The sequence below is a fragment of the Ixodes scapularis genome, unplaced genomic scaffold, assembly GCF_016920785.2.
Source record: "Ixodes scapularis isolate PalLabHiFi unplaced genomic scaffold, ASM1692078v2 PGA_scaffold9__187_contigs__length_104089568, whole genome shotgun sequence".
In the NCBI taxonomy this organism is placed as follows: domain Eukaryota; kingdom Metazoa; phylum Arthropoda; class Arachnida; order Ixodida; family Ixodidae; genus Ixodes; species Ixodes scapularis.
Window position 1 is genome coordinate 53,930,091 of NW_024609884.1, and position 130,389 is coordinate 54,060,479.

At 47.8% G+C, this 130,389-nt stretch overlaps 1 protein-coding gene and 1 pseudogene across 3 annotated transcripts; one reads left to right on the plus strand and one right to left on the minus strand.

Annotated features, from left to right (window-relative positions):
• Positions 1–10,498: 10,498 nt before the first annotated feature.
• On the minus strand, positions 10,499–107,622 carry LOC8029073. 3 transcript variants are annotated; one of them, XM_029995084.3, is made up of 7 exons: positions 107,273–107,622; positions 65,809–65,841; positions 19,085–19,347; positions 17,347–17,410; positions 15,268–15,400; positions 14,945–15,063; positions 10,499–14,516 (listed from the first exon to the last, which is right to left on the minus strand). In XM_029995084.3, exons 1-7 carry the CDS (start codon positions 107,450–107,452, stop codon positions 14,373–14,375), a joined length of 936 nt encoding a protein of 311 aa, XP_029850944.1. In that variant the 5' UTR covers positions 107,453–107,622; the 3' UTR covers positions 10,499–14,372. The 3 variants fall into 3 exon arrangements, with proteins under 3 accessions (XP_029850944.1, XP_040061789.1, XP_029850945.1); XM_040205855.2 differs by lacking the exon at positions 107,273–107,622 and adding an exon at positions 65,924–65,942; XM_029995085.3 differs by lacking the exon at positions 65,809–65,841 and having other exon boundaries at positions 107,273–107,600.
• Positions 107,623–122,625: 15,003 nt separating this feature from the next.
• On the plus strand, positions 122,626–123,677 carry LOC115332672 (annotated as a pseudogene).
• Positions 123,678–130,389: the final 6,712 nt, after the last annotated feature.

Here is a 130,389-nt window from a genome sequence, read left to right on the forward strand (position 1 = left end):
CGGAGCCCCTTTGCCAGCTCGGGGCACCTTTTCCAGCTCGGAGCCCCTTTGCCAGCTCGAGGCCCCTTTGCCAGCTCGGGGCACCTTTGTCAGCTCGCGGCACCTTTGTCAGCTCGGGGCCCCTTTGCCAGCTCGGGGCCCCTTTGCCAGCTCGGGGCACCTTTGCCAGCTCGGGGCCCCTTTGCCAGCTCGGGGTCCGTTTGCCAGCTCGGGGCCCCTTTGCCAGCTCGGAGCCCCTTTGCCAGCTCGGGGACCCTTCGCCAGCTCGGGGCCCCTTTGCCAGCTCGGGGCCCCTTTGCCAGCTCGGGGACCCTTTGCTAGCTCGGGGTCCCTTTACGAGCTCGGGGCACCTTTGCCAGCTCGGGGCCAGTTTGCCAGCTCGGGGCCCCTTTGCCAGCTCGGGGACCCTTTGCCAGCTCGGGGCCCCTTTGCCAGCTCGGGGCCCCTTTGCCAGCTCGGGGCCCCTTTGCCAGCTCGGGGCACCTTTGCCAGCTCGGGGCACCTTTGCCAGCTCGACGCCCCGTTGCCAGCTCGGGCCCCTTTTCCAGCTCGGGGCCCCTTTGCCAGCTCGGGGCCCCTTTGCCAGCTCGGGGCCCCTTTGCCAGCTCGGGGCCCCCTTGCCAGCTCGGGGCCCCTTTGCCAGCTCGGGGCCCCTTTGCCAGCTAGGGGCCCCTTTGCCAGCTCGGGGCACCTTTGCCAACTCGGGGCACCTTTGCCAGCTCGCGGCACCTTTACCAGCTCGGGGCCCCTTTGCCAGCTCGGAGCTCCTTTGCCAGCTCGAGGCCCCTTTGCCAGCTTGAGGCCCCTTTGCCAGCTCGAGACCCCTTTGCCAGCTCGAGGCCCCTTTGCCAGCTCGGGGCACCTTTTCCAGCTCGGAGCCCCTTTGCCAGCTCGAGGCCCCTTTGCCAGCTCGGGGCACCTTTGTCAGCTCGCGGCACCTTTGTCAGCTCGGGGCACGTTTGCCAGCTCGGGGCCTCTTTGCCAGCTCGGGGCCCATTTGCCAGCTCGGGGTACCTTTGCAAGCTCGGGGTACCTTTGCAAGCTCGGGGTACCTTTGCCATCTCGAGGCCCCTTTGCCAGCTCGAGGCCCCTTTGCCAGCTCGGGGCCCCTTTGCCAGCTCGGGGCACCTTTGCCAGCTCGAGGCCCCTTTGCCAGCTCGGGGCCCCTTTGCCAGCTCGGGGCACCTTTGCAAGCTCGGGGTACCTTAGCCATCTCGAGGCCCCTTTGCCAGCTCGGGGCCCCTTTGCCAGCTCGAGGCCCCTTTGCCAGCTCGGGGCCCCTTTGCCAGCTCGGAGCCCCTTTGCCAGCTCGGGGCACCTTTGCCAGCTCTGGGCACCTTTGCAAGCTCGGGGAACCTTTGCCATCTCGAGGCCCCTTTCGCAGCTCGGGGCCCCTTTGCCAGCTCGAGGCCCCTTTGCCAGCTCGGGGCCCCTTTTCCAGCTCGGGGCACCTTTGCAAGCTCGGGGTACCTTAGCCATCTCGAGGCCCCTTTGCCAGCTCGGGGCCCCTTTGCCAGCTCGGAGCCCCTTTGCCAGCTCGGGGCACCTTCGCCAGGTCGGGGCACCTTTGCCAGCTCGAGGCCCCTTTGCAGCTCGAGGCCCCTTTGCCAGCTCGGGGCCCCTTTGCCAGCTCGGGGCCCCTTTGCCAGCTCGGAGCCCCTTTGCCAGCTCGGGGCACCTTCGCCAGGTCGGGGCACCTTTGCCAGCTCGGAGCCCCTTTGCCAGCTCGGGGCACCTTTGCCAGCTCGGGGCACCTTTGCAAGCTCGGGGAACCTTTGCCATCTCGAGGCCCCTTTCGCAGCTCGGGGCCCCTTTGCCAGCTCGAGGCCCCTTTGCCAGCTCGGGGCCCCTTTGCCAGCTCGGGGCACCTTTGCAAGCTCGGGGTACCTTAGCCATCTCGAGGCCCCTTTGCCAGCTCGGGGCCCCTTTGCCAGCTCGGAGCCCCTTTGCCAGCTCGGGGCACCATCGCCAGGTCGGGGCACCTTTGCCAGCTCGAGGCCCCTTTGCCAGCTCGAGGCCCCTTTGCCAGCTCGAGGCCCCTTTGCCAGCTCGGGGCCCCTTTGCCAGCTCGGAGCACCTTTGCAAGCTCGGGGTACCTTAGCCATCTCGAGGCCCCCTTGCCAGCTCGGGGCCCCTTTGCCAGCTCGGAGCCCCTTTGCCAGCTCGGGGCACCTTTGCCAGCTCGGGGCACCTTTGCAAGCTCGGGGTACCTTAGCCATCTCGAGGCCCCTTTGCCAGCTCGGGGCCCCTTTGCCAGCTCGAGGCCCCTTTGCCAGCTCGGGGCCCCTTTGCCAGCTCGGGGCACCTTTGCAAGCTCGGGGTACCTTAGCCATCTCGAGGCCACTTTGCCAGCTCGGGGCCCCTTTGCCAGCTCGGAGCCCCTTTACCAGCTCGGGGCACCTTCGCCAGGTCGGGGCACCTTGCCAGCTCGGGGAACCCGATAGCCTGGGAGCAGGGGCTGCTGCCCCTTTAGCGCGTGCCTTAATCCGGCCCTCTGCATTACCACGATGAGAAGACCCGAACTCAGAGAAAGCGAATGGATGTCGCTGCTGTGTAAAACGCGGTTGTAGAATCGTTTGTTGTGTCTGTAGTTGTTGCCTGTGATAATATTTGCTTGCTCAAGCCAGGTGGGATACCCTGTATGGATACCTGAGAGTTCTTTTGAAGGTTAGAAGTACCCTGTTTTTATTAATCCAGCTTCTCATGTAAATGCTTGAAGCTGTGGTACTTTCTCTAGTATGATTAAGTTTACATATATTTGTTGTATATTATCAGAATTGTTGAGCTGTTTCACTTAGGAGACAAGTACCAGAACTCATATAGCACTAAGAATGAGCACACAAATATTATAGCGCAAAAAATTGTTTTTGTCAGCTATATGATAAGACTCTCACTAAGAAACTGGGCGGAAGTTTTCTTAAATGTGTTTGTTGTGCTTGATCCTACACATAAACAGAGTTGAGTTGTGAAACATTAACTATATGGAAACCGGCAAAGTGAAAACAAAAATTTGCACAACTAGCGTATCATCACAGGTGTCAATCACATGTTGAAGCCTGGACAGTGTTCTTTTAGCTGTTGCGCGCGCGAGAAGGAGCAGACGTATTCCTGCGAAGTTTGTGTCGTGGTGCAAGAGATCCGTTTTACCCACATACTTTTCTCAGAGATAAGTCTACTGAAGCTCAGAAATAAAATATTAGAAAAATATATTAGTTACTTTCGTGGGCAACCCATTTGAACTACTGTATCTTAAGTCCTGTTGAATTACATTTTCTCCTACTAGAAAGCTCGAGACCCGCTTAAGCATCTGAGCACTATTTTTAGTGGACACTAAGTCCATGAAAATACAGACATTGCACAGGCGAGCTCGTGGCACTTTATCATTGTAATGTAGTGACAAGTTTCACTGTTTTCGCTATGTTGAGCGGACTTCGTGTTTTCGGTTGTCAACCTTGTTATTTGTTTGTTATGGGGACGGGAAAGTAAAATCTACCAGTCGTGACCAAGACAGCGATGTGTTCGGCTCAAGTCATTACAATAGACCGATCTCACTTGGAGTTGCACGACGCCACCGCTCCCGCGGTGCATTCTGGCACATGTAGTTCTCCCCAGTTTTCCGCGTCAAGGCGCGTTGTACGCCCGGCGTTTGGGAATTTTCAGGTTAGCACGAGTCTTTAAGTCGGCCGTTTACTCACGGTTTTTAATGGGTGTCTTCACCCGTTCTGTGTGAAGGTGCTACAGTAACAGCACCAGACAAAAAGGCATCGGATTCTATGTCTTCCCGAAAGAAAGCAGCCCACGAAAAGAGTGTCTAAAAAAAGGTAAAGAGAGCGGTAGAAGAGCGACAGGAGAAAGAGTTTTTAGATTTGGTTCCTTATTTGATTCATAACTTATATTCACCCCATTGCACGACAACTAAAGATGGTAAGCTTACACAGCGCATGGGACGTAGTAGGGCGTGCTAAAGTGTTCCGTGCGTTGGAATCTCCCTGAGCACTCGCTCCGTAGCGGTATATTCGTTGGTCTATCTCAATCGGAACTTCCACACTGCCTTGCGGCGACCGTTTTTAGTACAATGTTTGCTTGATGCATTTTGGTGGTTACAACTGTTATTGATACGATATGTTTTGAGCACAACTGTGCTTCAAAAGATCAGTACAATCACTGAAGGAAGAGCAGCAATTGTCGGTATGTATAACTTGAAATAAAACGACTTTTTCCAAATCAGACTTAATTTTTTTTTTTTTTTGGTGAGCTATTATGCCACAACCTGATTTTGGCTGGCGTTACTGATCCATTCTGTATTAACACCAATCGACACAGCGGAAAAAAACCTTTTATGTCGGACAGCTCTTACCGTTCGGAGCTTGAGCAAACCAAATAAAATTTAATAGAAACTATACCAAAAGCTCATCTCTACCCGAAGTTCTCAGGCATCTCGCATGGTTACGTTTCATTTTGACAAATGCGAGTTGTTACGGCTCTTCAGGCAGGTTCTTTCTGTGGATCGTTTCTTTGTGTGCAGGCTTCACCCCACAGTTCATATGTACCCTGTCGCAAAGGCTGTTAACCAGAATAAAACAAGTTTTAGAAAACTATCGCTCTCCGAGAATGTCTATTGAGCTCGTCTTACTTCATTGTCGAATAAAAGTTATGCCCAAGCCTGCTACATAGCTCAGTTTTCCACCGACACATTTGACGCTGTTCCGCGGTGCTACACCGAGCCGATGGTCCCTCGAATTTTGTGCTCTTTCACGTTGAGGTAGATATTCTCTTTTTGCTTCCAAGTTTATTGAGACGTAGGAGCACCCGGAGTGCTCGAGGGAGTAGCGGCCTCGTGGTTTTTGCCGCTGTTGCAGTAAGACCACCGCGTGAACGGAGTGGGTTCACGCGCGTTCACGAAGGCGAAGAAGCGGACGACGACGAAGCAGACGACAAAGCGATTCTAAAGCAATAAAACGACTGAAAGTGTTTTTTTTTTTTTTTTTTTTGCGCTTGATGGCAAACTAAGGCATCAGAAACAACACAATCTTATAAAGTACTGATATGCAGGAGAATCCAAGCTAACACCAGGACTTCCCAAACTATGATGTACGCCCACGTGAGCCCTATTTAGCCGGGAAGCCGGAAAGCGATGACTACAGGTAGCATGGCGGCGGCAATACTTCTGGAATGCGCGCGCCTGCGCAGTTCGCTTGGTGGCATCGGTCTATGGACGACGAGAAACTAAGCCTAAACGCGACGTCAGTTAGAGAACAAAGAAAGACCCACGGCGGGCAGAAGCGGTCACAGCGGCAGTATGACAACCAACGGCATCGGAGAATTCCAGCTCGGAACAGGGGAGCGCATGGGAGGAGCATGTCGAGAGGTTGGAGATGTACTGCGTGTGTCACAAGCTGGCTAGCGAAGAACATAAGCGCGCGGTTTTACTCAGTTGCTGCGGCACCGAAACGTACTCGCTCATAGTTATGCTGCTAAAGCCTAGTCGTTCGACGACAGTGAACTATGCAGACATTGTGGCAGCAGTGAAGTCGCACATGCACCGGCGGCCTTCCGAGCTCTACGCAAGATTCAAGTTTTACAAGCAAAGTCAAGCGGCGGGGGAAAGCATCGCTGACTACGTGACAACTCTCCGCAAGCTAGCGGGGACTGTGAGTTCGGGGACAAACAGTTGCCGCTCGATGTCATGCTCCGTGATCGTTTTGTGTCTGGAATTCGCAGCGAGGCGATACAACAGAGGCTGCTCGCCGAGCACAAGCTGACGTTCGACGCGGCGTATGATTTGGCGCTCACGGTGGAAGCCGCAGCCAGGCAGCTGAAGGACATCTACGAAGATCGAAAGACGGTCGCGGACGGCGACGCCAGCGTGCATGCAACCGCAGAGAAGAGCTGGCCTCACGAAAAGAAGGAGAGTTGCTACCGTTGTAATGGTAAGCATCTTCCAACTTCATGCAAGTTCAAGACATCGACATGTTATAAGTGTCAGAAGCTAGGGCACATCGCGGCAGCATGTCGTTCGAAAAAACAGGCGGTGCAGCCAGCGACGGGAAGCAAGCGTGGAAACGCAAAACAGGTGCACGAAGTGGATGAGTTATTCTCCATCTGCGAGCTAACCGAGGCACCAAAGACGTACATGGTCGAGGTTTCCATTGCAAATGAGCAAGTCACCATGGAAGTGGAGTCTGGGGCATCCTGTTCGATAGTCAGCGAAGACACGTTCAGGAAAATTGAAGCAAGCTCAAGAAAAAAGATCGCTATCGTGGAATCGAGCACCAAACTGGTCACATGGTCCAGTGAAACGCTGCCGACCCTCGATAAAGCGATGGTGGACGTCATATTCAGAGATCACGTTGCAACATTGTCGTTGCTAGTGGTCGGAAGGCAAGGCAACAGTTTGCTGGGCAGGAACTGGTTTCCAGCGCTGGGGATTGGAGTGCAAGGCATCCAAAAGCTGAGCAGCTCCGAAGAGGATCTAACGGAAGCTTTTCAGGAGATTTTCGGCAGCGACTTGCCAGGATTCACAAAAGCACCCCTTTACATTGAACTGAAAGACACCGCCGAGCCGAAGTTCCTCAAGTGTCGTCCGGTGCCATTTGCCCTTCGTGAAGACGTCAACAACGAGCTGGACCGCCTCCAGAAGCAAGGCATCTTGGAGCCTACCCAGTATGCCAGCTGGGCGACGCCACTGGTAAGAAAAAAAGACGGGTCCCTGAGACTGTGTGGGGATTATCGAAGTACGGTGAACAAGGCAGTGAAAAGCAATGTTTACCCTCTACCGACCACCACCAAAGTGTTTGCGGCAATAGGCACCAGCTGCATCTTCACGAAACTTGACCTCGCGCAGGCCTACCAGCAGCTGACGCTGGACGATGAGTCTGCAGAGCTCCTCACGATCAACACCTAAAGGGGTGTCCAAACAGGACACTACAAAAGGCACGACTCCGACAAATCGTGAAAATGGAAGCGGACGCGCCCGCTTCGCGCCCGCTTCAAGCCCGCTTCAATTTTCACGATTTGTCGGAGTCGTGCGTTTTGTAGTATCCTGTTTGGACACCCCTTTAAAAGGAGTGCACAGAGTCCGACGACTGCTTTTCGGTGTTTCCGCAGCACCGGGACTGTTTCAGCGGTCGTCGACAGTCTGATCTCTGGAATCCCTGGTGTTGTAGCGTACCTGCATGATATCATCCTCTCGGGAAAAACGAAACAAGATCACAACGAGCGTGTGGAGGCTGTGTTGCGACGGTTACAAGACGCCAGGCTGAGGGTCAACAAGGACAAGTGCCAGTTTGGCGAGACAAGCATGAGTACCTTGGACACAAGATCGATGCTTCGGGGATTCACCCAAGTGCCAGCAAGGTTGCAGCAATCCACAGCGCTCCAGCTCCAACTAACAGAAAAGAACTACAGGCCTTCTTGGGCATGGTGAACTTCTACAGTCGATTCCTGGAAGGGAAGGCAGAGGTTGCAGAGATTTTGCATCGCCTGCTAGACAACGAGCGTAAGTGGACCTGGACAAGGGAGCACCAGAACGCTTTTGAGAGCCTCAAGAAACTGCTGACTTCTGAGTCGCTTCTGGTGAAGTACAACACCAGCCGTCCTCTGGTGCTATGCTGCGACGCTTCACCAGTGGGGGTTGGAGCAGTGTTGGCACACCAAGACGACAGCGGGAATGAGCTTCCTATCGCATATGCCTCACGTACCCTTGGCAAGAGCGAGCGGAATTATGCACAAAGTGACCGAGAAGGTCTTGCTGCTGTCTACGGGGTTAGACACTTTCACCAGTATCTGGCAGGAAGAAGTTTTACGATCATAACAGATCATAAGCCGCTACTGGGATTGTTCGGCACAGACAAGCGCATGCCTGAGGTCCTTTCACCTTGAATGCTACGGTGGACACTCCTGTTGAGTGCCTACAACTACGAGATCAAGTACTGGAAGGGTCAAGACAACTCTAACGCGGATGGTCTAAGCCGGCTGCCACTGCCTTGAGATGTTGACGAACCAGCACCACCCGGTGACATCCTAATGTTTGAAGCCGTCCAGTACCCCCCACTTCTGGCTACTGACATTGCGGGCTTGACCAGAAAGGACACAGAGCTCTCAAGGGTGAAGCAGTGGGTGCTCAGCGGATGGCCCGATGGCAGTTCTGGTGGAGACTTCGCACCATTCGAAGTGAGGCAAACAGAATTGTCAGTGCATCGAGACTGTTTGTTATGGGGTAACCGTGTGGTGATCCCCAAGGCGGCAAGGAGCCAAGTCCTACAGCTCTTGCACGCAAATCATCCTGGAATGACGGCGATGAAGGCAATGGCTCGTAGCCTAATCTGGTGGCCGAAACTCGATGAAGAGATAGAGGAGTTTGTGCGCTACTGCGACAAGTGCCAAACCAACCGTCAGAGCGACCCCAAGGCACCAGTACACTTCTGGATTAAACCAGAGCAGCCCTGGAGCAGGTTGCACGTCGACTTCGCAGGCCCAGTCAAGGGCGAGGTATTCTTGGTGATCGTTGATGCATATTCCAACTGGGTGGAAGTAGAGATCATGCCATCGATGACTTCTACTGCCGTAATCAGGAGCCTGCGCAAGTGTTTTGCAACACATGGGTTGCCGGACGTCATGGTGTCTGATAATGGAACTGCATTCACCAGCCAAGAGATGCAAGACTTCCTCAGGCTCAACGCTGTCCACTTTGTGTACACAGCTCCATACCACCCTGCAAGCAATGGCAGGGCAGAGCAGATGGTGAGGGAGATGAAGGCGACACTCAAGAAGCAGTCGGAAAGAGATACCCAGTGCAGAATCTCGCGATTTCTGTTCAAACAACACACCACCCCCCACTCAGTGACCGGCAAGACACCAGCTGAGCTCATGATGGGACGGAAGTTGGGTTTCTCACTGGACAGGCTTCATCCGGATCGGATTAGAGAACCGGAGAGACCAGACCTAAAGGGGAAGAGGTTCCAACTAGGGGATGCCATCTACATGAGAAGTTTCACCCCTGGCCCGCGATGAAAAGCAGCAAAGGTGGTTGCCATAATGGGCCCAGTCTCGTACAGAGTGCAGCAGGAGAACGGCGAGATTCATCGACGCCACCGTGACCCGCTACGCAAGGCTTGGCTGGACGTGAGCATCAACCCAACGAGCCCGGACAATGCTGTTCAACTGCCACCCATCACCTGTCGTCAAGAGCCAACGGAACAAGTGCCTTCACCAAATGCAGAGGTCCATGACCAGCCGACAAGTCCTCCTCCTCGAAGATCATCAAGACTGAGTCGACCAGTCTCCCGATTGAGACCTTATGTGTATTAACTAACGAGACTGTGCATCTTACTAAGAGGGTAGGGATGTAATGTAGTGATACGTTTCACTGTTTTCGCTATGTTTAGCGGACTTTGTGTTTTCAATTGTCAACCTCGTTATCTGTTTGTTATCGGAAGGGGAAAGTAAAATCTACCTGTCGTAACCAAGACAGCGATGTGTTCGGCTCAAGTCATTACAATCATTATCGTTTATCAGTTCTGTGGCGTGGTGGATCTGTATACAAGGAAGGTGGTTAAATGAAAATCATTGAAGTGAGTTAAAGACGTGTTTCTCCCCGTTTATTTTTCTACCAATGTAATAATCCTTTCCTTCTTCTGCTCCACTTTCAGGTTAAAGTCGTCATAAACTACAGTCCACCATCTGCAGCGATAATTACGCCATATTACGGCTTAAACAAACCACCCATATCTGTCTCGAGAAGTCACGAAGCCGCATTTTCGTCTTGCATTTTTTTCAGTACTTATGAATGGTGGAATAATCTTAAAAAGTAATATTACCGTGTGCGTTAAACATCTTTTCTGTTTTAATAAACCCCTTTCGAAATACTGCACACTGTTAGCGGCTGTGGAATCCCTGCACAATGGCAGACTAAAACCGCAACATCTTCGGCACACTTTATGCGTTTGGTTGGATTATAAAAACAAAAAGACCCACAGAAAAAAGTGATGATCGCAGTGACGTTACACTTTCGACGCTGTTTGGCTTGTCGGCTCCTAGTGTTCGCCACACTACGCCGTTAGCTATGTTATAGAATGACTTGCACCATCCTTGATGCAGTTCTTCCGCCATTGTGCAGTGGTTTCGGCACGTGACTTTGGACTTTCTAACGTCGTCCATACAATGGTTTGTCCATACTCGAAGTCGTTTTTTTCGCCGTCCCTCGAAGCCCTCGATCGTCTTCTGCGCAGTAAAATACTGGGCGCGTTTTTGTCCGCTAAAACTCGTTCGTGCAAATACACGGCACGATTACCTTACTTCCATATTGTGCCGCGGCGTCCGTAGGTTTATACAACCCCGCACGGCAACATGATTGTATAAGCTTAGCTAAATACACCAGAAAGTATTGAGCTAGCTTTGGCATATCGGGGGGGGGAGTTAGACCCCCCCCCCCCTGCCTACACCACTGAGATACAGGATATGGTGACTAAGTAAAATGATTGACATGGCAACTCTAAGGCAATTTTTCATACAAACAATAATTTTATTGTTTCTGTATTTTACAATACGTATATACACAAATAAAATAGTCTATATCTTGCTTTGGTCATGCGTACGCGCTTCAAAATAGACTTAAATAGATAATTAAAATAATATACTCAGTCGCATCATTTACAATCTAGCTTTGTACAGTTTTGAATTAATGTGGTGTTGATTGTAATGTCACTGTAGCATCTTGCATGCAAGCGTTCTGTACCACTGTTCAAACAATATTTTTAAATTACGTTGATTTCTGTTCAAATTTCGTCTAAAACCGAACGCTTGTTATCAGAGGCCCAACATGTAGAAGCAACACAGCCGCACTCGTAGGCAACATGTTTTTGTACTTCCCATTAAACAACACTGTCCGCATGCTCATTTAGCATTTAGGTTAGAAAGGCAAGCGGAGCGGTTAATTATCTGGGTAGTGCTAATCTACATCTTGCTTTATTCAAAGGCTTTCAATATTCACCAACAATGAGTTTTGCAAATCAATGCTGCATAAATACCGAAAGTTTCAGAGCGAGAAAAAGGTTATCAAAAAGCAAATCAGGTTACCTGACATGCTACTGAAATTCTCTGGGTAAACGTTGGAGACAAATTATATGCAGCAGAAATAATGTTGGGAAAACGCTGGAGACAAATTGCATGCTCCAAAAATTGTTTACTCGAAGACTGCATCTAAAGTTGCACCAAAAAGGTTTCCTTGACTTTGTGCCCTTAGCTAGGGTACTCTCATAGCCTCCTTTAGAGGAAGTTATGACACTGTTTATCGAAATGCCCCAATAATTATTTTAAAAAAACACGCAAAGTAAAAACATGCGCACCCCGCTTCAATAAAAAAAAAATTATCCAAGAATTATCAACCTTTTCTTTTTTTTTTTGAAACTCAGGACGAAAGAAGAATGGAGCGATTGGTTTCCAGCAAGCAACCATGAGCCAACCATAAACATGACCTTGAGTACGCTCATGGCCTTTTTTGCTCCTCGCCTTGTGCTGAACGATGCGTCTTTGAATGTACATTTTATATAGAGTTCTGGTACTGACAATTTGACATAACTTGGCGAGTCACACTGGTTGTTTGGGGCGTGATAGCGTAGCCTACACTACATTAACGGGGCGCTTCTGGCTCCAGTGTGGCGCGCGAAAGTTCGTCGTGTGCAAGCTTTGTATAAAAGCGGCATGCACGTGTCGATAACTGAAGAAATCAAAAAAACCTTTCCAGTGCACTTTAGGCATCTATTTCTATACAAATATCTGCACAACAACTTGGGAAGCAATGTTTATCCCTTATTATTGTATTGTGGTGCAAATTCGACAAGGAACGCAAATAGCGTTTGTGCAGCAGCATGGCATCTTACAATTTCCTGCTCCTCTCCTTGCAGGACAGGAAGAGCATGCAACTTTTCAGAAAACTACTTTCTTCCATTATCAGATGACAACGGTCATTGAGTAGAGTTTTAGAGTTCTTAATCTTACTCAAGCAAGCTGAATTTCCAGATGTCAAAATCTGGCCTGGGAATGTAACTTTGGACTAACGGGTACTTTACTTTGTTTCACTTTCAATGAATAGCAAGGAATTCAGCACAATTTCTATCAATAGCTTTGTTTGGTGACTGTTTCCCTACCTGTTTACTTGCATCTTGATACAAATATGGACTACATAGCAAGTGCAAGTAGCTAAAGTTCAGTTTGAAGTTCGTTCGGTCTTCCTTTCTTATTCGTTGTGTTGCATGACTAGTATGTTAGGCGCTCATTGCTTGCTGAATAATCTTCAGTTTTAATGATCTGTACTTTATATACCTCACAGTCATGTATCTACAAACAGGCACTCAGTGATATATTACATATGATAAAGCCCCGGATGCCTTCACAAGGGAGAAAAAACAATTGGTGCAACACGCACATTTCACTTTGTACATGTGATCATTTGCAGCTATGTGCACAAAATTCGATAAGAAGTTCACACTTGCGAATTACTGAGCATATCTTGCATCTGAATTGGCGATTCTTTCACTGCTTCTCCGATAAACCGACATTTCCTGATGCTCCTACATCTCTCTTTGGTAAAGAATACCGGGTACCCATGTCATCTAAAAAACATTTCAGTACACAAAGTCAGAAGCTGCATAGGACCATTCAATCAAAAACAGATGCCTTGTATACTGTTAACATGGCAAGAACATTATTTTGAAATAGTGAAGTGAGCCTTATTATTAGTACAATTTCAATTATGCCTCGAAAATTTTCAACTAAACAGCGAAAGTTTATCTAAAAATCACACATCAAAACGGAGAATTTCGCTAAACACATTTGTTTCTTCATAAGGGACTGTTTCTGACCATAAAACATGACACGTAGAACACGTCACGTTTACCGCAGCTCATTCGCTCTAACCTAAGAGAGAGAGAAAAAGAGAAAGATCGAAAAGTCGTCGCGAAATTTAGAGAAAGAAAAAAATGTGACGAAGGCAAAAGGGATTTTGCTGTCTGCAACCATGACGTCTAAGAGCGCTTTTAAAAAAAATAAAAATTCACCATTTTTCAAATACTATTTTTATGAATTTTTTTGCATATAGAGCTATTATTATATAAGGAGCTTTGTCAAGTTGCTTAGCGAGTAATTTGGTTTAACGAAAGAAAAAAACGTTTTGCAAACGGTAGGCGAGTTTAACCACAGACAATCATATCTGGTTCATATATGTGGTTCTTAGGTCTAGACAAGTAGCAACATAATATAGTGATAGCCTGCATGGCCGACTTATAAGCGAAGGTGGCAGAGGGTAGGATTTCGTTGCAGATCGAGGGTTTAGAGTTAACATACTGTATTAAATTAAGGTCCAAAAGGGTGTGGTCGAAGCACTCGATAAGGCCATTCGTTTGGGGGAAGCACAAGGAGCTCATGCAATGGTCCACATGCAGGTGTATAATAGAGCTTCCGAGTTTCTGAGACATGGCTCATTTTTGGCTAGAGGGGAGGCGAGTTGTCACAGATAAATCACTGCAACAAGCTCATTCTGTAAAGCAAATATCAAATTAATTAATAATAACTCGGAATTTGTATATTAGAGGAGACATACAAATATTTTTTTAGCAAACTTCTGCGTTTATTCTAATATATCTTTAGGAATTGCTTACCAAAATGTTTAGATAGATAGAATGGGCACCAAGTACTGTAGAATAAAGCTACATTGTTAAGCAAGTAAAATATTTCTTAAAATAAAGAGTTCAGAATTCATGCAATGGGTCTGAGCAGCTCGATTGCATTATGTAATGAACCAAAGTTGAGACAATGGTAAAAATGACCACAAGTGAGGCAAAACCTGCACCATAGGAGTTTTTCGCTAGAAGGGAAGAATTTACTTAAATACTTAAATGGAACAAGCATAGTTTGATAAGCGGTGTAACTTGATGTTGAGCAGTTGTCGGACGGTGGAGCAATATTGCTATCTTTCAATTAAGAGAGTAGCTCTCAGCATTTTATGTTACAACAGAAAATGTACTGGCACCGATGCAGTCTTGCGATAGCCATACAGGCAGTTTCATGCCATGCCTTATGATGATCCTCATTCGTTGGTCACAGCTAAACATAAGGCGCTTGCACCCTCAGCAATTCTTCCGGGCGTCCGGTTCGTGTCACTCCAAAGTGCACTTCTCTATGCACATACATACAGTGTTGTCAACGGTGAATTTGTCTCAGCAGTTCAGCATAGGAAGATCAATCACACCTTCATAGCTTTCTACGACACTTGATGCGCGGCAGTGTTAGGCGTTGCACACTGAACGCTGCTTGGACGCCGATGTCTCGTTGTGCGACTGTAGTTGTAGCATGACACTTTGACACTTTAGACATTCTCAGATATAAAAGCAGTTCTCGTAGTTGTTGTACGATGGCTTCAGCGTGGGTGAGTGGATAGCTGCGGGACTGAGCTCGTTGCGTGAGGCGTTCAGCCGGAAGTTGAGGTGGCCAGACAAGTCTGTTTGGCACGTCCATGGGAGCTGTAATGTCAGAATCAGAAGAACCATGACACAAGGGTCAACCCGTTATAGTGAATTGTTTCTGCTGTGAACCTTGTAGGCATACGCCTCGACGATCTATACACCTCGACGATACTTTTAGCATTGTAGAAACCATAAGCCAACATTACTCCAGTCTTACAGAAAAGGTATGAAAATAGCTTTAAGTATAAAATAGGAAATTGAATTTGGGACTCAAGTGCATCTGTTACATTTAATTAATACTTGGAGTTTTTTTTTTACTCTTTCTTGGCAAAACAGCTGAGCTCGACTCTCCTCCTCCTCCTCCTCCTCCTCCTCCTCCTCCTCCTCCTCCTCCTCCTCCTCCCTTTCCCCTGAAGCTAACCACATGATCCTTACTTTATGAACAAAAGTTTATGGGAATAGCGGTTTTTCCATAATGAGCTTACTTGACGCTTTTGATGTGTCCCTTCCTGATTTCTCCTCAGGTGGAAAGCAAAATGTTCCGGGGATGGCCAGTTCTGCTGGATCCTCAGGGGGAGTTCATGAGAGTGAAGCGCTCGTTCGTCTGTGTGCGAAATAAGTCAATTTGACAAATTATAAATGAAATAAGGCTTTCGCACTAATTTAAAGATTTCAGGCAATAATAACATTCTGCACTTCCGTTTTCTTGCTTCTTTTAGGAATGTAATGTGAACTGGGTAGCCAATTATGACTTGCATATTCATTGAATTTTGACTAAGCCAATCAAAGAGACCAGTAAGATGCTTACAATTTTTTACTGGGCACATTTCGTAGAGGGAGAACTTTGATGCCCTTTCGCTGGAGTTGTAGCAATGGAGGACCAACTGGACAACTTCCTCCGCCGTTGTCCGCTCGGATACCAGAAGGCTTTTGTACAAGGACTGCAACACAAACAAAACGGAAATCCTTTCAAACTTCATTGAAACAAGCAGTATTAGGCTGAGAGCAAACCAGATGTGCAATGAAGACAAGCAACTTCCTTTACACCCGGCTTAGTACATACTACATAGATACATACACTGCATGTGTGAAAAAGACATGTCCAGTATTGAGTAACTGAAATTTATTGAGAAATGTACGCTGTCGGAAAAAATATAAAAATGATCAACGCTTACAAATTCTGAGGAACATTTCTTGATTGTAACATCGTATATTTGATTTGAGTCACCCCTACTCTCATCGCGCTTTGAAACCGAATCCACATTAAATATCGTCGCAAATCAACCGAACCCTAGTTTAAGTCTTTGCTTGAAGCAATTTATTTTCCCCCGATGTCATCCGATATGTCATCCCTGGATGGGACAGTCTACCCAAAATTATTTTATATGTGCGGTTTCGATTTTCTTAAAGTGGATTGAAATACCTGTCTCAATTTTTGTGGTCTTTTTTTTTTCATTTATTCACATATGAGCTCAATTTTTGATAATAATACAATTCCTTTCGTAAACATTTGTTTTCAGTAGTAATGGAATCCCAGTTTGCATTTCTAATTAAATTTTCTGAATTAAAACAAAATCTCAATACTGAAATGTTTATGTTAGGAGGATGTCCCGAGTTATTTACCAATATTTTTATTTAGAATTCTCTCAAGGTGACTGGACAGGGTTTTTCTTTCTAAACTTAAGATTTGTTAAAAAAACAAAAACCGCGAAAAGTTAGCACCAATGCTGTTTGTGCAGGTGGGTTATACATCCAGGGGTACATATTAGAAGTGGCTAAAAGTCACAATAAGTAGAATTTTTAACTAACTTTAATTAGTAAAAATAGACATATGGTTCCAACTAGAAACTTGCTAGGCGTCATCAAAAACCACTAAATCAGTAATGTTTAGAAGGACTGAGTGCCTGGGAAGCGCAATATTGTGCCAAAAACACACTCGTGCAACAGGCACAAGGCTATTGTAAGATACGGAAAAACCGCGCAGGCCAGTTATTGCGCTGGTAGCCTTGCTCCGAATGCACGAGTGGCAACTAGCGCTCAACCTTGCTTCCCACCTGCTCCAAGTCTGTCAAATATTGACTGATTTAGTGGTTTTCGAACACGCTCAAAACGTTTCTAATTAAAACCACATCTTTATTTTTAATAGTGAAAACGTTAATTAACATATTTAGTTAATTAGCCGACCGATCGTTACGATTACACCCCTTTACTATGTCCCCCTGGACGTATAACTCACCTGTACAAACCGGATAAGTCTACCTTTAACGGCTTTTTTTTTATATATTACTTACGTTATCGATTGAAGCAGGAAAGAGGTTAACAGTCGAGCGATATTGAAGGCTACAAAGGACGACTAAAATGTCAATATATCAAAATTTTAGGCATCGATCACGATATATGTACTGCATACCTCTTTAATTTAATCAATATGTCTTACTATCAAATATTAGTGTACGGAGGTTGCGGAAAAGTCGTGCCTAAAGAAAAGGGAAAGGTAAAATTTAAGGAGGTGTTCCAATTTTAAAATTCCTCGTACGTGGTACTCAATTCCAAGTATTAAATTCAAACTCTATAAAAAATAATCTTATAGAAATGATATTGTTTTCCTGGTTTAATTTAAAAGGAATGTATTTAAAGCTGACAATTTTATCATCACGCTTGAACTACAGGTGTGAAACGATGCATCCCACAGAAATTCATAGTACATTCTTATCTGTGAAAAATCCTCGTACATTGAAGTTTCAGTTACGCGGTCTTCATTTTTAAACCAATGCTGAAGGAGCATCTACCTTCTCTATGTAAATTGTAACAAAGAGTTGTGATTCTTCAAATGCATGAGCGTATGTATTATTGAGATATTATTATTTTATTCAATATTCTCACTTACCCCGGCCATGAGGCAGCTGTCGTAAACTTTAACCAAGCCCCCTCGCCTCATTTGCAGCAGAAACCTGTAAAATAAAATAAAACACATTGCACACTTAGATGCATACGAAATTTGCGAAAGTTGTAATAATACCATTAGCAATATAGACGTGTTCACACTTTCTCACCACTCTAGTAAAATTTAAAAAAAAAATCAACGAGATTTTTAGTTTTTTACAATAATCTGTTTTTTGTTTGTTTTTTGTGGATAAGACGGCGATAAAAGTTCAGGTTAAACATATCCGCTTTATTCAGCGAAGTAGGCAGGTAAACCGAAAGCGGGAAGCGTGCACTTTTAGCGGGAAGTTTTCCCGACGCGCTCCGCTTTGTCGCGTTTTATTTATTTATTTATTTATTTATTTATTTTTTGACAGGGGGCATTCGGGTTGGGCCTTATGGTAAATGCCGCTCGCAGATCTCAAGCGCTCTAAAAGCGCTCCATTTGGGGCGCGCATATTCCACTCGCGGATCTGGCTCGAGTTGGTCATCTTCCGCTCGTTGATCTCTTGCAGCGTCCGCCCTGCGGAGCGCCCCAAATCGTGCCACAACCGCTCCGTGGAATCTGGTGGAAACCCACAGATCTCGGCAGAAGTTGACAGAGTAAACTTCTTAGTGAGCGCGTTGGTAATGATGTAGGTTTAGAAAGAGTTATATACGTAAAAACAGGGGATGGGGTCCCCTGTTTTCACGTATATAACTCTTTCTAAACTTGACAGAGTACCTTACTTCATTTCCTTTTACTCAGCGGTGCGCATGCGCGGCGAGGTTGGCGAGGTTGCTGCAGTCGCGGGACCGGCCGAGCCGTCGAGTTGGTCTGTTCGGATCCGTTGGTTGTTTATGCGAGATTAGGACAGCTGGAACGCTTCTACTTCGCGTAGGTCAGGGGTACAAAACCGGGACTAGAGCGTGGTAAATCGTAAGCACTGAGCATGAGGGGAAGACCGAGAAAAAGAACGACAGAAAGTCCGGAGGCAGACGCAAAGTTAGGCCTGTTAATTGCTCAGCCACCGGATTGTTTACGTTTTTACACTACATGCCGCCGGCGTTTTCTCGTGCAATAAAGCAAGAAGAGATTAGGCAACGACCGTGCAAGTGATGGTTTGTTACCTCTTTGTGTTTATTAAAATCTTACCAGCAATCTGAACTCTACAAATGGCGATCGCTGTGCGTAATTATCACCCATTCTTTTTTTTCTTCCCTTTTTTTTATTTTTTACTGTTTGCAGGTTGCAATGTTTTATTGTTTTCTCGTTGCCCATTCCGGATATGCCTCCCAGCTGGGTGGGGACGAGTAAGCAAAAGAATGTCTACATTTATTTGGGTCTATCACTTTCGGCCTTTATTATATTTTATGCTGCAGATGATGCGAACATTATTCGGTTCCATTCGTGTGTTTGTTTCTAGTGTCGGAGCTTTCTCTTTTCAGGATTACATTTCACCGTGTTTTTAACCTTAGTTATGTATCACCTTCACCCTTGCCCGGCTCCCCATTGCTATTTCGTTTAAAATCTCAATGTGTATATGCACATGGATAAGTGTGAAGCTAATGAGCAAGAAGATTTCTGTCCTCTTCCGCTTTTACTTCCTCCCAACAGAGCGGTTCATCCCGAACAAGTTGCCACCCCCCGCGGTTCGGTCGACTCAAGCTTAGAATCGTCACCCGCGTGGGTTCAGGCAGCGCAGGGGAGGGAAGACACTCACTTGGACTCGCCCTTGGGGTGGCAGGACTGGAGCTCGACGGGGCGGGCCTCGTCGTCGAGCACCATGATAGTCCGGATGGGGATGCCCGTCTTGCGCATCCACACCTCCATGGTCAGGTAGAAGAGGTTCGGGTCCCTGTGCTTCATCTTGAACTTGTTCAGCAGCATCCGCACCACGTCCGTGCTCGACGTGCCCGGGTCGATGGACAGTGTCTTGTACTCCATGTCCGCGCAAAGCACGCGGGCATACACCTTCACCATTGTCTGCACAAAAAGAAAACGCGAACGTGAGAAAACGGTAAAAATAACAGGACAAGCAGGCGAGCTGTCAACATCTTGAAAACCCGAGTCTTGAAAACAACAAACTTAGACAACGCGCGCGCGCGCGCACACGCACACACACACACGCACGCACACACACTCACACATACTCCCTCACACACGCACGCACACACGCGCACACACGCGCGCCTCAGCTTGGTTTTTTTAAGCGGTTGAAAGTATATGAACTTGTTTTTTTGGTAGAGGCACTGAAAACAATCTTCAAAAATATTCGATGCATGTGGGTTTCTCAAATTTGACACGAACAAAAAGCGCAAGGCGTCTCTTTCGGATGTCTGTCGCACGCGCTCGTTGCCTTCCGTCGTGCATTGGCTGCGCGTGAACACGCGAAGCTCATGAGACGTCGAAGCATGATCTAAGGTAGGAAGTTCGCGCTGGAGGCATGACAGCTGAAAGACCTCCCTGCCGTTCTCGCCCAATTGTTTTTGTTTTTATTCATACTCGTAAACGAATAGTTTTGCACAAAATGAATCGCGCTAAAACTATCATACACGGCAAAAACTTAAATTCGATTAAAAGTTACTTTAATCATAATTATATTTCCCAGAAGGTGCTCTTTGTATGGAATAACATTTCTGAAATGTTTGCTTGCTTAATCTTTCTTCTTTTCTTTCTCGAAGAGTTTAATTTTTGTGAAATTAACTGATGCTCTTTTGGCGAGTTACTTCGACACCGCACGAGTGTCATGCGAACCGCTCCACATTGCTTCATATGGCGCTGTATCTATATTTACTACAAAACCCTTTCAGAAGTGTGCCCTCCATTGGAAGCTGTAGAATCCTTGCACAATGGAGGACACTAGGGTGCCTCAATGTCCTTCTGTTTAGGGTGATGCCACCCTTTGTAGTACCCGATGCCGACAGCACGCGCTCATGGGGAAAATACAAAGCAATTGACGAAAACAAAATGTTGGCATAGCACAGTCAGCGCCAGGAACTCGCGCAGCGACACGCTCTTTCACGCGCTTCTGAACAAAAAAGAAAAATAAACGTGTGGGACAAAATGGCCAAATGTCTCCACCCTAAGCAAAGCGCACATGAAGGCACCCTAGAGGACACAAGTGCGAGCTTCTTGTGGTCGATTGCGCCCCCGCTGCACGAGTCCTCGTGCAGTGGGAGCACAATTCGAAGCTACCCGCTTGAGCTACTTGCACGTTCCGTGGTTTCGGTTGTTCCACCTTTGTGCAGAAGATCAGATTTTTTTTTTTTCCAATCGGCACGTACATGTAGATGTAGTTAAACTATGTAGATTCTGGACTTTGGGTTCACGTAACACAAGAATAAACCTGCCGACGCTTTTGTCATCATCATCATCGTCGCGGCGAGGAAGGAGGCATTCTTCTCTTTCTCGCATAAGCGCATGCCATGGTGCATCCGGGAACAAAGCAGTGTGTTTGCCGTTTTTACATCGCGGTAGTCTGGACGCATGGGGGCAATCTTTCCAGAAAGAGCACTTTTACAGACGGGAACGAGCATCTCCTGGCGCGGCGCCGCGCGCCAGGCACCTATCGTCGTCATGATACACTAGCGCGCCGCCGCACACGGAGCAAGCTGTGCGATTCTGACACTTCTCCTTCTAGCCACCGTAGCTCAACTTCAGAAGTCCTCGTCCTGTTTAGACTGGCAAGCGAGGGTTCTCGCGCAGCTACAGCGTATTCGAGAGTTCAGCTCGAGGAAAGCACTTTAGCCCCCACAAAGATATAAAGGACACCCAGTGCGCCCATTGGTCCCGGAAAAGGTTCCATCGGCGTATGCGCGCGCGCCACGACAGTTGGTCCTTCTCGGCTCCCGGAGACTCCATCCCGAAGGCCAATATCAGCCATCAGGACACAGAGGGCGCACTCGCGGAGCCGTAAATAAACAAGGTGCTTCTCGTTCCACGCTCAGTTGAATTGCAGGGGGCCCGCTGGGCGACCGCGGCAAACGCCCCCGCGGGCTTCCCAGGCGGGGAGAAAAAGCGCCCCGATCACGGCACGGACGCCAGCCAAACGTAGCCGCATGTGCTGAGAGACGGCCAGCTGCCGAGTCGCGCAGTGCACGCCACCAGTTTCCGGGTGAAGCCGCAGGCCGTCAACCAGCGAAAGTGCCCGGGCGGCCGGCCGTGGCGAAATCGTGGACCGCGACGAGGGCGGCGCTGCAGGAGCCGGAGAAGCGACCGCCGGCGCACTCACGCGCGCGCGGAACTGTTCGCAGAATGTGCGTGCGCAATGCAGAGAAACGCACGTGTTGCATCCTGAACCTCTTTGTGCACCGGGCTATCCTCGAGGATCAGAGCGGCTCTATCGAGACGCATCACGTGCACAGCGGCGTGGGGCGGACACGTCCAAGAACGTCAGGGTCGCTCTCGAAGACGAGGGAGAGAGCGCCGAGCTCCGAATGATTGGGGGGATTAGTGGATAGGCGCCAAGGCCAGTTGCCTTTGGCTCTGCCCACGGGTTGCCTCCAATCGGAGTGAGCATCGTGTGCTCCTCGCGCAGTGTTTTGCGTCCCAACGCGTTCGAACAGCGAGTATACACTCCTTCCGATGAGAGCTCGACGCTCTGCCGTTTTCGCGCGCTCTGACCTTCTCTCCCTCCGTTTCTCACCGTATTAGGATTTCGCCTACAAGAGATACGCACACACAGAAAGTAAAACATCTTGTCAGATAGGTCTTCTGACCAGTTTTCAGGTTGATAGTTCAAACTCAGAAAATCGCTGTCGATACGGGCACGCCACTTTATGTCGTTTTCAGAAGACACGAAAACACGGTGCCACAAGCCGGCAAGCTGCTTGTCCTGGTGGAAAGGGATATTTTCATCGAAAACCCGCCTCACTTACTACGAATATACAACCATTAGCTGTACGCACCCCTGTCGCATACCCGATTATTGCCGACACTTCATCTGCCAGTGGCCGCAAAAGCAAACCAGCTTCACGCAGCGATTGGAGAGGGCCGATTCTTATTATCGGAGTAAAGAGCAAGAATATTCCACTAAAATAATGAAGAGAAAGGTAACAAAAACCTAGTTTTATAACTGGTAGAGTGCATTAGCACTCGATATGATTTAAGGGGTGGTTCTCATTTGAACCCGTTCGCATTTCTACCTTCTCGTTTTTACCTTCTCATTTCAACCCAGCGCAAAACAACTTTCGCATTTCTCTCTTTCTCATTTAAACCGTTCTCAAAACAAACTTTCGGGTTTTGACCCTTCTCAAAACGACTTTTCTCATTTTAACCTTTCTCATTTCAAATTTTCTCAAAACATACTTTCTGGTTTTCACCATTGTCAGAAAGATTTTTCTCATTTTAACCCCTCTCATTTCGAACCCAAATTAATCTAACATCATGATCTCGCAATCTTTCTGCGGTATTTATGGCGAAATCGGGGAAATTAATTGCCTTCGAGTCCTTGCCTGTGGCACCGGCGACCAAAAACGCGCCAGCGGCGCATCACGTGACCCCCTCCACCCGAATGCAAAGCACAATAAACTGGCGTTTTTATTTAACTGGGTCGCAAATGAGCTCTGTTAACTTCTTCGATCATTATATGGTACCATGAGCACGCTGCATACGCCAACAACATAAATTACGACTCTTTGAGATGTGTGTAAACAGAAGCGGCTTCACAGAACTTTTCAAAATATTGGCATTACCACAGTCCGTACAGCTGACAGAATATTAAAATATAAAATCAATGAAAGGGCAGATGTATAAATCAGTGTGGTGCTGCCCGCACGCGCGTCAAATTTCAATAAACTTCGTTTGGATTTTCGATTAACTGTTGCCACGGAGGCTTGTCAGCGTCGCTTTCCATATTCTGTTTACTGTTACTAGAGAGTTTTAGTAGATCGTTCCCATGACTCCGATAACGATACCCGATACTCCGCCACCGCCTCCCTTGCGCATGCATATAGTGTCGTTATCGGGGCTATCGGGGGTATCGGAACGATCTACTAAAACTCTAGTACCTTTTTTTGGAATTCTCAGTCTTCTCATTGCACCCGCACTCCTTGAAATTGTAATGCGTGTTCAAGTTTCAAACTGCATCACTATGCATACTTTTTTTTTCAGCGGTGTAATAACTTGTTATTACAGAGTTGTAAAATAAAGTGATGTATGATGCAGCCCGTGTCTCAGAGCAAACATACCTTGCTCAGGCTGGATAAATTCTTACAAAAATGTTGACTTTCTTTGAAACATAAATTATCTTTCTCTTCGTTGTTTCTGCTATCTTGTCTCAGAGCACAAAAGGGTGCCTGTCTCGATGGCTTCGTTTGCCACTCGAACCCGCTATTTGCCGCCTCAGCGAGCATTGTTTCGTTTGGTTCCCTATCCCGATTCGGATGTGGCGATACCGCATACAGTCTGGCAGACAAGCTGCCCGACCTCTTGGAGCTCGGGAAAACTTCTGCTGGTAAATTGGCGGTACACGCCTGAGAAGCGCAACCCGAAAAGCTTGCACCCGCCAGCCTTTGACCACGCGAACGCTCTTGCCGAAGATATGGGAAAACTTTTTTTCAGGGAAAATTACCACCCGAATTGGCCATTAAAAGCAATAGCACACGACTAGCACAATGATCCATCCGCTCCACACGACGACATCTTAACGACATACAGCGACAGAAGAGAAATGAAGTACTGAATCTGCGCTAGCACTTTTGAAACCACGTCACCATGTGACCATGTAGCTACGTCAACAGACTCGGGGTGGCACGCAGGCATATGGAAAATTGTTTCATGTGCTATGCAAGAGATGGGGCCGCTTCGCTTCATCTTCAACCTTCATCCTCAACTGTTTTTCCTTCTTTCTATACCTCACTACGGTGTTCAAATGACAACGGGTTCAGATGAGAAAGGGTCGAAACGCGAAAGGTTAAAACGCGAAGGGCGTTTTGCGAATGGGTTCAGACGAGAAGGGTTCAAATGAGAATGGGTTCAAATGAGACGGGTATAAATAAGAAAGGGTCGAAACGCGAAAGGTTAAAACGAGAAGGGCGTTTTGCGAATGGGTTCAAACGAGAAGGGTTCAAATAAGAATGGGTTGTTTCGAGATACACCCGATTTAAGACCTTGCAGCTCATAATCGATGCCTGGTCCCTTTGCAGTTCTTGGAAACAACGATAGTGATCGTGCGCATTCAAGCGTGAAAACCTCGCTCGACCTTCGCCCCTCGTAGGCAAGACAATGCCGTTTCATCTGGCAGGGTATGTTGACCTCTATAGCCTCTTCTACCCATCTACAAAAGGCTGTGATGAGAAAACTTTCCGATATATCCTAATAAAACAATCTACGTTGCTAGAACGACAATGGATGCATTTTGTTTGTCCCGCCTCTTACCAATATACCTGGCAAACATGGAGCTTCACCAAAAGACGATCGAACAGCCGAAAAAAAAAACAAAAAAAAAAAAAAAACAGGGAACGCACCCTTCGAGAGCCACTCAACCCTAGACCAGTCAGTAATGGCACCTCTGATGTTTACAAACAATCACAGTCCGAAAAGGGGTCGCATCGGTGTTGTGAAGCCGCAGCAATGAACTCTTCAGAACTGTCAATTAAAGGAAATATACTCATCTCGAGCAAATAATCATTAATAGCTAAATTAAAAAAGAAAAATCGCAAATAAACATGTGACAAGGAATGTGTTCGTCTTTACTTCAAGTGTACAAAAGCGTATTGTATACACCAACTCATCTCTGTGACGTCACGGCGCGGTGGTGGCGCGTCGGTCGCACTTCCGGTCTGAGGCTGTGGGCAGAAGTCGCCATGCCAGACGTGTATTCCTGCGTTGTTTTGAAAGGAACTAGACAAAAACCTGCCTTCTCGTCAAAACGCCGCGACTGGGGCCGTACCAAAAGTGTCGAGAAAGGTTTGAAGGTCAGTTTTCATGTGCTCAGTTCGTCCGAGAATCAGGGTATGTGCCGTAAAAAGGGAAAAGCAGACGCCTTCGGGCAACGATTGCTTGGGCGGGAAGCACTTTGGGTCGACTTCACGGATACTTGTGGTCATCAGATTTATTTGTGTTGTTGCAACATGAATGCCAGAAAGCCATAAAGTTGTGCGGACCACCTGCGGACTAGGTTCAGTACGTCTTCAAGTTCAAACGGCCGCCTGATCGTTCGAGCTGTCGTCTGCTCTCTCAAACGTCTCTGCTTGTCGTCTGCTCTCTTAGACTACGCCGGCCCGTATATGTTGGCCCGGTACTTGCGATAAGAAGTAAGTGCAGGCCTCAAAAGACTTACGTTTGAAGGTTGGTAAGCAGGCTCGATGTAAACAGTAAATACAAGATGTTGATCATTGTTACCAGTGACTATCACTGACTATCTACGCCTAATTGACTTGGTCCGATTTTGCTTGCGATTTTCAGTATCGTCGTCGACCATCTCAGCTACGGTTCACGCTTTTGCAGCCCGAGCGGCGTCGCGACTGAAAATTGCGAGCGAAATCTCATCATGCGAATCAGGTTTTAGCGTACATACTGCGGCGTCCACGCGGAATGAATCGCCACATGTCACATTATTCGCGCGAAGTTTCGCGGTGTGACGAGCCTCGGTAATTTCGCTGACGCCGCTCAAGTAGTCATACGTTGCCAGGAAGACGTGAAATCAACAATTCGAACGCGAAAAAGGGCAGGGGGACTCACACCGACGCCGATAACATCGCATTTCAATGGTTTGTCTATGGGCGACGGCGAGCTTCCTGCCCACACCCCCCTCGCGCATGCGCGGCGCCGGTGGCGTTCGCTAGGGGCGCTCCGGTTTGTTTGTAAACATGAGTTGGTGTATACGTGAACTCGAAAATGGTCGTACCTCGCGCGGGAACGGGTGTTCGGCAGATAACTTGAGCAAAAAGGTGCGGTACCAAGTAAATACCCATTTTGCCTCCGCTGCAAAAAAAAAAAAAAAAAAAAAAAGTTGTGCCATAATAGTTGAACGATCGACTGATCGAATTTCTAACTTCGTATTAGCTAAAAATAAAAAAAATAAAAAAAAAGATGAAAGAGCAGGCGCAAAGCTTCTTCGACGTTCGGAACATTCCTCCAGATAGAAAGAAGGTTCTAGTACAACGGTAAAACATTTTTTTTTTTTTTTTTTTTTTTAGAAACAGACAATCCGGAAAACAGCCGTCCTTTAAATTTTCTCCGGGTTGCAGAACCCTAACGCAATCGTCTTCACTTCTCACTATTCCTGTGTTCTGTTCATTTTTAGTATCATGCTCGTTGTGAAACATCTGCCTACAAGAACATTACACTACGCGTGCAAGCTGCAAGGTGAACTTTGGAGAAAAAAATAAATAAAATAACAACCGTTAGTAACGCGAACAGCAAAGGACCCTAATATATGTACCAGAACGGGTCCGAGTGGACTTGTACCACTACTGACGCAAAACATCGTACATGAACGTGTCTAATCCTGCGAGCTCCAGGCAGAGAAAACGAGCGCAACGTAGTTTCCACCACTCCTTCGAGCCTCATGGTGGGACAAGGGCCGCACCCCAGAGGCGTACTGCAACTTTTTCACGGTGTTTGTGTGTGTAGGCGTTGTAAAAGAGGTATGTGAAGCAAAGCGTAAAACCGAGGAGCAAATACAGGGTCCTGATTGGCCTATTTGAATGTCCCGCCCTTTCGCAAGCAGGATACGACGGTGACCTTTTCGCGCTCGTCGTTTGAAATAAGACTGAGAAGCAACGCTAACGGCGACGTACCATGTGAACGTCGCCACCGAGGACGGCGGCGGGGAGTTGTTTTGGCGAGGAAAACAACCCAACACCGCGTGGTGGAGCGCTAAGAGCGTCTGCCCGGTGACAATAATTCGCGAGTAGAAGTACAACGCGAGGATATTGGCGTCGGTTCCGATAGGGCCGTAAGCCCAGCAAGCAAATAGTTTTAGTAGATCGTTCCGATGACTGTGATAGCGTTACCCAACACTCCGCCGCCGCCTCTGTGCATGCATCGTATGGTTATCGGGAATCGTTATCGGGAGTATCGAAGGTATCGGAACGATCTACTAAAACTCTCCAATATCTCGAGGCGGCACCAGTGTACGCGCGAAACACCGGCGCGTGTTTAGTAAAGTAGTGAAGTGGAAGTAGTGAGTACGTTGGGGCGCAATGTATACTTCAAGTGAATTACTATAAATGCAATGTACTTCTAAAGTAAAGTACAACTATTTTTTTAACACAATCTTTTCATGATGCCCTTTCATTCACCTTTTTTTTTTTTTTTTTTTTTCTTACCGGTATGCATTGCCCGAGGGGTGATCGGAGGTGGATTGCGGTTATTTTTGAAAATGGCGGCGAATAAAATCAAGTGGCTACCAAAGCAGTTGTTTCACTCTCACGGGCGAACTATTTGAACACAATCAACTTATAAGGCACTTTTTTGTATCTGTCTTGTAGCCGCCATTACTTCACCCAGAGAAATGACCGGCTGACGTCCCGAAAGACGAGAGCGCGTTTTCACATAATACTTTTTTTCTTTTCTTTTTTGGTTAGAGGTTGGCGAACTTTTATACTGTACCTCAGAAAGTACGTATAGTACCAGGAAAGCTACGGACGCGAGCGTGTGGTTATTGAAAGAGCTTAACTTCACCGAGACCAAATTTAGGGAATACACTTTGAAATCGGGAGTTTTACTTTCCTCGGAAAGTACCCGATAAAAATACCTTAGTAAAGTCCAAGTATATACTCAGAGAATGTACATCAACTAAAGTACAATTTCTCCAAACCTACTTGAAGCAGTACTTTAATAATAGTAACTTTATTTCCCATCTATTATGACTGGGAGCCCAAAAGGAGAAAAACTGGAGTAGGCAGCTTGACTGGTCCTCGGGCACCTTACACTGGTCAACAGCAAGCATACGGAAACATACAAAACATAGAAAGCATATACACGTACTAACGACAACTTATACAGCAGAAACATCGCACGTCTACGGTTCATATGCCCACAGACCAAGGTTCACCTAAATACAAAACGTGAAACAAAAATAATAATCACATACAAAACTATAGGCGCATGTCCTTGAAAGTTTAACTGTCAAAATCAATGTTATCAATACAAAGACTATTTAGCATATGTGGGAGTGTGATATTTAACATTTGATAGCCATAATTTGTTCGCTGCGTGACCATCGACACTCTAAGAAATGCCTGCGCGTCAACTTACCCGCAAAACACTCAAAGAGCCAATCTCTGCGATCTAGGAAATCAGCTCAGCGAATGATGAGGCGAAACATCTGTTTAGACCTAAAAATGAAGTCTGCGCTGTGGCATTACGCAATGCAAAGCGTCATGATTGCATTGCGTAATGCTACAGCACAAAATACCGCCGACCGCATTCACGAGTGACATTGTGAGCGCTATGGGTGCTTTGAAGGCACACAAGTGGGCGGGGCAAACCTGCTTGAGCAAAGTGGGGCGGCGCGCGCCAATACCGCTTTCGCACCAATAACGTGTAGACTGAATAAGTACAGGGTGACTCCGCCTAATCCGGAAAGCAATCCTTATCAAAAATCTCAAATTCCGCTATTTTGGCGCGGAGCTGACCCTAATAAGCGCGAGGTCCCTCTTCCACAAGCATGCATTTTTGTCAAGCTCGTTGTCTGGGTTTTAGTTCTCTCGTACGTCTTCTGGTCTTTGTTTGTGGACATTTTCTGGTCCTTGTTGTTTGTGGAGAGAGAAGTTGCAGGGGAGAGCGTTCACGATCCTTTAACGTTCCTCGCAGGCGCATCAGGACAGCGCCAGCGCGGTAGTCCATCAGCACAAGACAATGGGAAGCCATCGCGCGTCTTGCGCAAGGCGTTCACTCTCCCGAGAAACAAGGCGCGCTCTTTGTAAACAGAGCACTATCAGAGACACCTGAATCGTTTCCGTTGTGCACGCTTTATTGGCACAGACCCGGGTCGAACGCGCTCGGACGACCGAGCTGAGGGATATCCGCTCCGAACTCGTACGGACTTCCTCCTGACCGCGCCATCAGTCACACTTCGATAGATTGGCATTTACGGCCGGAGGCGAAGACGCAGTGCGCTCTCTGGCCCGCCTGACCTGGATAGCGCGCATCACATCTTCAGAAGTGTTCACAAAATGAAAAGCTCGACAACCAGCCGAGGGCTTTACGCCCCAAACCAAAGGAAAACACGATGGACGCCCAACGAAGGGTGACAATTCATTTCTCTTTAGAACCTACATACATCACAAGCGATAAATCCGGCATACAGGCGTAACAGATACAAATTATTTGTACGTATTCTCCAAAAAAATGTAATTCTTACATTTAGCGTTTAAAGCGCCGGAAAACTTTACAGGGACGCAGTTTCGCCGATTCTCTAAAGATATTCATTCTGAATGCCTTTGAATCGCCGTGATACGGTTTTATAACGAGGATCCGTGACTGTTACACTTGCCGACAACCCAATTAATTCACGAATTGGTCAAAGATTGGCCACGAACCGAACTAATGTTCGGAATATATAGGCCTTACGCAAGTACGTTTGAAGAGCCCGCGATTCTATCGCGTGCCTGATCTCCAAGTCACCTGCGCAGCCTACCCTCGCATTGTCTTTGTGGTGTCTTAGTTAAACTATGGACGACATTGGGCAACGCAAGTTCGCGGCCTAATGATGAAAAGCGCCGCACAAGCGTTGTGGGAAGATGTGCCTACGTTCTAATGTTGTGGTAATGCGCGCTGCAAAACGGCTGTAAAATTTCGAAACAATCCATCGCCCTTCGCAGGTGACCTTCTTACGCCAGTTCAACGAGAAAAACAGGCCGCACGTGTGCTACGCATCGCTACATAGGGCGCACCAATGAGCGTCCATCGTTTTAACAAACCTACATACACTGGAGATTTGCATCTGCGAAAACCGCCACCCCGTCACTCAAAGGTGGGATGACACGAAGCGCGTCTGCAGGTTCCCTGCAGAAATCTTTTGACACTGCGGCACCGCGAACGTACACTGTAAAAAAAAAAAGCCTGTGCGTCTGCTTTCCCGCACAACACTCGGAGAGCCAATCACCGCAACTTGCGGAGGCAGATCAGCGAATGACGATGCCGAAACATATGTTTAGACCAAAAAACGCAGTCTTAGTTGTGACATTAAGCAATGCAAGCGTGACGTTTTGCATTGGTTAATGTCACAACTCAGACTGCGTTTTTTTGGTCTAAACATATGTTTCGACATCGTCATTCGCTGAGCTGCCTCCGTAGGTGGCGGTGATTGGCTGTCCGAGTGCTGTGCGGGAAAACAGACGCAAGGGCATTTTTTAGAGTGATACGAGAAGGTATACATCCTCTTCAGTTTCGACCTGGAAGCTTTTTTTGCGGGAGTGTGCGAGTGTTACGGGGATCTATGAGGACAGCTATAGAATGAGACACATGCATGTCATCTTTAGGATATAGACAGAAGGATCCAAGATTTTCTTCACTCTCTTTCTATCTCCGAAAGTGGTTTACGACGTTTCAATACAAACTCGCCACTTCCATGTTTAGAGACCATAGTAGAAGGCACAGAAGAGAACAGCGCAATTGTGTTTGTTCCAGAAAGCAATGCACACTATTCCTCCGCCCGCGCCGCTGGGGAATTTGATCGTCGAGACGTGCTTAAACTTCGAAGGCGCCGCTCCCCAATCAGACGGTGAAAAGCAGGCCTCCTCATCCAAACAAGGCAACTGTTCTGCAGTCAACGAGAACAGCGACACGCCGTTAGGTCACGTAAATAGCAGATCTAATGGGATATGCTCCGGGCCGTGTCTCAAGCAACGCAGTGGACCTCTGCTATGTGGGTCGACAGTAGAGCTTGCAAATTCATAAGACACGTTCTCGACGACCTGTTCGTGCCGCATCGCCTATCGAAAACAATCGTCCATTTGCAAGCGCGACTGTCGCTCCCGAACAAAACGGCTCCACAATGGTCGCCGACGACGGCTGAGCAGCGACGGGTCCGCTGCTGGGCGTCCCAGCGTTCGTCGGTCGCCCGCTTCCGCGTCTCCAGAGGCAAAACGGAGCCGCTCGGCGGAGCCTCGGGACCACCGAACCCAGATCTGGGCTCCCGATAACCAACCTCCCCCTCCAGCGACACGTAGCTCTGCCGGCCGGCATTTGTTCCGCAGCCGCGTCGCGGACCGTCCACCCGTGCGTCCCGCCACACGCTTTAGGGGGAAGGCGGCATCGGAACCAGCAGCGCCAGCGACGATTGTCCTCCAAGACGCCGCTAATGAGACAACAGGAATTCCCGATCGGGGAGTTCCCGGGCACTGCTGGAACGTCCCGCGCTTCCAACTCGCCGAAACCGCTCTTCAGCGGTACTTGCGGATCGGAGTCGTGCGCGACTCGCGTTCTGCGGCGAAACCTACAACCCAAATCGATTTAAGTCCCGGCTCCCGGCTCGCGACGAACTTGTCCAGTTCGCAGTTCCGTGCCGGATTGGTCTGTCCAAGCAAAGTCAGAGGGAGAAGAGTGTCAGGTAGCCGCAATAGGTGGTGTGCGTAAACGGCAGCATTTCGTGAAAGTAGAATGGCTCAAACTCGCACGCACATTTTTCATCAAGTAGAAAGAAGAGTCGCTGAAAGAGCGCTCCAGTTGCATTGTTGTGCGGCATTCCGCGTGTGCCTCTCGCGTGGGATGCGGTAGAGGAGCTCATTATCCGAAGAATCCTCCTAATAAGCGAGGAATTCCAAAGAGAGCGTTGGCGACGGGTCGCTGCCACAGACCGGCGTCAATTAGGGGACAGCGTCGTCGGCGATGGTCCGGGAGGACGTTGTCTACCTTCCAGGTGGAAAAAGAGGGGCGCGGACGCTTTCCTCAACGCTGCGAGAAAAAAAGTGCGTGCCGGCACGCACTCTCTCGCCAGGGGCGGTCAGCCAACGGACGCAGGGGCTTCCCTTTGTTGCGATCTTTTGTAATTGCCCCGGTGCGCGCTCAGCCGTGGCGACATGATAATCTCCGCAGCCAGGCTCCCGGACACACGGGGCCCGGCGACGCAGCCGTGGAACGCAGGGCCGTTTCGGACAGCGACGACCTTGGTGCTTTTTTACCCCTTCTTGCGGGGAAGCGGTGACGGCGAGGTTGTCGCAATTCAGAAGCGTTTCCCAAGAACATCCACGGCTAGAGATGGGCCGCACTGCATTTTCTCTCTTCCTGGAACGTTTCGCACGTATTCGTGAGACGATCGCGTCTACTCTAGCACATGCCGCTGCGATTAAGACGCATCTAGAAATAAGCATGGGTCAATCCATACATTATTTCTGCCCACGTTCAGAAGGCATTAATACCGCAGTTAGCAGTCGTCAGTTTTTTTTTCTTTGCTTTTTTATTTTAATGATTTTAATCGTCGATTCCGCCTCTTCATATTTGTTACCGAGGTCGAGCACTCCCACGCTGGCACTGAAACTGAGAGTTGCCGTACTTATAAAGCGAAGCTCTCAAGAGGAAAGCTGCTTCCCACCTTTGTATCGGTGCTCCGCAGGAAAGTATACCAATACTCAAACCAGCATTCCCATAGAGACGCAGGCGCGTACGCCATCTCATGCGCCTTTAAAAAATACGGACCAATAAGGTCATAACCCCTGGTTTAGCGCTCCTTGCATGGTGCAATCAAACAGTGTTTTCCCTCACGTCGCCCAAGGGTCTTCCTACTCGCGTGGGAACTAATGGACGGATCCAGCTGAACATCTCTTTCGGAAACCCCCCATATGCTATGAGCTCTGACCGATGGGGGTATATTTCGTAAGGCTAAAGGTTCCAGGGGCGTACACCGCAACTCGAGAAAAGCCTCTATCGCGATTCGACCCGCTCGACCGGGAAGGAGAGGGACACCAGATAGGCACTCGTGCTCGCTGGCTGTTGCGCTGTCAGCTCCTCCAGCGGCAACCCTAGAGTCGCCGTATCACCAGACGCGTCGGCGCGACAAGAATTTACGAGCAGCAGCGGCAGCCGCGCGGGCTAACGGCGCACCATGGTGTGCCCGGCAAGGCCCTCCTCGGCGCCCGCCAATTCGGGAAGCGCATTGAACTCCCACGCTGTGCGAAGCACAGGGTTGTGCGGTCTCTAGAATGCCGCGCCTATGGGCTTCCTCCGACTGTGTGTCCTCCCAAGAGAAAGCGAACCTTATAGGGCGGCCTACGGACCGTGGATTGCCATTGACCTTGGACAAAGGACATAGGTGCGCCGCACGATCAATTATTTATTTCATTAGTTCGTCCACGTTCGCTGCACAACTCCTCGCGGTGTTGCGATATAGTAAAGAGCCCGAATTTAGGCATAAGACGAGGGTCGCATGGAAAATTGCCCGCGGTGGCTAGCCAGTAAAACGGTTGCGTAGCAAACAGTTGTGTAGGCTGCCATAAATTAGCCTTCGAGAGACATTCGTTCAAATAGAAATTCAACTCAAGTTATAGCAATGTACACACTGCTAGTACACGGTAAAGAATATAATAAAAACCGCAGGTGTTTTTGCCATGAGACTACGCAAACATCATAACATAACCATTATTCCACAATTAAAATTATCACCGCAACTTTCGGAGGCAGGTCAGCGAATGACGATGCCGAAACATAAGCTTAGACCAAAAAATGCAGTCCGAGTTGTGACATTAAGCAACGCAAGCGTGACGTTTTGCATTGCTTAATGTCACAACTCAGACTGCGTTTTTAGGTCTAAACATATGTTTCGGCATCGTCACTGGCCGAGCTGCCTCCGTAAGTTGCGCTGACTGGCTCTCCGAGTGTTGTGCGGGAAAGTAGACGCACGGGCTTTTTTTAGAGTGTACTTTGCTCAAATGGAGTGAAGTGGAAATAGATGATAATCACAACTACAGACTTATTTTAAGACCACTTAATGCAGCTCATTCAGGGACTCCCTAATAATTTCAAACAAAGAAAATATTCCCTGTTACTTAGCTTCGACGATACATATGAATGGCATTCTTGTCATGTGCGCGCTGCGCGGGTGCCTCTGCGCTGTCTCTACTCCATCCACGGTCACAATGCGGCCGAGGGCACCCGGCTCGAACGCGGATAGCCGGGCACACTAGCTAGTGCGGACCCCGGAGATGCCGCACCACCACGCTCCCAGCCACTCGGCCCTCCTCGCCAGACGGGCTTTAAAGATGGCCGCCGCCACGGCCAGCCACGCTCAGAAGCCCAGCTGCCGCTACCGCCGTGCGTTCGCATCAAGGCACCGGATGTCTCGGAGAGGGGCGTCTTTTCTTTGCGTTTTCTCCGAGGGCAGGTCCAGCTCACGCGTGCGTTTGTGCGTGCGTGCGTGCTCACGGCCTGGCGACAGATGGTGCTACTCCGCCAAGACGCTCCCGACCGGCGCGTGCATGGTGCACGTGACCCCACACGGCCCACCCTTCGAGAGCCCGTGCTGCGTGAGCTTCACTGCTTCAATCGAGCTGGGGAAGACGGCACGAGTCCTTTGTTCCCTTTAAGCTGGCCAGAGTTGCCGCTTTCCGATGGTTGGTGTCGCGCTGTGCCGCACTGAAGATGTCAGTATGACTGAGTGCATGTGCGTTTATGTACAAGTGCTCGCATTCGTGCGCCCGTGTGGCTCTGCCTTGCCGACTGCGCACGCGGAAGTGTTAGATAACTATCTGTGTGCCGTACTCGGGGAAGGCAGTATATGACGCTGTGTGCACGCAGTTAGTCTGTCCACATATGTACGCCGCAGTGTAGAAAATGTGACAACTAGCTTTTGTTTGTCTGTACAAGTGCGCATGTTTTGTGTATATGTATTGAATTATTATAAATGTGTATATGCGCGTATGGATGCACAGTCTGTGTGTTTGTATGTGTGTATTTAGTGCAAAATCATTAGAATGCACTGCCTCGCAGTTTACTTAGAACGTGAATGTCATACACAAAAAAGAAAATGCTCTTTCGTCTTTCCTGCAGCGCACAAGGGTCACGGAGAAATGCGATGTGTGCTGGGACATTGAGCATAACGTTTCATTTTCTCAGCGTCCCAGCACAAATAGGACATTAACACACCTGGTTGTACCTCCTCATATGTATAAACTCTGCAGCATGTGTATAAACTCTGCACTATCAACGCGCAGCTGCGAACGTGGCGTCTTAGAACAGAAGACCCGAGAATGAAGCACACCTGAGTGCACTCTAGCCCTTTGAAATCGCGTATAATGTTATATACAAAAAAAAAAAAAAAAAAGGCAGTAAAGTTTGACTGACGCTCTTTGTAAACACGAACTGCTCGCAACGTATAAGTAAACGCCTCCATTGTTTCAACGGTACTTCTGTGCGCATCAAGCGCAAACATGTGTATTATACTTCGTTTCAGCTTCGGTCCGAGCGCGGCCGATGTTATGAGCCGAGGGGCCAATCAAACAGCGAAAGAGGCACAACGTCATGGCGTGCTCTCTGCAGTTGATAGGACCAGCCGGGATTCGCCGTCTCTCTGTGCGCGCTTTTCTGCCGGCTAGTCCTATCAAGCACAGAGAGCACGCCATGACGTTGCGCTTTTGGCGCTCTTTGATTGGCCCTTTGGGTCATAACATCGGCCACGCTCGGACCGAAGCTGAAACGAAGATAGAATCTCGCCTCTTCTCTTCTCTTGGCACCCCTCTTTTTCCCTTCCACTCTGGAGTTCAACACCTAGCTATTTTTCTCGCGCAACTGCGCGGTCGCGATTTGCAGACAAAGAAAGAGTTGGCACAATAAAGAAGGAAACCAAAACAATGGGTAACTGAATCTGGCTCAGTCAACGCCTGCATTCGAGCAATTTAAGGTAGTTCAGCGCTCTCAAGCATTGCGCTTACGAATACAGACACCCGATATTTGCTGTTTTACAGCGGCCCCACTGTTGTTTTTAACCTCTCAAAGCATCTGCTTTGTCGCTCGCTTAACCCTAGAACATATGCGCAAGAAACAAGCCAATTGTCAAGCGTTGGTTGAAAACGAAGAAATCCTAAAAAGTTTAAGAGGCCGCTGCCATCCGAATGATCTGTTTTATACTTGATCAGCCCGAATGGCGCGATTCGCTTCACTGCGTGGTAAGACGACTCTGCTGGTGCAGTTTCGAAGGTATTTTTTATTATGTTGAAAAGGATTGTCCAACATAAACTTGCGAGAAAACTTTAGTGTGCTTTTGGTGATAATATGTACATATTAGTGCAGCGCACCAAAAGTTCTCGTTCTTGCGGTCAACTCGTATATGAGTTAACTGCAAGAAAGAGTCCGAACACACTTTTGAAATCAATCAGAGAAACCCCTTGCGGCTTTCAACCAGTTAGTATATTATACATGCGTAAAAAAATTAAAAAAAAAAAGTGGAAAGCAAGGACGGGTGTCCTTGAAGTTGCTTTGGTTGCACAGGGAGTAAACACTTGATTATATCACACATGTCACTAGCTTGAAATTAAATAATCGGATCGTTTGTGACAATGAGCCATTAGATGTTCGGTTCATTTCGTTTCTGAAACGTTCTGAACAACAAACGTGGCCGCGACGGTAAGTAAAAAAGCGAAGGGCATTACGTTGCACAAATGTTGTATAGCAGCGAGAAAGAGGCGCAATTAATGTCGGCAAGATCCCTCCGAGAATAATGCCAACCCAAACAGATGCACCAGCGACGATGGCGCGCCCGCGCATCGGTCCGAAGACAGAGCCGCTCATTCACCACCGGAGGAAAGCCAGCCTAACGACGAGTTAATGACTAACGGCGCAAGCAGTACCGACTCGGTGGGTCCGCATATCCATCGCCGAAGAGGCACGCGTGGGGAGTGCTTATGACGGGCGAAACAAGGATGTGATGGATCGAAGGGTCAATTGCGGCTTGCGGCGGAGTCATCAAGGCCTCCGGGAGTCATCTGGCGTCTGGACAGATTCGGCTGAGGACCAACTTGCCCCCCATCTAGCCAGCTGGATAGTAGATCGATGATGCCCCTCACAGAACGGCACTCCGGGCAGTCCCATGCAGGTGATCGAAGGCGGTGGCGCCATACACCAACGCGCTGATATTGTGCCGCTGGATAAGCTGACACGATTAAAAAGCTTCGAATGAGAGCGGTTCACTGAACGCAAGTATCGATACAAGAGAACCCAGCGATGCACAACGGCAACAATAGGCTGGACAACTCCTTATCTATCTGGCAGGAGGGAGTGGTGCACCAATTGTGAACGATCGATTTGCGTTACCGAGACGAGGCGGTGTATAAGCGCACGGTAGTGTTGGCCTGTTGGGTAAACATGGCGTAAATACGACTGAAGCTGTTCAATACGCGACAGGTAGTGAAGGGAGACAGGAATAACTACTTCGTGAATTATTGAACACTCGAGGGAATCAACCACAACCGTGCCAGTAGTAGAGGAGACACGAGGAACCAATCGCGTGGAAAACAGCAAAGCCCAAACTGAACGGGTTCTGCTTTGCAGTCTTTCGGTTGTTCCAAATAAATGCCACCAAGACAGAAGATCTTATATATAGGATAGAAAAAAAAAAAGTTTATTTGAAAATAGGAGTGAATAGAACAAAAGTAAAGCACGAAGTAGGTGAAGAAGTAAAACCCTCAAAGTATAGTTAAAATATACACATATTGATACACTAAAATTTGAAATAAACAAATAGATTTAACGCACGTAAGGGAGTACATAAGAGTAAAACAAGTTTACACGCATGAAATTAGTGCAAAATGATTAGTGAAAAAATGAAAAGGGGGTAGGCGACGACGTTTCGGCAGTGGCACTGCCTTACTGCCGCAACGTCGACGCCTGCCCACTAAGCCCCCGTTTCACTTTTCGCTAATCTTTTGCACTGATTTCACGCGTGTAAACTTGTTTTACTCTTTTATGTATTCCCTTACGTGCGTTTAATTTCTTTGTTTATTTCGAATTTTAGTGTATATAATTTGTTTTTTTAATACACTTTCAGTGTTTTACTTGTTCACCTACTTCGTGCTTTATTTTCTTCCAACTCATTTTATCAAATAAACTCTAGTTTTATTTTTTCATCATTCAACTGCTGCGTCTCTGCACCCTCCTTCGTGCCGATATATTTCTCGGAAGCATCCGTATACCTCTTCCCCGTTACTTTGTATCTATCTATAAAAACTAAGGAAGATCGAACAATCAGATTCTTTAGATTTTTGCAGTGAATAAAATACTATGCCAATAAACTGACCAACATGCGAAACGTTGAAACTCTTTTCATGTCTTATATCAGAAATGTTCTTCAAAAAGAAGCATATATACACCGCCTATATCTATTCCAGCGATCAATATAAGAGCATCTCTAGAGCACGTATGCACACAATTGTGAGGCGATTCGGCGCGGTGACTCGGAAGACCGATATGCGAGGCGCAAACACAGCCGTTCGGTGTACGGTCCTTGAGCCGAGCGAGACGAACGCTCGAGTCAGCCCTCGCCGAAACTGCGTATACGAGTTGACGCAAAGCCCATAAATCAGGGCTCTTATGAAAACAACGACCCATGTTTGACTTGACATAGCCGTCTTGTTCCAGTCGCACGGCAGCAATCAGTTCTGTTGGTACAGAAGCGAGTCAGTCGCTAAACAGAACCTGGATGCTCTCAGCGAGACTCGTACGTGACGCTATCTCTCGCGATTTCCAATAACTCGTATCTATAATTTGAATAAACATGAAGGTGTCGATTCAAGTTTCAAGGTATAATTTAAAAAGTAAAAACTATAAAAAAAAAATGCAAATTTAGCCATGTTCGGATGAATCGCCGACGTACGCCAAGAATCAATAAGCAAAAATAGGCAAGTCTCTGCTAAGTGGCTAGGAAATAGAGCTTCTGTGCTCAACTTACTCGCACAATTGTGGATCAAATTATGGAAAGTTGGAGCCGCGTCATTTGACACGGCTCCAACAGCAAGCGCAAAGCTAGCAGTGGCAAAACCCGATAACAATCTAATCATCCGCGTTTTGCCACTGCTAGCTTTGCGCTTGCTTCACGTGTGGTAACTTTGGCGCGCCCCCGAGTTTCACACGAGCTTCAAGTCGTTCTAAAAAGAGTCGATTTAGTGGCCTCCGATGACGTTCAGTAAGTTTCTAATTGTAACCATATGTCTAATTGTATTAATTAGAAAGTTCATTAACGAGTTAGTTAATTACTCACCAAACTGTGACGGTTGTTCGCCCCTTGAGTATCCGTCGAGCTCAAGAAACATATAGCGGAAACGGCATTCACGTAGCAGTAAAGTCGTTTTTTTTAATCTGTCTCGAATAAATAATATCACCCGTTATAATGGGGCAAACAAATTACACGTATTTCGTTCAAAGTTTACGAACTGAATATCGTGTAGCTTACCACGAGCACACTAGAAAATAAGGGTGAATGCCGAAGATTAATTTACACCCTGCAATATCGAAAACAGTGGTGTGAGGTTTATTTCTTGCTTTTCTCCCCCGGAGTGCTTCCTGACTTGATTATGACGGATCTGATGACAAATAGTGATATGTGCAGTGCCAAACGGGCCTATTGATAAATTTCATCTAAACTTGAGTGTAAAACTGTGCCGTCAAAATAGTAGAGCCATATAGGGCTCAGAAATTGGACACGGGTACTACGTCATCGCTGAGCTTTCGCTCGGGCACAACCGTCGGATACATTCAGGTTCCGGTTGGGAAAGAATCAGTGAGATGATTGAATTCGCGAACTATAACGATGTCCAGAACACAACTGGCGCTCCGAGCATTCCAAGGCCCTGGCTTTGATGAACGTCGGCAGCAAGAAACCGGTTGCAGGACAAGTGACATCTCGCTCCGGCAGCGAGCTGAGGAGGCCAACTCTGGTAGATTTTCTTCTATGCTTCCTGACACAGTCGAAGCATGTAGCGAAACACTGACATAGGACATGCAGATCGAACATTCACTTTAAGCAGTGTTTTGCAGAGCTCGTTGCGTGCATAGAATCTCAGCGCCCGTCTAATAACGCCTTACAGCAGCTACACCTTGCACATTCCCGGATCCCCCCACTGGTTCAGTGACTTAGTAGTGAGCAATCGGTGATTTAACCCCTTGCCTCGCGTCGTCCTCTGAGCGGGGGCTAGTGACTCAGTGCCCGCCTCCTCGTCGTCTCGGCACCTGTGCCCAGCTGTTGGGGCCAAACCCATGCGAGCCGCGTCCCCGCACAAGGCGAGACATTCAAAGTCCCTGGAAACGTGTTTTCCCCCGGCGGAGACAGCTGCTCGCGGGCAGAGCTTCCGGCCAGGAAGTGGCGCTCTTTCAAAGGACGGGGCTGCAGCCCGGGGGGGATGCCGATTCCCCGAGTTCGTTTCGGTCCCTTTAAAGACGCCTGGAAACGGGACCAGTCGGGGGCCACGCCGCCGCCGAGTTGGGCTTTCCGACCAAGCGAGACCTCGCGGGGAAGTGGACGAGACGGTGCCGCTGGGGACTCACTGGGGACGTTGCGAGACACGCGCCAGTTGCATGCGTAGTCCAGTAATTGCCACGCTACATTATGGTTAAAGTCATTAGGAATTGCATCGCGGCTGAGAAATACCGTGAAAGCACTTTAAAAGGTAAAACTATTCTAGAGCCTAAAGAAAACTATTCTAGAGCCTAAAGAAAACTATTCTAGAGCCTATAGATCTCATGGATTAGATGCCCTCCCATACCGCAAAATGTTGCGATAACAGATTACGCAGCTCACTTTCGAACCGCTATAATGATGACGCAGCTCATTTTCAAACTGTTGTCACTAAAGCAATTGTTGTGCAGAGATAATTATAATGTGCTCACATGTGTACGCGTCTTGGGCTGCACTAAGTCCCTTGATAAAATTCACGCTTACAAGTACCGCTAATCATTGTTTGGAAACGCGCAAGACACTTGCCACGAGCGGGTGCTCCGCCGCCATTTGCTTTCAAGGGCCGCCCGAGACACGGGCCTCGCTCACTGGCGCATTTGACGGTACTTGCAAGACAGACGAAAACACATCAAAGTAAGAAAGGTAAAAAAACAAAAACGCAGGCGATATATTTTGGCACGAGACAACTGCAATTTTTAGTTTAATTGTCACTTTCATAATCGCATACGCATACTTTTTTTTTTTTTCAAGAAAGAAGCATATCAGGTATTTTAGAGATGACTTAACGTCAAATGTTTTTTTTTTTCTCTTACTGCAAAATAGAAACCGGACGGTTGGTGGGACTTCAGATTTCACCTCCGAGAGACTTTTGGGATTTCACCCAAGATACTCTCTGAACCTTTTCAATTAGCTACGGTCACAGAGCCCGTATGAAAACCAAAGCCGCGGTAAACCTGGCGCGAAACCAGTCCATCCGCGGCTGTACAAAACTCGCAGTCACGCGAAGGACGCGAGAGCTGCGATAGACTGATGCACGAGTCACGAGCGAAAATCAGAGTCACTTGAAGTGTACATACACAACGCGTGGGCGGCGAGTGAGTCTGGTCGATACGTTCTGTATAGACGCTTTGCAGCAGCTGTGCATGGACGCCGCCATAACTGACCATCAGTTTTTGTTTCCTCTTACTCCATTTATTTCACTTCATCATTACCATAGCAGGCCAGGTTATTGCCATCCTAGATTCAACTGTGTCCTTCTCTAAAGCATCGGCCTTTATAGAGGATCGTCAACTACCGTTTCAGTTGCTCGGCATCTCGGTAAGACAAGAGAAGGTCAGCAATGGCGGCTGTAATTTGGCGCGTGTGTAAAGCCTCTATACACGGACTCAGCTCTGTTACGTCACGCCGCGGTGGTGGCGCGTCGGGCGCACTTCCGGTCTGGGGCTGTGGGCAGAAGTCACCATGCGGGACGTGCATTCCTGTGTTGTTTCGGAAGAAACCAGAAGAACACCTGACTTCCCGTACAAAACGCCGCGACTGGCCGGGGCTGTACCGAAAGAGTCGGGATAGGTGTCAAGGTCAGTTTTCACGTGTTTTCTGCCTGCTCGGTTCGTCCGAGAACGTGGATAGGGACCGTGATAAAGGAAACCCAGACGCCGTCGGACCACGATTGCTTGTGCGGGAAGCACTTTGGGTTGAATTCACGGATACTTCTGGTCGTCAGATTTATTTGTTTTGCTTTAACATGAACCTGGGGAAAACCACAAAGTTGTACGGACCACCTGCGGACTACGTTCAGTGCGTCTTCAAGTTCAAACGGCCGCCTGATCGTTCGAACTGTCGTCTGCTCTTTCAAAAGTTTCTTCTTCTTGTCTGCTTGTTCAAACGACAGCGGACCGTAGACCAAACGTTGGTTCGGTAATTGCGAAGTAAGCGCACGCCTCAAAAGACTTTTAAATTGGAATGTACTGTGTAAACAGTAGATACAAGGAGATGTTGATAATTGTTACCAGAGGCCATCACCGATTTGTCACGTCCGATTCACTTGGTCCGATTCTGCTTGCGATGTTCAGTATCGGCGTCGAGCATGTCAGCTACGGTTCACGCTTTTGCAACCCGTGCGACGTTATTACTGAAAACAACGAGCAGAATCTCATCATGCGAATCAGGCTTTAGCATCCCGTCTGCGGCGTCCACGAGGAATAAATCGCCGCATGTCACATTATCCACGCGAAGTTTTGGGGTGTAACGAGCCTCGTTAATTTCGCCGAGGCCGATGAAGTAGTCGGACATCGCCAGGAAGACGTAGATTCGACCGCATACGGAAGTCAGTCTGGCCACTTCGATCACTCTCATCATCTGAAAAATGACATATATGCTATACTAATGGCGGTCTTCTGTTTACTGACGAAGGAAAACATTGAAGGTGCTCATAAGCAGATGATTCGAAACCTATACATTGTAGATGTTAGCGCGACGTGAATCGGGAAGTGGATGCAAGAGCTGCGTAAGCGTTCATTTCTAACTCGGGCCCAGTCAATACGTTAGTAGCACACCTCGGCTATCTAACACAATATGTTAGATAGGTAACGCTTTGCATTACCTATCTACCAGCGCAAAAAAAAAAAAAAAACGCACTTTTCCGGCTTCTTTATACGTACGTTAAACAGTCAGTCTCGCAACTTTTCAGCATGAAGACGGTGACTGATTGGTGCCTCTGATCTCCACTAACGGGGTCCGAGACCGACAGCAAATCGCTTCAGAAGCGGCTCGCTCCAAAGTGCGATACCTGAGGGTCTCGGACCCAATACGCAACAGGGCGGGTCGGCAAATCCCGGCGTGAGAAAAAGGGCTGGGCCCAAGGTTTCCATGTTTCTTGTGTGCCTTCCATTCCTAAACCCGGAGCCCAACCTCCGGTCTTCCCAAGATGTTTCAATGGGGGTGGGGGGTCCATCCCCTTTACTCGCTTCCTTCGTCCTCTCTCCCCGTTGCCCCCGAATTATTATCATTATTATTATTTTTCTTTTTTTTAAAGGAAGAAAGCAGGGAGGCTGTTTGATCAGCTCACGATTATATTATCCCCGAGGGTTCGGCTTGACAGAAACTGATCGAGGCTTTCCGATTCCCCGATTCGCTCTCTCCCCCCCCCCCCCCCCTCTTCTTCTCCTCCTTTCCTTCCTTCCCTCCCCCCCTCCCTCCCTTTTTTCCATGCGCAATTTCGCCTCCGATTCGTGAATTCGTATTCGCGCATTACTTTCAAGGTTTGTTTTAAACGTGTATCCTGGCATCAAGCGTGGTACTTTAACCGTATGGAATGTTCGTTCTATTTCTCCACACGATACCTATACATACCATCTAAAATTATGTGACACGCGCAGTTGGACAGAACTAATACTTTAATTGAAGCAATTCCTAAAAAGTTTAAATCGGAATTAATTGTTTAAAAATTACGAAAACTACACAACGGGATCTGACGCGGCAATCGCGAATAAAAAGCCTGAGTCCAAAACATGCTTAAAGTTTTTGAACGTATCTTGCATATTCCCGGAATTACGAAAACTCCCATGTTTTGGAAGGACTCGATCCTCAGCAAAATAGAGCCTAAGAAGAAGAAAAAAAAAATATAACCAAACTAGGCGTTATTTTTAGTACATTCGAAAGACGATACAGTGCACCGCCTACTCTCTTTCCTGAAGTAGAATGCAGAAACGGGAAGCGTTCAAATATAAAAAGTAAAAACGGCGAAAAAAAAAAAAAAAAACGTTACAGCGTATAAGAGGAAAGAAATCACCCGAAACCACATTCTTGAAGAAAAAAAAAAAAAAAGAAAAGCGCAATACAAACGATAGGATGCGCAAAAACGGTACCTGGCCTTCCGCGCAAAATCCCACCTGACGGCCGGTCAGCGAAAACTAACAAACAAACACCCGTCTCGCAAGTCGGGTGGTGGCAGATGGCTTGCGCTACCGATTGCGCCAGTTCCGGACCGCCGATATGAGCGAGCCTGCATTGCTCATTCCCTGAGCATTGGCCGTCCGGGCTCGCGTGGGAGCGGCGGTGGTGATGGCGGCGGCAGCAGCGAGTGGACGAAGCCACCCCTGGCCTAGAAACAATGGCCAACCCCGGCGTGGGTGACACACGCGCGAGTACACACACACACACACGCAGCGCTATTCTTCGCCCGAGGACAGGGCGAAGAACAGCTGCTGCCGAGCGCGATTGCTCACGTGCGGCGGCCCACCATCTAGGGTAGCTGCCGAGAGTCTAGCATGGAGATACGACGCAGTATACTCCCGGAGGCTGGACGGAGGACGCCCACACCCCGAAGGGTCGGGTCAGTTCGGTCGCGGAAGAGGACGCACGCTTCGTTCCGCCGATAACGCGTATCGGCGGTGGGGACCTACGATGTTAACTTTATCCGAGAGGCGATGTACACGGGGGCTCCCGCATCCTTTCGCAACATTTTATATCTAGTTTCTTTTTTTTTTCTTTATTTGCTCTGGTCCGGTTCGTATCGTTCCTCCACCAGTTGGTTAAATAAAGTCAGACTCTGCGACGCCGATAACGAAATAAACCGGACCAGCTTGTTGGGACAGCTACTACATACGCTTTTTTTTTTTTTTTTTTTTTTTTTTAGGGATACGATGTTTTTTTTTTTTATATATATATATATAGTTCTGTTCAGATACACGCGAGTCCGGAAGTATTTTTTTATGTTATTTTTTTTATATGTTGCTCCTCAACATGTGTAGGAAACGTAATGAAAAAAAATTGCAAAAAAAACAAAAACAAAAAACGAAACAAATATAATATTAAAAAGAAAAATTGAGTGCGGCAGGCAGAACGGTATATTCGAATTTTGAAGTTTTCGTTTATGCCCTGTTTGCTGACCCCTACTACGCAAATTATCACAAATCCGAAATATCTTGCACTCTTTAATAGGTCATAGTAACTATTGAGTGCTACATGTACAGCGTTGTGAAGGTCATATGTTTCGCGTCAAAAATGCGGAAATATGACTTTTGAGGTTTTGTCACTAGATTTCTGAGCCGTTATTTACAAACCATGAATAGCTACAACATTAAGATTTATGTCCCATATTATTAAAGCGCTCTTTCGATTGATGTATAAATAATTGCTTTATAACAAAGACTGAAAATTTTATGTCGCTCCAAACTTGTTCTAAATTACAAAGTTAAGAAATTTCAAGGGACAATTACAAAGAAAAAAGAAACATGTTGCATTTTCTGAAATTTATAGCGATAATTCTCCACCATACTATTGTGCTTATTCATTTAAAACATGCTGCAGCATTTCGTTTTCTTCAAAGATACAGCGCTGCAAAGTGTAACTTCCACGCCGGCATTTTTGCCCAATGCCACAGACGAGATTATCTTTTGATTCCGTGTATTTTATGACTAGGTATATTTTGGTGCTGTATCCGCGTGTCGGCCTCAAGTTCAAGTATTCTATACTAATTAAAACAATACCCGCGTTGCTCGTCATTTTTATCCACTTAACCAATAATCCTGGTTTGTCCTTTAGAATGTCAAGTCTATGACTTGTCATTCTCATAGACTTGTCAGTCTATGAGCTTTTTCCACAAAAGCGGGACGAACACTCGTAATTGCTGCTACTACTTTTTTTTTTTTTTTTTTTTTTACAGAAAGTTGAAAAAAAGTGAGTGCAGGGGCGCTAATTATATGCCAGTATTTATACCTATATTCACTATGAAGTGGAAATATTCGAGCTACCAAGCAACTGTTACACTGCTATTCATGACGGTTGTACGTCCGGTTAACCAAGGTAAACCTGCGACTTCACTGGCACTTTCAGCAAGACGTCCGTTAAGATTAAAAGTATTTATAATTATTTATTCTACTATAATTAGAGTAAAAAAAAAGAAAAAGAAATAACGATTCAAGATATCGAGTGCACTATAGGGTTGCCCGCGTTGGCAGAGGGCGTCTTGAGAAGTTCTTCTTTTGACACCCTTCAAACCAGACTGACGAATTCCGCGAAGCACTCCTGTGCTGCGATAATTCCAACAAGTGCGAGAAACCCTGTCAACTCTTAATGTGGTTCCAAATAGCCTAGGGAATGCATTAACTGGAGGATTTTGCCCCATCGTCTTCGGATAATGAACATCCAGATCTGCGCACTGCGTAAATTTCTCTGCTTTGCTCTCTTCTTTTTGTGTTTACTAAGAGCACGTAATACTCTCCAACCAGCGCCCCTTCCTCACCTGAAGCCGTGTCATCCACCAAGCAGGAAGGCGTCTCGCGTTCTAAAAAAGATGAGTACTAGACCTTTGGGGAAATCCAAGGGGGCGGCTAGTGCATGGGGGGAAGTATGCTCCATCCCCGTCAAGGTCGACTTGCCACTTCCCGAATCTTAAAGGGGCGATGCAACGATTTTTGTATTTTGCGCAAATATCGCTTAGAACAGATCCCTGAAGTTAATGACCTGTGAAATACCCGTTCGTTTTTCACCCCACGCAATAGAAGTCCCAGAAAAAAATAAAGAAAAACGAGCAGACTTCACCCCCTCAACTCGCAGCCAGAACAAGCCGCCACATGATCTTGAGCCGATTATATGCCGCCAGTGTTGATCATAGCCACGCGCTGGGGTTGGCAATGCACAGGACACGCGCTGAGTTCCAGACATTGTTATAGTTCGGCTGTTGTCGTCGCTGCAGTGATTGGACACGGGCCACTACCCGAATGCTTCTCGAGATAGTAATTATCACGAGCCCAAATCGAGTGTCCACGCCATGCTCGGGTCCAATCTAAGACCCGCATTCAAATATCGTCACTGGGCGGTACCGCTACCACCCCAGCTACGTCATCAAGTTTTGTGAAGGAGAGATTGAATGATAACACTCGGTTTTGTTTTCGAAATTACAGCGAAACATAGGAGTTTCTTGGTCAGTGGAGTTGCGTGCGAGTATCCTTGAGTCCCACTAGTGCCAGTAAGCTCGTGTAAAGTGAAAAACATTCCGATTGAATATCGTTGCACCGTCCCTTTAAGAAAATGAAAGCAAAATACAAAAGGGAGACGGCGACCGACATATACGGACTTTTTGTTTAAAACATTTACTTCACACCAATAAACTGCAACAAACTTATTATTATTATTATTATTGAGAAAAAAAATGGGCTGCAGAAACCACTATTCTTGGTTGTCTATTTTTGAGTAAACTCTTGATTTTAGGAATGGTTGACGACGGAATCATTAACGTCAGCGCGACTGCAGCACCACTTCGAAATCGAGCGATTTCTTTGTCTCTGTGTAATCACTTGAACTTCTGTCTCTAGGGCGACCTCAAGAACGACGTCCAGGATGACCTCCAGGACGACGTCCGCATACGCGCGTCGCGAATACGCACGGCGTATTCGAGGCCGGATAACGTATTGTGAAAACTGGGGGAAGTAGCTAAAGAACGCTATCACATTAAAACATTTATTTCACACCAGCAGAACTCAGCTCCAGCAAACCTCGTTTGGGAAAGGAGCAGCGAGCCGGTAGAGGAGACGGAACACCGAGGAGACGGAAAAAATAGACGGGTGTACTTATTGAGGCCGACGAGGTGGAAATCGTGCCCGGTGGTTTTCCAATCTCTGGAATGCAAGTTCTGGCTTAGACAGGGAGAAGGTGGGCGACGTCGGCTGTTAATCGCTATCTTTCAAAGGCATCATCCAATTTTCAACCGTAGCGCTCATGGTGTCCTCCGACGATGCTTGTCTCTTAATTCAAATGTGGGACGCACGTTTGGCACTTTTTAGGGCGAATATTATAATCGGGTGAAATGAGTACTCAGCCTGGGACGTGAACTCGGGCACCTAGCCAGAATTTATTTTTCGGGAAAAGGGGGAGGGAGCTCTCCTGCTGCTACTAACACCAACTCAGCTCTGTGACGTCACGGCGCGGTGCGGGCGCGTCGGTCACACTTCCGGTCTGGGGCTGTGGGCAGAAGTCCCCATGCCAGACGTGTATTCCTACGTCGTTTTGAAAGGAAACAGACAAAAACCTGCCTTCTCGTCAAAACGCCCGGACTGGGGCCGTACCAAAAGAGTCGAGAAAGGTTTGAAGGTCAGTTTGCACGTGCTCGGTTCGTCTGAGAATCTGGATATGTGCCGTCACAAGGAAAAAGCAGACGCCATCGGACAACGATTGCTTGGGCGGGAAGCACTTTCAGTTGAATTCACGGATACTTGTGGTCTTCAGATTTATTTGTTTTGTTCCAACATGAACGCCAGAAAACCATCAAGTTGTGCGGATCACCTGCGGACTACGTTCAGTGCGTCTTCAAGTTCAAACGGCCGACTGATCGTTCAAACTGTCGTCTTGTCTTTCAAAAGTTTCTGCTTGTCGTCTGCTCTCTTAGACGACGCCGGCCCGTAGACCGAATGTTGGCCCGGTACTTGCTATAATAAAGTGCAGGCCTCAAAAGACTTCAGTTTGAAGGTTGGTAAGCAGGCTCGATGTAAACAGCAGATACAAGGAGATGTTGATCATTGTTGCCAGTGACCATCACCGACTTAGTATGCCTAATTGACTTGGTCCGATTCTGCTCGCGATTTTCAGTATCGACGTCGACCATCTCGGGTACGGTTCACGTTTTACGTTTTTGCAGCCCGAGCGGCTTCGCGAATAAAAATTGCGATCAAAATCTCATCATGCGAATCAGGTTTTAGCGTACATACTGCGGCGTCCACGCGGAATGAATCGCCACATGTCACATTATTCACGCGAAGTTTCGCGGTGCAACCAGCCTCGGTAATTTTGCTGACGCCGCTCAAGTAGTCAGACATCGCCAGGAAGACGTAGAATCAACAATTCGAACGTGAAAAAGAGCAGGGGGACTCACACCGACGCCGACAACATCGCATTTCAATGGTTTATTTATGGGCGACGGCGAGCTTCTTGCCCACACCCCCATGGCGCATGCGCGGCGCCGGTGGCGTCCGCTAGGGGCGCTTCGGTTTGTTTGTAAACATGAGACTTTTTTCACAAGGGCGCCGCCATCTTGAAACATCGTCACTTCCGGGCGAAAACATGTTTTGCCGTAGCCACACCAATAGAGGGCATTTAGGAGATAAGCGTAACCGTCACCCATTCCCGTTTTGTATCCCCTCAATTTTTTTACGATTTTCAGGTTGAAACGTTTTAATATTTTTTTGTCGCCCATACCGGATACGCCTTCTTGGCGGCCGGGGAAACACCCCCCCCCCCCCCCCCCCTCACTCACTTTTTTTTTCTCCGTGGCGCGAACACTGGGGGCTCTACTGTTTCGTGTGTCGAGAGTTGGAAGATGGGTTGTCTTGTGTTTTGTTTCTACTTTTTAATTTTTTTTTTTAGCTTCTAGCAGTTTAATTTCTTTCTTTTTTTTCACACGGGACTGGGTTGGTGTGTTGGTTGGTTGGTAGGTTGGGATTTCATAGGGTATCAGTACGTGAGGATTCAGCAAGGTATTGAACTATTGCAATACTTAAAAAGAGGAAAGAGCCATAGCGGCCGGCGATGTAATAAACTGAACATGCGTGTGTGTAAGTGTAAAACTTAAAATATGGTCACGAGTTCGGGGTAGAAAATAAATCACAGTTAGTGCATAAGGTCGATATCCGTGAAATAATTAAATAAACATGGTTGTTTTTTTATCGGCGGTTCATCACCTCGTAGAAAGACTGAAGGATGTGTTTTCTATAAACTTGTAAGAAATTGTTACTGTATCGGTCATGCGCAAGGCATTTGATCAGAATGTATGTAATGCTTAGAGGTTTGCTACAGTATCCACATCATGGGGCAGCCTTCCCGTTCAAGAGGTGCCCATGTGTGAGATGTGTATGATCAATATGTCGTAACCGTCACAGTACCATCCTATAAAAGAATTCTCGATGTCGGGAACTCACCCATTCGCTCAGAAAAGTAGTGATTGCATGCAATTTGTTGCACTTTTTTCTTTTTTAAATTGTTACTTCCTCGAATTCAATGCTTGAAGGAATTGTGGTAGTCTTCATAAGGTATATTATCAGAACTTGAGGCACAATCGGTCGCTTCATTTCCCGGAAGGTCAACATGACCAAGGACCCCTGCCTAAAATTATTATAGTGTTGTTGGCTGTGGCAAAAATAATCTTGTTTTGCTATTCAGGAACGAGTAGATTTGTAATATGCTTCAGTGGTAACGCAGCCTACCTACCTTAAACCTGGGGACAACAGACCCCTCTAAAATATCAGCGAGCTGCTTTGATCGGGGCTCTGTCGGTGCAGTAAATAGTCGGATGAACCGCGCTATTCTATAATACTAACGAGACACCTGGCTCTCCAACTTCCTTGCATGGAGTTCAGTCCCGTGGCTGGCGCCAGTCGCTGCCCCTGCCGAGCTTCACCACTGGGTCAACCTCTCGGTCCCAGCACCGTGACCAATGGTGGAAGCAAGGGGGCTGCCCCGTAGATTCTAAACCTGCCCGAGCTAGGTCAAGCCAGACCAAACAACCATCAATCATGACAGATCTTACACCCGAACCGAAAACAAACTGTGCCTTTCAGAATCCGCCGAAAGCTATTTTCGTGCCTCCACAACCCTCCCACCTCCAAACCCAGAGAGCCCGGGAAAATGCAAACGCATGCACGTTCTTCGTGGACGTGTGCTGGAATACGTAACAAGAGCCGTTTCTTCATTCTAGCCCCGCGGCACAACAACACAGGCGCAAGACAGACAGCTCTAAGCAAAGAGGGGGACTTAGCCCAGCCCGCCCGCCGGACGACAACTAAATAAGAAGAGGAGCAGAGCAGGCTCTGGCACCAGCTTGGCTCGCGGAATTCCGAGCAGAAATTAGCTGACCCTGACGCTTGATTCCTTAATTGCTGTCCCCGGTGGGGCCCGTCAAGGGCAAGGGTGTTGAGGTCGTACGCGCCATGAAAGGAGCCACTTTGCTGCGCTTGGCAAGAGGATTTCAGGACCATACCAAACCAGATGGCAGCCGAACTCTGATCTCGTTAAAGGGCGGGTCTTGTAATGAATGGGTCTCCAAAAAACCCAAATCGAATCTGCTCAAGCTCGTGACAACATGAAGTAGGTGTAATGTGATAGGTACAACAACGCGTCTGCACTACTAGTTACACCTGTTACGTTGTGCCTATTCAGCGAATTTGGGTTCACGTTTTATCTAGACTTAGGAAGTACTTGATTAGCTTCTCCAGTAATTTCGTAATCGCCACGTTACATTTTCTGGACAGTTAGTGGCAACTCAAAACAAGATATTTGTAACCCATGACTATGACTACTCGATACTTCCATCTGATATGAATATAATTGAAGTACTGTGATCAGACAATTCGACAGCATACAAAAAACATGAAGAATACAAACTAATTGCGAAATTTAAGAAAAATTGAAGCGCGCAAGAGAAAAGTCATTACGTTGACAGCAACTGCGATAGAGCATTTTGTCATTTTTAACTTTCAATGTTACATTTGTTGCATGGCAGTCTTTGTGGAATGAGAACACTTGAAAGGGGTTCACTGAATATTGGCTGCCTCTTTGGTTGACTCTTGAACACTTCGCGGACTACCTCGATTCCTCATCTGCACTGGGTTCTGAAGTCTGAGCATATGAAACGCCATGCTCGAATAGTGTCGTAGCACAGACAGCATTTCTAGGCTAAACTTAAAACTTTCGTCGTTCGCTACATTTTCACAGATACGAGTTCTCGTGTGCTCTGCATGAAGCCAGATTCGAGGGCCATTTTATTTTATATAATAAACAATGTGGCTCCTGTGAATTCCTGATATTCTTGGCACATTTCGGAATATCAAATTTCTCACACAGATCGTCAAAAAATATACGTATACATTTTTTAAGTTGTTCGTACCATCTGGGCAGCCCGTTTTCTGATACGCATTCCATATGTCCGTCCATCGATCGTCCACATATACAATTGAAATTAGTACGCTCGTGAATGTACGTGGGCACGTGTACTAAAGTACGTTCTCCGCGTGCCTGACAGCAAGGCATAAAACAGTTTAGACTCAACCCGATGTTTCTTGTGTTTTTTTTTGTTTTTTTTTCGCGCACCAGTGCCGTTTGACTCCTGCAGCTGTCAGCGTACCGCTTAGCTGCAGGAGTTCCAAAAGCGTGTTCAAAAGCTGCCCAGTCGAGCGCTTTCCGAGTTTTCTCCGCGTAAACCACACTGTACAGAGCGCGCTATGGCCACACACACATCGCCAGTCACAATGGGAGGCTAACAAAAGAACGCGAACGCGCGTGAACATAATGTCGGCCCAAGGCCAAGTTTATGTCGAATCGCACGTAAAAAGGCTGCTCCAAGCGCGAATTTCGCTCTCTCGACACGACCACCATTGCAGGCATAGTCATTAAACGGTGCTCGTTGCGGTATATATGCGGCAGCAGTCGCCGTTCCGAAGGCGCTTGCCACAATGGCCGCAGAAATGTACCGGATTGTTGCCCGCAGCCATGGACGTCGGCGTGCACGGATACCGGTGCACGATGCAAGTACGTGCCAGGGAATTACTCAGAGTCGAGCTCCTTACTGCCGAGCGCTCAACAGGGAACGACTCATCGCGCAGATTGTTTCCGCAGAGGAGTAGTTTTGAGGGACGCCAGAAACGCTAACGCGGGGGCCGCTTTGAGGTCGCAACAACGCGGGCGAAACGCTCCAAAACGGCCTCAACATTCGACGACCATCCAAGAAGCGGACAGAACAAAACTGGCACCTCTCTCGCAGGTAACCTTAGGAACGGTTCTAAGAAACATCACCAAGAAGACGAAGCGAGCGGGAACAAAAATGTCCCACTGTCAAATTTTCGGACTTCCAACATTTAGGATACATCGGGTGTGGCTACAACAATAGTGGTCGTCAGCAGCGCAAGATTCGTCAATGTATTATTAATCGCTGTTATCCCAAAATAATACAAAAGACAAAAAAAAAAGACAATAGCACGCAAAGCAAGGAAAGGGGCATTAGAAGCATTAAATGGTAAACGGCGTTCGATTGAAGCGCCGGCATGTTGCGTAGATCGTCGTCGTGCGCGCGTGACTCTGCCTCTCTCCCTGCAACTCGGTTTAAAAATTCATGCAACACGCCTCGGATTCCCGACCCTATGGGAAGACGAGACCGCCTTCGTGAACGGATCCTCCCACTTCGACGTCTCGCGGGCCGGTGTTTAAAGAGAACCCCAGTCCTGCATTCCGATTTCCTACCGACCTCCCCGCATTCTCCGATTACATTGCGAGTCAGGCGAGTCGGCTAAACTAAAATACCGTAAAAGACAAGAAAACAAGAAATCACTTGAGCAAAAAGAAATAAAAAATTCGGATTACGTACGTGCGTTACGTATGTGCAAGTTACATCGCCTCCACACTCCCAACCCAGGACAGCCATTTTCAAGTACGGGGCAAGCAAACTTTCTTTACGCTTCAGCTCCCACCGGAAAAGCACTAAAAACGCTTCCGCGTGTTCTCGATCCTTGTGTTCTCTGATGGCGGCCCTCGGCATTACACGCACTAGATAAATGCGCGTTTTCGCGATCGCATGAGTAAAACAAACAACAACAAAAAAAGTGAATAAGAACACAGAATGAAGATGCACTATCCATCTGCAGGGCTGTTTTGTTGTTTCTTCCCCGGCAACACAGTAGGTTACTAACGCATGGACCTCAAGGCAATGAGACATTAAATAGACTTTCCGTCCGGGCGTCTGTTTTCCCCAAAGTGCACCCAGCTCGCAACAACTAGTGCCGCAGATGGAAGAAGGAAAACCACATCCTTCCTCCCGCCTCCGCGCCCCCTCCGACAGCCGTGACCGATTCAGGCTCACCCCCCGGGCTCACAGGGGAGCCGGCACTTGAGACAGGAACAGGCATTGGACCACTCGTCGCGTCCGCCCGTAGGCTGCCCGGCGTGGGAGGTTGAAACAAGAGTATGGATGCCCCGCTACATACCACAGCGTCCTGTGTAAAAATAGAGCTCACTGATTGATTGGTTGCTTGCGACCATGTTAACTCCAGTTGAGCGAACTGAGTTACAAAAAAGCGAGCATCTGACAGCCCGTGAATAGGAGGTAGGCCCGTTTACTGCAGAGTACACCTACGCAATCTGTAAACATCAATTAAAAAAAAAAAAAAAATCTTACTTTGAGTGACCAAATTTTCTAAAATTAGTGCATGCGAGGAAGGATAATTTTCTCGGGATCGCATTACTCATGGTGGCGGACGTCAGGAAATGCCCGATACTTACTAATTAGTTCGCTGATTAAATAAAAATGACAGCTTTTTAATTAGTGAAAATAGACATGGTTCCAATTAGAAACTTGCAGAGCGTCATCGAAAACCACTAAATCATCAATTTTCAGAAAGACTGAGCGCGTGAGAAACGTAGTAGTGCACTAAAGTTACCACTCGTGGGGCAGGTACAAGGCTAGTGGTTGCGGAACGAGATTTATCATCGCGTTTCGCAACCGCTAGCCTGCACAAACCGCAGAAGTGTAATTTTGACGGCTTTTTTTCAACAAATCTGTAAAGCTAAAAAAAAACAAAAAACATATACATATATCTATATATATTGAGCGTTTTTGTTAAGTATTTACGGATTTATAGGATGAAGCACATGTATTAGAATGCATGAAGGTGCGCATAAATACATTGTAAGCAGAAAATTGATGGAAATGACAAACTTGGGCGCTTGGGTCTTGGGTTTACTCAGTGTTCGTCAGTTTCTCCATCTTTCGTATCCTCTTTGAAGTATATGCATAATAGGATGGTTGCATTTTATGTTGACGGCGACGCCACCGGGACGACCAACAGTTGTAGACGTGCAGCGACTCTGGTTGCAAGCTCGGGCTCATCGAGAAACGGGCCGCGGGTTCCGGCTCGCTTGCTGGGAAACGGACGAAGGCGTCGCGCCCCCAGCGCCTGTCCAGCGCGCGGTTCCGGAGCCCCGGCCGCGCGTCACGGTCCCGTGCACAGCCGCCGGCCGGAAGCGGGCGCTGTGGGACTTCCGGCATCGAAAGATGCGAAGGCCCCGCCGCTCCTCTACTGCGGGAGGCTGGTGGGAGCGGCGAGACAATAGCTGGGCCTTGGCGAATTTCCTCCGGAAATCCAAGCCCGCGTCCTCCTTTCTGTCGATGACAGCACCTCTAGCGCTCAAATGCCAGCATAAAAAAGCGACCAGCGTGCTCCGTGTGGACATCCGCGCGCCTCTATCTGTTGCCCACCGAGATTTTAATGAAACCAACCTCCGCAACGCAAGAGGCGTCAAAGAGGCCCTGGGGCTGTCCTTTTGTGCGAAGCGTCCTCGGATCTCTGCTTGGGTCGACAGGCAACTATCGGCTTTGTCGAAACATCCGTCACAAAGTATACCATACAAATCTGCGGCTGGATTCACGGACCATTACGGCGTTAATCAACGGGCTAAATAAAATGCGCACAGTCTGGGCTGCGCGCGCATGCTCAGACTTGGATACTATACGTGTGCTCGGAGCGAGGGACGGGTCGGTGCACCAATAACAGCACCTACAAGGTCAACAGCAGTGTGGCGCCTGCAAGAGGGACAAAGCGGACGGCGCCCGTAATAGAGCAGACTGAATCCGCGATACAAAAGCGCCCGCTGGGACACGAGAACGTGCTCAAATGAACGGAGTATGGGTTGGGCTTTTCGAGCTGCGGCGAGATGCATCTGGTTGTCATTGGGGCGCCTCTTGGCCCGCACCAGCTGCGACGCAGACTTGGGCGCGTTCGCGTGGCTTTCGGCAACTCGTCATCGGAAACCGAGTCGTGCGGGCAAAGCAGGATCCATCGTGGCGCCTTGTCCGCCCACGTAGTGGCTGCTGCAAGGGCGTTCGAGGCGAGGCTCGACGGCGTCCCCCTCCTCAAGGATGTGCCCTTTGGCCCACAACCGTGCAAGGGTAGCCGGCCGATGCCGAATCGGGCAGACGCTGCAGCAATGCCCGACCGCTGGATGCTTGTTGATAGTATCCGGCTCCTCGGTTCAAAGTTTCTCTAGCTAATTTCGGTCACGCGTGGGCCACGGTTTGACAAACCGAAATACTCGGAACATTAGTCGCTCTTCGGGTCAATGTCCCCTTCCGTGTCATGCGATGTGGAACTCCCGAGTTCCTGTAGGCAGGAGTCGCATCAACCCGCAAAATTAGTATGCTTGAACTAGCCATCGGGAATAGCATTTATAAACCAATCGTTTATCTTAAACAAGAAACTGGGAGGTAATCTAAAGAATAGAATAGAAATTTTTAAAAAAAGAGAAAAAAACGTCCCAGTCTGGGTGACTGGAAGTAATTAGATTACAAGAACAGCTTCAAGAACAGCTTTAAAAAATAGTTTCAAGAACAGTTTCAAGACAATTTCATCCCTCAATTGAAGGACTGTTTCTCAAATCACATACGGCAAACTTTGCTATTGGGCGCTTTATTTGCTTCCCGATATCTATGCCAGCGTCAAATGCTCTCTGATCAGACAGAATGTCGGATCAATTAACGAAAAGTGTCTTTTCCTGCCTCGTCTCACCCTTTCAGGCAAGCTTTCTAATGAAAATTAGATGATGCATTGCACGTTCGTTCCGAGTAACAAGTCTAGGGCTGGGCGTCGATTGATACAGGTAACCGGATTAATCGCCAGCCTTTAATCGATTAATTAATCGATCTCGCTCATTGCCACGCATAATATATAAAATATATTTTTTTTTCTTGTCTTTGTTGAATTTGTGACAAGCGGCGCAATATACAATTTTGATTTGAACCAACCTCGACGTGTAGTTGAGAGGAGTTCAAAGATACTTACACCCACAGATTATTACTGCAGCTGCATGAGGCAAATAGATTCTGAGTATAATGCAAATTAAATGCAAAGGTGGAAGCGAGCTAGCAAGAGCTCCCCCCCCCCCCCCCCCCCCTTGCTTGTTCACAATAGTGTCTGCTTCGCTAAACGGATAATCGAACTGCGTAGACGTGGCCTTGACACGTTACACGTGTAACCTCTTGCAATTGTCTGGAGTTACAAATTTCACCCTTACAGTTTACTTCGGGCTAAATGTCACCTAAACTTTGCCCTTCATACAGGTGTACTAGTCCACATGTGCGTGGTGAAGGGGTTGAATTTTTACTTGATTTTTGTTTGCCAAAATTTTACCGATTATCCGGTTTAAAAACTTAATCACGATTAAAGCATTATTCGGTTAATCGGTAGGTTAATCTATAAATTTCCCAGCCCTAGTGATAACACTAAAAAGCGTAACTGTACGCCGTATTACGTCTACATTACCTCCGAGAAATGACGGAACATCGACTTTTGGCAAGGCCAGGCAGCTCGTCGACGTCAAAGTTGGAAGCGTCTATTGTTCGAAACGGCATCTCAGCTGGCTCTCAGCCACAGTAAGCGTCAATTACAGTCAATTATGGCTACGATGAGAACTCTTCTTGACAGAAGCCGGGGACACGATTAGCGAAGTCCGCTTAGGTTCGACAAAAATATGAAAAACGCACCATTAATAGCAAGAAACAAAAAACGGCGTCAAGTTAGTTTAGCATGTCTACCATCCTGACGCGCTCCGTTGTGTGCAGAACTAACAAGAAAAGGAGTGAAAGAGCTCCACGACATAATTTCCGTCTCACGCATGTAAAGGAATGTGCAGTCGGAGCTCCACAAACTAGAAGCGCGCGCACGCGCTTTTTTTTTTTGCACCTGCTGCTCTGCATACAGTGGAACCATCAAATACTTAAGCTACAAGCGCTCCCGTGCTCGAGCAGCCGAGGCGGATTAAGCGCTAGCGCTGTGCTTTGTAACGAGAGCCCGGGATTTTCATTAATGTCGGAGGTATGCCTGTGACATATGCTCTATACCAACTAGACACATTAACACAGAACGTGTTCATGGGCTGTGTCTAATGTGAAAAGTGTAACGCTCGACTGTGACGAAAAAGCGTTACACGCGGGTCAAGGCAGCATAAAACATACATAGCCCATAGCAGGCAAGACATGTAAAAGGCGTATTTAATAATAATAAATTAATAATTAATACATAACTAGGTATAACTAATCGCAACCACCATGACGTTTCAGCAAGGAGCTCAGCGGGAATCGAACCCCGGACTTCCGTAGTTTTCACGTCTTTGTTCGGCGCTACAAGTTGATGGAGAGCGCAAGCGGCTGGGCTAATCACACTCTCAGGAAAAAAGGATGCAAAAGGGTGTATCGTTACACCCTTTGTCTCATATAATACACCCCAAAACTTCAATTCGAAGTACAGCGCCCTATAGTCGAACAGACGGCCCGAAATTTTACGAGGGGCTTGATAGCGGTGTGGTATAGCCGTGTTTTACTGACTACAAAAAAAAAAAAAAAAAAAAAATCGTGGTCTTTACTGTTAAAACTCTGTTTTCTTTATGTGGTCTTTGATACGCACTTTAGCTATTTAAAAAGTTATATCGCACCGTTATCAAGCCCCTCGTAAAATTACAGTCAGTGTACAGTCAATGTACAGTCAGAGGCAATTTGACCTGCGACAACGTGAACGCTGGCGGAGCAGGCAAAATGCCGCATGGGGCGCAGCAGTCGCCGCGGCGTTCTGTGAACGAGACTCGGCGGACTGGTCCACTCTGTAGAAGCAGGGGGGGGGGGGGGGGGGGTATTAAGACGGGAGGGAGACATGACGAAGGGCCGGTTATGCGGCGTGGCATTTCGAAATGGTTAGCAAAATACACCGACTTATATTTTTTTTTAAGTATTTTTATTGTTCCCTTGGCAAGGCTATCTCGGTTTGCTTCCGTTCTGACGCTCATATCTTAGCACGAGTTTGTAAAGCCGTCGGGCATTACTATCAGTTCTTTCGCACGTGATGGTTACAACTTGATCTCAGTTTACGGTTCAGCGGGAGTGCGCGGTTATAGTAATGTCGGATGCCCACTTTTTTTTTTTTTTTTTTTTTTAGCTTACTGGAAATAACTTCTGGCTAGATGTGATTAGGAATTGCATTATTCTTTCAATAGACTTTAAGACGAATCAATTACTTTTCGTGGTATGAGGAAATAAAGACTGCGCTGAAGACAATGTTTCTGTTCTTGCAGCCGCAAAATTCCCGAGCACAAGCACACAGAATCAGACACAGAAAAAACTATCCTTATGCAGTCGTTTTTTACCTTGGCCGTTCACAGTATTATTAGGAAAACTTCCATGCTACCATACATTGAGTGCACGCTTATGAATGAACTCTTAGCCATTCTTAACTTACTTTTCATGATCAAAAAGAAACAAGAGAGCGTTTGACCCCTTGGGGAAGTACAGTCAAAATTTACAAAGAGAAGACGAACGATAAAACGCGGGAAACATATTGTGCAAAAAAGAGCTTATCTGATATGATAGAAGGCCATTCTAGCGCGGGGGGCATTTGTTTTGACTCGACCTCCCCCAGCAGCGAAACGTGGACTGCTCCCGTAGCCTCTTCCCCAGCGCGAAAAAGCGAACGCAGCGCTGCATACGGCAATTGTTTCCCGTGGCCGCTCGCTCCGTTGTCTCAGGTCAAATTGCCTCTGACTGTACGTCGAATTGAAGTTTTAGGGTGTATTATATGGGACAAAGGGTGTAACGATACACCCTTTTACACCCTTTTTTTCTTGAGAGTGCATGACGTGCCGCTGACGGATGCCTGCTGTAGCAGACTGTCCGTGGCGAGTGACACTTCGTCACATAGTCCGCATGCGACCGTCGGTGGGAAGTCATAGGTCCTCCAACCGATTGACTCGTCGGTGGCGAGTCAATCGTAGGTGGAGGAGGTTTCCGCGTCGTCCGGCTAAAATATGACGCACTGATATTTAGTGACACTCTCCGTGCCTGCTGGCTTGCCCGAACCCCAAGAGACCTGGAAACCGCAAAAAAAGTTGACGCTTAACTATGATTGCAGGGCCCCTTTAAGGCCTTCTAAACGCCCCATGAAACATGGTTTGACCGTGATGAGAGCTATATTTGTTCCTCTGCACCTTTAAGGCTTCCACGCAAGTTCATACAGTAGATTTCACTGGACCGCTACGCCCAATTTACTCGGTACCGCAATACGAATAAATCGTATCGAAGGCAGCAGTCGATTGATGGTAATGCAATTAATGCAAAGGTGCAAGCGAGCTGGAAAAGAATGACTAAAGTAATCCCTGGAGAAGGGGACAAGGGGAGACAAAAAACAAACATAAATCTCCAAACACAACCAAGTGACTGATGCGCGACCGAAAAAATCCGCCTGGTCCTGGTGTCAAACCAGGCGGATTTTTTCGGTCGCGCACCATTCACCTTGATGTGTGTGGAAATTTGTGTTTGTCCTTTGTCCCCTTTGTTCCCCTTCTCCTGCGGCCGATTATTGTTTCCGTAACATACCGGAGCGGGGGGAGTTTCGATCTCTCTCTCCTCGCTATTCCGGGCTCCCACCCGCACGCACGCCAACAACTCGCTTAGAATTCACTTTTTTCTCTCCATGAACCCAGGTATTACGAAGTTGAATTGCGATTCAAGATGCCAACAAAGAAAAGCGAACGAGCTCGCGCCGCCTAGTTGAAATTGAACCGCTTCGCGGGCGAGATATATGCAGACTTCGATTTTCGCCGATGGGCAAAGGTCTACGCACACGCACGCCATATAGTGTGCGAGCGTTCGACGGGCACGATGGTTGGGAGGCCGCCTCGAGGGAACCGAAATAACAGCAGCCCGGTGCCACGAATTGGAGCGAGTGACCCAGTCGAAACAAAAGACGTCACTCAAAACTCCGCGCAAGTTCTCTCAGACAAAGAGATTCGGATGAAAGCAGCAGCGGAGATAATCAGGGCCAAGTTCAGTAGGGGCCGGAGGAGACAACGTGGCGCCCTTTTGTGTAAAGCAAAACTGGAGCCACATTAGGAACGTTCCCCGCGAGCTCCGCGCTTCTCAGAAACTGAGAGAACAGGGAAGAGCGTCTGTTGTCGAGTTGGAGGTCCGCGAGCGAGCACCTCAAGTTCATGGTCCCCATACGCACACGCAAAAAAAAGCTAACAATGCCAAAACGGAACGAAATAAATGACCGAAGACACGCGTGTCTCTCAAAACTTGAAAGAAGCACAAACGAGAAACATCCCGGCGCGCTTTGCAGGCGGGTGAAAATGTCGGGTCAACCGTTGAGTCCAAGAAACGAGTACCCCAAAGGGCGCAAAAAAAAAAAAAAAAAAAAAAAAGCTTTGGCAAGAGCCGAGACAGAAAACGGCACCGTGCGTGCCGTGGCCAGTGCGTGTCTGCAGCTGTATTGATGCAGTCACACTAACCGAAACTATCCTCTCGTAGCTTTGGTTTTTGCGAGCGCGTCGGGTAATATAAGGATCGTGGAGTTTATTTCGGGGTAAATGCGAGAGGAACACTGGGAAGCAAAAGAGGATGGGGAGGAGGGGGTGCATGCCTTTGCGAACGAAATGAATTTCACCCCGCGCAGCGCGCTGGAGTTTTCATGGCCACTTCTGGAGACGCGGCGAGACTGTGGGGGTAAAAAAACAAATGGCTAAGGAAAACGATACATGAAGGTGAAAGAGGAAACAATGCGGGCGCCGAAAAGGTGCGTTAACCTTGCGAGCGAAGGTGCGTAAAAAGGGAATCCATTTGACGGCCGTCCAGTTACGAAGTCCTATCTTCGTCGGCGCATCCGCCGTGAATCGCCGTGGAGTCACTGACTGAACAGGGAAAAAGGCAGGCGCTCGCGAGGGACTTCCAGCTGAACGCCAGATGCCGCTCTCTCAGCCGACTGGGGAGTTGCCCGTCACGAGAGCGATAGTCATTCAAAATTCGATCGACTACTTTCTGGGCCTTCATCTGGCCGTGATCCGAAAACGATTCAATGCACTTAGCACTGGATAACGCAAGTCTGCAGGAAAACAGGAAACACTGAGGGTATCACTCCTCGCGTCATTAATGCCAACACGAGGCCATTTACGAGTATCTCTGTGCGCAGCAAACAACTTGACGTCAACTCTTTCCAACAATTCACACGTTTCCCGTGCAAATGTTTATGAAATAGCAAAGGAAAAAATAAAAATGTATTAAAGAGACAGGTGCTTAGCAGAACTGCGCAAAATTCTGAAACTAAAATTCCTTTCACGTCGCCTGTCCCCACTATACGTCCACTGTTTTGTTGATGTAAAAAAGCAGATGACCCACATGCTCGCTCATTAAAGTAATCGCTATAACAAGCAGGTGTATACGCAACGCAGCACCTGCGATTTCTCTTCCTCTTTTCACCACCGAAGACGCGTAGGCACGCGCATATTCACCGACACTCATGCACGAGAGTGGCGAAATTCCCTCCTTTAGCAACGCCAACTTACCCGTACGCGCTGCAAAGTCGGAATAGCCTATTGTTCAAAGCAGCATTTCACCGCGACAGCAGCCGCCGCGAATGTCAATTAGAATCAATTACGGCCATGATTAGGAGTGCCGTGACGACATTCGCCAGCCGCGACATCTGCGACGCGTCTGTGGTGTGCAGGTGCAGCGAACGGGCTGTCCTGAAACGCTGGAGCGAGCGTTGCAGCTCGATTCGGCGAGCAACCTGCTCACTGCCCGCACCCCAAGAGGACCGCTGCTTGTGCCAAGACACCGGAGAAGGTCAGCGCGACATCACCTCGAGTCGTTTCTCACTCAAGCTTGCCTGCCCCAGTCTCTTTGTCTTTCTGCTTACGTGACTGTTCTTCCAACTACAGGCACAAAATACGCCCTGACGGGCGAGCAACGCCTGGACGCTCGGTTAATCTGTAGGTGGTCTGAGTTCGACGATAACGACGCAAATATTAGTATATAAAAACAAGAAAAAAAATCTCAATAGGATGTGTTTTCATTGGTGTTTTTGAAGTCACTTCAGACGTCGTACACGGCGTTACTGCTACACTGGCAGGTAAACATTCCGACACTTCAATTAGCTAGAGGTCTATAACACAATATATATAGAAAAAAAGACATCTGCAGGTGGCGATTCTAGAATAAAATGCACGTGGCAACAGAGCCCCCCCCCCCCCCCCCCCCCCCAAACACACACACTAACTGCACTACGCATTTCCCATCATCAATGTGGACCATCCCATATTGGTCAAGATTATCGCATCCCGTGTAGTTGTTGGCAGATATCTTCATTTTAGCTTGTGTTCTTTTATTGCATCTAAATCGGAACAAACAATGGTCCATCTAGCATTTCTTTTTTCGCGACACAGACCGCGACTTATTGATGACTATTTTTTTTTGCTCGCTTTGATTGGTCATAGCACGCCCGTAAAAGCTCCACTCGTAGCTCTTTCGCCGCGGTTCTCACATCCGCCTTGCAAAGTGCCTAAGTTAAACACCAAAATCCACGGGACTAGTCCGTTCGCAATCGAGTCCTGTCGCTGAATGCTAATAGATCGTTGACTGGGCAACAATCGGTGGCCCGCCGACATCCGCACACATTCTGTTCGCCGACAACAGGAAAACGGCGTTGTGGCATTATCACTTCCGACTTCTGCAAATGGATTCTTAAAAATAAAGAAAAAAGCTAAGCTCCTTCGATGTACTATCTACCATCTGTACCCCTCCGCGCAACTCGCACGCCACGGGTCAGTAAAAATTTTAACTAACGCAGTGGCGCATTGCGAGGGAACTCCTCGTCGTCTCACAATGAAAAAAGCAGGAAGTTGACCGCAGGAACCGGCAGCGAAAAAGCGAGGGACGGCTGCACCCGTAACGAAAACCTTTCTTTCTCGGGGTCCCCTATGGGCTTTCAATAGAGTGCTGAAGAAGGAGACGAGAAAATGGGCTCGGCCGCCGCGATGAAGCTGCCGGTCTTTTCCTCTTCATGAATCAGATTCATCCAACCGCTCAATGCGGAGTCCATCGCCAACGTCTTGCATAAATCGTTTCGACCTGTTCGATCCCTCGACTCCTCCTCTCGGCGTCCGTGGTACGAGTTCTCTTCCGGCTGTCTTTCTACATCCCCGAATAAAACTGCCGCCCACGAACGGGAGTTGTGCTATTCCGGGTCGAAGACGAAGCGCCCGTGTTGCCTGATATTCCGCCTGCTTCCCTGTACAGGGCCAAAGAACTGTGCGAAGTAATTGCAGCGAGGAGCGCAGCGCTCGCGATAAGCAAAGGGCTGAGAGAAGTGAAGACCGCAACAGGGGGAAACCCTCAGTCTTTCCTCCCCGCCAGGCGGCCATGATCGATAAAACTTTGATTCCGTCAAATGGACAAGATTTATCGACACCTGCCTCCGCGCGTGCGGGGAGCACTCTAGTCACAAGAGCGCCTTCAGGCTAGAACAATGGGGCTTTAGTCTTAGAAAGTGGAGCATGCCAGCCCAAACAAAAGACATCACTCGGCGGGCGGCCCGCTGTCTCTGACAAAGAGAGGTAAGAAGTGACGAGAGTTGGGGCCAAGTTCGGTTACCCCTTGTGTGCAAAGTTAAACTGAGCCCCGCCAGGATGACTCTCCTAACCGAACTGCCCAAACACTAAGTGGAGAGAGGTTACGTTCGCTGGCAATTTTACGCTTATAAAAGAGCTCTCCGAAGATCGCATATCCTTGAACAAACGTACTTCGATAAGCGATTTCTCCATCGCTTAACAAAACAAAAAGAAAAAAAAAAACGGACGAGCATAAACTTTATTTAGTTAAGGGTAATTTTTAAAATAATCAGCAAGATAATTGCTTTTCGGTGCAAGAATTTTGCAGGTACTCCGAACATCTGTACCGATTTAAATATTAATATTGACTTACATGTTTAAGTCTACATTCTTGCTAAGCAGCTTGCGCGTCTTATCGCAACTATTTTTTTTTTATGTTGTTGTTTTTTTAAACGCGCCCAGCAAAAGCTGCTTGACCGACGTTGGAACCCGAACAACCACGACCATAAACGTGCAATATATCCAAAACGAGAAATACATGCGGTGTAAGAACCCGGTAATAACACTAAACTATTGCGTTGTCACTATCGGCTGGTGCAGGGGTTACATAGAATCCCCAGAAAGGTTTACATGGTCATGAATATACGAACGATAAGTGGAAGTTAAGCATTGCGCGTGGAAAAATACGTGCAGTTCGATGAAGCAAAATGACTCACCAACTCATCATCCCCGGATCGGAACGGCGACCTCTGTTGAGGAAACAGAAAACGAATGTGTAACGCTGTCATCTTACCGGCACTCAAGACGACTAACGGCCGACGGCATTTGCACCTTTGGAACGGATAAAACGAGGAGGCCGCGCCGGAACACCTTACACCTGCGTCCTTATACAGAGGAGCCAGTGCTGTTTGGCGTGTTTCCCGATGATTTACGCATTTGTCTGCGCATTTTTAGGGCAAAAAGGTGCGCGTCGCTTAGGCAGAGGAATGTACACGCCATTGAGAGCACGATATATTCGGCAGGAGCAGTGCCTATACGTTATCAGTCACAACAATGAATGAAGCGCGTCCATGAGCGTACTTCGTAAACACTCCACATGCGACAAGTCCGTACCAATCCCAACAAAATGAACGACACACAAGAAAAGCACAGATCAGCGGCCAATCACTCTGGCTGCTGCGCTATCGCTGTATCGACTCTCGCGTTTTTGTGTACCTTGTCGCGTGACCTTGGAAGCCAGGGCTACGTCAACAAAGAACAGTCGAGGCTCAATCGATATGGCGCCGGAATCAGCTGGGACACGGGAAGCTCCGCAGAGGCGCCAGCTATCTCTTGTTTGCGCCGCCCGATTACAAACGCTCACGTTTGCGGGACCACTATCAACAGCACCAGCTTTCTAGTCGTCGCTTCGGCGCGCCGGCGTGTCAGCCTCCCACTGCCGCGGTCGTGCATTGGAATTCGGTCGAAGCGGCTGCAGTATGACGAGGGCTGATGGGCGCGCACAGTTCAGCTCCGAAGAATCGTTTGGTGCAACTGGACCAACACTTGGCTAAAGCAGTGCTCGCAAACTTGGCTGCTGCTTCAATTGGCGGGAAGCGTCGTGGAGGAAGCTTCGAATGCAAGAGTCGTTCCAGATTATTTCAACTGCACTAAAGTTGAGAAATGCGTACACAGAGAAAATGATACTCCGTTTTACTTCAAGTCCGATCGCAGGCAATGCTACGATCCTCGGGCAGAGAGCGCCACGGCGCTCGTTTATTTATCTTATTTTTTTGAGGGGAGGAGGGGTTGTTTTGAGTTTGTTATTACTGGCTAAACCAATCACGCAGAGAAAAAAAGCGCTGGTCACGGCGCATTCACTGTGCGTGATTCGTTCAGCCGGTCATAGCCTATGCACAAAGACGACGAACGAGCGCGAGTTGTGACGATGCAGTTTTGGCGCAGCTTGATTGAATCGCCTTTCTGCGCGATGCCATCTTTGTCCGTTGCGCTGTGGAACGCCTTCTGAGCATGCGCTGTTGCTCTGCTGTGCGGTAGATCAGACGCTGCTGCGTATCCGTCTACAGATCAGTGACTCGGCATTTTGAGCCCGGGTGATGAGCGGTGCAAAGGTCTATAGCCCTGGCTGCGGTCGGGCTTCGCAAAAAGAACGGTGCTCCAGTCTTTAACGTGCCAGAGAACTTCTGGTTCATAAAAAGAATGAACAAAGCCCGCCTTAACACCGCTGCGTGAAGTGTCGATGAAACGCTTAACCACCAATCCTCCAAGTGAACGCCAAAAGAACGAAGAAGCGCGAGATCTGTTCAAATGTTTCGACTATTCTTGTGAGCCAACTTGCCTTTTCTAAGACATTAAACTGTATACAGCCGAAGGCCCTGGTTAGATCTCCAGAGTTGTTGTCCGTGCAGCATTCATGCTTTTTAGCACTGGCGACATAAGTAATCTCGACAGGCTTGCAAAGACGGAGGGACCGGAAGTCGCTCGGGACGCAAGCGGCAGTTCATGTTTGTAAACAGCAAAACGGTCTTATAGGAACAACAGTACCCCCCACCCATATATATATATATATATATATATTTTTTTTCGGTAACTTCAGCTTGAGAGCGAGCGATTTAACCGAAAAGAACACGTTCCTAAATTGTTCGTTTCCCTCTTTTCTTGACCCTGATTTTTGGCGCCTGCCCTCGTCACCGTCCCCCCCCCCCCCCCCCCCCCCCCCCCCCATTTCGGCTCTCATCCCTGCCACAGAGAAATGGCGAAAAAGCGTCAACACGAAACGCGCTTCTTACGCAAACAAAGCGAGAACGATTCTGCGAGTTTCCATATCCGCAAGGGGCACAAGTGTACGGAGGGAGGAATTTACGCCGGAAGGGTAATCAAGGCAGCTGCAACCCAAGACGTGGGCCTCCGCCAATTATACGCCCCTTGAAATCACGATTTGTCGGTGCAACGCCGAAGCCGCGGAGAGGAAGGCATACGTGGCCCACAAACGGACGCGCCGCCCGCAACGTCGGCGATTACCGGCCATTCCAGCCGAGAACAATTAACAGCCAAACGCTCGAACAATTAAATGCAAGGCGGTCCCATGGGCCGGGTCACCACACAACTCAGCGGAAGCTGATCGGCCGACGATGAATGTTTGGCTTGCTACTCGTAAAGGTAGCCCACATCCGTCACACGTTGTCTTCCCTCTTCTTACTAACTAAGCCCATTATAAGAACAAGATATTTATCATTTCGTAATTCCAGAATTGCTAGCGCGATATTCACTGAGAGACCGTTCGAGACAATGAAGCCGGGCGGCGGAACCAACAGGCAAGCGCGGTGTTTTTGTTTCGCGTGAAACATATTCTATTTTATACTTCTCTGACAACCTCCACTTCTCGCCGTAGCTTTCGCATCCTATATTGGAGCGAGTAGCACGACGTGCGCCCAGCGGTAACACGTTATCAATCGTTCCCGTCGACGCCCTTGACACTTTTCTCTCGTCGCGAATAAGGAAACGTTCGAAATCTTTGTACCGCCTCGTTCCAGATAATCTAGCGAGGTTAGCACGCAAGGCGGCCGACACAGCTGAGACGCGGATCTGGGGCTCGGGGACAGGGAACGACTGCTGCCTCGTCAAGCGCTGGTCGTCGAGGTCAACGTAACTTGCCGGGTCTGCATTGCTCGGGGGCGGGCGGGGGAGCTTGCGACCGCCGGAGCGGAATGAAGACGAACGGCCCATCCTTGAGCCAACAGGCCCGTCCAGTGGCTCCCATTGAATCAATGCGCCACTTCCTCTCGGGTCTTTGCCCGTACCGCGCTCCCTTCTCGGCCAATCAAGCCGTCGTTGAGGCCGTCGTTGAGACCGCCGCTTTAGCCCCGGCATGCTCCCCGATGCCACTTGTCGCGACTCGGGCCACTATTTACTCGACACTCCCCGCCGTGGAAGGACAGTATAAAAACGGCTTTTCTTTCATCTGGCAAAACATTGAACCACAGCAAGGTCGCGACGAACCGGCGTTGATTGCTGCCGAGTGGAGCGTATGCGTACATTTGATGCCATCATGGGCAACATCGCTCATAATTCTCGAAGTGAAAACGCAGGGCGCTATAGGTTCTTGTAAGTGGAACTTCATGAGGGCGACACATAAAACACCAGGCGACCTGTACGAAACAGGCCCGATACTTATCGGCTTTCACGCTTGTTCAGGGGGGAGAATGTCAGAAATTTAAATTTCCAAGGACGCCGAATAACTCGGATGTACATTTCTCAGTTATTTACTAACACGGTCAAAATAAGTGGCCAGTACACTCTTAAAAAAAAAAAAAAAAGAGGAGGAGAAATGGAGGGAAAAGTGAAGTTCCCCCCTGTTGCCAACGGAAGGGAGGAAATTGCACCTGTTCCTCCATTTCACCGATTTAGATGCAGCGCAACATTGTGGCGCTTGAAAAAGGGACAAAAATTCCTCCCCCATGTTCGCGGCGGCTGCGGCGGTCGAACCGCCGCGGCCGCTGCGAACATGTTCAATGGCGGTGACGGCAGCTTGAGGGCTTGGTTACCGTCACCAAGCTAGAGCAATCCCACTGCTGCCCATGCGCGGTGCTAGGAGAGAAAAAGCGGAGCTGCGGGGGCTAGCGGAGGTACACTAGTTAAAATAAAAGAGCGAAGCGCGGCGTGTGTCTTGCGAGAATCACACGCCGTCTGTGCGCGCTTCGAGATCGCGCTTGTTCATGGTGGACGAAACCTTGCTGCTGCGATAAGTACAGGTGGCGACTTATCACTGGCATGGCAAGTACAACCACTTCCGTCGCGTTACATGCTCAATATACAACACTACATGGTTTTAAGTCAGAGTTGGCACCCATTAGATTCGGTGTTCCACAAGGCTCTATTATTGGGCCTTTATTATTTATTTTATATATAAACGACATTGTGACTATACCTCAATCACGCGATATTTTATATGCTAATAATTCGAACGTCTTTTTTTCTTTTTTCAAGTGGAGACTTGCTTCACCTCGAACAAGTTTCAATAACTGGCTAGAACATTTATCTGTGTGGTTAAAATATAATCAATTGCTTCTAAACGCTAGTAAAAAAATATATATATTATTTTTAGATAAAAAAATAAACCAGTTTCCAACGATTTAAATATTTGTCGTGAAGGATTAAAAATTGAACGCGTTAGAACACACAAACTTTTAGGTGTCTCGTTTGAAGGAACCCTCAGTTGTACTCCCCATATTGAGAAAATGAAAATCTGCATATCAAGAGCAATAGGGTCATTAAATAAACTCCGGAAATATTTACCTAGTGGTCAAAGTTACAACTGTACTATACACTTGTTTATTCACGACTGCAATGTTGTATACTAGTATGGGGTACAACTACAAAAAGAAATATCAGCAAATTACTAATATTGCAAAAAAAAAAAACGTTCGAATAATTGGAAACCTTCAGAAATATGATCACTCAATGACACTTTTTCGGGAGTATAAGATATTGACTGGAGAGAAAATTATGACCCTAAAGATATCAATCAATATTTTTAACAAGATCAGATAGAGTCAATTACTACAGCAACGGATCCGGGAAACAAGGTCAACTGTTCATTCGGGAAGAGACCACTTGGAAGAAAGGGTAGTACAGGCATTCCATCCTGGTTGCGGGGCGAAGTGGGGGAGGGAGGCCGGATCCGCGGTCTTGAAGGAACGAGTGCTTCACCACAGCGGACGGTTCACCGCCGCTCTTTTAGTTTGCGAGACATCTCCTGCTACTGTGTGCTACATATTAAATAACGCACTCGCAATAAAAATAATAAAGTGAAAGAAAAACCCCGTCGCACTTTTGTTCTCTTGTATGCGGCCGACTTAGTCCATTATTGCGCGGTTCCTCTCGTGTCACGAAACCAGCGCGGCTGTAATGCACGTCCAAGCCTACCCGGCGTCAACAACGTGGATCTCAGGTCTACCCGTCGCAAATGTGTCGCTGCGTTGTTGCTGTCGGTGTCGCTGCGTTGTTGCTGGTGTGGGGTGTTCCGCTTGTGTTTCGTGTATTCTGTGTGTGTCCAGTGTTGTATGTGTATTTACCATGTAGCGTTCCAGTGTCGGGGGACATTGGAAAACAAATTGGCGCTTCACCAACATTTTTTTTTTTGAGCGCCATCTGGTGGAAGTTATATGAATTACACGAGGGGAGAAAGTTTCCTTTATTGGGCGAAAAAAGGTGGCCATTTTCCTCCCTCAGGGGAGGAACGTTCTCTGCACGAGCAAAAATAGGTCGCAACTTTCCTCTCTTTTTAGGGGAGGAAATGTTCTCCCCGTTTTGGAGGAGGAAATTTCCTCCCTTTGTAGAGCAATATATGATACACGCGAGTTCATTCTTTAAGAGAGGAAGAACTACTTCCCTTTTTTTTAGTGTGTATATCTACCCTTGATCATTAGTATATTTGTTACCTACAGAGCCACCGAGCGCCAAAGTTGTGCGAGACGTGATCAGTACCGATCATGTATTGATGATTCAGCTGCCAACTGAATCACGATCATTGCCAGACAAGTTCGTGAAGCTAAGTAAAAACAAATGAGGGTCGCCCACAGACGCCCGGTCTTCAGCTGTCGTCACCTGTGGTGCTCATTAATGTTCCTCCACAAGTCACCTACATTAATCAAGTAACTCCCAACGGTGCTCTGTCTGGCATATCAACAAAGCCGTGACCCGGTAAATGCGGGTCCACACGGCGCTCTGTCAAGTACCCTCCAACACGCGTCGCCTGTCCAAAATCGCCCGATGTCGGGCGAATAGGCCGCAGAGCGACGAGACGGCTTCTCCTTGGCCCGCGCGCGTCGGCTTTAATTAGCAAAACTGAGCCTTGGCCTGACGGGCGCAATTGGGCCGCAGGGGCCCGAGAGCCGACTCCAAGCTCTGCGGCCAGATGATGGGCATGCACAAACGCTTTCCCAGATCCCAGAGCCGGGGAGGTTCGCCGGGAGCCCGAAACAAGGCGCGATTTCCCCCCGTCTTCCATAAATACAGACCGGAGACTACCGGATCGGCCGCTTTTCATCAGCAGGCACCATTGTCCCCTCCGCCCCTCCACCGCCTTGTTTTGCGACGCGCCTCGGAACCGCAAGCGCGACTTGCCCTAACGACGCGCCGCAGATGTTGGCGGCCGACTATAAATACGAGTCGACTTTCGTTTTCGAAGCAACACACGCGGGCGACCCTTAACCCGCTTTCCTCCCGTTGTTTTTTTCTGCCTGTTTGCGTGAGCATGCGAGTCCGTGTGCGGGCGCGCCTTCACGCCTTGCCGCGTCTCCACCGAACGAAGCCTCAACACGTGTCTGTATTTAGAGGCCTCAGAAGCGGAGCTTAAAGCGCGAACGAGCGTTTGCATTGTCACCGCCTCATCGCCGTCCGACGACGGTCCAATGACCCACATTCCGAAGGACCCCGAGAAACCGGAAAGTGTAATTTCGGCGACAAAGCGTGCCGGGGCGACTCGGCTGAGATGGGCGGCCGGCGATTGCCCCAGAAAGAAATAGAAAATAAACGGCGCAACTCCGACCAATTCGACGAGCCGTTTTGTCCTTGCTGCCGCTCGGTTCACTCTTGTTTTCTTTCCTAATAAAAATAATAAAAAGGAAAACGAGGTTGTTGAACTAGCAACCACAGCTCCTTTCTGTCTCAGTGTGGAGTACTAGACGAGGCCTGCATGTGCTCGACTTCTGACATCGCCCCACCAACCGAGCGGGGGCACGAGTGCAGCCTGAGCGCTCGACCGGGAGTTGGGCTGTCAGTGGACTCTCGGCGTCACACTCGGGTCCGACTGCCGAGTCGGCGCCATCGTAGTCGACTGACGCTTAAGAAAGGAGGCGGAGGGGGTGAGCAGGGCTTGTTTAGTACAGGCGATTAACTGGAAACAAATAACTGGGGCACTATGGCCTATGCGGCTCGAGGTCGGTGACACTTTCCAAGTTGGTGCAAAGTGTTCTCCCTGGGATTACGGGTAAAGTGCGACGCTGCTCGTTGAACACCTTGTCCTTTCTACGTGCATGCGGGACTTTTGCTCATGGAATCACTCCTGTTGAAATCGGAATTGCGTTCGTAATGTCGAACAAATGTTGAACAAATAAAGGCGGATGTTTTAATGCATCTCGATGGGGACCAGATCGTCCGAGCAGTAACGACATAACGTGGAAAATGGTTTTCCTTTTTAATCGAAAACAAGTGTGCCGTAACGACGAAAGGTGTTACAACCTCATTGTATAGCCGAATACGAAACTAAATGCCGTAGAAAAAAAAAAAAAAAAAAACTGAGAACACATTAATTCGTAAAAGCGTCCTCCGTAATAACTCCCCCCGCGCACGCGAATGCGACCGAAACGATCCGGTTGAGCCCCACGTCGTTTCAGCTTTCTCCGCAAAGCGTCCCGATCATTAAAACATTTCCAGGAAAGTGACGACCATTGTGCTCTTCCGAAGTGGCCTAAACGACACTCCACACTACTCTCCACGCGAACAATAACCGACACTCGGCAGTGCCCCGCGCCGCCGCCAAAAACCACCACCGCCGCCGTCACCTCGGACGTGCGACACAGTGGCGCGGATATCCGCCACGACTCGAAACGACGGCAAGATTTCCCCCTAATGGCAGCGCTCGAATAAAACGTAGCTCCCGCGGCAGTCGCGTTTCTCGCCGGGGGCGTCCCCTACTCTAATATCCATTTTCTTGCCGCTTACGATCGTCCACACACGGGCCGAGCGAGGCATAGCGCCTTACGGCTTCCGCACGCGATAGCCAAGAGCCGGAAAGACGGGCTCCCGAGTGGTGGCCGCTATCGCCTCGCCGACGACTGCCGAGATTCCGAGGGGGCAGCCCGGTAGCGCGAGGACATCGGGGCTCGGCGGCGGCTCTTTCATTCAAGCGTGGGGCATCTCCCTCTCCCGCCTCATCCGCCGCGCGTAGACATCCGGCACGGAGATACTTCGCCCCCATCGCGCCGCGAGCAACGCCGTCTCTGAATCGGCCAAACTTGGGCTCGAGTAGCAGGACCAGTCCCCAACGCTGTTACCGAGACGGATCAACTGGCCTGGAATTCAAACGGACAGTCGTAATACGTGTAATTTTCTCGTCTCCACCCCACCCGGTTGCCCCCACCCATCTCCTTCCTCTTCTTTGTGTCTCGGAAACCGCGAGCAGGCGGTATGTAGCGAGGGCGAAGACGGGCACGATGCTGGGCGGCCGAGAGGAGGCGGCCGTGCGGCGCTCCGGATCGAGATGCCGCATTTTTAGACGATCGAGGGCCGTGGATAGAATCCGAGTGCGCCGACTGGATCCTTCGTGCGGCCTTGCCCCCGGCCCTCTCGTTGTTGTTGGACTACAGACACCCGTGCTCCCCCGTTCGAAGGTGGCGGGCACATTCCGCGAGTAAAAGTGGTCTAGTGTGTTTCGGAGGCCCGAAATGCAAAGCCTTCTCTGCCTCCTCCGAAGGTCGTTTGCACGCTGCCGTGGTTCTCAATGGCAGGCGGCGCTCAGATTCCCCGATAATCGGAAGAAAAAAACAGTTGAAAGCAAAGCAATTGGATCGACGATTCTTTTGTGACGCTTGCGGAGACCATGAACCGTCGCAGACGATGGAAAGAATGGTGAAGTAGACTCTCACCAACTCGTTTCAATACATTTATGTGAGGCTAGAAACAACAAAATAAAGATACGTTCACAACGTCGAGAACACGAAGAGAAAATTCGGTAAGTTCTGCTCGCGACAACGGTCCCCTCTTGTCACGCACCGATATACGCTATCCCGCAAAACCAACGATGCGAAAGGTTATGTCACAGGGTCACCCTCTCGCCATCTTTCTTTCTCAGCGGTCGCCCGAGACAAAAGGTAATAAAAAAAAGGGTCAGTACAGCCTGGAAACGCCGTGTTTCGGAACTCCTGCAACAACGGTGCCCCATTTCCGTGAGCTGCGGGAGCAAACGGGCAGAAAAAAGCGGTTGCTCGTTTGCATCCGCCAACGGAGGACCGTTTTTTGTGTTTTTTCCCCCCTAAAGTCCGATAACAATTAACCGCGCGCTCTCAGATCCTTGCAAGGTCAGCACGTCACGGAAACGCCACCGCGCGGTCCAATGCAGCCAAAACAAAAGACCTTCCATGGTACAAAATACCCCACAAAGCAAGGTCACTTGCGTTATCTTTCGCATCATTACGCAAGTTAACCACGCACGTTCCCACGTGAAGCACGGACGACCACCACAAGACGACTGGCCACAATCTCCCGTTTATTCAACGCGGCACGAAGCGCCTGCGAGAGACAAAAGGGGCGATATGACGACGAGCACGACACTAGAAAGTCGTACTCTCTGCACGCGACTAGAGCGACAACGATTTTGAGATCGCGACCTAAGCTCGGGTGCACTGATCGCACGACCGATTAAGTTACTTTAGAACCAGAACCTCGTGCCAACTGCCATGGAACCCACCCGAAGCCGGTTTGGATGCATCTTTGCTGCTCGAATGCCCATGCCGAGGAAACAATGGGTCGGCGCTTCCGACGTCCTCCGGAATTGTTGTCTTCCAATCGTGTTTTGCAACCGGCTGGGTCGCCTTTCGGACGACAGCCCGCAACTTCGGACCGTGAAAATGGAAGGCACTACAGCACGCGAGAAAGCGAGTGAATACTTGATTTTAACCGAAGACATCAACAATGACGTCCTTGTATTGGCTACGATTGTTGTGGTGAATCGAACCAAAACGAGCGCGCGGTCAGAAGGGGAGGCCCTGTGTTTCGGCTCACGCATCGAATTACGTCACTAATGGCGCGTTTACACTCGCGGATTCGCAGGCCGGATCCGCGCAGGCGGAAAGTCGATTTTGGAGCCGGGTGGCAAGATCGACTAGTCGCTGGCGGAAAATCTGCATATGGGTCCCAGACTGATCCAGATTTTCCGCCAGCGACGAGTCGATTCCGCCACCCGCGGCTCCAAAATTCACTTTCCGCCTGCGCGGATCTGCAAGTATAAACGCGCCATAAAACCGCTTTTTGTCCCTTTTTTTTTCACCTACTGCCCGATGAATTTGGATCCTTTTCAGTGTTTCGCGCTCGCGTTTCAAATGGGCGCGACGTCTGGTTGCTAAGTCCCGGTCCCGTCAGCGTAATGAGCCCGGTCTCGGCGGCCGTCATTTGCATTCTGGGCCCCCGACGACGCGAGACAAAGAGAAAGGGGGCCAACACGGGGGGCGCCTCGCAGCAACTGCAGCTCGATCTCAGCGCGACATCTGTTCGCACGGCGAGGCGCGCCCCGACCATCGCCTCGGGGCGACGACATCACATAGCAGCACGTCCAGCGCTTATCGACGAAGGCTGGCGCGCTTTCCCAGCGCGCTGCGTTTCCCACGGAGGCTCGCGGCGGCGTCTCCCTGATCAACATGGAGCCCGGCGCGCCGTCGCGGGCCTCCCGGTCCAGCAACTACACCGTCGAGATTCTTTTCCAAATGTCGAGGTGTTCTCGAACGAAGCAAGATGTGCGCCGGTGACCAATGGGAATCCATCATGCGCCAACAGACAAGCGTGGGTATACGACGGAGCTCTTCTGCATGGGAACTGCGCGGCGGGGCTTCTGGGGAGACAACTCGTTTCCGCAGAGCGCGGAATCTTTTATTTGGTTTAAATCCCATTTTAAATTAAGATTCATCTTGGTAGTACGGAAGTGGATACGCGACTTCATCCGGCTCGGCTGAACGCTGTCGCGTGGGAATGAAGCGCGATTCGGAACATTTGGACTGAAGCGTCGAAGTGGACCAGGAAAGTTTGGAGCCTGAACGCACGAAACGGAAGTGGAGATGGCTTCCCTCGCGTGCGCGCGGTCCTGACAACGAGGTTCCATTTGGGCGACGGTCGCCGGCATTCGTGGGCAAACGCGAGTGTGGCTTCGGTTGGGAAATAGACTACATTTCTCCGGGTTTTGGAGTCCACAGGAAACGGACCACGCGGGTCAACATGCGCTCGAGGAGCGGACGGCCTGCTTTTCGATTCGTTCGTTTTATTTGACCGTGAGAGAGTTGCGCGACCTCCGACCATAGAGAGACTGGAAATGCGATCGCATTAGCAGGCGACTGTTGGTAACACAATACTTCGTGCATTGAACGACGGGGAACAGGACCTAGGAAAAAAACCGCGCAACGTGACGAAGGCAAGAGAAGCTCGCGCATGCTGTATGTTTGCGACAATTCACACGAAACGTGCCAAGACTGAAGCTTTGAGCTAGTGGTGGTACATGACTTCAAAGGGCGAAAACAGCGCACACAGACCACAAAAGAAAAAAGCCTAAGCACAGCGCTGCTTTGCAGTGCCGAGTTGGCCGTCAGCGCTGTGTGTGTGTGTCTGTGTGTGTGTGTGATTTTTTCTCTCGTGGACGTCTTTTGTGTGCACTGTTCTCACCGTTTAAAAAGAATTCAAAGTTCCATATTACTGTCTAACACAAAAACAAAATAAAAAAACCTGACACAATGCAAGGCGTCGCCAACGCTGTATCAAACGAGAATAGTGGTAACTTTAGAACTAATGCTTCTAATAAAAACGGAAGTTGTGAAGAAAACAAAATTACCGGCCCGTTTAATTAAACCTTACGCGCGGCTTTTCGTGTTGTTTGGACAGCACTGTTTTCATTCTAAAGCAACGCCAAGTAGGCGTCGTGCTTAATAAAGTACTACAAGTATTTAGAAAAAAAAAAAAAGCAAAACACGAAAAACGAGATTCGAGGCAGTATATGTTTCCAACTATTCGCACTGGCGCCTATCAAAAGCTGTCAGCTGTATGATCATGGGCAGGACAACAGTGCGAGATCCGTGACGCACAAGACATCCTCAGAGTTGGTGCGTATGGCGCGTGCTTTGTTCGCCTTCTAAAGCCACGAACACGCCCGTGCTGGTGGGCCGTGGAGATCGGACGTTGGGCTGTGGATTTGTGAACATTAGAAAGGTATATACACCGGGTGCCGGCTAGAGTTTGGAAAACACGGCACATTGAAACTTATCTGCACACGTTACAAAGCTCATGTCTTTTTGCCACATAGATTTCCTTCTCAAACAAGGACGTATCACCTTGTGTCGCTTCTCCTTTCCGTCAACGCGCTGTTCAAAACTTCTAATGCGAGCGCCAGCGGACTTCGGCGCATTTTCTTTGAAGAGAAAAGGAGAAAAGCCGCCATAGCTCGACAGCCCCCACATTCCAGCGTCAGGGAGGGGGGATCCGCCATTGTTGCTGCCCCTGCAGCAGGGGGCAAGGGCGGCGGCGGCACCTGCTGCTGCTGCGCCCCGCAGCCAAGCGTGCAGAAGACGCCGATCGCCCCGAGGAATCCGACCGTTGCTCGGGGACCCCGGCGGCCCCGGAGGAGACTCGGGACCCGACTCGGGGAGGGAGGGACGCACGCCGCGGCCGTTTCAAAATGACGCGCCGGTTGGGTTGGCTTCGAGTGCCTGGCCGATGGGACCTCGCGCGCCTGGCTCACTCCTCTCGAGCATCGGCCACCTCGGCGTGTGTTGCGACTTTTAAGTAGCGTGCGGTTTGGTCAGAGCCAGATTTAGAGAAGATGCTGCAACACAGGCATGCGTCATAAACCATCCGCAAATCGAACGAATTTCGGCACACGGAAAGAGAGTTCCACACCATTCTTCGAATAAAGAACCACGCGTGGATATTTATCGCACACAATAGAAGATATGATTTACAGGAAATCATATCTGCGACTTACACAAATAAATACCCCCGCTTTTTTTAATTATGTAGCAGTTAAAAGCAATAGCAGTTTATTAACAGCATATAACACGCAGTTAAATGCGTGCTCTATTTTTTTTTTTTTTTTTTTTTTTGGTGCGTGTTTTTTTGTTTTAACAGCAAGCTCACTTCCGAAAGTAACGTGTTCGGCGCGAGTCGAAATTGCCAAAATTTTAAGGCAACTTTGAATCTTCCATGGCAGTGGTTCTCGACCATTGATGATTCGCGGACCCCTTGTTGATCGGTGGAGATACTGGAGGACCCCGTTCGTGGTGGGGGGAAGTGAAAGGTATAGGCTAATTATGATAATGATTTGATAAGTGGATATTATTAAGGGGTGGTGTGAGGTAGACTTCTCTCGTTGACATATACACAAGAAAACTCATCCGAAAATCGCAACGCTTCTTCTCAATCGGATAAAAGACAACTTTTATTGCCGGGGTTGACTGACGAGGTAGGGCTTCGCGGACCCCTAGAATGCCTTCGCGGACCCCCCATTTGAGAACCACTGCTCCATGGGAACGCATTGCTGGGCGTGCGCGGCAACCTCCCGATGAAACTGGTTTGCGATAGACAACTAGTTCTTACAACCCCACCAAATTGCGCACGATAGACCAATACATAATGAATGACAGTCGCTAAAATACACACCGATGCACGCAACACGCAGCCAGAAGATTCGTCTCAGAACAGACTCCACACCGAGGTGGCGGAGGCACTTATGCAAATCCAACCTCGGAAACCGGAATCTATATGAGCACAGATAACAGGAGTTTTCATGAGTGGATTGCTCGTTACCCGAGCTCCTTCTACGCCTTCACCGAGGGGAAACGAGAGGGGCGTACATTCATCGAAGCGGAATGCGCGTGACGATAGATGCCCTTCTCCGAACGAAATCGTCAAGAACCACACAAATCAAAAGTCGCCTCGCCGTCAGCGAGACGCCGGTGCGTCCACACGGGCTAACGCTGGCCGCAGTCCAAGGAACGATTGGCGCTTACACGAGACGTAACGGTAGCCCCCGTGCCTCGCGTATAAAAGTATTCCCGGAAGTGTAATTAGTCAAAAGCGAAGACCGCAAATGAGACAGGGGAGCTCGGAAAGGATGTTCGGTATAGGGCCTCTCATTCAAAGACCCCCGGCACCTTTGTGTCGGCAACGGATCACAGGATTCGCACGAGACCTCTCCGCAGCGTGCGCAAGGACGTGGAAAAGAGATGCGACACCCTTGGCTCTTGCTTCAGGCCGCCGCTGAGGTCAGCCGCCCACCGCTCGCAACGCGCGGCCCCTTCGCCCAGGGGCGCGGGAGCGCGAAAGATATTTTCCTGTCCGCGCTCTTTTTGCCTCACATCGGGTGTCACATCCCATTCCCGTAACAATCGCATCGCCAAACCTTTTCTAGGTCTAATGTCGGGAAGCTGCTGTTTTTTTTTGTTTTTTTTTTTCTTACGAGCTTATTCTAAAGATTCCGAAGTTTCCTGCTTTCTGTTATGACGGTATTTGTTTCTTCCTCGTTTTAAACGTGCTTGATCTACCTCCGACGAAATACATACCGCTTTAATACCCACTATTATTACATCCGACCGACGTGACGAAATGTTTGATTGTCAACTGATAGCTTCACTAGGTATCAACCTGCTGTGCATCGTCTGTTACATCTATACTCCATTTTATACTTTACAATAGAAGTGCATCACATAATTGACTTTATATTGCCTTTATAAATTAATAACTCGAATATTCTCGATTAGATTGCAATTGTTTTATGCTATAGTCGCTTGCTCGTTCCATTATATCCGCTGTTGTTTGACTGAACTCTTTATTTACTGCACGTATTTGGTTATACATTCTATCGAAATCGGAATACTTCACCTCACATTTGCACACCGGTTTTGAAGTAGCCGGTTTCTAAATGAAACCAATTTCTTCATACCCCCTAAAAGAACATGAGACACGCAACCGCAATGACTCGCTTCCCGTTACAAAGTCACCTTCCCCTCGCAACGCGCAAACGCATTTTATGTGGACCACGATTATCCCCTCCATTTACGTTGGACCATACTTGGGCATTTGTGGACATGCCTGCATAGAAACAGCGCGCTAATAGCTTCGCGAGTGCAAGCTGTCGAATCCAAGCCACCGGAGATCGAATGCGGCACCACACGTGCAACGCCGAGCATCGGCTAACCAATATATACACAGACGCGCCTACGTCGCCGCGCGCCCACACGAGGAAAAAAGGCGGCCGGCACTCGCGCACCTAAGCCAGTCTTGACCATATCGAATAGCGAGCTGTCATCTCGGGCGTCGTTTATCCGGGCGCCGACGCAGGAAACGGCGGTTATGTGGGAGAAGCTCGTGACAGCCGTATCTGGCCGCGGCGATTAGGAGAGACGCGCTCTCAGGTGCGGATCACGACGTGAGTTGGAGAGATTAATGGGATCGTCATTACCTGCTTACGGGCCCACTCGCTTCGGCGGGTAGGCGCGCGAGCTTTGATCCTGCTTTGTCTTCGAGAAGCGATTTTCTTTTAAGTTGTCGACTCGGGAGTGTCTCGCAGCAGTCGATAAAGGGATGATTGAAGGCCACGGTGCTCCGACTCTTTCATTTTTATGGGACTAGTTTGTCACGAAGAAAACAACGCTTCATATTTTCACGATGTGGGCGGCGGAAACGGAGGCAGCGCCAAGAGTGTCCAAACACGGGAATGCACACAGCGTCGTCGAACGCCACTTCGAAGCCGGTGGGTGAAGTTGGACACAGTTGACGCCGACCCGACTATTTCCGGTGGTGGCTGTGCCAGAGCATTGCTTCCTTCGTTTACAGAAAAAGAAATTTGGGGGCGGAGGGAATGCATTGCATACCATGGAAGGCGGTCGCACGGACAGGAACAAGGACGACGGGAAGAGGAATCGCTTGACAGCCCACCCACAAACGCTGTACTGCGAGTATTTTATGCTTGGCAAAGGTAATACGTGTTACCAAAAGATTAAGACGGGGGCAGTAGGTATTCATGCCGCAGATACTATGCGTTCAGAGTTCACTTTTGCGGATCTGTTATATAATCCGGCATCTGTGCAAACACTACCGCGCGATCCACGTTAACGCCTCCAAGTGAGCAGTCATACCGTACTTGCCGAATTGCCCATCTGCAGAGGACACACAAGCCGCCACATTTCAAGTCAGATTCCCTCGAAACGTATATTACACCACCAATGGGACGTTTCTGCACGATGATCCGCGAACTGATGGCTTTCTCCAGAGTGGCTCTCTTTCCGAACGCCCCAGAAGCATATTCGCGGGAGAGCCATTCGCTACCCCTTCCAGCTTTCGGCACCACGGTGAAGACGGCGTCTGCCGAGATCGAAAACAAAGGAGTCCCGCGTTGTCAACGGAGTGGCTCGATCCCTCGCCCATCCATCATCGATCAGCGGGAGCACTATCCGCACCGTCGACTCCCGCTAACGACCTCGGCTCAGGGTGCGCGACCGTATCGAAGCAACCGAGCCAAGCGGCTGTTCCCATATGCACCAGCGCTCTTCATATTCGAGCGGCGACCCCCGTCGAAATATCGAGAGTTGACCACCTCGCGAGTATAGACAAGTAACGCAAACGCGTCGTTCACACCATACTTAGAAGTAAAGTCTGATATCGAAGATTCAAGTGTTCTCCCACGCCTTGCTCTCTAGTGTATTATTTCCTGATCCGCGTCACTGGAGGAGCTGTCCGAGACCGGCTCAATTGGCTTCCACTTCAATTGCAAAAATAAAAGAAAGAATAAAAAATAAAAAGTTCATTTATTTTGTTCAGGGAAAAGTTACATATGCCACTTCTTTGCGAAATGAGAACTCGCGCTTTTCATTTTCGTAAATATTATTAGCAAGTCATTACGTCGGGCGTAGAAACACAAAACCTTTGTTTACTTACGTTCAAGGTCCCAATGTTTACACGATCGAACCGATGGACACGTTTACACGATCGAACCGCTCCCTGAATATTCAATTCAAGTTCGTCCCCTTTTCTGCGTGTTCCTTCTGTCTTGAGTTCTCGTTATTATTAATAGCCGCCAGCTGCCCTAGTTCTTGAGTATCATTACAGGGAGCCGTTAGTCGCATCGCCCCGAGGACCTGGAAGAGCTCATCGCGCCCGTTGGTGGTCCGGCCGTCCCTCCCCGAAACCCAGGGTAGTCACGGCGGGCCTTCAGCGCCGAGACCGTCGGAAGAGATGAAGCAGCCGCCCGGACTCGACAACGCATTTGCCAGCCTCCCGGGGGAAGCCTTCCAGGGAGCAACGCGATCCCTGCCGAGGAGCCGAAGGGGGCCCGCCCGGGCAGCTGGCCCGCCTCCCCTTGTCCCCGCGGCTAGGAGGCGCATGCCCACAAAGGGGACGCCGCCGTCGACCGGCAGACACGCCCAGCAAGGACCCTGGCCGCGTCTTGCCTGAACTACCACGGCCTTGAAGCAGGACGCTGTGGTCCAGAGACGAGTGCAGTTCATTAGCTCGCGCACGCGCGGCACAGGCTCGGCGCCGACGGACAATCTTGCCGTCCGTCACTCGCTTTCTTCGCGGCGAGTTCCCTGGCCCGCAGTCCGCGCCGCTCGACCGCGCGGAGGCACGATTTCGCCGCTGTTCACTGCTTTCCGAAGAGCCTCTCCATCGGAGCGTCCGCGCAGGCCCATGAGGACATGGAACTCAAAACACGACTTCCTTTTTCTTTTTTTTTCTTTTTTTTTTTTTGAGTGGCGTTTGTTGAGGACAATGCGTTTGATAGACTTATCGTTCTTGTCTCGAGCTTGAATTTGTTATCGCTTCCAGCCGCCCGTATTTCCGCACATACGCTGGAGCCTGGAAAAGACCAGCACAACGTGTCCCTATCAAAAAAAGAAAAATACGAATAAACATTCAAGTCGGCTTCTTGCGAGTCACCAAAAATAGCTTTTCCAGCTAGAAGCACCTTGTTTCAGCTGAAGAAACTCGTCACTAAACGTGAAATTAAATATAACCGTAATACAATTCTTAGGGTAAATTAGGGATGAGTAAACAGACATCCAGCTCCAATTAAAGATGAGATTGTTTAATTTGATGTATATCCGAAGTAAGCTTTAGCTGGATTGAGCTCAAAACCAAATTCGAAATACACACACACACACAGTCCAAACTCTGAACCGAGATCTGATCCAAACGGCCATGTCGCCTTCTGTCACCTTGGTCGAGAATCTAAATTCAGGAGGAATCGATACAACTTAAAGTACTCACGCGCAAAATTGTTCCTTGAACGCATGCTAAAGAACAAAACAAAAATGAAAAAGAAAAGAGTGAGCCAATGCTAGTTAGAGGAGAGTTCTCACCGCGTACGAATTTTCCCTGAGCGTCTTCGAATGCATCGCTTTCTATTTCCGTCAATGGTCAGCACCATTAGTTCAAACAAAGGAAGAGCCGGCCCATGATCGCCGACAGGCGCCAAGAAAGGCGTCTCTGCAGGGGCGGGAATTCGGCCCCCGTCCGCGGTGCATGCAAACGCCGCGCTTCTCGCCGCCGCCAGGCTAGCTCACGTAGGAAAACCCCGGAAGATTCCGGCGAAGCCACACCCCTTGCGCCCAGCCATCAAACCGACGTCCACTGGAGCTCTACTAGGCTCTAAAGAGCGGCCAAAGGGCAATTAGTTAAAACGATAAGCAAGACAAACACTCATGACAATCTGCGAGGTGTGCCCCTCTTCGCCGCGAGGGAAGTGAAACGATCGAGCGGAACGAAGCAGGTCAACGACTGGCCGATTCCTCCGAAAAAGTATTAGCACAGTTTCAGAGTTCTCCTCCTTGCCCACTCCTTGTGTCACTTTCACCGTAGACTCGAACTGGCTTTAACAAAGAGAAGAACGATAAATGATACAACGGTGACGAAAAAAAAAAAAAGGAGGTATATAAAGGACAGACTGGGCCGCTGAATTTTATCGGGCGCGAGCGAAAAGTGAGCCGTCTTCCGCCAGTGTCGGCAGCAGACCCCGCTGGCACGAAACCTACTTTTCGGAGGACGAAGCGCGCAGTTTCTCTTTTACCGGGCGTAAATTGATTTCTTCACCTCGAACGCGCCAAAGACGACTGTCTCTGAGGAAGGCGCAGGCGAATCGGTGACATTCTTCGCGAGACCGGCGCTTTCCCCGAGCGCGCAGGGAAGAACGCAGTTGTGGGGGGTTTCTTCATCGCGACGCGGTCGCGTCGTCAAGCGGAGAACTCCGCCTGGACAGTTCCTCGTTTTCTTCCGTTTCGACCGTGGAAAGACTGTGCGGAACCAATGGCTTCTCGTCGCGGGCGAGAACGGTGCCCCAGAGACGAAAATCAGGCTCAAGGGCGGACACGAGGCCCCGGGCAACGGGCCGCGCCTAAAACGGTTGGGCACGCGCCGCGAATCGAGGGGACTTGGCGTGGAGCGTCACGACGGCCGGCACTCTCGTGACCGCGGGGATGGACGCAGATGCACAAGCACCTGACACCATTCCGCCGAGGAGCGCATCTGCAGCGATTGACTGCCTCGTTCCTCAACTGGGAGCAACGCTTTGGGAAGGACACCAGAGTACGGTCAAACTTCTGCTGTGCAAGATGACCGCACACCAACGCATACGATGAGCACTTCTGGCAAACTGGCACCCCGTGGTCAAGAGCGCACCGTGGGAGTGCTTGGTTTGGAGCGTGCATTTCCAAGAAGAAATAAAGCACATAAAAGGCAAGAATCGACTTGAACGACTTGAATACTTTTTTTTTTTTTTTTTGGCGTATCTAGAGTGCTTAGAAAGGATTTGATCACAACGTCGTTAGGTCCAACCGCAGTCCAATGAAGCCAATCAAGCAGCGCCAAAAGTGCATCGTCATGGCGCTCGTTGTCTTTGTATCCTCGATTAAACCAACGACGCAGAGAAAACAACTGGCTACAGAAACCACTATTGCTGGTCGGCTATGAACTGCGATAGCATTTGTCGCGAGACTCACGACGCAGCTCACTGTGAACACGACGACGAAAATTTTGAGTAAACAGATGGATTACGACGCAATCAGCGCCACTGCAGCGGCACTTCGAAATTGAGTGATTACATCGTCTCTGTGTAATCGTTTAGTGCTCAAGCCGTTTCGCCACCAGCATTGCAGCTTTCGTGTGTGTGCCTTGCCCTATCTCTGTGGAATCGTTGAACGTTCAAGCTGTTTTACCATCATCATTGACCATGTACCAACTAGCTCGACTCGAACCGATAACTGCTTCGTAGCTTGGGCGCAAATGTGAATGTGTGTGTATCTGCCGCTCCGTGTATGCGCGGCGCGCGTTTATCTGCTTCCTATAGGACAACGTCAAAGACAACGTCTAGCATGACCTCTAGAGCAATCTCAACGGCGACCTCTAGTATGACCTCAAGAACGACGTCGAGTCGCTCTTGAGGTCGTCTAGAGGTCTAGAACGACCTCTAGAACGACGTCGAGGACGACGTCCGCATACGCGCGGCGCCTGCGTATCTGGACGTCGTGCGTATGCGGAGGCGCCGCGCCGCGGATACGCAGGGCGCATTCGAGACCAGATTGCGTATCGCGAAAACAGGGTGAAGTAGCTAAAGAATGCTATCGCATTTATATTCAATTAGACAGGGTTTTTTTTTTTTTTGCATGGGTACTCCCTACTCTGCCTTCCAGAAGAACAACAAATGATAGAACTGAACTCGTCAAAACTGTGTTGGAAAGGTACGGACCTATTATCGCTAGGGAAACGTTTCTTTAACAGATTTATACATAAATATAATTAAAAAATCAATAGTAATAATACGAAAAAAAGTAGCTGGTGACTATGCACAAAAAAAAAAAGACCTAGAATGAGGATAGTGCGTTTGTCCTCATTTCTATGCCTTCTCGGGTCTCCGGTTTTCCATATTATAAATCAATAGTGCAGCGACGTTCGGGGACAAGATTCTGCCTGCGTTGCTCAGTCGAAAATTAAATTATTCAACGTTCAACAGCCGGGACAGGGGCTTCAAAATGGCCCGCACTTTCACACTGCGTGTTCGATATCGACGTTCAGAAAATTTGCGTACAAACATTACAGGAACTCCTTGAAATACTCAATCGAATAAACCAAAGTTGTAAAGTGAGAATTACGAAGCGTCTACAACCCCAAATGTGACTGAAATGTCGCATGTTGGAGATCGTTGCAATTGGTGCCCAGAAATGTGTTACCTCTCCGTTCCCTACGTGTCTACGCCCTGCGCGTTTTTTCTCCAGCCATTATACGTAACAACTTTGTTTCTGAACGCGAATTCCGGATAAGCAACCAGGTTCCTGGACAGATTAAAAACCCTCGCCGATATTTATCCGTAAATAAACTCCCGAGTCGTGCAGCTATATATATATATATATATTGCAAAGTAGCTGCTTCTATCAAAATTACGGGAAAGCGGCGCAGTACAATGGGGCGTGCGGACATTAAACTGGAAATATATATATATATATATATATAGCGAGAGAGAGAGACCAACCCGGCGGCCCTTACGTCACGCAGCTGCGGGGGCGCTGTCGACGGCACTGCGCATGCGCCGAAGTTTTACTAGACGCAAATCCTGGTTCTGCACACGCGCAGTGCCCACACTTCGTGTGGGCAAACGCAGGCTTGTTTTTAAACAGCCTGTCGGTCTACAAAAGACGAAGATATTAATGAGCGGGAATTTCGGTTTTTCTCGTGAACGTGGGTCGTGTTACCAAACATGTATACGGATGCGAGTCATTCTCTTATAAATCGGCGAGCTTGAGCGATCCAGACAGCGCCTCGATCCACGAAGCTTCCCGGCACGACGGCGAACGCAAACCTTGAGTCTCCTTACGTTCGTACATACTCTCGGCCATCAAGACTCTCGAGAGAAATGATCGATCGGGCGAGGGGCGCACCCTTACCGAAACCGTTACGTTTGCAAAGCGACCGCGACAAGTGACCTTGCGCGGTAATAGCCAGTGCAGCGCTGACCCGCTCAACTCGCTGCACGCTTCGTGTGCGAGTCCTACCCCCAGTAAAGTGAAACACGGCTCGTAATACAAGTCGCCCGCAGATAACAATCCTTCGAGTCGAGACTTTCGTAAGTCTTTCGCAGCAGCCGCGCTGGAGGCGTAACCTCTTTTAGACTCGTTTAGTTTATACACTCTAAACTTGTTCGCACCCTCCTGAATAGAAATACTACGGGCGTGAAGCAACCAACACCTTATGTGGCTTGCAACGTAAGGGCGAGCAGCACAGCCACGCTACAATGTTTCGCTATTAAGCTCGTTCCCTTCTTTTTTCTTTTTTTTCGAAGCTAGTGATATCCTGTTGCACGAGGAGTAATATAGAAATTTAAGCGCCAAACCAACGACGGCCATCAAATCTCATGCAGCGTGGATGAGACCGGATTGAGACAACCTGTCATTCTTGTCCAGCTCGCTTGCACCTTTGCATTTAATTGCATTATAATTACAACCTGGGCTTCTTTAACGCGCATCCAAAATCGGAATTACACGGACACAAGGTCTCGCATAAACAAAGCTTCTGAGGCGAATAATTCTCGCTAAACGACAGAACAAGATGTTTAGTGGCTTCAGGACTGTGGTCTCAATACTGCATCTGTCAGCGCCTACATCGTCCAATCGTGCAACCCGAACTCCCAAGAAGCTGAGACAAAGGTTGCACACCATCACGTATTCACGGTCAGCCACAGCTGCTGAGTGCGTTGCTGAAATCAGAGTTTCGCCACGTCCGTCTCACACCGTCGAAGTGGCTGTTCTTGACATAGGGTAAGCGAGTTTGCCAACAGCTCGGGCCAATTCCTCCCACTTATACCATGATTACTTCGATGCAAGATAATTCTTGAAGACAACGGTTCCAAAACTTCCGTATGTACACCTCAAAACAAAAGCCAAAAACTGCCACAAGAAAAAGAAAAAAAAAAAGAAAAAACAACGAGACCTTAACTTTATAAGACCGCTGATTGAGTCGACAGCCGTACCCTCGTCACACATCCGTCCGCCGTCTACTCCGCTCCCCGATCATCGCTAATGCGGCAATAAGTAAAGAATGACTGCTATTAGGTCGCGGCAAGCACCCCCCAGCGAACGGAGACTGTTTGGCCCCCCTGAGGATCGAGTCGATCGAGCAGGGAACAGCGGCGCCTTCTTTTCCCGTGAGATCGCCCAGGTGGAAGGGAGGGTACCCCCCCCCCCCCCCCCCCCTCTTCGCGAGGACGCGAGCGTCCTTGGCGAGGCCCATTAAAAACAACCACCCTAAAATGAAAACGGGTCGCAATAACTGGCCCGCAGGCTGGCGTCTAGTGGAAAACTCGCGTGTCACTTTTGCCGGGACACCGGACGGGGAGGTCGCGGAACCAGTTTGCGAGCAGCTGGGAGCCGCGCAAGCCTTTGAACACCGTGTTTGGGACTCTCCCGGAGAACTTGGGAACCTCGGAGGAGAGCAGTGAACTCGCCGTCGCACTCCGCTATCGTAGCCCTCCGAGGGGTCGTGTGGGAAAATCGCCAGGAATGACGGATACGCTTGGCGGCGATCCGGTGGCCGCAGGCGGCCCTCCTTCGCTGGCCCGTGAACACGCGTATTAATTATTTGGCAGGGCTTATTAGGGCCAGTAGGGCTATCGAATACAATTAGCCAACGCTCGAAAATAGTTTCAGCTGTATTTTGATGCCAATTAGAAAACGGAATTTACCAAGCCTGTGCGAATACGATTGGACGTCGCTCGACGCCCAACTCACACAACACAAAATCATAAAGCGGGACGACAAAAAACGAAACAAAAAGGAACAAGGTAGAATACAGAAAGCTGTGTCAAAAATACCCGCTAGCAGAGCATGAACTATGTTTTATATTTATATAGTTTATGAGATTTTTTTTAAGGCTCCAGGTGAACCGACCTGGTTAATCGACCAGTAAAACGTTTCGGAGCTGATAACCCCTTCGACGGTCGCTCTAGTGAAAGCAAATTCTCAACGTAGCCCTTCTTTTTTTTCTTTTTTTTGTTACTAGTCGTGTTGTGCTTTTTACGTTCGGGGTATTTCTTCGGTAACGGGGTTACATCGCCTCGACAGGCCTTTGACTTTGGTTTCGGAGGCCTTCCTGCGGCGTGTTTCGTCTCCCACGGAAAGTAAACGTTTGGCTCGTGTGAAAACTTGAGATTGGGCGAGTTGGTTGTTCATGTTTGTCGACGTTTAGCGCACTCAAAAAACTGTCATTCAAGCATTCACACACCCAAAGAACACTCCTTTCACACAGCGCTCACTAACTCGCGTGGCTCGTGTGGCTCGTGTGGCTCGTGTGGCGCGTGTTACCAACTTTGACCTAAGACACACCGCCGCACGAAGTGATATTTCGTATTAATAAGGCGCCAGGTATTGCGTGAGCCAAGTTCGGCATTATTCAACTGTTTAGAGCGCTTGGATCACGCCGATGTAAGGTGTGCAGCGCGTTATTCGCTCTCGGTTTCGGCAGAGTTGAGGGAGTTTCACCGTACGACCGCACTCATGCGCATCGTTTTCAGGCGCGGCAATATATGCGAAAGCAACGCTCGTTCTCAGGATCGCGCCTCTCAAAAACAAGAGCCACCAAAACAACTCCGACCCTCCTCGAGAAACCGCGTTGCCCCCTCCCCTCCTTTTTTTTTTTTTTTTTTTTCTTTCCTTTTTTCCCTTTCGAGCTGCACGATTTCCGGTCGTGCAACCTTCGCTCATTCACGCTAAGACCTTCTCATCGCCCTTCCCCTTCTCTCCATCTTTGAGAAATACACACATGCTAACGCACACACACACACCGATGCGCACCTTACAAACAAGCAAATGCTCTAATAACTGCTGCGTAATAAAAGAGAGAAGATGAAAGCACAAGAAAGGAAACGCGAGTAAGCGAAACCACGACCCACACAAAGCGTCTTCCAGTATACCTGTCCGCAATAGCCGGAGGATTCGCAGCACGAGCAGCGCGTCAGGGCGCACACAAAGCAGCAGCGGCCCGGCGCGCTGGTGGTTCGGCACATGAAAGTAGGGCTTGCCTCGCCATGGGAAATTTTCGTCGCCCCGCGATAAATATGCCCGGGGTGCCGGGGAAACGCGGGACGACTGCGCAATCAAAATGCCGCAGAAATGCGAGGGGAGAGAGATCGCAGGAGAGGAAGGTAGGCCGAGGGGGGAGGGCGGAAGGACGAGAGACAAACAGACGAAGAAAACTTCTCTTCTTCCTCCCCCCATTCAAGCGGATGCCGAGCCTCAATAAATAAACAAAGCGGGGCTCTCCCACCAAGGTGGCGATGACCGGTAGTCCTAAGCTGCATATATATCAGCTGCTCAGTTGGTCTTCGTCTAAAGTGCAAGGAGCATGATTTTGGATAGGCAGCGGATAAGGACGGTCATTTGTAGGAGGCGACGAGCAGGAGCTCAAACTTTACCGGGGCGCACCAGCACTACCGCCGAGATGCGAGGTTTGAGAATGAGAAGGAACGATTTCTCGTTGTCGCCCACCTCGAGTAGTCGTACCGGATGCCCTACTTTTTCCCTCCTCGATCAATAACGCTAGAGCGTTATGTCACACAAAATATAATAATCCCATTGGGAAACAAAGACTGACCAGAAACGGCGACGCCCTACATCTGTTAAGTTAAACGAGACTTCACAGTTGCCTAGGAAGTGTGACAGCTTTGAGCAATCGGACAATTGACATAATGATTGCATTATACTTGCTACGAGGCGTCTCAGTTATATAAAATGCATGTCTATGTTCGGAGCAGGGATAAGCAGTATTTCAAATACAAGTATTTGAAATACGTATTTCAAATACTTTGTGTATTTTGCATTTGTATTTAATTACAAATTGGGTAATGTATTTGACGTGTGTATTTAAATACTAAAACATGGGTATTTCAAATACAATTGAATTAAATACAATTTTGTGGGCGAAAATACATTCCTCAAATTTATTGTCACTGTACTGACCAGGAAGAAAACTACGTTCTGCACCGAATGCAGTGTCTCTCAATCAAGCACAAGCGTTTAGTGGCTTTGTGATTATGGTGCGAGTCCAGGGCAAGAATAGTGACCAAACCGACGTTCACAGGCAGAGTGGATAAATAAGTGCCTGTAACAACTTGTGATGCTTTCCAGCCTGATTTCCATCCATATTTTTGCCTGGAACATTCTAAATGCGCGGGTCGTCCAGATTTTCGGAACTGGTACGAGTTGCAACAATAAAAAATTCTCTAGCTAGTGCGGCGCGTTTTGGTCGTCTCGGTTCTTTGTTGGTCTATTCCAAAATGTAATCGAGAAAAAAAGTTGCTTGAAGCTCTGTACTTTTTTCACCTATTACTTCCAAGCTGATTACATTTTTTGGTGATTATATTTCTATTGGGTTACTAGAGCATCGCACATTAACTCCCGAGTGTGCGATGCAAAATTAAAATGAGATAACCGGAAACCGGCTGCAGGTGCCCTGAAGTCGCTGACGCAAATTTTGAGAAATGTATTTGGAAAAGTATTTGGAGGAGACCAAATACCTTTGGTTGTATTTGTATCTTGTACTTAAATGCTTTTTTGGAAATGTAATTAGATTTGTAATTAAATACATTTTGACGAAGTATTTTGTATTTGTATTTCAATACATATTTGCATGTATTTTGCCCATCCCTGGTTCGGAGTGTTCTCGCAAATTTACGGTAACGCGCAGACCATGATGCGAGACCGTACACAACGGCCTGAGACAGACGACTTTGCAGGCATGCCAACGCGACTTTCCTATCAACGAAAGAAGACCGAGAAACAGGCCCCTATCGTAAACAGAGGAACAAAACCACCAGCGATCGCAGCGCGACGCCAACATCTTGGTAAAATCCGACTCCCAGGATACGACCGGTGTCGAGTGACGAACTCCCATGATCGATGGGCTCATCGCGAAAAAAACGCCGCAAAATTCCGAATCGGAGGAGAACGCGGGAAGCGAAAAGGCGGACGCTGTCGGCAGGTATACAGTTACCAACGTCGTTCGCACGTCTTCAGTTGCCGAGACAGCAGCAAAACTATAGACTTGAGAAAGAAAAGAACCTGCTAGTAATTAATGGGATGTCAGCGGGCTCTCGGCGTATTAGCCATTAGCGTCGCAAAAATCAATTAAGTTCGCCCATAACCAGGCACTTAACTAGATAGAGTTCTCCCACGAACAACAACACAAATACATGAATTCTTTGGAAGGCAGTAGAGATTGCCTCTCGCTTAAATAACCGAACAAACGGTATAGTACTACGACGGAGGTCTTAGCGAAGAGACAAGTGAGAAACTATACCAGAAGCCGAGTATTGATACGAGGTTACGAGACGGTAATCGCATAATCAGCGCGCAAGCAGAACGGCCCTTGTCATAAAACATTCCTGCACGGAGACAGCCCTAAGACCCCTGCCCGTTTCTTTCTTACCGATGGGTGCATCCATATTTCACAGTACACGGTCCACAAGGGCGAGCAAGTAGGAACAAAAATAATTCCCGCGTGTTTATACGGCCCGTCTATCGGGACTAAAACTAATGAACGGGAAAGCTTGAAAAGCGAAGCAGCTGCACGACGTGTCACAAACTCGTTTGATCGTAAGCGACTGCTGCAGCATGCGCCGGCGGGCGATGACATGCAATGCCACACACACCACCCGCATATCGAGTCCTGCCAGCAGAACGGACTGTTTCCCGGAACCACAGAGGTCCACGCGGGACCGTCGACGATCCAGATACCTGAAATCGAGAAACGAAAGACCCCAAGAAGGGAGGCCTTCGGCACGACACTCGAGAGGAGCAAACTGGACCGTACCAGGTGACACGAAGGATACCGGGGACGCGTACAAACAAGGCCATTGATAGAAGCAGCGCGCAGAGCACGAGAGATGAAGAAGAACGTCTGCAGAACGGCGCGAAGAAGAGCACGATCGTCACGCCTACGGCATAATCCCGAGAGGCGGAGGATGGGGAAAGACCACAAGAAAAAAAAAGCGTTTCTGTTCTTTTTTTTTTTCTTTTTTCCTGACAGAGGTCCAACACGGTTTACCAGGGCATCATTGGCAGGGCCATTTGCGGCACGCACTCGACTCCATTCAAAGGGAGCTCGGCCCAAACCATGTGATCTCGAAGAGACGTGTTCGTAGAGGAAAGGTAAAAGCCATAACGACGGAGACGATCGTCGCAACTATACCTTCCCGAACGCGCGTTCCCGATCCTAGTCCAAATGTGGCCCAAGTACGACGGCTGGCTCCGTTTCCCTAACACGAAAGTCGTTGGATGCAAAGAAAGAGCAAAAAAAAAAAAAAAAAAGCAAAAACAAACGAGAGACAAACGATGGGACATACCCGTCACGCCGAGGACGCCTAAAACGGAGAGAAATAAAATATTTACCTTTCTTTGTTACAAGGAGTTTAAGCGACGAAAGTTTTATTTATAAAACTACGCAAACTGCTAAGTTCCCATAATGTATGGTGATTCATTCGCGTTCTTAATACAAAATAAGTGGTGTTCGTCAGCCCAGATATTACCTTAGAAGACATAAGAACGAATATTGTTAGAGGAGAACGCGCCGCAAGATGGCCTCTTACCGAACACAAAGACTGCTTCCGGACAGAGGCCATTTATAGGCTGCCGCAGTATACTGCGGTAGTCTATGTTGGCAACAATGAAGCGTAAGATTGAGATAGCTCAAGTTTAACGCCGCGCTGTCAGCAGCCTCCAAAACCGGTGTGCGCGAAGAGTTCTCAAGCGGCGATGGTGGCAGGTACCCGCCTTTCCTCTCTATTAAAAAAAAAAATGAGGAGCAAGATGGGGATTTATACAATATCGCGATTAAGTTTCCAATCTTAACTTCTTTTAGAATGATGTCTAGATATAATTTCCAGTTGTTTGCAACAATAAAACATATCGATGTTGGACAGTGGTGCTCCTAAGAAGGGGGAGGGAGGGGGCGAGGGGAGGTCGCCCTCTCCAAAGCCTCTTCGCTGTTTGTTTTTTTAAGTTTATTTTTATTTGTTTGAAGAATGCACGAGTACTCTTGCTCACTGGAAGTGTCCAGTTGACTTCGACGATGTACACCATGCACACCTCACAGATTATTTCAAGTTCTGTCATTTCTCTTTAGAAGAGAAGGTGAGCCTTTTTGAGGTCTTTTTGGATGGCACTGTGACGGAGTGTATTCCCGACTCATTCGGTGCTGTGCGTGCGGGCACGTCTGCGTGTGTCTCACCGTGGCGTTCGCGCCAGATTACGAAGAATCCTCGCCTCGCGGCTAAGGGGAAAAAAAAGGAGAAAGATGAGGGACAGCGAAAAGGGCGGTTAGCCATTGCAAGCCTTCGGACGGAGAAAGTCTTAGTAGTTGTCTGTGTCGCGCACTCACGCCGAGTTTAGATAAAATTACATGTGCCGGAACTAGTGCTGGGTACCGTCTCTCTTCGACGTCGGGCCCCGAGTCCCGACGACGGTGTGTGTGCAGCTCCTAACCAGAGTCTTCACAGCACCATGTGACACGGCGGCGACAGCCGCGACATTATCTCCTGGGTGCCGTTCCCCACGACTTCCATGGTTGATCCCGCCGCCTAAATTATCACCCCTTCCTCCCTCCCCCCTCTCCCCCCCCCCCCCCCCCCCGCCTCCCACCAAACCAATATCTGGAATTCGCTATGGGACAGCCTCTGATCTTGGTTGTCAGGAGCCCTATGTGCAAATACTTTCCTTTGTTCCCATGAGCTACGCACCTTTACTTATTTCGGCGGTAACCACTCACGCGGTAAGCGATTTCATACGAAGAAAAGGCAGTTGTGTTTCTGCGGTGATTCGCTACAGACTACGCTGAAATGCGATAGGCATTGCTTGTTTTCACCGAACTATTCCGTGATAGCAGAACGAGCTCGCGCCTTGCTTGCCTATCCCAAGCCGAACGTCGCTCTCTACCCTTCAGCCTTTCTCGGGCACGTTGGGCACGTTCACACTCAGTATGGAGGGGCACAAGTAGTGCCCCTCTTACTGTCTCTCGCAGACACCAGTGCAAAAAAGTCGCCACGGAGCTCTATCAGAAGAAGGCGCAATTTTCGAAAGTGAGCTCTTCGTTATACGTCGCCGCTTCTGTTCAGCCATCTGTCCGCTCCCTGTTCTTGGAAGGCATCGTGAAAGACCGAGGCCTATCCAGTAAGCGCCTCGCCCTTCGCAATAAGGAGAGGAGGAGAGCGCGTGTACCGCACACTCCTGCGCATCCACATGCGTATCAATGTAAAGATCGAATTTTTATTTTTTTTTATTTTTTAAAGAAGTTATACGACATTTCATATACAATTTGATTGTGCGACAGGAAAATTACGACTTGCCATCAGTTCTTATCAGTTATCGGATCAAAATCTGAAGTACCAAGTCAGCATTGGTTCGCGTTGATTATTCAGTGAGATGGCATTAACGAGCGCAGCACGACAGAGAACCATTTCTGTATGTGGGCGCAAAGTATACAGACGCAAGCGCCTCTGGATTAATGGCCTATTCACACGGTGGCGTTTGAATACATGTACTTTTGCCAAAGGTCGAGAAACAAGCTATCACGACAACCGAGCGTTGCGGGTTACAGCCGTAACTTGCAGCTCCTCGACGTCTAGGCCACCCCGCAACGCAGTCAAACGCTACCGTGTGAATGGGCCTTTACAAGCGCCGCGGTGAGCTCTTCCAGATCACGAATAGACCTCGGCGTATGAATGAAATGCAATGTGCGAAACGGGCAAGCTGTAGTGCTTCGACATTCTGCCCCCCAATGGTATTACGGACGATGAGAGTCATCCGAAGGCCACTCAAGATCCTCTCAAAGGCCCAGGGAAAGAAAGTGGCCGGCGCAGCCGCGTCGGCGCGCGGGAGGACAGGCGCACCGGAGCGTGGACTCCCGACTGAACCCATCCGGCGGGGCCCCATCGCGCACGGGCCATTGTCCCAGGCGGCGTTTTTATTTCCACCAGCGAAAGCGCCGCCAAGCACGGAAACTGGTCTCCTTGGGTTCAATTAGGCGGCCCATCTCGCCTCCCCCTCATCCGCAAAGCAGCAGGAGCCCAAATTGCCCGCTTCCTTCCACTCCCGACTGCACACTCCCCCGAACATTGTCTCCGAGTCCGGCTCAAGCTGCCCGTTTGCTCGCGGCAGCCCAAACTTTATGAGGTCGTTGCTTTCCGGCAGCTAAAGTGTGGCTCGCGCGTTCGCAAGCGTTGCTGCGAGGCAGAAGTGCGGCCGTGCCGACGCCAAAGCGGCCTCGCCAGCGAGTCTTGGCGTACACACACAGTAGCCATCGTGGAGAAAATCTAGACCCGGCCTTAGGGAGCTGGTTGGGCAACAAGGCGAAAGCTCATGCCACAATTTGGGGAAGCGACTGGGAGGACATCCGTACGACCCAGGGGCCCGTGAAAGAGATTCGATTACAGCCTTTCGCTAGCCTTCTCCAACCTCGTTTCATTCATTTTTTTTTATCATTATCTTGTACCGCGCTTTTCTTCGGGCAGTCGATACATATAGTTTGAGGTAGAAAACTTGTAATTCATTGCATCACAATGAAGTTTACAATTCATATCGCACTCAGTATGCGCCGGGTCTCGAGTGACTTGGGTCGTAACCGCGGACTTAATAGAAGCGTCACCTGGTGATTCTGGTGAGTAGAATCATAGAAATAGGTATTCGTAATCAATTATATTTGATAAACTAAGATTGTGGAAGATTGAAGAAAAAAAAACGAACAAAACATTGAGAAGTGTTATCCTATATTACAAGATAACTGACGTAGCGGGACGCTCTCGCATTCACGGAATGCTGCGACCTCTAGCCCGAAGTTATCTTTACGACAACTCGGGAGATAACCACTGCTGCCGTCAACCGAGATAAAAAGGCCTACAAATATCAGCCTAGGTGTTCCTTCTACAAACGAGACAGGTGAACGGCCATGACAGGTGGCATGCAAAAAATAACGCACCTCAGAACGAAGCCTCGTACGGCCTCATAATGAGTCACTTTTCGACGCCTTCCTTGAACATCCATCGTTACCACGTCGACGCCGCACACTATATATATGGCTGCCTCACGCGGTAACCATTGACGCCAACACGCCGCACTCAGCAGCCCGAAAGGCGAACCGAACTCCAACGCGGGCGCCACGCCACGTACAGAACAACCCCCCCCGCACTACGACTAATGTCACGACTGCCCTTGAAACGTTGGCGGAAAGGCTCTCAGTCACTGCTGGCTCAATTCAAACGCCTCACTTTCGAGCGGAGGAATCAAAAGCGGCTACTCTGTAAAGCCGATAAAGAGCTCCCCCCTTCTGCCAAGTGGGCTTCTAACAGACGCTAAAAAGCGCGACAGTCCCCGAAAGGCCTTCGAAACCAAGGGAAAAAAAAGAGAGCATCGCTAACACACGCAGCCTCGTGTCGCCCGAGCGCTCGCGAGCTTATTACACGGCGAGTATTCGTGGCATGGGGGCAGCTCGAGCGGCCTTTCAATAGTCCGTTTAATCAGTCGCGGTCGTTAGGCGGACAAGGACGTCGCTCGGCGAGCCGAGCCTGACACTCTGGCCCGCCGCAATTAGTCGGCGCGGTCGCGCCACAATTGTTCCAATCGACCCGTGCACGCGCGCTGCGCCGCACTGTGGGAGGAAGCACGCGAGGGAATAAACTCGCGCGGTGGGTGCTCCCCTCACCCTTCCCCGGTGGAACGCGTCCAAGAAAAGCCGCTTTATTCCCGGTCAAGACTGCCGCTGTCCTACGCGGCCCCGCAGCGCATTTGCGTCCCACCGGGGATTAAGTTTCCCACGGATCTCGCGCTCGTTGCGCTCCCAGGCTTGGCAAGCCTCGTCAGCCGGAGAAACTATCGAGTCGAGAAGAACATTGGAGCGCGACCCGAACGCGTGTAGCTTTAGCCCAAGTTTGCCGGTGTACCGGGGCCGGAATAGCAGAAAGATGATCCCTAAATCACGCCATGGACACACAACCGACGCAGAACCCGCACGAAATCGCAGATTTGCAACGAATGAAAAGCATTTAGTGATATTATAAACTTTCTAACGCTTTCACTCAAAACGAAAAACGGCTCACCAACATACGCAGTGTGGTTAAACATATAAAATAGCTCGAAAAAAGACAAGGACAAGAAGAAAAAGATGAACCAACTAGCCCAACAACATACCCTACAAGACCATATGTAATGTGCTCCATTGAATCCGTATTTCCTTAAAAACGCCTTTAAAATAAAAATAAAAAATATAAGAAAACGAGGGTGCACGCTAACTAGCTGGTGCAAGATATACGCAGTGAATTCACCCCAGACTGCGGTTTCTAAACGACGACACAAACACAAATGTCTGAAAAACGTTGAATGTATTTTTATAGGCAGCTTCTCTAAGCTTCTCTCGTGCAGAGGAACAAAAGTTACGCAATCCAAAATGTTTAGCAAGTTCGGAGCTAGGAGAGGCATGCTTGATACTTTTGCTCCGCGAGTCGGTCCTCCACGCAACGTGGCATTAATTAGAAGAAAAAAATGGAGTCCAAATTTTTATTAGGACATGCTAAGGCCAATTTAACGCGACTTTCGGGATGTTTCGACGGGATTACGGAACATCGATAACATTTTCGCGTATATAACCTATCTGGGCTCTGGCAGGACACAGGCGCCATTTTAAAATCTAGCGCAGACAGCATTCCTGCGCGAAAATGCAACCCGCGCAAGGCTGTATCCGTAGGTTGCAATGGGTGGCTCTGGCATGCTTTCTAAGAAAGCAGAAGCAAATGTCTAACTAAGCAATGTGGTGTCACAGATTGCCCCCATATTTCACAGGCAAAGAATGTTATCTCAGACGTTTACGCGACGTAGTATGAATAAAGACAAAACACGAGGGAAAAAAAAAAAAGGAAATTAATTCATAAGATTATGTTTTCGATGAGAATTGATGCATGACCGGCCCTGCTGGAGCAAAGCGTTCGGGAATCAAAGATAACACAGACACCCGTACCATACAAAACTCTGCCGTATCGACCCAGAGAGTACTGATAAGTCCGGAAAATTGCGGAAGCACTTTCTCCGAGTCATTTTTTGCCACGAACGAACAAATTGTGCTTAGATCCGTTTAGATCGAGCTGCAGGGAAGGCTGCTCAAACTCTCCAAAACACGCAAGAAGTCTAAACGACACGACGAAAGACTTCGGGAAACAAAACTTGTTCTTGACGGCCAAAGCGTGCGCGACAAACCATTAGGCTAAATCAACCGCGGCCTCTTTTTTTAAGGATAGAGCCCGGTCTATTTCGAAGCGCTTGAGGTGCAACGGGAATGCCACAAAGCGCCTTGTAAGGAACATAATATTGCACGCAAATCTGTTTTACCACGCACCATGTTTCATGCCCGCAGATCGCGATTTCTTTGACGGGATTATTATTTTTTGTGTCTATTTGAGATGCACAAATACTGAAGTTAAAGCCAATTATGTCCAGATATAAGCCCCCCCCCCCCCCCCTCTCCCCAATTCTCTTCAAGTGCACTTATTTAATTCAAGTAAGCTGCACCCATGACAAACAGGCCTTCAGATAGCTGCATCCAAAGGGCCCAGTCGGAACCCAGAATTAAAACTAAGAAACTTTTATAAACGGTGCGTTTGGCAGCACAGAAAAGACTGCACAATGACATGCGAAAATGGTGCCATCAAGTTGGGAGGCCGATAACTTACGTAATGTTCCCATAATAAAACAAAAAACAAAAACAAATAAACTATGCGGTTATACCAGTTATGTACGAGTGGCCCCGAAAAAGTTACTAAATACCGTTATTTGCTCAAAAAATAACTAAATACGTTACACGCTACTCATTCTCAGAAGGAACGCGTTACCTTACTTCAAATGTAACGACTTACTTTGACGATCAAAAATACAACTTCTTTTGTTTCATGGTTTATTTATTTCTTCTTTTTTTTTTTTCAGTAGCCGTTGCATTTAAGCTGCCTCTCCAAGTTTTTATCAGTTGCGTTATGCTTCACCGCTTCCTTGAGTATACTTCTCCGGCGACGCTCAGAAGTCGTTCTACTGACGCGCTCGAAGGAACGGAAGTGTTGTGCTCCAGGAAGAGCTGGTTGAATTTGAGATTCCCCTTTTTTTCTTTTGTTCACTCTGCTTCGAAAGTTCCAAGGGTTCTGTGCCGTCCCGTGCTGACAACCTCAGAGTTTACAATCGGTCTGCACACGATTCCAGAAGGTCAGACCAACAAACCTTATTCTGTTCGCTGGGTGATGGACGTTCCCGGTTGTAGAGTTCGACTGACGTGTTCACCAAGAAACGTTGCTATCTGTCATACCGTTTAGTAGTTGTTTTACGGGTTGCCCATATGCCATTGTCGCGAGAGACGCATACTCAGGTTAGAATTAAAGTCTGACTGGGTAAACGGTGTTCTACACCTCAAAGTAACGCGTTCCGTTTGAGGAGTAACTCTTCAAACGTAACGGGATGCGAATGTCGTTACTTGGTGTTAAAAGTAACTAAGTACGTTAGTCGTTCCTTTTCTAAAAAAAGTAACTAAATACGTTACTTGTTACCGAAGAAAGTAACTAGGTAGAAGTAACGCGTTACTAGTAACGCATTACGTACATGTCTGGGTTATACGTATCGAAATGCGTGATTTCAGTTGGCTGTTCTGCCTTAGCAGAGTATTCTAGAAGCTTTGAAGAGAAGCACGTGTCTTTCGAAAGGGGTGTGTGCAGCGGATGAATGAGCAGAAGATGAGCCACAGACACCACGGTGGAGAATAAAAATCAATATAATTAAAATCCCGATTTAAATCACACCGGTTTTGCTACGACTATCTAAAGTCAAACATTTGCAGCAAAACATAATTTCGAAATGTTTTTTTTTTATTTACTTTATACCGTTTCTGTATTATATCCTATTTTCTGTCAGCATTTGTTTTCTATTTAAATCAAAGAATCACCAGGAAAGAAAGATTTACACTGCCGCGCAAGTGGCGGAGTTGGCGACGCACGCCCCTGCCACACAGAGGAAACGTGTTCAAACGTCGCGCTTGGCCCAGTTCTTTCTTTTCTAAATATTTGCTCACCTGGAACTCGGTTGTCATCGTGTGTTCTGGCTTATGCCATTCCTTATCAGACTGCGTGTATAAAATCGGATGCTTCGGGTCAGGAGCCCTTTCGTCGCCCACACAGGGCGCGGTGGTATACCTCTCGCTCGTTTGCAGGAACAAGTTGGCCTATAGACGTTTTTCCTTCTAAATTAAACTTCTCTTTTTATTCGTGACTATAGCAGGCCGAGCACTATCAAAAACACAAAAATGGCGACCTTCAAATCGGAGTATTCAAGTTTCTTACTATACTTTCCACCCTGTTTGATGAAAGTAATCCCTGGAGAAGGGAACAAGAGGGACAAAGGACAAACATAAATCTCCAAACACAGCTAGGTGACTGGTGAGCGACCGAAAAAATCCGCCTGGTCCGGGTATCGAACCCGGGACCTCTCCATTACAGGTGGAGCGCTCTACCAATTGAGCTAACCAGGGGTTAGATGGAGATTTGTGTTTGTCCTTTGTCCCTCTTGTTCCCCTTCTCCAGGGATTACTTTCATCATTCTTGTCCAGCTCGCTTGCACCTTTGCAATTAATTGCATTCTAATTACCACTCTGTTTGCCAGTTATGCAATGGTTGTAAGCAAATCAACGCGAAAGAAAAAGCACAGTGTTTTTCACTACATTTTGTTTTAGTATGACAGTGTTTACATTAATAAAAGGTTGTTAATGATTCGCACCCTTCAGCAACGGTGATGCCGCGGTGCGAAAATCGCGCTCTCTAGCTCCAGGATGATGGCTTCACAATAGAGGTGCTCGCCTACACCTTCCTGACGTGAAGAAATAAAGTAAGGCTCCAATACTGCTCGTGTATAGCAAAGCTGGAATTACTTCCGCGTCGCGGACCCAGCCTCTTACTGTTGTTCTACGACGATGATCCAGATGACCGCCATTTTGATAGGCGCCAGCGCGCCCCCTATAGGTCATGAAAGTTGCGAATACTTAAATTTACAGTAATGTTTTCTTCCGTTTCGTTTTCAGCAAAGGGATGGATTAGTCAATCACTCTGTCATGTTTACTTAAAATTAGTCTACTGCACTCTAAAAAATGCCCGTGCGTCTGCTTTCCCGCACAACACTCGGAGAGCCAATCACCGCAACTTACGAAGGCAGCTCAGCGAATGACGATGCCGAAACATATGTTTAGACCAAAGAAACGCAGTCTGAGTTGTGACATTAAGCAATGCGAGGGTGACGTTTTGCACTGCTTAATGTCACAACTCAGACTGCGTTTTTTGGTCTAAACTTATGTTTCGGCAGGGTCATTCGCTTAGCTGCCTCTGTACGTTGCGGTGATTGGCTCTCCGAGTGTTGTGCGTGAAAGTAGACGCACAGACTTTTTTAGAGTGATAACGACTCGCTACTTTATAGCTAGTGATATAAACCATATTATTTGGATTTAAACAAAAAAAAGTAAATAAAATAAATCGGACTTATTTAAATTTTTTTTTTTTTGTTTTGTCTTTATGGTCGCTGATTTGCCTCAAAATCGGCTCACCACACCGATAGACACGGCTCTACCAGTTCGCCAAGTATTATGTGAAAAGAAATACATTTCGCGAAGTTATTGAATTTTCGAATTTCGTTTTTATCGTGTTTCTCAAACCGGGAGCCCCTACTGGCAACATTGATGTGTGACGACGGAAATGGTACAAAGTGGGCAGTAAGCCATGCTCCCAACCGATCACAGGACGTTTGATGGTGGCAAAATAATGCTTGGTAGCTGATTCACTAAGCAAGCAAGCAAAAGACACTCGACATACTCTGTTTAAGACTACCTGCAGGACCTGAAGGTCTGTACCATTTGTGACGTCACGCCACTGGAGAACGCACGGAAATTTGAATGCTGGTTTCGGCATCATCTTCATTTACGGTTTTCTCAATTGTTGTTTTGAATTTCGAGAAAATAAATAACATACCGTGAATACCAAGGACCGGATAGCGAGAAGATGCAATTCGTTTGGGTAGCTCAAAAAACGGCCGAAGTAAAAAAAACAAAAACAAAAAGAAAAACATTCACGATTTTTTTTTTTTTTGCCTTGCCAGAAACTACATATTACTGACTAACTGACTGGCATTACTGACTAATATGGCAGGGATAGGACAAGAACCTTCGAAGCGTTTATTTTTTTTTTTTTTTTTAATACTGTTTGATGACAGAATCTGAAATATTCCTTCCGAGTTCTTGTCACATCATTTTCGCGGATAACGAGAACATGTTTCATCGGAGAAAAACAGGCCCTTTAAACATCCGTGGTCGTAAATCGCTGCGTTTAAGATCCTTCGGTCGGTGTCCTCCCTGCGGAGGTCAGACGCAAGAAAGACAGCCAACAGAGACCAAACGCAGCGAGACTAGACAAAGTTACTGGCGGAGGAAATAACAAGACCAGAGATGGCGTCCTCGAACGCACTCTCGCACAAATCACATATACTGGCATTCGCCACACGCGTATTTGTCTTTGCGGGGGATGTGCGTCAACCCGCGGGAATGCACGCTGAATTCCAGGTATTTCTCCCTCCCTTGCATACATACACACACGGGCACACCTAATCCGAGATATACGGTCCGGTTGGAAAAGTCGATTTAGCGCTGCGATCTTTTATGAAACGAATTTTGGCCGAATGATTTGCACAGTCAGGCCGCAAACTTGCGAGGTTGGTTCGGATATACCTTGGCCGTATTTCTTCCCCAATTTTCATTTCGTCGTCGGCAGAACCTTCATCGCATCTGTGGCGCGTGTTTGAGCTTTCGAAGGCGACTGTTACGCCCGCGAGTCACGTGAGATGGGGTGAAATATAACCGTTCCGGGCACATTGAACCTCGCGCACCGTCTGACTTCTTGCGCACTGCGGTGGCGTTGTCCGCCCGGCTCTGCGCAGCCGCGGTTGGAAAATTTTGCTTCGACACGACTGCTGGCCGTGCGATGCTGTACTTCTGATTCACGGGCTTTCTTTTTTTTCTTTTTTAAGTCCTTTAGACCGCAGGTCCCTGTGAAATTGCTGAATCGCATCATGTCTTCCGTCTCAAGTTCCTTTGAAGGGCATTTGTATGGATTTTGAGTTCGCATTTTTATGGCGCAAACTCATTCTGCGCCTCGTAAGCGTTCCAGAAAACCGAAAATCATAATCATACGCGGTTTTTTTTCCTATTAAAAGCGCGTCCAAACATCGCGTTATGTTTTCGTTTTTTTTTTTTAATATATGTAAAACAAAAGGCGCCGGTCGGGATGTCTCGCTGCGTTTTTAATAAGTAAGAGGATCACTAAAGATTGTTATTTTCGGTTTTATACAATGCTTAGGGCGCATAGACCGAGTTCGAGCAAGAAAATGAGAATTTAGAAATTTTCTTCGTAAATATAAAATTCGTCCACTGCTGTCGCAGTTTTGAAATGCCCACATTGAAATTTTCTTATAATTTTTTTTTATTGTTACGTGAATGCATGCGATTTTATTTCAAACAGGACTACTACTCCTGGGCGCGTAGATCAAGGCGTCTGATTGATATCTGCAACGGTATTTCTGAGATGTCACAGAGCGGTCACAGTTGTTACAAAGACTCTCTTCTTCGTCACATCCTTTTTTTTTATCTTTTATTTACTTTTAGAGGCGAGGATGATGAGTTTCCGTACTTTTATATTAATAAGAATAATAACAATAATAATAATAATGAAAGCGCACAACAGGGCTCGTTTAGGAATGTTCAGGCGATCGAAAGAAGTAAGCTGCCGAGAAGCTTATGAGACCCGTGAACATATGCGCCAAAGCGAAATAAAACTGGCAAAAGAGCGGCCCGAATTTTATATGTGCCAAAATGTTTCCTAATGCATGCGTTAAATAAAAAAAAAAGTAGGAACGGCATGGGTTTAGATAATAGAGGGTTTTAGTAGATGGTTCCGATGACTTCGGTAACAATACCCGATACTCCACCGACGCCTTTGCTCATGCATCGTATGGTTATCGGGGGTATCGGAGGTACCAAAACGACCCGCTAAAACTACCGTATGTAAACAACATCGTCGCGATACGTAATGATGGAAACTATAGCCGACTCGTTTTCAGAATTCCGTCCAGTGCAATGCTCGGGGACGACTTTTCACCGGGGGCAACAATGCCGATCGTATGCCGATCGTCGGAAAACGGTTCGCCGCATTCGCACCCCGACCAAGCGATAAGACGCAGGCCAGCCGCACCGAATAGGTGCGAAATATAGGGAGCAAAAACGTGACGTTTGGGACTTTTACCTTTTTCTATTGTGTTCCTCAGTCTTACGATTTTGTAATTACGAAGAGCCACCAGCTGGCTCGTTTTCTAAGTGTCATTCAGCTCCCTTCATTTTTCTTAAGATTCCCGTGACGTACAGCCTCCAGATGTTTTGAACAATATCGCGCGAACAGCAACCGGCCGGTAGATCAGCGCCTTATCGCGGCGTGAAGCAGCAAGTCAGCGAGACTATATAGGCGTGTGCCTTTTGCCATAAGCGCTTGGTCTCGCCAACCTGCTCTTTCACACCGCGATAAGGCGCTGATCTACCAGGCGGTCGGCGTTCGCGCGATATTGTTCAAAAACAAAACCTAGAGGTTGTCCTAGCCTAATAGTGGAACTCGGCATTCGGCGTTTGGTGCTGTGAAAAACTGCCGAAACGTCCGCCATCAGTCGGCCCGGGCTGCAGTAAAAGCTAGCAGCCTCCCCGAACGACAGAGGGGAGCTCCAGAGGGAGGGACCTGCAGGGGGCTGTCGCCTCTAAGCTAACATGGCTCTTGTGCCCCTGGCGCTTTCTTTTTTTTTGCTGTTTTTGTTTTTATGCAGCGGTCCTAAGACCGACTGGGACCGCGATAAGAGAATCTTCGGCGTCCCGGGGAAAGTTTTCGGAATGCGCGTGGTGCCACAAAAGAAAGCGAACTTGATTCGAACCCAAAGAAATACAAAGATCTGAAAACCAACTTTTAAGCGAACTTTTTTTTTTATTATCTCAAATCGCATGAATTTATTTTTTGTTCCTCATTTCGAACAGTATATCAATATATTTTTTTCCGATCGAAACTGAAAGCAGAGAGGGGAGGAAACCCAAATAATACAAGCACTGCAACATTGCGAATCGTAGCCTAGCAGGCAGCGAGCACCTTCTCAGCGCTCTCCAGTGGGTGGGAACCCTTCGCGAGGCAAGAGGCCGCGCGACCGCAGCACAGTTAACACTCCAGTGGAGAACTCTGCGTGCCGCTCAAGCGACGTCCGACAACGCGCCGCCGCAACGAGCGGTGGGACAAGAGAGCAGCGGGGTGAAGCTCACCTTCCTGGGCGGCAGAGCCTCGTGCAGGCTACTCGTGCTCGAAGAGCGCGAAGACAGTTGCTCGGCTCCTCCACTGCCGAAGCTCACGCTGCTGTTGAGGCTCAGCGCGTCGTTGGCCTGGGTCTTGATGCAGCGGAACGGAGACAGGGTTGACGTGGACGTGTGCACGTGCTTCAGCATGGCGAGCACCGCAGTCCGGGCGCGGTTATACTCCAAACGGGGCACGGGCCCCCACGGCACGCAGAGCGCAGCGGTACGCCGAACACCCTCCCGCGAGCAAGTTTGTCCAAAACTGGAGTCGACGCGCTTCGTACGCGGCCGACGGCCGGAGGGCTGGAGCGTCGCGCAGCGACGTCACTCCCTTCCCGAGCTACGATTGGATAGGTGCCCGGCGCGTGCCGCGTGACGTAGAAACTTGGCGCTCGACGGCTCGCTCGACGCCTCGCCGCCTGTGGGCGCCTTCTCTCTCACCCGAGATTTTCGCAGCGTTGTCATCGCGGCATTAGATGAGTCGACAAGGAAAATCCGTAGTCGCTCTCATCATCCGTGTCTTCTTAGTGGATTCTAAGAATAAAGCGAGAACAAGCAATCGATGCTGTGTCTCTGGGGACGCTCGAATCTCGTTCTCGGTAAGAAAGAGCACAGTCTTGCATCGCAAATTGCACCCAGTTCTTCGGTATCAGGCGCGTCGCTTTATTCTGCATTCGGTACGTGCCTCAGAAGTGAAAGATTTGGAGCCGATGTAGCGCTGGCCTAGTTACATCTTCTAGTGTTATCAAAATCGCTCCAAGATTGTTTTCTTCCGCCGGATAGGGCGTCTCAGTCACTTGGACATAAGGAAATTTTAACGAAACTACGAACGGCTTGGGGACTTTCCTAGCATATAAATGTTAGGAGTTTCATATTTGCGCGAATGAGGCGAAACGCTGGGCTTGGGAATGCCATTACACAATTCGCTGTTTTTTTTTTTGTTTTTGTTTTTTTTTAATTCTTGATTTAGGCTTTTGAAGTGCGCCATACTTTTTGTGACTACAAAAAGCAGTTTAATCTTTGGGTAAATAGTATTTTATCTGCTCTATTACTTCGTAAATCAAAACCTCGTGAAAAAAGCTATGCCCCTTTTCCGTCTTTCTCTCTACAAAGCTCCCAGCTGAATTGTTTTCCGTTAGCTTCGTGCACACGATGCCACTGTTGCCATATTGCCATTAGATTGCAACACCAAAACTGCAAAGTAAAAAAAAAAAAAAATCTTAGACGACGTAGGATTGTGGAGTTTGAACTCGAGCACGATTTGTAAGTTAGCTATTGCTAATTGCCTTTCCTTTTCTTTCTTTTTTATTTTACGTAAGAGCGCAAGGCGCTGTATGGTCTTGTTCTTGTAGAAGAGACGGCAAGCTTGCGGAATGCAAAACAGATAACTGGCCGATGCACGATCAGTGTATAACTCGGTTCCTCACCAGCTGAGAAGCCCAAGACCGATGAACAAATTTGTCCCTCGGTCTCTGGTTTCCAAGATGTTGAAAGATATGAATGATTTAGGAATACTCCCCGGAGGTGGACAATAGAGGCACAAGAATAAAAATTGACTTCCACCTGAGATGGAACGCAACAAAGCGTCGTCCAGGGCCTAGGCGACTGGTGCACCGCTCAGAACCGTCACCAGGGGGGGGGGGGGGGGGGGGGGGGGGGGGTTGGCTTTGCGGATGTCAAGCGAAAGGCTCTCTTTTTTCTTTCTTGCGTTTTACAAACACGTCGGTTCGAGCTATGTGACATGCACACGATGGCCCACCGGTTTCAGTCCATAGCCTCCAGATTTGACACAGGTGTAGTTTTCACATGCAAATCGAGTCTGGGAGACCTGCGCAAGTCCGGGTGCAAAAAGGGGCTCCCTCCCGCTGCCCCGCTGCACCAAGAAACATGGTAACAGGCTCACATGCAAGACTGAGCAGAACTTTCCCTGCCCATGTCCTGCGGCGCTAACTACATGGGCCAAACGGGTCGCGGCGTAAACGATCGCCTCCGGGAGCATCAGAAAGGTGTAGAAAACGCCGCACCCAACACTCAGCCCCCGATTGACACGGACGGGCATATCGCGGCTGCAATTCCGACTTTGCCGCCTCGACGACGTTCGTAAATCTTCGCGACCGTGTCTGGAGGAAGATTATAGGCTACGTTTACATGGATGCGACAGCAGCGCATCGGATCCAGCTAGCGAATCGGATCCACTTCAACCACTACGTTTACATGGATTCGGATCGACCTGTAGCGGCACCTCGTGTCGAAGGATCACAACGCAAACCTCGTGACCTTCAAATTGTTTCCGAGGCGTCCGGTTTGCCTAGCGGCATGCCAAGCAAAGCTTCCGTAATCCCTCGCCCGAGCACTCGATCCGATCCGCTAGCGTATACATGGAGAGTCTCGATTCAGATTGACTATCTCAAACCCAGCGGATCGGATCGGATCCGATCCGATCCGATCCGAGTTGTTTACATGGACCGATTCGATTCGTTAACTGGATCCGATGCGCTGCAGTCGCATCCATGTAAACGTAGCCATAGAAGCCTTTCGAATAGTGACGAGCCCGCAGATCGTGGGCTCATCGTCTCTCTTGCTCAGTAGTACCTCGGGGCCCCGGAGGCTCAACTAATGCCCTTTTATCCCCCCCCCCCCCCTCTTTCTTCCAATGCTTGGAAGTCGTGGCATCAACAAGTACCCCCCCCCCCCCCCCCCCCCGGAAAAAAATTCCTGTCTACGGGCCTGGCTCCGCTGAACAAAATCCGCATAAAATCGATTCCCGGAATCGGCTGGTCTGGAGAGGGGAGCCCCATCTCAGTTGGGAGTTCTTGTGAAGACTAAAGATGTTGAACGTTGTTATCGGTATTTCTGTCTCTCTCTTTCTTTTCTGCCGATTTGTGCGCCTGGTCACGTAAGCATATATACGGTATATATATATATATATATATATATATATATATATATATATATATATATATATATATATATAAATCAGGGAAACATCGAATATATATATATATATATTCGATGTTTCCATCATTTAAATGGAAAATAAAAGCGCGCCAAAATTATCAAATGATGGACTAAAGGTAAATAAAATTTGTTTCGAGATTACTTTTGGGGGAAAGGTTTGATATAAATCATCAAAGAAAAACCAGTGGGATATAAATCAGAATTTAAATTATTTTGAATTGCCTTGTCTACCCTGCCGACGAATGTTGGTGCAGCCGAGAGGCGACCAGGCGCAAGGAGCTTTACTCCACATGCCTGCCATTCAACGTCGGGAGAGATGCTAGCGTGTAGGTGAGGGAGATAGTGTTCTTGCAGGTGTGCGAGCTCGTCGATTTGCATAGCATGTCTGGTGTTCCCGAAAAAAGAAAAAAAAAGTTGACGACGAAGATTTTTGACGAACAATTTATTTCGTGGGTTTAGAAAGTAGCTTTACTTGCTATATATAGTTCAGACTGTGAATCTTGGTGTCTCCACGAGGAGTCCCCTTCCACAGAGTCCTGAAGCACAGCCTGCTCCATTCGGCGCCAGTGTGTAAATGGGTGCGCGAAGAAACGGGACTTTCAAGTTCATTACCCTCAAGGGCATTCTCGTGGAATGCATTACATGAGGGTGAAACAAGAATTACTAGCGGCAATAACAACATACTAAATATATTAAACATTAACTTCACGTACACATAAACAATACATAAACATACGAAGGAAAACCATGCACGGGGATCGGTAGCATTGGTAATTGACACTAATATAACGAGGCAAATATAGTGTTCGCTAATCAAGTCAGTAGAATTAAACATATCTCGCGAAACACAGAAGGATCTTGCTCTTTTATAATATCGTCAGTGAGGGAGTTCCAGTTTGTAATAAAAAGCGCAAGTGGTGAAAATTTGAATCTATTAGTGCGACCGAATATTCGCTCAATTTTCAGAGAATGATCATGACGTATGGATTGTGTACAAAGCACGATAATCGTAGGACACAAGCGAAGCCGCTTCCCTGACTGATAGCAAAGTAAACTTGCGGTCAGAAAATTAACGCCTGCCTTCAATACGTGTACGAAAGAGTCAGGCGAAAAGGACGGACAGGACAAACATCTTTCGTGTCCGTCCTCTTCGTCTGACTCTTGCGTATATTTTTGAATTTATTACCAACGCGCTCAATACAAGTTTACAAACGTGAGCTCCGGGATTTCAGTGTCCCTGCCAAGCACGCGCACTCGTGCAGGGCAGGCACTCTTTCAGACCTCAAGCTCGCGCTTGTAGCATCGTCTGCATCTGGCTTTAAGCTGAAACAAAGAAACACGAATTTATGTAAGCAGAGCTCTACGAGATGATCATCATATGTTTGATTCAACGGTGGAGGACGGTTTCAAACGGTTTCAAACGGTTTCAAACGGTTTCAAACGGCCGTGCAAAACTGAAAACAACTCCATATAAAATAAGTTAGCTTTTTTTTCCGACGTGGAAGTATTTTGCTTGCAGTTTGGTAATCTTGAGGAAATTTTCGAAACTTACGCTTGTTTTCAGTCCAGAAACACTTTTGTGCAAGAAAAAAAAAAAAGCGTGAAGTTGCAGGAAGTGTTATCACGTCCATATAACTTTCCCAATGTTAATTATGATTATGCTCGTGCGGGGTCGCGCACTCATATCAAGCGCCATGTGATACGAATAGAATAGGACACCTAAAGGGCCGTTGAAAATGACCCAGGGTCTTGAAATGCCGATTCCCTCCTCCCTTCCTTCTCAGAGATCAAAGAAACCACCCCAACAACAGACAACGAGACGTCTCAATAAAATTAAATAGATCAGGTGTCGCGTACCCTCGATGAGCTCTGGCCGCGGCCTCTCTTTTCCGCGCCGATTGCGTAGCATTGCAAGGCCGAGTCGCATATCGGCGGGTCGCGGGACGCGGCGTATCGGGTTCCATCTAACGCACGTGCACATTGACGATGTCGCCTTCGTCCCTCCCGTTGCTTTCCCAGGAGAACAGCGCGCCGCCCGTCGCGGTTCTGGGCAACAGCACGTATACACATAGCCGCTCTATACGCGTATCTCAATACAATAAAGAAAAAAAAATTCCTTGTTTTTTTAGCGAGTAGTAGCCGGCATTAACCCATTTAAATGAAAACAACTTATCCATGTTGCTATTGCTCTACTTCAGTGGGTGCAATGCGGGCGAAGGTGCGTTGCCGGCCTGACAGCAAGAAAACTATCGAACGAACACATCCTGTTTGAAACGTCGCTGATTTCGAAGTCAATCGCTTCGGAGTGGATATGTCCCTAGCTCCGTTGCTCTGAATTCACCGGCGAGCTGAAAAAACCCATCAGATCAGTGCTCGTGCAATGCGCCGAGAAACCTGGCGAGAGGAGCAGACGTCAGGACGCCGAGTTCTGGTTGGAAGGATTAGTGGGGAGACCTAAAGCGAGCTGCCTTTGTCTCCACTGTGCACTCGTTGAAAGCGTTCGAACGCGAGAGCCAAACGCCGGAGTTCCGCCTTCTAACGCGTTCGACGAGTGCAGTGGAGACAAGGTGTGCTTTAGGTCTCCCCACTAATCCTTCCAATCAGAGCTCGGCGTTCGGACGCCCCCCGCGCGCTCTCGTTTCCTCCTTTCCCCCAGTTTCTCGGCGCGTAAGAAATGCTGCGACGAGGCGGGCAAAATTGGAAAGCGCGAAGTGTACGCATTGGGCAAACGCGAAATTACTTTGAAAAATAATAAACGTACCTATGATATGACATTGATTGTAGTACCGAGGTTGTCGAAAAGCAGTGCTGGCACAGCACTGCTTTTCGATAACCTCTTAAATTAACAACAAAATAGCGTTATTCCTTACTTTTACGAAAATCTGAGTTGCTTTATACCATTTCTCCAAATGTCATTAACTACCTTTAAAGTTCCTTTCCACAACTAATGAATGTTACGTTGGCGTTAGAACCAGCGCTGCGTTGTTTCTATTAAAAAATTGTTATATGACAGAGGGTCGTAATATGACGCGCTAAGAACTTCTAGAATGATACACTTTTCCAGAACTGTTTCATACTGTTTCCCGGTCGTTCTTAAGAAATTTGCCGAATATGCTAGTGTTCGTGTGTTGGCACATCGAACGTAAGAACAATGTGGGTGTTTTGGGGAAACCAAAAATAAAGATTATTATTAATATTGCTAGATTACTGCTATTATACGAAGAATGTGCCACGGATGGCTGCGAGTTCTGTGTTACGGCAACGTTGTGAATTGTCGCGGTCCCATTGGGAACTTTAAAACGCCAGGTTAACATCTCTTTCTCCCCGGCCCATTTCTTTGTCAATTCAAGTGTTTGTTTGTTTTTTTCTTTTGTAGGGACTGTTTTGTTTTCTACGCAGAGTGAAGTATGCCTTTTTTATTTATTTATTTTTTTTTTAAGGGAAAACGTGACTATAACTCAGATAAAAAGATTCGGGTAACAAGCAAAGAAATTGCATCAACTCTACCATAAAACGGTAAAGAAAGTACGTTTCTCGGCAGTAATTTAGGATTCTAACGAGTGCGTTACTATGATTGGTGTGAACGGAGGGCTCATGAGGCTAAAGCACCTTCCGTTTTGAGCACATTTATGTTTGTTCACTATTCCAATCGGGAAATATAAGGTGGCTGAGTCAGATCCGTCTCATTATGCATTTCGGTAGTTTCCTCATCATCTCCACGTGCAAACCCCACTACTCAGCACACGCGCAAGTTCGTCGCTCTGGAGAGCGAACGGAGCACGCGCCTTACACGTGCGAACACGGCGATTAGAAGACACAAAACGGACTATAATGCGGAGTAACTTGTCTCTGTGCGAAGTCCACTCACAATCGCATGCAAATGACTACATAGTCTATGCGAAGTATGCGGCGGGCAGCTCACATTATCCGAACCCAAATCTTCTAGCCGCTTCCCGAACGAGCCCGCTCACAAGCAGACGGGAACGTTTCTAGCTCGCCGTCGTTCGAGAAACTCAAGACGACGGCTGGGGCTTCATCCCGGTGGTCCCTGTTCCATCGCTGCAGGCATGGAGAGAAAGAGAGCGAGCCCTGTGTGACGCACACCGCCGCACGCGGTTGACATGCATTCCTGGCCATCTTAGTAGAAACCCAAACTCTGCTAGGGGCTACCGGCCTATTTACCGACTTTGATTTCCTCGCGCAACCAAGCGCGAAACCCGGAAAGAGGCGCGACGCTCGCGATGACGCATTCCGAGCGGGTTAGGAGACTGGCGCTCGTACTGGCGCCGGTAATACCCCCGTTTTCGATTGATCGTGATTGCGATACGCGGCTCGGAGAGCCGGGGAATTAAGAAAAACCCTTCGTTCGGGATTCGGCCGAGAGGGAGGAAAGTGGAGAGCGAGAGCTTTCGGAAGGCGGTCCCTAAGTGCGGGAGCTCCAACAGCGAAACCGCTGCGGAAAAAAAGGCTACAAAAGAGCTCGCGCTTGAAAAATTAACAAATGCTACGACCTGCACACTCGTTAGCTTGCGGTCGTAGCCCTTCTAGACATACAAAATACAGCACGAGTGCGCCCCCCCCCCCCCCCCCCCCCTTTCTCACACCGGCAGGAAGAAAAAAAAAACACAAACAACTTAAGGCAGTGTGAACTTACGCCCAAATAAAGCCTAAATTTTATTAAAATGCTTGTGATACTAATCAAGTAAACCGTCCATTGCGCGGCGAGGCGCTTGTTTATCCACCGTTTTCTACGGGAAGATTCTCCCGTAATCACACAGAAGGTGAAGGCCAAGTAATCTACACTATTGGCATCCGGCCTTCAGGCCTTCGGAGCTGCAGTGGTACGAGCGTTTGCTCATAGGCTCGAAAATTGCCATACTAGCTCGTGTGGAGGAAGCAGCTCCCATAGAGCTCACGCGCGCCTAACCTCTCGAAAGACCTTTTGCAAAAATCCCCAAACGTCGCGAGCGAAGTCGTGTACGGCTTCTTACCATCGTACGGAGTTGCTCGACTGCCCTGGCCCGCTTGCCGTCGCCTCCAAGGTCGCCTCTTTCGCCTGTTAGAACCGGTTGTACCTAACGTTCCCGGCATTCCTTTCGGAGCCGCAGATGGCGCGGCACGCTTTGCAAAAGGTCGCTTGTGTGGAGTGTTCAGTCTCCACCTGGGGGGGCTGTGCTGATGTGCGAGGCCAAAACACTTGCGCATGGCCACAGCCATGGCTCACAAAAACAATAAACAAGTAAAAAAAAAGTGCCCATACTATAGCTTAGAGCGTATATACACGGGAATATCTGTTTCTTCGCAAACAGCATGTTGTGCCGAATGGCGGTCAGTCCAAGTGTGCGGACGTAGCATCAGGAGTTCCTCAAGGTTCTTTCATTGGACGTGTTGTTTCTGCCGAATGATAGTGTGTACGGTACTTCGTCTACTATAAGCCTTTGCGCGGACGATTGTGTTGTCAACAAAGAAGTTCGGAACTGTGATGTTGCCAATATTCTCCAGGCGAATAATAATGCCAATATTGCTTATCTAATGTATGAGATAAGAAAATGACTTGTTCTACCTCAAAGTGCTTATACCATTAAGAGGAAACAACTTACAAAGGGTCACGAAACGATACTGCGATTGAATATTACTAGCTTTACACGTGTGTACTATGAGAAGAATGGCACGGCAATGCAGGTTTTTGTTTGAATGAAAAAATCGGAATATGTAAAAGTTGAGTCTGGTGTCTTCCATGGTTCTGCGCTGGGTCCTCTGCTCTTCCTGGTCTATATAAACGACATCATTATTCACATACAATGAAACGTGAAGGTATTTTCAGGCGATTGCATTATTTATAGATTAATTACTACTTCTAGCGATGTTTTAAATTTACAGGGTGACCTAGACAAAATTTCTGTATGGTGTAATACCTGGAAGATTAATTTAAATGTTAAACAATGCGCACACGTCAAATTAGCGAAGAAGAAAAAATCCATTACTTCCCCTCACATAAAAAATAATGAAATGATTAAATTTAGCTCAAGTGTAAAGTGTCTTGGAGTTATCTAGTGATTTATTATGGAAGGAACATGTTGAAATGATAGCTCTAAAGGCTATACGCAGGCTAAATTTTATACGAAGAAATTTTTGTCAAGCTACGAGACAAGTTCGAGGGGCCCTGCAGTCGTATTTAAGCGTCTAACGTTTTTGCGGTTTCCACGTCTGTTAGGTTTCGGGCAAGCCAGCGGACATGGAGAGAGATAACTACCGTATTTACTCGCATATTGGTCGATACGTCGTATAAGTCGACCCCCTAACTTCGGGACCCCCGAAAAAAAAAAAAAAGTTGAAAAATATAATACCGGGATTCGCGTATTGGTCGACCCCCCAGTTTTGATGAGGCGATTTTTGAAAAACAGGTCGACCTATACGCGAGTAAATACGGTAAATATCACTCGCTCTGTGCTCCACTGAAGATGCCTCCCGCATGGGAGGCGAAACGTTTAATTAAATTGTTATTTTTGTTATGTCAAGCCGTTTTTGTGATTACACTTATCATGTCATATTTTAAGTGGACGAAGCGGAAACCTCCTCCACCTACGGGGACGACCGCGGTGCCGAAGGCGCGCGATATGTGAAGTCTTTGGTCCTGGCCTTACTACGGGTCAGAGTCGCTAAAAGCTTCTTTTTAGTCGAAATAAACAATATCAGTGGCGCGAACCGTTTCAATTATTTATGGAAGTAGGTTTTGTTCCGTATTTTAGATCAGAAAAGAAACAAATGCGCTGCCTTTTCCCCTCCACCAAGCGGTGGAAAAGGCGGCGCATACTAGAAAGGGGTAGCGGGATCAGGCACTGACAAGCGGCGAGCGTAGAAAGGTTCCGGATGTACGCGGTTCCGAGCGGTTCCGAGCGTTCCGAAGGCCTTCAGCGAGCAGATTTGGCTTGTGGTTTGGCCGTTTGGCAGTATGGCACTGCGAAGTGGCTCCCGTTCTGAACTGATCTTTACCCCGTGTTCGCTGTCTTCTGTGGCCCATGATGTGTCATGCCGAATTAGAGTTTAATCGCGCAGCAAATGCAATGCGAGCCGCCTTGGCCGTCTGCATCATACAGCCTATATAGCACAGGCTTTAGTGGCGCCCTCTTGAGCCGTCGACACGGAGTGCGGCAGCCGTGAGCGCTCGCTGAACTCACTACCCCTCCTCTAGTTCACGGCCACTCAAGCCATGACCAAGGATGTCACGAAGGAGGTTATTTTTTGCTTGTTTTTGTAACTTTTAATTTGCCTATAACTTTTAAAATAGAGAGGAATACGAGAAAATAATATTTTTATTAAGTTACCACGTTCAGTGCGCTGAGGTTCCGTGCAAATTAAAAACCAGTCAAAAAGTCGTTGCAGGGCCCCTTTAAGGAAACCTTATAGTTTGCATTTATTCGTCCGTGCATGAAGACGATTCAGTTGTCTGGGATCCGCAACAAATTTATTTATTAGACAAACTTAAAAAAAAAAAAAAATGTGCTAGATTTGTATTAAACATACACCTGGAGCGAATGCCACTAACATGAAGGGGAGGCCCTACACTGGGAGAAACTGAGTGAAAACAGAAAGCTTTTTAGGCAGAATTTTAGGTGATATCCACAACAGTCAACTACTAATCAATAAAGATACTCTTTTACATTAAACTTCTTGTGTCAGGAAGAACAGATCTCCCACACAAAATCAGACCATACCCCTGTCACACTGACAGCCCCCTTTCGTCTATTCCTTTTTCCCAAAAAAACATTGAAGAGTGGAATAGGCTGCCGATAGAAGTGTTCAATGCACATTTAAAAGATGTTCTCTGGTGCCAAGGGGTGTTCTTCACATTACATTGCAGTCTTCATAGAAATATACTGCCTTTTTATATTACATGTGTTCATAAAAAAATTTAAAAAAAAACTGTAACCCACCTCCTGCAATAATGCCTCACGGCGATGCAGGTTATTCTGTAAATAAAATATCCTCGCACGCAACGGCACTGAGCTAGGGGGAAGGATGAAAACGAACGGGGTTATTCCAGTCCTTTCTTCACAAAGCTGGCTGACGTAGTCGCAAGAGATCACCCCAGGGTGACGATAGTCGAATGAAGCTCATGGATTAAACTCGAGCACTACGTTAGCATTCAACTTGTGCTCGATATCAATGTTTTGGCGGACACCATCAGGTGGAGGCTCATGTCCAGCCGCTGCGCTGATAGGAATAGCCGAACTTTAAAAATGCGTGAATACGACACCTGGTGCAAAGTAATATATATATATATATATATATATATATATATATATATATATATATATATATATATATATATATATATATATATATATATATATATATCACATCTTGGGGCTAAGTAGGCTGCAGGCGTATTTTTATAAAAGTAGAAGCCACCGAGGGTCAAACAAACTTGGAAGGTTTAATTCAACATGTGTCAGTCATACAAAAACCGCGACGTTTCGAAGGGGGACCCTTCATCCTCAAGCGGGACTTGAAAAGTGAGATCTCAAATACCGAGCGAAATACCGCAGAAGCAAGAAAACCAAAAAGCAAAAAATACATAAAATACCAAGATAAAAAGATTAAAAAAAATTCAAACAGCAAACGCAAAACATGGACGAGACTATAAAGCACGTGAGAGCATTCAATGAAAGGTTTAATAATCACAGATCGCACTCCACCAAAGTGCCCAGCCTTCCACTTTCCAAACATCTAACACTACCAAACCACTCATTCGATAAACTTTCTGTTACGCTGCTTCAATCTGGTTTTAAATCAAATCTAGAACGCGAACTGAAAGAAGCCCACCTGATCTATAAGTTTGATGCTGTAAAATGTGGAATTAACGAAAGTCCTGGGATACCCAGTTGTGTTCAGCTGTTGTGAATGTGTTGTGCGAAGATGTATTTGACACTGCGATTTTTGGTCAACTTCCGAGTTTAATAGTGGTGCCCCATCCTCGCGGATGGCGTCTGAGCCGTTTGCGGCGGGACTCGCGCTTTATCTCTGATATATATATATATATATATATATATATATATATATATATATATATATATATATATATATATATATATATATATATATATATATATATATATATATATATATATATATATATATATATATATATATATATATATATATATATATATATATATATATATATATATATATATATATATATATATATATATATATATATATATATATATATATATATATATATATATATATATATATATATATATATATATATATATACATATATATATATATATATATATATATATATATATATACAAAAGAAAACACACATTAATTCGGTTTATATCAGATCCATATAACCTTTTCTGAATATAATTTTAGTTTTTGCATTTGTACTATATATAAAAGATTAATTATCAGTTGATTTAAGGAACCTGCAACTTAAAAAAAAATTTCTCACAAAAGTAATTCTTTCTAAATTTAATTACGCATATCAAACACTATTCACTGAAATGCTCGTCATGAGATGACGGATATAAACCACTCAGTGCTTTCACAAGCGGGCCAACATCATTTATGTTTTAAACGTCAGTGACATCTGCCGTAATGCATCAACATAATAAAATATGAGCCACTTGAGATAAATATTTAAATCTTGAGAAAACAACTTCTATTTAATCTTAGTCTGAGATAACCGATGCCGCATAAACTTCTCCATAGAGCAGCGCACTTTCATCATGAAGTGTTGTCCAGCACCAGAGGAGTTAAAAAAAAAACGTCACGCATAAGTATCTTAATTCACAACTCAAATGAAAAGGCTCCGCTTTAAACCAAGCCAGGTTTTATTGCGGCTTTACTTATGCGCTCTCACGCTGTCACGCTGTCACGCTGTCAGCGCTGTCAGCGCTGTCACGGAGTACATTTTCTCCCGTTATTGTAAGCTCGAAGCCTACAATTGCAGAGGGTGCATCGGGCAAAAAGGTGTTCGATTGGATTGCGCCTCGCTCTTGTTTGACGGCAAGAAAGTGTAATTTTTTTTTTTTTTAACAAAAGTAAGAAATCAACGTGGAAGTTCATGACGCTCAAGGTGTACATGTCACTGGAGATAGGAAAGAGGGATTAGAATAATAAAAATGTAGAGACCAGACAGGGGACACGATACCTTGGCAGGATAGGCCCACCGTTTAATGTGAAATAGCTCGGGGAGTAGCGGCGAAAGTAGAGAGACGCGCGCAATACGAGGAAGCGCGAGAACAATGCTCAAGCACGAATAAAGTTACGTGCCGCAGGAAATGCCTTCCTAGAAAGCTCATAATCAAGGGTGGGGCCCCGTCAGGCGGAAATGCCTTTTGTCTCTATTTCCCATCCAGGCTATGCTGAAGAGAATCCAAATAAAGAAAGAGATAAAGAAATATGGGGCCCACAGACACACAACAACCTATAATCTTGGCACAGAAAAATTAATGCCATGCCCAGAGGGACACATCCTAACATTTGATAATTCATGGATCTTATAAAAAAGAATTAGGTCCTGACCAGGATCTCTTTGTAACAGTTAGCAAGTGGATGGGAAAGCGCGTGACCAAGGCATTAAAACTACACATATAAAAATAAGCTTGCTCAGTTAGAGCCAGCTTGCCAACGGGATATCTGTGTGATTATCTAAACAAAGCTAAGGCTGAAATAATTCTTTGGGTTAAGCTAGTCTATGACTTACTGCAAAGGCATTAAAGCCATACTGCAACGAAATTCTAGCGCCTATATTTATTGTCTAAATGTCACCTACGTTCTGGTCACACCACGGAGACACCAATAATTTCCTCAAAAGACGCCAAAACATTAATTAAAACGAATAAAACGAATCTCGTTACGTTATCCTACCCATAAAAGCAGCGCTGCTCTGCGAAAGTACGGCGGCAAGCTTCGTGCGAGAAACAAGAAAAGGGTGGCGGTGGGCAAATTTTGTTCTGTGCCAGTGTTTTGCCCTTTTGAGTTAGAAGTGTCAACTGAGAAATGCGGTAAAACAAAAGACGCCTCATTAATTACGCAACGTATGTGCGACGTCATTAATTTATTACCCAACTGCATTCTTTGCATCTCATAGTTATACATTATGTCTGTGCGTTTCTTTAATGAAAATACAGTAACAATAATTACAAAAGTAGAATCAGAAAAATAAAAATAAATCGAAACGTGTATTTCTTCTTATTTTTAATAGCTCCCCTTCTGCCCAACGCTATAGTTGAGGTGGACGAATAATCAACCAGCTCCCAGTTCGTTAAAAAAAAAAAAAAAAAAAAAAAAAAAAAAAAAAAAAAAAACGTGTTAGTGACGGAATTGGAAAAAACACAAAAACCTCTGCTCTAAAAAAAGCTTCCGTCGAACACTCAATTTAACTTCCTTAACGAAAAAGCAATGAGCGACTTTGGTTACTTGCTGAGAACGGCTAATTGCTTTACATGGGCGACCTATTGGCGTCTGTTATCAATCGAGCAGCGTGGATGTTAGTCCAGGAGGAGAACCAGTGAACTAAGAGGGCAGCAGCATTAGTAATTTAAAAGGAAGTCAGCAAAGACGCATCGCCCGTACTGTGCGACAAGGCAGCTAGTCATCTCCAGGATGATCAATGCTGTCCGAGACCATACTCGAAGATGACCAAAAAATCTCGGCTTAGTGAACGTGACTACTTGGGGACTCGCAGCTCGTGTGGAGATCAAATGTCTAAAGCACACTTTAGTCTTTGATGCGAGCACAACTGTTTGAGATATCCGCGTCGTTGACTGCCTTATTGCAGTCGCATTTGTGTGCAGCAGCATGCTCGGAACTCAATTTGAGAAGTTTTGTAACTTTTGTGCAATTCCCTATTCTCGCCGCTCGCTAGAAAAGCTTGCCTCGCACGTCGGAGTGGCAGTGGAAATTCGAGAAATGAATTCACTAGTTGCCACACACCAAGAAGAAGCCAGGGCAACAGAGGAGCGCGACTCCTCCCTGACATCACCGAGCATCGAAACTGACGCCAGGAACGCCTGCCGAACGAACTCGTTTCACACTGACGTCGTTGCCTTGGGGCACAAGCACAACAAGGTGGTAGGAATTGTTCACATGACGAAGGGGAAGGAATAGTCTTCGTCGCAAAAGCACGAATCTCTTCGTACAAGACAACTGTACGAATATTTCAGAGAAAGGAATATCACCATGAATTTTCATTCGCATGACCGCCAAACATCGGTTAACAAACTAATAAGGGAGCAAAACGGAACAATAAACTCAAACAATATATGGCACGCCGCCAAAGGAACTTTGAAAGGCATGAAAACAATCGGCCGTGTAAATTAATCAGAAACCATGCCTACTTTGCGATGGCGACATATGGAGGCAGCACAATGAAATTGAGGACGGCGCTGTTGAACTGGGTCGACCACTTTTGTGGGAGTCATGGAAACTGCGTGGAGGTCTCTCCCTGCAAGACGACAATTATGTTCCCAGCGCGCTGGTGATTAAGCATCCTGTTGCGGAGAAGCTTGTGTCCTCTTTCTTCTGATCGATGGCAATTTTCAAAAATGCCGAAGACTACGTTTAAGCAAAAGACAAGTAATATGTTGAACCATTCAAACACGCCATGTTGATATACTTGGACAAAAAAGTTCACGACTTGGATAACTCGTACAACCGAAGACAAAGTTTGGCAGTTCTGGACTGGAACGAACATTTAGGCCGACAGTGCATGTCCACTTACATCGTCGAGGACTCCCGTCACCCTGATCGCCAAAGTGAGAAGAAGAAATACTCCAAGAAGACGTTCAAGTAGGACCATCCAGCAACCCAGTGCTATCTTCCGTTCAAGTATCTTATTGAGCATTTGTCAAATATGACCAAAGTAAACTGATTTGTCACATTTGATGTTATACCATACCACAAATAATAAATAGTATAACTTTAGTACTCAATACCTCAGTAACTGAACATCATCATAAATGTAATCCATGCTTGATTTATTTTCTTATTACTTTATTACGCCAAGGAATATTGTCATTCGGTGTCTCGTTTTGCATGTAGATTTTAATATTAGTACAACATTAGGGCAGAGCAAATGTATTTGCACCATTTTTGTTGGTAATGCTTTCTTTTCTCATTTTCCACTCACATAGGTCAGGATATTATGGTTTTAACTTTTAATGAATACGAAGATGTTTGAGCTCTGGCTACGGTGACGAGAGAGATCATAGGGTATCAGATGGGGTATAAACACTTGCAGATTGGCGCAATGTGTCAATAGTCACGGTTTTTAATAAAATATGTTCTTCTTAGTTTCGTTCAGGAGATCCGCCGCCTGGTCCTGGAAACTGCAGCTTTGGACGAAACCAAGATCAGTCAAGCAACGAACGAGCCCATCTGCGAAAATGGCTCCTGAACACAAGGTGCGTTTTCCGGGACCTTGATATTTGTAATAGGGGTTGTAAACACTGGTAGAGAGGTGTGAAACCCCTGCCAGATGGGCAGTTTATTCTAATAGCACAAAAAAAATCGGCAAATGAACTCGCGATTTGAATTACGAGCGTCGCATGAGAAACACGCAGTGTCACAGTGGCGCGCAATGTCGCAGTGGCGCTCTATTTGACCGTTTCCTTTAATGTCATTAGGCGTAAATGAAATTAAATTCGCCCGTCTGATTGTTTATAAGTCAGGAACAACTGCCAATACTGATTGCGTCAAAGGAACAGTTAGTGCTCCTTACGGAAATTTATAATATTGTAAATACAGTAGTGACTGTTTTAACAATATTGACTGCCGTCGCCATATTACAAAGTTAGGATACATTTTTTATGCTTCTGGACAGGGTGCCTTAATGTCCTTTTGTTTATGGTGATTCCATTATTTTTAGCACTTATACCGACAGCACACGCTCTCGGGAAAAATACGAAGAAATAGCCGGTAATAACATGCTACCGTACCACTGTCAGTGGGAAAAGGTCGTGCCTTTAGTCGTGCCGGGAGACGCGCTTTCACGCGCTCTGAATCAAAACAGAAACAAAATCGTTAAGAGAAAAGCGATCAGATGTCACCACCCTAAACAAAGCGCACATAAAGGCACCCTAGCCCAGGCATGCTACATACAACCTGTCTAATATTTGATACGCTGACTTTTTTGTTCCTTTTGCAGCTACAAAGATCCTGCGCATCATCATTATCCGAAACGGTAAAATAAAATGAAAAAAAAAAAAAATAAAAAAATAAAAATTGGGGGAGACCAAGGTGTCTTTTTTTATTTTACTTCATAGTCATGAGCGTCATTTCGTTTTACAAAAGAAACAAAACGTTTATACTGATACAAAAATCATCATACAACCATTCAAAATGTTTTCGAGTGTTCGTTTTTGTTACTGTCACAAGAAGACTATTTTTCTCTTCCCAGTGACTCGGAACTCTGGTGAGAAATGGCGAAGTATTGTTATCTACCATTTTCCGTGTGGTGCACTTAAAATTTATGGCGGGAGTCCGTGCTCTTCATCGCTGGAGGCATGCATTGAAGCGTTCGTGCGCATGCAGCAGAGGCTTGTGCCGTCCGCGACATGGTAATCCATGCGATGTCTATCAGTGCCTCGCGAAATCGGAGCAACTTCGCTACCTGGAAGAACATTCAGAAGTGGCTCCTAGAGCTGCTCGTCAACTAATGTGGGATTCCACTTGCTTATACGCTTTCAACCGCGTAATGAAGCTTGTTTTGCCGACACGGCAGTCCTTCGCGTCAGACTCTTGCGTAGCGCGATCAGACCGACGCTGAAAAATTTCGCACGACGGGTTGAACGTCATTGTCGTAAGCTCGATCGGCACCACGTTTCAAACTGCCATGTCGAAAACTATATTATTTTCTTGAAGCTACCTTGAACGCCAGCGCATGCCGCCGAGCCGTTCCTCCTACGTTTTGGTAAGTGCAAAATGGCAGCGCTAGGTCAACCATTACGGAACGGGGCCCCGTTCTTTCCAACTGTGACGTCAGGTGCATGCTATGTACTGAACTAAATATACCTTTTGTTAAAATGCCCGAGCACCGCCGGTCAGGGGTATCGATTTCATGGCGTTTACTCACGTAAATCAGTGTATGGCACCTGCTTTCATTTGGTGTCATGGTGAGCGTTCATGCGTATTAGCCGAGAGACGTTTTGGTAGCGCCCTCTTATGGTTCCCTCTCGTGACGTCGTTACCACCCGAAGAACAAGTTCGATGGTGTTTGTAATTAGAATGGTGGAAGCTTGAAATCATTGCTCTTTCAAAGCAACACTGCCAACACCGTCAAAATTCAAGTTCTCACATTCCTCTTATTTCCGTCGATGAGAAATCCTTTGCTTACGTCATAGCCAACATTCGGCCAATCGTGGCACGCCGATCAAAGCGACGCTTTGGGTCGTGCACGTTGCTAATAGCGCGTGACACGTTTCCTTCTCTGCCACAACTACACGCAGGTTTCTCAAAGTTTGCAGGTTTCAGATCCGTAAAGCAACTATAAACAACAGAAGCTTATACCCCTGTCAGACGGGCACGTTAAATGACATTTAAGCAAAATGACATTACAGCTTGGCCACTCTGCGTGTTTAATACGCCCCGCTGCGTGTGCACGCGCCACGTGCAGAACCAGGATCACGAGCTGATTCGCCGAGCGGTGAATGACATTCGATCAAAATGACATTTACTTTGCCGTCTGACAGGGGTATTATTGCCGTCTGACAGGGGGTATTAGGAGACACCAAGGGTATTTGGGTACAGAGCTCGAACATGGTTCACAACGCATGCCGGCATCATATCTCGTTCCGTGAAGACCCCATGCCCGCCTTCTCGCTTCCTCGCCAAGTATCTCTGATCACGCCACACTCCTATAGGAGTGTGGCGTGCCCCAGTAGGGCCTGTAGTGCACCTTCCGCAGGCCAGGATATTTAGGCGATGGCTCTTGACCCTTGCCATTCCTCACGTGGCTTTGCAGTACAATGCAAGGGCAACAAAAGCATTCCCTACACTCCATTGTGTCGGGGATGGTAGCACCGCAAGTCTGCAAGCAGAAAAAGAAAGGTGGTCATAGAAATCCATTTAGAAAGCAGAACGAAACTGATGCTTTATTTCTGCTCACTACAGACTGAAGCGAAAAGTGATACCCTTTCTAATGCGTAAACACGAAAAACAAAAGCAATATTTTTGCCGGCCAATACTGTGACAATTGTAACTTCTCCGAAAGTAAAAGTACTACCGTTATATTACGACGATTCTAGATTTATTTCAAATTTTATTCTTCAAGTGTTCTGGAAGGCGACGAAATGTTTACAGAATATACACTCAAAGCATCACTTAAAGGAGCGGTGCAACAATGTTTCTACTTTGCGCAAATACCGCTTAAAACGGATCCCTAACGTTAATGACCTATGAAACACGCATTCGTTCTTCACCCCACGCAATAGAAGTCCCAGAAAAATATTTAAGAAAAACGAGCAGCGTTCACCCCCTCAACTCGCAGCCAGAACAAGCGGCCACGTGATCTGGAGCCGATTATATGCCGCCAGTGTTGATCATAGCCACGCGCTGGGGTTGGCAAAGCGCAGGACACGCGCTGAGTTCCAGACATTGTTATGGCTCGGCTGTTGTCGTCGTTGCAGCGATTGGACACGGGTCACAACCCGAATGCTTCTCGAGCTAGCAATTGTCACGAGCCCAAGTCGAGTGCCCACGCAATGCTCGGGTCCAATCTATGAACCGCATTCAAATATCGTCACTTGGGTGTACTGCGATTCCCGAGTTACGTCATCAAATTTTGCAAAGGAGAGATTGAATGAAAATGATCGCTTTTGCCCTTGAAATTACACCGCAACAAAGAAGTTTCTTGACCAATTGCCTTGCGTGTGAGTATCCTTGAGTCCCAGGTGTGCCAGTAAGCTCGTGTAGATTGAAAAACATTCCAATTGAATATCGTTGCATCGCTCCTTTAACTCTTCAATAGTAAACAGCAAAAACATAATAACGTGTCCGCTACTTTGCCTTTCAGGTAAGAGTTGGACGCATGTTCCTAATTGCATTCCGAATATTAAAGCTCGCTCCAGAAAACCAAATTTCTATAGACCGTTTTATCGTGGGTAGCGCCATTTTGAGTGCGAGAGAGACGAGGGGAAAGAGCTAACCGCGCTTTCTTCCTTGCTGGAGCGGTAGGAAGTGTGAAAGTCCTGGATGAAAGGAGGCTTCGTCGTTGTTGGGTGTATGCAGTGCCCGAGTTTCGTTCACGCTTTCTTCTCTGTTTTAGACTCCCAAACTTAATTAGAACCACGGGCTTGAATGGCGACAATCCCCCGGTCATCGGGGCACCATTGCTCGGGCATAGGGTGCACGAACAACGACAGAAAGCGTCGAATACTGTCCGAGGACCTATGTAGCTTGCACGGAATCCGGCAACTCGGACTGCGTTTTTTGGTCTAAACATATGTTTCGGCATCGTCATTCGCCGAACTGCCTCCGTAAGTTACTGTGATTGGCTCTCAGAGTGTTGTACGGGAACGTAGACGTACGGGCTTTCTTAGAGTGTACGTTTGCTAGCAAGAGAACGTGTGAGACTGAGTGTACGTATTCGAATGAATGAACGAATAAATGATTAAATACACAATAATAATAATAAGTAAATATATGCGTAAATGAATATTTAAATAAATTACAGCTTAAATATAATACTGATTGATTCCAATGCACGAGCTACTGCGCCGGGTGAGCGCTTCCTAAGTCTTATATCTCAAATTTCTGGCTTTTGTTGAAGCCTTGAAAACAAAACGGAGCACAGTTCCTTGTCAGCTTGACTCGGCTGGGCTTGACATTTTACCGCGAGCTCAAAATTAAGCGCCGTTGACACACTTGCAGCCAAATAGGACCAAAAGAGCCAAGACCGTTTTTTAAGCCTCTTGCGACGGCTTAGGACCCGCTGCGCAGTAGCACATCTGGTCCTACGCTGTCGCAAGAGGCTTAAAAACCGGTCTTGTCTCTCTTGGTCCTATTCGGCTGCAAGTGTGTGAACGGCACTTTAGAGTCACTGCATGTAGTTGCCTTTCCGTTGCCAACTCACAGGAACTGGCGCTGATCAACCCACAAAGCCTGCTAGGTGACAGGAACAACCTGGTTTCTAGAATAGCAATAGCTCCTCGCACGACAATACAATGAAGCGATCAGAGTTCAAAGAAGAAAAAAAAAAAAAAGAAAAGTCAGTTATGGCTGGGCTCATTCACAGGTGCGCGATTACCTAAAAAAGGACTTGTACAGCGCGATTTTGAACCCACAGCGGAACAATCTAGAAGAGTTTGGTGCCTTGTGAGCAAACACGAGAACATGGTCCGATTATTCAACGGCAGCTTAACCGTTACAAATGAAGTGTGAAAACCTATTTTTCTTTTATATTAGCGTGACTCAGAATGCATCTTTTCGAGATCATATAAGACGGTCACAAGTGAAACCTTCATGACGCCCCTTGCAAAGAAACCTTCCGTTCAAAGAGCTGGGTGTCCCCCGACTTTTTTTTTTCATAAACGAGAATATACTAAGAGCGCAGTTATAATCTTAGTATACACATTTGCTGTCCACGATCCCAAAGACGCGGACAGTATCAACACACAGTGCGACCTCGCTCGTCTTCTGCGATGACCTGAAAAATGTCAAGCACGTACTGTCTCGCATTTGCGGGATAATTGGGTCCGACCTCCGCGTCGAGAACGTTCGAAGAAAGTCGAGAGCACGGTGTGTAGGGGTGAATGACGAGAAGAAGCGCGTTCTCCAGAAAACACTTCCTCGGAGAACAACGACGCGCGGACCAGGACCGTCGTGGCGCGGACACGCTGTGAATGCGCTGCATGCGCACTCATTCTTCGCGTCTTTTTCACTCTCAAAGGCACCTCGAAAGTCCTGGTCTGATAGCGGCCGCCTCCAGGCCGCCGAGTAACAATCTTTTGTCACGCAGCGCGTGAAAGAGTCACGCAAGTGACACGAATATCGATGCACAGTCAGCACCGTCCGCAGCTGGGGCCAAATTAGCGGTGGTTTCACCAGATGGCCGAGGGAACATTTCGCAAAAAATTCCCAGCGTCGCCTCGTCGCTCTGAAAGCGTCAGCGCGGTTCTCTCACGCGCCGTCACGATCCGAGATCATAAGCGGGGCCGCGACGCGGAGACACAATGTCCATAGCGTTTTGCCCAAACTGTTCACGTCTCGTCCTTGCGGATTGTCACGATGTCAGACTGTAACGAAACAATTTCAGGCAGTCGTTTGTTCCTGCAGATGAGGACTTGAAGTTGTTGCTTGCTTTCTAACGGCATGAAAAAAGAACAGGGAGTCGCAGGTGTGCGATTCTTTTTGGTCCTTGAACATTTTATTTCTTTAGGTCTTCTACAACAATTCTATAATTATTATTATTATTTTTTTTTTGCAAGGATTTATTTGGGTGGATGTCGTCTCCATTGACCGGTTCTATCTACTCGGAGAGGTATGGAGAGTTCCAAAACAAATGTCAGTCTCTCTGAATGGGACGATGTATAACATGGCTGCAGTCAACAAACGCTGCTATAAACCACCAGCGATGTGGCACCAGACGTTTATTGCCCCAGCGAGCCAAAATTAAAAGCGAGAAGCACCGAACGCCCCCAATTACGCCAATGGCCGCACGCACGCGCGGACCCCCCATGAACGAAAAACAATACTATACCCCCGGGACCGTTAAAGCTTCACGTATAAAACTAATCCTTAATCGCAAGGAGAGGGAGAGTTCAAGTGATTGTTACGTTACGGTCACTGCTTGGGGCTGGTGAAAATACTGTTGTGACGCTAGAACAAGAACTGAGCCTTATGGCAGCGTATAACGGGAATTAAGGCTAAAATGTTCCTGCTGAGCTCTTGCCATGCCGATAGTTGCAATGAAATTCATTCTAGAGCGCGGCTCTTACCCCCCATTCACACTGGAAGCGGATCCGCGTTCGCGAAGTGGTTGCGAACGCGGTTGTATAAAGATCCAGTGCAATTGCACGCGCATTTGATGTCATCAAATGCGCGTGCAATTGTACTGAATCCTTATACAACCGCGTTCGCAACCGCTTTGCGAACGCGGATCCGCTTCCAGT

Bases quoted from the DNA above. Each gene is read 5' to 3' on its own strand.
- LOC8029073 (XM_029995084.3), bottom strand. From the start codon at position 107,452: ATGCTGAAGCACGTGCACACGTCCACGTCAACCCTGTCTCCGTTCCGC. The intron at 19,348-65,808 runs GTGAGTCATTTT...CTTTTTGTGCAG, and splicing joins GATCCGGGGATGATGAGTTG to ACAATGGTGAAGGTGTATGC. The intron at 15,401-17,346 runs GTAAGTGAGAAT...TTTGTGTTGCAG, and splicing joins ACAGCTGCCTCATGGCCGGG to TCCTTGTACAAAAGCCTTCT.